The sequence below is a fragment of the Enoplosus armatus genome, chromosome 18 (assembly GCF_043641665.1).
Source record: "Enoplosus armatus isolate fEnoArm2 chromosome 18, fEnoArm2.hap1, whole genome shotgun sequence".
In the NCBI taxonomy this organism is placed as follows: Eukaryota; Metazoa; Chordata; class Actinopteri; order Centrarchiformes; family Enoplosidae; genus Enoplosus; species Enoplosus armatus.
The window spans coordinates 3,433,184-3,577,362 of NC_092197.1; the positions used below are offsets into that span (position 1 = coordinate 3,433,184).

General features: G+C 40.6%; 4 protein-coding genes across 7 annotated transcripts in view; 3 read left to right on the forward strand and 1 right to left on the reverse strand.

The window, feature by feature from the left end:
- Positions 1-13,869: 13,869 nt before the first annotated feature.
- Positions 13,870-16,330, forward strand: LOC139301485 (zinc finger protein 703-like). Its single transcript, XM_070924899.1, has 2 exons — positions 13,870-14,149; positions 14,766-16,330. Exons 1-2 carry the CDS (start codon positions 13,907-13,909, stop codon positions 16,305-16,307), a joined length of 1,785 nt encoding a protein of 594 aa, XP_070781000.1. The 5' UTR covers positions 13,870-13,906; the 3' UTR covers positions 16,308-16,330.
- An 11,754-nt stretch (positions 16,331-28,084) lies between these two features.
- LOC139301629 (uncharacterized) lies at positions 28,085-49,899 on the forward strand. Its single transcript, XM_070925069.1, is given in 24 exon segments — positions 28,085-28,267; positions 28,672-28,797; positions 29,819-29,906; positions 30,021-30,090; positions 30,175-30,278; positions 30,377-30,472; positions 30,564-30,635; positions 31,299-31,379; positions 31,547-31,658; positions 32,044-32,160; positions 32,702-32,798; positions 32,966-33,070; positions 33,212-33,326; positions 39,316-39,405; positions 39,759-39,968; positions 40,511-40,636; positions 45,756-45,854; positions 46,090-46,251; positions 46,389-46,463; positions 46,952-47,026; positions 47,599-48,171; positions 48,552-48,729; positions 48,886-49,034; positions 49,681-49,899. Coding segments are annotated over 24 exon segments (3,228 nt in total). The 5' UTR covers positions 28,085-28,178.
- A 38,875-nt stretch (positions 49,900-88,774) lies between these two features.
- On the forward strand, positions 88,775-110,477 carry LOC139301003 (tenascin-like). 2 transcript variants are annotated; one of them, XM_070924231.1, is made up of 22 exons: positions 88,775-89,240; positions 90,338-91,651; positions 92,029-92,292; positions 92,400-92,515; positions 93,714-93,867; positions 94,821-95,090; positions 95,353-95,538; positions 95,631-95,720; positions 95,890-96,153; positions 98,946-99,221; positions 104,845-105,117; positions 105,431-105,553; positions 106,169-106,312; positions 106,442-106,561; positions 106,692-106,835; positions 106,909-107,039; positions 107,892-108,024; positions 108,348-108,499; positions 108,685-108,781; positions 108,868-109,029; positions 109,740-109,903; positions 110,367-110,477. In XM_070924231.1, the coding sequence occupies exons 1-22, from the start codon at positions 88,775-88,777 to the stop codon at positions 110,475-110,477; spliced, it is 5,154 nt and encodes a 1,717-aa protein (XP_070780332.1). The 2 variants fall into 2 exon arrangements, with proteins under 2 accessions (XP_070780332.1, XP_070780334.1); XM_070924233.1 differs by lacking the exon at positions 104,845-105,117 and having other exon boundaries at positions 90,338-91,704; positions 91,968-92,292.
- Positions 110,478-128,751: 18,274 nt separating this feature from the next.
- pik3r1 (phosphoinositide-3-kinase, regulatory subunit 1 (alpha)) overlaps positions 128,752-144,179 on the reverse strand; it is an 18,656-nt gene continuing 3,228 nt past the window's right edge. The window contains exons 2-14 of one of the 3 annotated variants that reach the window (XM_070924080.1): positions 138,089-138,181; positions 137,847-137,921; positions 137,421-137,537; positions 136,574-136,775; positions 136,122-136,204; positions 131,443-131,644; positions 131,153-131,333; positions 130,920-131,045; positions 130,688-130,830; positions 130,424-130,600; positions 130,238-130,312; positions 129,973-130,143; positions 128,752-129,574 (exon numbers count right to left, since the gene is read on the reverse strand). In XM_070924080.1, the coding sequence (XP_070780181.1) occupies positions 129,385-129,574; positions 129,973-130,143; positions 130,238-130,312; positions 130,424-130,600; positions 130,688-130,830; positions 130,920-131,045; positions 131,153-131,333; positions 131,443-131,644; positions 136,122-136,204; positions 136,574-136,775; positions 137,421-137,537; positions 137,847-137,921; positions 138,089-138,181 (1,835 nt within the window). In that variant the 3' untranslated portion in view covers positions 128,752-129,384. Of the gene's footprint in view, positions 129,575-129,972; positions 130,144-130,237; positions 130,313-130,423; positions 130,601-130,687; positions 130,831-130,919; positions 131,046-131,152; positions 131,334-131,442; positions 131,645-134,045; positions 134,294-136,121; positions 136,205-136,573; positions 136,776-137,420; positions 137,553-137,846; positions 137,922-138,088; positions 138,182-144,179 lie in introns of those variants that run through there. The other 2 variants (XM_070924079.1, XM_070924081.1) reach the window with 2 other exon arrangements.

Below are 144,179 nucleotides of genomic sequence, written 5' to 3' on the forward strand. Positions count from 1 at the left end.
CCCGACTACGAGTCATTTCCTGGAACCAGTAGCCTACTGGGAATGATAAAAACCCTTTAACGATTCCAGTAAAGCACCAGTGCTGGGAGTCACAGCTCCCTAATACCTTGTGTACTCTCCACATGGGCTGATGTGCCAGAGGCAACACTCTCATTTGTCACTCTGTCAGAAAGATGGCTGCGGCGCTGGTGCTGGTGGGGATATAAAAGAAGGCTAGATCCCTGGATGGTGCGGCCTGGAACAAATGGTGCCTCTGTTTGAGGGACGAACACAGAAATGGCTTTTGATTTATCCACAGCTAGTGAGATTGACAGAATTTAAATTCACAAGATCAAAGGTCAAAACAAGGATACATGGTCGGTAGTTACAGTTTGTGAGGTCAAACAGTAAAATGAAGTGGAATGTAAGTTTCCTGCTCGCTTACAATAGTCCTTTTTGTCTCTCCCCCCCCCAACTCGATTATGCATAATGGGACAAAAGAAGAAGTGGCATCACGTAGTGCTACTTTATGTTGACTGCTTAATGTTTCTGTGAATGTGATTTTTCAATAATGAGATTATTGTCGGGATAGAAAAAAAAATCAGGGAAGGAACAATTTGAATAGTCAAATAGGAGACACACACACACACACACACACACACACACATACATAGTACAACCCTCCCTTGTTGTATCTTGCCTAAGCCCCCCCCACCCCCCCACCCCACCCATCATCGCCTCTCTTCCTGCCAAATCATTTCCACCAAATCCATTTTGATACGACATCACAGCGCCCCGCAAAGTGAAGATAATCCTTGACATTTTTATCATTCACCCCCCTTTTATTTAGTCTGCGCTCTGCGTTGCCTGTCTTGTTTGCTGATAAAATCTGCCAGCCGATGCAAGCCTTGGCGGATCACACATCAAAAAGGTCCATTTCCCCCCGGAGGGTGACGAAGTGTCAAAATAATATTCCTCTGTGTGCTCTGGGTGGCAGCTTAATTTAAAAACTTCATTTGATGATGGTAGCCATTTACATGTTGTTCTAGGCTGACTATAATGTGTGGATCCCCTCCTATTCTGATTTACTACATGACAAAAAATTATAATTACAACAAAAAAAACAGGATAATAAATAATAAAAGATAAAAATGTGTTTCATAGTGAGTGTAAGAGCAGTCCAAAAGCAAGTTGGAGTAGATATTCTGCGCAGGTGAGGGGGTGACTAAATAACTACGGAAGCCCATTCCTGTCAAGAAAATAAGAAAAAGAAAATAATTAAATAATTAAAAACAAGAAAATAACGTAAAAAGAAAAACAGGAGGAGGAAAAACAATTACATAATCCCCACAAGTGTCATGTAAATGGTTATAAATAATTCTATTAATTGGTATCTAATTGGCCAATACAAGCAGGAGTTGATAAACGATGTTTCAAATAATAACTAAAATGGGTTTATAAGCAACATAAAACTATTAATAACTACATCAACTAAAAATAGATTAATTAATACCAACATTTCCCAATTAGCTTTAAAATACTTTCTTAAAAGAGAAACAAGTAACTGGATTCACAAATTAAATTAATATGGTTTTGATCAGGAAATTGGAAGAGCAGTTCTATTTTCTGCATGCTTTTCCTTTTGTTTGTCTTTTTGCTTTTTATTTTAACATTAACGTGACCCTCTTGGTCCTTGCAACGGTGAAACATGGCGAAACAATACAAATTGTGGATGTAATCAGCTCTCTGATTGGCTATAGATGTCAAAATGTTTACTCACCATCCCATAATTTTGACTTACCACGTGTATTTTTATTTTTAGCATTTTAGCAACTTAACTTTTCATCTATCTTTTTTTTCTTTTCCTGGCAGATATGGGCTTCCATACGAAGTGGAAATGGTTGGACTCTTTTAATGAAACGTTCCTCTCTTTCCTCCATGATGTCCATATAATGTTGTTCAGCACATGTCAGCGCGTGAAGAGCTGTGAACCGTGTGACTTATGTCGCACTACTGTGATCCTGCGAAATCGGAGAGATTTACCCAACAATAATTCTCTTTGGCTCAAGCGTCAATAAAATATATGTGAATGTCTGGGTGGACTGTGACAAGGCTTACAGTGAGAGACATAAAGACGAAGGGGAAAAAGATGTGTGGCCAAAAATCCACTCAGAGCCTCAGTTATGACATTTTGACTTGATGATTAATCTCATCTGTCCATGTTAATACAGAAAAAGCCCCTTTATCTAAGAAAATATTACAGTTTTTGCCTGTTATGGCCACTGTTTCCCAACATTCGGGGCTTTCCTGCAATAAGGCAGAAGTTTTTCCCAACTGGTTCAGTGGAATGAACAGCCCTGGCCAGGCCACGGTTTTGATTTTAACAGCAGCGAGCACAAACACTATAAATTTACAGTCACAAGAGAGAGTTTTTTAATAGGAACTCAACTTTGCAAAGGCAATAACTCTCCCAGTCTTACTTTCTCTCTCTGAAATGCACCCACTGTTTGCTGAGGTAGCTGAGGCAGCTGGCAGTGCTCAGTACTCGGCCTGACAAGGTGCTTTGAAATACCAATCACTGAGTTTATACAACAGGGAGGGCTTGTAAATGTGTCGAGTGGGGAAATATACAATGCCATACTTCCATTTCTTCTGGTAAAGAAAGAGAGTTATGGTCTCAGCAGTGTGCACACCTTACAGGTGATATAATATATGCTCAGTCTTGTTCTGAAACCCATTTATCATGGATGACAGTGGAGGAAAGTGCTTTTAGTTCTGTTATCCTCGTGACAATCTGCGGTAACCTCTAGCCAACACCACCCACATGTATGCACAAAATGTACATGGATACATGAGACGCTGAAAACCCGCACAGGCTGGATGTGGCCATTTGGCAGGAAGTGAGGAGAAAACTTGCACTTTTACCCAAAAAATAACACCTTAAAGTTTGAGTGTTTTTACCACGTGTCAGGCTTCTCATTTCTAGCCAGCCACCGTCAATTTTGTTTTGTTGCTATTGCTAGGAGTTTTTTTTTTTTTAATTATAGCAAGCTAGCTAATTAACATTAGCTCCATGAGATGGTTGATAACGCTGTTTCTGGTTGAGTCTTTTTAAAATGAGAACCACAAGGAAGAGTCTTAAATATGCAGCTCATGGCTACATACACGATATGTAGATTATGTAGATGTTTCTGACTGAAATAAGAACCGTCGCTATGGCCGATTCCATCTGCTGTAGCTAGCTAGCCAATTAGCATTACCTCCATGAGTTGATAACGTGTCTGGCAGACTTGTTTTCAAATGAAAACTCCATAAAAGAGTCTTTAAAACCACGTCATGGCTACAAACATGATATAATGCTAAAAGAATGGAGCTAAAGCTACAAGTCCAAGGGAAGACGTTAGCTTCCCGTTTTTTGGACAAGCAACTTCGAGGTTAGCTAAATGCTTTATTGTTCGTAATTCCAAATGTTGGGTTATGTTTTGCTTTTCAAAGAGAAAAGGCTTTGAGGATGAGGACTAATGAGTTTGGCATACGTGACGCTAGCTTGGGTAGCATGTTTGGTTCTGGGAGCCGGAGTGTTAACTTCCCCAAATCCAATACGAAGCTAAAACTCTAATATAGCATCTGGCTCCGACACAGTGAGAGTGCCAAACAAACAACACAGTAATGTTATGTAAAGCTAATTATGCTCCTTGGCCTTGGCAGCAAACACTAGGTTACTAGTAAGCTAATTAGCCGGTAATGCTAACGTTAGCAACTTATGTTGCAGCCACACAATGTCAGCAAAATGGGAAGGACAGGAAAACCTCACGTTATTCCGACTTTGGGAGTGTTCACATATTTTCAAAATGGTTACTGCTGTTGCTAGTTACGTAATTTAAATAGCTTAAATTAGCTTTATTTGCAGTGTTTTATGTATTTGAAAGTGAAACCAGAAACAAATAGACTGCGTATTGCTCCTTTTATGTTGAATCGATTGTATTAGCGTTAATATTGGATTTTATTTAGGTGTAACTGCCCGGTGTTTAAAAATAAACAACACTTCAAAGTGCAATCTTTTCACCAGATGTGTCTCTGAGCAGAAGTTATCGTAGCCTCTGCCAATGAGAGTTACACACTAAGGGAGAAAATAACTGAGTCAACATCCCATACGGATATGAGTAACTGAGAGCAAGTGGGAGTGAAATAGCCGGAGGTGAACAGTGGAAAAAAAAAAAAAAAAAGAGTGAACCACACTTCAAATATATCAGGAGTAATCTGTATTTATGATTCTGTGGAAAATCATGACATTATCTCACCCTCTAAAGTTCGACGTACATGTGGAGCATGAGAGGAAACTGTCCTACTTCAGCAGAAATCTGAGGTCAGCACGGAAAATATTTCACGGCGTGTCAGACCGCTCGGCACATGGTGAATAATGCTCGACGTGACACCCTAATGCTTGTTCAGGTGAAAAACGGTTCGCTCCGTAACTTTCTGGGGCAGCGGTAATAATATTCCATCCGAGGTGTGTGTGAAATATGGCGCTACTTCACATTCATGTATTCATCCTGGAGCGATAAATTAGACCCCAGACGTTTCAATCTAACTTCCTAAATAGAGCACTTTGTCATCACAAACTAAAGGGGAGGTATGTTGGGTGATCAACAGAATAATTCATGATCTTTTTTTGTGAAACGCATGATCTTCAGAATTAGCCGTACTGTAAATGAGCACACAACAGGAAGACAAAATGCTGCTTTAATTTTAAATAACTCCTCCCCCCTCTCCAACTAACACGAACTGCGTCCTTTATCTTGATCTCCGCAGTCAAATATCACGCTTAAAACGAATTAGACTGGTGCAGCCCGGTGAGGATCATTTGTTTGAAGTGACATGGCTGATACGCGTTGATTTACTTACACAATGAGGGCCTTTTAATTGAGCTCTTCCGTCCTTTGTAACTTCAAAGCCTGACAAGTGGTTTGACAACAGTGCTTGAAAGCCGTTGACAGGCGCAATATGGCCGCCCTCATCCCTCTCAGCTTCCTTTAGCTGTCACGACCGCACACAAGACTGAAACGGGACACCTTTGCCCGAGGGACGCAGTGTTTATGTCCGACAGAATTTGAAATTAAAGTGGTTATCCCTTCAGAAAACACCAGAGTTACTGCGGGGAAGTTTGATTTTATTCCGCTCTACATCAGGGAAAAATGTGCCACATGCGTCCTCCTGCTTTGATTTATTTGCAAAGACAGAAATACAAATAAAGAAAGCAATCTCATTTACCACCTTCCAGTGTTGCCATAGTCTGTTAAACCACAAGTCAAGTGTTATGACAGACTTTATCTGCTTTGCTGGCATGTCTTGAGGGAGAGCAGAGGAGGCGGCGTGGTGTATGCTGAGCGATGACAGATGTGGGACGAACGCTGAAATGCACCTCTCCTCCTGCGCTGGTGTGTTTTTTTGGGTTGAAACGGTTGCTGCTGACCGGCGATTATGCGGCTGTGTGCGCGCAGGAACACAGCCTATGTTTGGTGTAGCTCACATTTTGGGTTTCTAAATGGTGTGTGGGTTCATTCCTGACATTTATGAATGAGGGTTGCGCTGAGGGTTAAGTAAATAAAGCCATCAAAGTGGGGAGCATGCAAAGAGTCGCCTCCACTGCTTCATCTCGCATTCTGGGGTTTTTTTCTCCCCCCCCCCCCCTGCTGCTCTGTTTAAATAACCCACAAGGTTTTCTATCAATGTGACTTATTGAACAGGCTGAATCAATGTGCGACATAGATCCTGGTCCAGCGTCCTGTTACAGCTAACTGCTCCTTCTTTGATTTTATAGGCAGGTTCAGGATTAATGGGGATCCAGTATGAGACCAATTGACTTCTGTGTCGCCCCCTTCCTCATTATTAACACGGGGAATCTGTACGAAATACAAAATGGCTCTAAGAGGACACATTTACCACTCAGCGGACTGTGTGACACTGCAGCTCTTCCTTTGTTAGTATGGGACCTAAGTTGCATTTATGAGCTTTTGCAGTATTTCTATGCAAATTCATGCAGTTTTAAAGATTTTTGTTTATCAGTTGTCCTCTCTTGTGAAAAGGCCACATCCTCTGTTGTTCCCCTAATTGCTGTTTTACCACTGAATTTCTGCTTTTACGGGCTTGTTGTTTTCCTCCAAACAGGTTTGCTTTGACTCAATAAACTCTTCCTGCTTATTATATCTGTATCATAGCGCAGACATTTGTGATTTACAAGCTGCTTTTAACTCCAGTCATGCGTTTGCTTCCTCTGTTCAGCAACACAAAGATAATTAAACGCTCACTTCCCTTTAATGGAACTGCAAAACTGAACTGCAAAAACACTACTGGGTCAATAACACATAAAATTATAATTTTCTCATATTTAAGTCAATGCCATAGTTATCCCAATGAGAATATCACTTAGAGAAACAATCTATAATATGAAACCATGTTATTAATTGACCTTTAGCTTCAAAAGCTCCCTTTATTGAGCTTTTAGTTGAACTCTCAAAGTTTAGACTGGCTTCTTAAATGTCATTAGGAATTAATAGGAAAAGCTTTTATTTGATTTGCCTTCCGTCTATTTGATGTTCTCAATAAAGATGTGTTAAATTTGTTATCGTAACCCTTTCATAAACTCTTTTCTCCCGAGCCACGCGAGTCAAGATGGACATCAGCTTTAAATAAATGTGTGGCATAAACCCTGACAAATGTGATAAGCCTGGCCTCCTCTTTGCGTCTGCTGTGTTTCAAACAGAAGGGAAATCGATGGTAAATGATTGCCCAGCTACTGTGTGGAGTGAAGGCTACAGGGAGCGATGGAAAGGTTTGTTTAGCGCCTCCGGGGCTGTGCAGTCACAATCAATTTCCCTGCAGCAGTCAAGGAAAAGGTCCGCTAGATCTCTCAAATACCCTGAAGAATAAAGGTAGAAAAGTACATTTTGGAAGAGTGGATGTCAACATCTCTATACTAGTAAGTTAGCAAGTTATGCTAACGTTTGGAGCTCATGTTAGAGCAGACAAACACGTTTTTCAAATACACTTTTTGTTGCTCTTTTGAATAAAAACTTGCATTAAAACGATCTATATTTCGCCTTAAAAGCAGTAAAAACAAGGACCCTTCTTCTGGTGCTCCAACCTTTTTATTTTAGAGTACCCGGTAGCCAGCAGGCAGCTTTGAGTTGTTGGAATAAGATCCTCTTCAAAAAGCCAAATCTAGAAGGGGTGTGAAAAAACATCTTTGATGTCAGATGAAATTTCACTGAGCAGCACAGTACAATCTGATTGCAGGCTGGCGTCCTCTGGCAGCCTGATGTCTCTGGATCGTTCCACCCACAGGACATGCAAAGTGCATCTGTGCTACTGAGAAAGTGTGTGTTTCTGTGTTTCTGTGCTCTGAGTGTGTACGAAGGCACTGATGATTTAAATATCTGAGGGGAAGTTGATTAGACAGGTGGACAGACTTAAGTTGATGAGTGCAAGTATGTGCAGTATATTTAGATGTTTTTCATGCCTGTGTCTCTCACTATCATAAATTAGCTCTAAGAATTTGTGTTACCGAGTAAATGAATTTCTGTTAATAATCATGGTGATGATAATTAATATAGTTAATTATAGTTTTTAGAGTTGACCGTTCGCCAAACCCCCTCCCCTGAACTGCGACTGAGTTTTTGAGGAATGGATTTATCTCTCAGTAGGCCTGCTAACGTTAGCATGTCCGGCTAACTAGCTTATTTTCTACAGTCGTAACCGAGCTAGCATTGCTAACACAGGGCTAGAATGTTTGCCGTTGCTTGGTAACACCGTCAGCTGCTCCGGGGCGTAACTAAGTAACGTGAATCTGGGATAAATCGGCCCAAAGCTCCTGTAGAAAGAAAGTTTTTCTTCCACATCAAGTTCATCAGTCATAAAGGTAACATGGCCTCTTAAAAATTGTAGGCTAATAAATAGTAATAGTAATAAACCTGTTCCCAGCAAGAGAATCCCAACCCGCCTTCAGCACCGCGGACAGCTCCGGAAAACGTGGGAACTGTGCCGAAACTTTCCTTAGAAATCCAGCTAGGCTAAAATAAACGGGGCGGACGTGTTTCATATTTAAACTAAACATAAGCCACACAAAAGCACTTCTATGCAGCGCTCAATGATCGACCTTGTGTGGTATCTCTTGGTTGTTTTGAGATATCGCATCATAAATTCAAAATGGCGGAGGGAAGAGGAGATGCAGCAGTACCTCAGGATTGAGTTCCATGTCCATGACGTCTGCTGCAGCGGGCAGATATTATTAGATATTATTGGCATGATTTTTTACTTGTTTAAAGGTAAAAACAAACATTAAAAACAAATATTGTGATTTAATAATTCATGCATGAAAGAGTGTTTCGGAAGCAAAAGACCAGAAGGTGCAGCGAGGACACATCCGGTGGTTGGAGATCTATAGATGTCTGAACCATCTCCACAGGTTTATTAAATGCCACATCAAAGAGAAAAATGAATCAGTCTCTCTTTGCCTTTCAGCACAGTTCAAACACACTTTATGAAGTGCTGTCGTAGTGGGAGTCTTTAAGTCCGGTTCTAGTTTTGTCTCTCAAATTTGGTTCCATTGTTTTGCCATGTGTTGCTGCTTTGATTATGTTTTTAAAGATAAGAGAACGAGAGGAAACCCGTCTCAAATTAAGCAACAACAGGAAACAGTAATCACTCACAGTCACTGTGCCACTGCTCGTTAATGACCGACTTCAAGGGAAGTCACGAGGAGTTAAAGAGAAGAGCTCTATTGTTTATTGTGGGTCCTTCTCAGTATTTGACCTTCTTTGGCTTCTCCTTTTTGTCTCCCTCCTTTTGTCTCAGTCTTTCCTCTCTTCTCCCACCTCCCGCTAATATTAAGACATCCACACCTGCGGGCTGTGTTCCTTTTGGATGGGAGTTTCCAAGCCAAGAACCCAGGAAAACGCTGTGTTTACAGCTTGTGTAAATGGAATACCACAGCTAATCCAACCGTGTCCAACACATGTCAACCTTGGTATGACATGATGATTATATGATTACAAAAAGCAACCTTAAGAGGTGACTTCTGACCCTCTGAACCGTCTTCTTCTTGAGCACAAACATGTTTGATCACTGTGAAAGATATAGTTTTCCTCAGGTGACCAGATAAAGAGAATAAATCCTAAAAAGTAAAGATTGCACATGTTGGATCTCCAGAGTAACTGCTGCACTGTAAACACAACAACCCTGCTAACCACGTTTTGTATGAATCCATGGTGTAGAAGTGATGAAACCGACTTTCTCTTGAGCCAGTTCCAGGGTCCCATTGAGACCTTAATCTATTAGATATTTTATTTTACGCAAATTATGTTAGGTACAGATCTGCTGTTTCTTGTAAAGAGAAACTACTTTGACTTTAAACAACTGCAAGAGACGCACTGGTAAATACTGTAATGTACAGAGGCAGATGTGTTGATTAATTTAATGTAAAAATTGTTAATGCACTCTATAGATCCATGCCTGTATACTAACAAGGGCTGTACTGTGCCACACACTTGATAAGACAAACCACTGCTCCGGTGGTGCAGACTGTGACCTTGTTTCCTGATGAGATGGTGCTCCCGCTCTCTGCTTCTTATCACAAATGGGACATTGATGGATGGCTGGGAGTAGCTGCTCCGCTGTCCAGGGCATGAGGTCAAGGCGACAGTTACTTTAGCCAAATGTTTGTTTGTTTTTTAAAAGAGTGACCTAGTGCTGATTTCAGATCTTTAACAAGGCCTGTAAAAAAAAAAATGTATTTTTCAAAATAAACTGCATGTTTTTGAAGAAACTGTGCTTTCACGTAAGTATTAACTCATTACCCTTTCTTTATATTTACATGTGAACCATTGCTTTTGAAGATTAAGGAGGACCCTGTGAGATATGTACAAATATCCGTCAGCTAATGCACATTATGCAGCCTTTTGCCCACAGGTTATGAGGGATTAGGAATGATTTTGCACTCAATTGAGGCGGCAAAGGATTCAGAGAATCAAAGCCCCTCAGACTGAGACTATTTTGGGCTGCTGCTAATAGTTCTTGTCAGCCGTAATTTTTAAGTACTTTAACCAATTCATTGTATAATTAGGTTAACAAAATTAGCTCATTGCAAAGTCAGTCAGCAGGCGGTAATGCAATAAAGTTATTAACATTCCAGATTTATAGAACCATTAATATAGAGGCGATCCGTCTTTATCACATTTTTCTTCCCTGGTAAAAATGGCATAAATTAATAAAAGAAAATAGACTCTGGTGACATGTTCTGTACACCTCATTGATATTTCTTTCGCTCTCAAATTATGCTCAGAGCAAAAGCCAGAAGGCAAATGATCTGTCACTCCACGTGTCAAAATTAAAGGCATACCTTAACTTTTTATGTAAAAGGCTTAATGAAAGAAAATGGTTTGTAAAGAGAGTGTATACATCTTAAACATTAATATAATAACAAAACAAGATTTTAGCATTTTTAGAACAGTCAGACAGCTGCATGTGAATAGTTGCCTGACATGTTGCTATTTGACAAGTCGCCATGATTATGACTATTCAGCATGACACAGTGTGGAGCACCTTTAGAAGGTTTAGGAAATATGTGACCCGTCCTGTCTGTGCATCTGTCAACTACATGTATGTCTTTTTCCATTTGTTCTGTGACTTAGTGTAGAAGAACATACTGTACAGTATACGCATGTAATGTGTGAGTAGGTCATATAACATATAATTGTAATTTGATTCTCAACTTTGGAACTACATTTCCCATCATTTAGGGGCTTTGGGAGACCTAAACAGGAAGTAATGTTGCCGTGGAGTCCATTAGTTAGCTGTAGGCTACAACATGAGCCCTGATTTTCAGCCTATATTTGTTCACATTTTTTACATTAAAAGTATGCCGAATTAGCTATTAGCAGTTTCTGTTTGCAGTGTACTCATGGATGTACAGACAACTGTCACTGCATTACTTTGATACTGAGGAAAACTTAAAAACGTGAGGATTGTCAGGCAAGTTCTGGAGTCATAAGGAGTATACATTTTTTATAGGATTTCTGACAGATTCATGGACGTTTAGTCACCGATATTATGAGATAATGATATCCTATGGAAATGTAAGTCACACTGAATCTAAAAATATGTGTATTATGTCAGTGCATATTTTGGCAAATTGGCACCATTAAAAGTATGCCAAATTAGCTACTAGCAGTTCCTGTTTGCAGTGTACCCATGGATGTACAGACAACTGTCACTGGATTCTTTTGATACTGAGGAAAACTTAAAAAATGTGAGTATTGTCAGACAAGTTCTGAAGTCATAAGGAGCATGTTTTTTCTATGATTTCTTACACATTTATGGACGTTTATTGGAGATAATGATATCCTGTGGAAGTGGAAGTCGCACTGAATCTAAAAATATGTGTATTATGTCTGTGTGTTCAGGTTTGACTTAGTCGTGTCCCCCAGATCGACTACACATTTTGAGCAAATTGCAGCTCACTTCTCTCTGTGTTGGAACTGACACATGACCCTTTGCTATGAAAAACATCTGGACTAGTAAACCCCTTTTGGTGTTTGCCGAGCCTGCACTCATCTGCTTGTTGACAGCAGAGTGAAGGATGACTCATGTGACCATATGACTTATTTCCACCTCTCGCTGACTTTGTTCTCTGCACCATTACACTCACAAAAGAGCATTTTTAGTTTTAATAAGGGGTTTACGCTCCACATCCCAGTACACTCAGAGTATCCCTCTCTGTGAAGTTGTTAGTGGACTCTTCTCTGCCTTAGATCTATTTTTTTTTTTTTTTCATGAGCTGGAAATTATGCAATCTGACATTTTGTGCAAAGTTTAGTTTTCCACATATTCATGATTTAGACTGACCTTTAAGTTTAAACACTGCCTGGTCATATGTCAAACATTTGATGTTCAGCATCTTAAAACTGCATTCTGAGACTGAACCTTATGATTCAACGCTCGATGATGATTTGTCTGTGATTAGTCTTTGCTACTGAAGCCCAAACCTCGTGTGAGACCAGATCTCTTCTTGTAGTCACGGTTAACATTTTGGGGCAAATACGCACAAATTTTATGCTTTTTATTTCTGCATCTCCTGATCAAGCAAACAATCTGGACAGTACAAGTTTGGCTTGCAGATAAATCGGTCCAGAATTTTAGGCCGATAATTTTCCGGTTTATGAATACCCAAAATATGGATGTTAATTATTTTGCCCACTGATAAAAATTCATTATTTGTTGGGATTATTTTGGCCTTTGTGTAAAATTGCAATATTTGGGACGGTTGGTAGTATAAAGATAAACAGGCTGTTTCTGTGTGAAGATGCCCTGAAACGACTCATTAAGTACAGAAAGCAGAATTACAATAACTTATGATTGAAATAAAGGCCAAAAAGCACATTCAATAAAATATAATACATACAAGTATCACATGTTTTTCCTGATAACAATTGAGTTCATGACCCAAAGCTATCCCCATACCCAGTATATATATATTTATTGTTGAAATTATTATGCTGCTGACCTGGACTTTTATGTTTCTCAGAATACAAATACTCAGAATATGTGAGTATAAATGCTTGAAATACATACTGCCTATTTTTTTAGATTCTATATAACAATATCACATTTCTGTCAAAATGAGCAGTGAACTAGCTAATGCAATAAAATCACACCCCAGAGGCAGTGGTGTAAAGTAACTAAGTACATTTGCTCAAGTAAAGTACTTTTGTGAAAGTACAATTGTGAGCTACTAATACTTTACTTGAGTATTGCAATTTTATGCTACTTTATACTTCTAATCCACTACATCTCAGAGGGAAATATTGTACTTTTAACTCCACTAAATGTATTTAACACTGATATATATTATGTTGTAGGGCTTTATAGGGTAGCACTTAATTAATTATGTTAGACTATAGTAAACACTGTCGTGGAATGTAAATTTACTCAAGTACTGTACTTTAGTACAACTTTGAATTACATTTTATGCTTCTTTATACTTCTTCTCCATTACATTTTGCAGGCAAATATTGTACTTTTTACTGCACTACATGTATTGGATACCTTTAGTTACTTTGCAGATTGAGATTAATAATACAAAATACAAATCCAGGTGGAACATTAAGTAGTTCAGCTCCACCTTTACTAGCTGTACCATTAAAATGATTTACACATGCATCAACAAGTAGTACTTTTTCTACTTTAAGCACTAAAGATAGAGATACTAATACTTTTGTAATTGTACGTAAGTAAGAGTTTGAATGCAGGACTTTTCTTGTAACAGAATATTAAGTAAATAAGAATAACAAATAAAAAGAGCTGAGTATTTCTTATACTCTGAGTACTGAGTACTTATGTCAAAGGAGTGGAGGGTTTGTCCCTCGGGGGATGCCGTCGCTCCGCCCCCCTGCTCGTCAGCCCCGCCCACCTCGCCCCTGATGCGGCCACCCAGCGGACACTTTGAAGTCCTGCCTGTTGTGATCAGTGAGCTGCTGAAGTCCGGACCGAAGACAGCAGCGGGACGTTTCCTCTCGACACTGGGAATCTATAAAGTACACTCTGCTCTTTTAAGCCTTTACTGAAGCGCCATTTGTACCCGCTGCAGCTCTAAACAGTGGACTTTTTTTGCTTGTTTTGGTTTGGAAACCTGTATTTGGAGTATGATCCGTGTCGGAGGTGAAGATGCTTCAGACGAACTGAGAGGCTTCTCCGTCCTTCGGGACATTTAAGGACGTCCAGCTGTGTGTGTGTATGGGAGGGGGGGTTTCTTTATTTTTCGTGGACATGACTGGTGTCTGCGTGGATTATATTTAAACCTGTAAAACACTATTTTTTTTTGTTTTTGGACTAAAAGTAACGCACGTCTCCAAAGCGCAGCGCCCTCTCTCCAATGAAATATCTCCCTTCCGGATCAGCTGCGGATCGACTAAGTACGCGGATCGAGCTCAGTGACACCAGCGACAGCAAGAAGTCTCGTCCCGGTGCTGTGGTCTCTTTGTTGACCCCTCTGGACCCACTTCGGCAGGCAAAGCGGCTTCCTATCCGAGTTATCAAGATGTTGACTGCGCACACTGGACACTTGCTACACCCGGAATATTTACAGCCTCTGACGCCCGCACCAGTGAGCATAGAGGTATGACAGGATTTTAAAATATATTGTAATTTATGGAGGACTAGTTGGGCTCTGCGGTGTGGTGAAAATGTAAAGGTAACACCTAGTGTTATGCACTGTCATCGGTTATGATAACAAAGACAAAATCCTAATTTAAATTCCTCAGTAGAAGACAAATATGTCTCCGACCTTATATTTAACTTCGACTTAAAGGAGTCATGAGTGTGACACAAATTACATAACAGGTTCGGGATCTTTAATCATAGGCTATTAACCCAACTTAATTATATGTTTGAATTAGTCGATTGACAGAAAATTAATAACTTTTTTAACAAACAGAGCGTTGTTGACAAAACATAGTTTTTTTCATCTAATTGTCGATTTTCTTTCGTTTCGTTTATGAAATGTGAAAAGAAAATACCCTTCACAGCAACAGAGTCAAAGGCGATGTCTTCAAATGTCCAAAACCCCTCACAAGTCCATCTTAAACTGATAAATGACAAAGAAAAGCAGCAAATCCCCAGAGAATATTTAGCGTTTTTATAAAATATCTTTGCTTGAAAAATGACTGAAACGATCAATCCATCATTAACTTTTCACAACCTCAGAGCTAATCAGAATCTGTATTTTGTTGTAGCTGGACGCCAAGAAGAGTCCACTGGCCCTGCTGGCACAGACCTGCTCTCAGATTGGTAAACCAGACCCTCCGTCCTCCTCCTCCAAGCTGGGCTCCTCCTGCAGCCAGGGGGACAAGGAGCCCAGCAGTCGGTCATCCGCCTCCAGCCTGAAGCTTGGGGAGCACCGCCCCTCCCTGGAGGACAAGTGCAGCTTCAAGCCCTACAGCAAAGGCGGTGGAGACAGTCGCAGAGACGGAGTCACAAGCAGCAGCTCCAACAGCAGCAGCGATAAAGTCGGGTTCAGGGTACCCAGCAATAATGTTACCGCTAATGGAAATTCAACCAATAGCCAGCAGTCCTACCCGCCGCACGCTGCTTCACCCAGCTCAAGAGCCAGCAGCGGCACCCCACCGGGACACACTCAGCAGCAGCCGCCGCCTCACAAACAGAGCCAGTCTCCTGGTGGACAGACCGCATCACACTCCCAGACAACGAACGGAGAAACTGCACGCGAGCAGGGCAGTCCTACCAGCACGAGCAGCAATAACAATCACCCCAAAAAAGACGCTGATGTAATCAAGACCAACTCGGACAGTCCGCACGACGCAAACTCCAGCCACGTCCGGGCCAGCGCAAACTGCAGTAACGGCAGCTCAGAAGGCGGCTCCCACCACGAGGGGGGTAAGGCAGAGTCTGCGCAGCCTAACCTCGGCCCTGGACGCATTACACCCATTTCTCCTTATAAGACAAGCCAGCCACTCTTCCCCCTGCCCTCCTCTAACATGGGCTACCACGGTTCTGTAGTGGGGGCTTATGCAGGCTACCCGTCTCAGTTTGTTCCCGGGCTGGATCCGACAAAGTCGAGCCTCAGCATGGGAGTTCCAGTAAAGCACCCGAGCTCCAGCCCTCTCACAGGTGCCTCCCCTCCGTCCTTCATGCAGGGTTTATGCAGGGACCCCTACTGTCTAAGCTACCCGAGTGTATCCCATCTCGGCGGAAGCAACTGCAACTCCTGCATCCACGACCCGTCATCCACCCTGAAATCAAACTTTCCCTTGGTGTATCCCTCCCACCCGCTCCACTCCCTCCACCAGAGCTCTCTGTCCTCCAGCGTGTCCTCCTCCCTCTCACATCCCCTCTACACATACGGCTTCATGCTCCCCAACGACCCCCTGCCCCACGCCTGCAACTGGGTCTCAGCCGGGGGGCCGTGCGACAAACGCTTCGCCACGTCAGACGAGCTCCTGGCTCACCTCCGCACACACACAGCGCTGCCGGTGGGAATGGACAGTAAGCTGCTCTCTGTTTCCTCCTCTGGACCCGCCTCCTGCCACCTTCACCTCCCCCACCAGAGCAGTCCAGGCTCCATGCCCGGCTCCCTCCCCCTCAGGGCTCCCCCCAGCCTGGGTTTAGCTCGCTATCACCCTTACAGTAAGGTCCACCTGCCCCCCGGACCCTCCTCCATCTCCCTGCACTCTCTGCCCAACACAGGCCCGTACTACCCTCATTACGCTCTCTACAGTCAAAGACTCGGATCTGCATCTGCTCTGGGCTACCAGTGATACACATCTGCTAACATGTTTAAAGGAATGGTTCGACATTTTGGGAAATACACTTATTTGTTTTCTGGCGGAGAGTTAGATGGGAGGACTGATACCACACTCTTATCTCTCTCTTAAATATGAAGCTTAGCTTAGCACAAACACTGGAAACAGGGGGAAACCGCTAGCCTGGCTCTGTACAAAGGTACCAGCACCTCTAAAGCTCACTAATTAACACGTTATATCTTGTTTCTTTAATACATTAGAAGTGTAAAAAGGACAATTCGCAGTTTCCAGGCAACAAGATTGGACTCCAGGAAGTCCAAGAAATAGTCCAGCCCATAACCCCTCGTAAAACAGCAGCTTGATGTTTTCACACTTAAGTTTGTCTTGACAATGAGCTTCAGAGGTTGCTGGTAGTCAAATCTTGTTACAGATGGACAGAGCCAGGCTAGCTGCCCCCCCCCCCTTTCAAGCCTCTGTGCTAAGCTAAGCTAAGCTCACCTTCCATTTAATGGACAGATACACAAGCGGTATTATTCTTCTCATGCAACTCTCCGCCAGAAAGCCAGTAAGTGTATCTTCTCAAATGTCGAACGATTACTTCAAGCTTGTACTTAATCGCGGCAAGTTGCTGCTTCCTCTGACTTAAGACTGGATTCAAGTCCTGGATTAGACTTGAGTGCATCTTCACCCTTTCTTTATTACATTATATATGAGATTTCTAATCATGCTCCTGAACATCAGAGGACACATGTGGCTCTTGCATGTCTGCACATCGCCGGGATACTTTTGCAACAGAAATGACTGCCCTTAGGTGAATCTTGCCGCCCTGCGGGTGTGGCAAATTGATGGTTGGACGCTGTGTAATGGCGCTTGGATGTTCAGGGTTCTCGCTGCAAATGACGATGATTTAGTGCAGAAAACATGTAGTGTGTAGCAGGGATGGCAATAAGCTGCAGCCGTGGACCGATGTGAGTCTGGCCACAGTCGCTTTCTCCCTGCGAGAGATGCATGTAAGCTTGACACAGCACACACTCTGAACAGTTTATTCAGCCCTTTGGTTTGTGATGATTTGTTTTGGTTCTCTTATGTTTTGTTTATTCCTACTGAGAAGTTGTATTTATTTTTTACCGGGAACTCTGGCTTTCATGTTTACCATTCAAATCTATTCTCATTTTACAATCCTCTGAGCAGACGTGTGGGAAGCCCGATGACAGATGTTGAATAAGTTTCGTCTTAACACTTCTTGGATAATGAATGTTGAAATCACATCTCTCTCTCTCTCTCTCTCTCTCTCTGAACTCCTCAGCCTTTTTGATTTTTTTTTTTATTTTGACAGCAAAAATCAATAAAAATGAGATGTGATATTTTTTGTAAAAATTGGTGGTACCCTGTGGTGGTATCCGGTCAAAGGGGAGGTCATATTTTGTTAAATAAATCACACTGAAGATGTATATTCTGTTGTCTTCATTTCTATGGTTCTCGCCTGATATTGTCAGTTTTTCATGAGGAAGACGCGACAGGAGATACGATCATCAAGTTCCTCTTATGAGCTTTATTCATTTTCATACATTGAGTTGAACAGCAACTTTTGGTTGATTTTATTGACTTTCTGGAGGTAATGGTGAATAAGGTGTGTTGAGGTTCAGTGCAGAGAGGTTGAGGTGGTGGTTCCCAGTTGGAAATAATCCATACACAAACACCATCTTACATCTCATGTCAGGAAAATGGTGAACAAGAAATATTTCCATAACATTTTCTCGACCATTTCTACCATTTGCCACTTTTCACAGCAGCTGAATGCAACACTGTGAATGCCTTCCAGGAGAAAGAGAGAGAGTCTTTATCTCTGTATTTAAACAATATCACCCCCCCCCCCCTCTATGGTGGCCGGCCGTTTGAACTATAAAACCGTTTTGACTCCTGTCGTGGTCGGACAACACGTCCTGCAAACCAGAAAATAAACGAGGGAGTGAAAGGAAGATGTAAGCAGCCTGGCTTTGATGCTAAGCGGTAAATAACCAGTGGCTATTTTTTAAGAGTCACATGATTGATGACTTTAGGTGTGTTTTACTTTGGCTTATTTTCCACCGTGTCGACGGTGCCTTATAAGCAGACCAGAGGGATACAGCTCACATTCCTCTGTTCTGCAGTAAATGCAGTGTCACCTTAAAGCAACAGCGTCCTTATTTTAACGCTTGTGAGTTTTGTGTTTTGAAAACAATCTGGACGCAGAGGCAGTATGGAAAAGTCCAATCTATCTGGATGTAACGTATACATACTGTAAGATCCTGATAAGCATCAGAGCCCAAGTGCAGCTTCCCGTATGCGTTCAAGATGACGTCCCGACAGTCGCTCAAGTTACCACGGCTGTCACATGATTGGCAGCGGTAATATGCCATTTCCTAGCAACATGACACTGTGACACTCTGTGGCGAAGTATAGATGACCCACGCTGGTCACTCACAACTCTGACAAGGGGACCCACAGGGGTCAAAAACAGCCAGTCCCTGCTGTAACAAGAGAAAGCGCTCCCCTTTCAGTGGTCTGAGATGCTGTGATGGGTTGTCTGAGTTCGGCGGGAGGGCACGAGATCCTGGAGGCCCATTCTGGAGGTCTCACGTTGCCAGATATGGCCCAGAAAACAGACACACTTAGTTTGTTAAGTCTAAGAAATGAGTGGGCTGTTGTCACATGCTCCTGATAGTCAAAGTCAGTCTTGGAGTTGATCTTAGAAGATATTTTGTGGGAGGATTCAAGTGCACTTTTGCTTTTCATGTATTTTCAGTCAGCTGTGTTTACTGTAGCAAAGGTACAGTATAGTGTTGGATTGGGATGCCACCTATTGGTTACCGACGAAACCTGTTTGTTATCTAAGTTCAATCAAAAGGAGGCACCATCTGGTTAAACTGTGTCTTGTTTGTCTCTGTTGATGTATATGTAAGTTAATTTACTTCTTTCTTTGTGAAATGTCAAATGAAAACAAATGAAATATATCATTTATTTTAAAAGGTGGCTTTCATGTGTACGATGGGTCACACAGGTGTGTGTTGCCATGTGCAGAGGACAACTTAAATATCAGGCTACAAAATCATGTGATCCGATTCATATTTGTTGAATAATCAATTGTAAAATTAATTGTACAAACTCAACACTGTTGTGTTAGTTTGAGATGTTGTGGGAACTGTGGCTCAAAGAGTCTTTCTACCACTTTGGTCCAGACTGAAATATCTCAACAACATCTGAATTGATTCCCATCAGATTTTGTGCAGACATTCATGGTTCACAGACTTTATCTCTAGCGCCACCATGACATTTTCAGTTCAGAGTGAAATGTCTCGACAAATATTGGATGGATTGAACGCCATCATCAGGTCAACATTTTAATTTGTCCAAGACTTTGGTTTATGATCTGCAAAACTACTGACATTCCCATCAGCATCAGCTGTGTTTGGTGCTAATTTGCAAAGGCTAGCATGCTGACATGCTAAACTAACATGGTAAACAAACCTAAGCACCGCTACTAGCATGGCTGTAGACTTGTAGTCTTGTTAAAAAGTGAAACAAAAGGTCCGGCCTCCCTCCCCACCACATCATTTTCATACAGTCCCTTTGTCATTCATGAAGCCAATATCAAGGATTTCTTTCTTTTCAACCCTCAATTATTCCCTTCTTTTTGTTTCTGGTCCAAACCCTTATTTATATAAGAGCTAAGATGACTCATCATCCATGCTGTTTTCCGTCACTTATATTAGTTACACACCTCAGAGGGGCCAAAAGTCCTGCTCAAAGGCGACTTAAGGGAGGGAGGGACTTATTCCCACCCACGTTTCCGCAGTTGACCAGAGGACTCATCCTTCACAGAACAACTCTGCTTTCCCTAATCTCTTGGTTACCACAGCCCCGTTTTTATTTAGCACTCTAAATTAAAGCCAGAGTGTAGAGGACATATTTCTGCTGTAATATATAAAAAGTCTCTGGGTATTGTTCTTGGAGGCTGTCTCCCCGGTTGGTCTGAGTGAGTCCTGGGTGCAGCTTGACAGCCCCAGTGATTAATGATGACAGACTGTGGAGCTGCTCCCTCATCACATGACAAGGCTTTAACCTCTCTATCAGCCTAAATCAGTGCAAAAAAAAAAAGGCCACCAGAAAAGAGGGATGAATCTCTTTCCCTTCGCCCTCAGAGATAGCAAAATTGTTTTTTGCATTAAAATCATTAAGCAAGAAATTAGGAACATCTGCCCCGATGCTTCCTCTGAATTGTCTGTGAGTTACAGATAGCCGACTGCTTCCCAGAAATAGACTCCTCTGCTTTCATTTTGTACTCTCTCCAACTTTATCACTTCATCCATCATCCTACTATGTGGGCTTTTCAAGTGGTCCAAAAATAAAGAGGACACAGATGTCAGCCATGCTATACTGATGTTTCTAAACCACCATAAACCCATAACTTACATCCACCCTCTCAGACTGGGAGAAATGTTGAAAATACACTCCACAAAACCACTTTCAAACTGAGCTGCACACAATATGTTGATCCACTGCACTGCTCGTATGTTAAATTACCCACATCCAACGATGAATTAGTCTGCACTTGAGCAGGTATTTTTATTTCTAAAAAGGGCACTGCTAAGATCTATTCCACCTCCTTTTCCTCATGTCTAAAGTAAAAGAAAAAAAACAAAACGTCGACAGAGGGAGTTTAGTGGTGTACAAGAGGGCAAACGCAATTATGGTTTCTTTGCTAATGTGCATGGCCCCAGCTGGTTTTGATCTGGCTGTGCTCTGAGGGCTCCTAGCTCAGTTGTCAGCTCTCATGCATCACAGACTCGGTGCTTAACGGAAAAACGTGCTTTGGCAGGGACCAGCAGAGGCCTGGAGGCCAGCGGGTGCTGGTGGGTTAGCCACATGCAGGGGGGTGGGGGGTGACACCATCCCAATGCCTTCCGCATCTGGATCCTCATGGTCACATTCTCTCATTCCTTATGGTTTTTCACCCTGTTCATGAATGTAGCCGCTGTAATTGGCCGGCGTGACCCAGAGCAGACGCCACGCCACAGACTTGGGAGGTCAGAGAAAAAGGCTCCAAAATACACACACATGGACGGCAACAGAAAGAAAGAAAGTACAAAGCAGAATGAGAAAGAGATGCCTGCATGGAAATAAGCAGACATGATTACTCAAATACAGTCATTAAGGAGGAAATGTTGTTTTTCAGGCTGTCAGGATGATTAATGAGGGACAGAAAATCCACTCAAATGCTGTTGTTTAGTCTAACCAGCAGCCCTGATCTCTGCCACTAACTTACAACAGACAGGATGTGTGTGTGTGTGTGTGTGTGTGTGTGTTGAATCACTAAAATAATGTTAAGCTAAAAGTAAAGTAGAGGTAAGGTGCTATAAAATAATATAGTATTTCACGTTTCCACTCAGAAACCACAACTGTACATGCACTAAGCCCCTTCCCCTGAACAGCGATCGTCCAAAAACTAGCCACAACACCCCTGTCAAGTTTTGGATTTCTCCACGTTTCATATGTGGCTTTAGTAAGAGTGATATTTCATGTATTTCAAATATAGCATTTAAAGAGTTTGGATGGTCTTTCTAAAACCAAAAACACAAGATTGAAAGTGTAAGGAAGGGATTAACTTGTGTGTTTATCTGCTCTAACGTAAGCTGCAATCGTTCGCGTGTCTGGCTAACTAGCTTACTGCCTACGGTGGTAAACGAAAATGAAATGTTTCTTGGCCTTTAAAATGACACACTGCTTTGTGGGGTTACATGTTAGGTTGGAAAAAAGAAAAACTATTCACGATAGCACATTCACTGTGTAGTGTTTCCCCATTTTGTGGGTGAAGCTGGGTCAGGATGCTATCAGAGTTTAAGATAACGTTAGCAGCTCTGTCTTGTTCTTTATTGGATTTGCATGGGGAACCCCAGTCATTATCCGAGATATCTTTACATTTTCCAAACATTTCCATCCATTTTTCCACCAGTTAGTCCTCATCTTAAAAGCCATTTCTCTAGTAACATTAAAAACAAAAACACATAAACAAAGTTTAAATCTCTATCTTGCTCCGAGTATGTGAGGATGCTAACTCTTTGCCTGGGACATGTAGCTTTAGCCTCAGTCTTTTAGCACGATAGCATGTATGTAGCTATCAAGTGAATATTTATGACCATTTATAAGGGTCTTGTTTTAAGGCTCGAGACATTAAAAAGTCATCCGGGGGCAATGACTTCAACCAACTCATTGAGTTAATGTTGGCTTTATTAGCTAGCTAGCTACAGCTGATAAAATCTGGTAGTGACAGTTGGCAGCTGGCAAATTCTCGAAATGAGAAGCCTGTTTTTGTCTGAAATCAAGGAGCCATTGTTTCAAATATTAAGAATTTCAAGAGGTGAATCTGTCACCATTGAAACTGAATTACGAGAATGAAAAGCTTGACAGGCGTAGCAACAACAACCGTCAAACAAAGCTAATTTCACTTGTATGCCAAATTTAGGTTAATAACAAAAAATAAGTCCAGAAATTTGAAATGTGTCAGTATCTGATGAAAGCCTGTTTTCCCTCCTGTGCGCCACTCATTCAGAAATACATTTCATGTTGCGACTGATCACCTGGTCTACAGTGTAACTGTCAACACATTCCCGCAAAATTAGCCTTCTTTGTGAGTTTTCCAGCCCGCTCTGTGCCAAAGTCCTCAGAAAACTCCAGATGTTCCTCAAATCATGCTGGAAGGCTGATAAGGAATCAGCTTTCACCAGATGTCTTGTGCATGGACTCAGTGATTTAGTAGCTGTGAATGATGAAACAGTGTTTCAGTGTCTCACGGCCTGACTGGTTTTAATCATTATGCAAGCAGCTGCGGGTCCGGGTGACGTCATGTCAGCGGATGGGAACGAGAATGAGACGGTACATTCGTTTTTTTTACATTTTTGTGTCTTTGGATATTTGATGCATTTGGACGTGTTTGCAAAAGCCTGACATACAATCACTGGAATGTGGAAATGAAAAGAAGTTGGGCTGCAGCTAACTATTATCAAAGGGGAAAGCTCATTTCTAATAAAGGAGTTGAAAGCTCTGAGAGAAAGCTAGTAAGTAGACCTTGAGTTAGGATTACTTTATAAAACCTTTATTTTCATTGTCTATTAATATACAGATGCCCCCCCCCCCCCCGAATTAATTTGCTAGGTTTTTCTGGTCGTTGAGATCCATTTGAAAGCTCTGGGAAAAGGCTAGTAAGTAGTAGGATTATTTTGTAAAACTTTTATTTCCATGATCTATTCATGTACCGATTATTTTTTTTCCAATTTTCCAATTAATTTAATTAGGTTTATCTGGAACATGAGAGCCAGTTGAAAGCTCCGGGGAAAAGCTAGTAAGTAGACCTTGAGTTCTCTATCAATAAACCATTTTTTTCCCCTTCCAATTTCCCAATTAATTCAATTTGCTAGGTTTAAATGTCCTTTAAGTGAGAGCCCAGCTTGGTCCAACAAACAGTCAAAAACCCTAAAATAAATTTACAAATAGTAAAGCAGTGAATGCCAACATACCAGGCCCCCGAAACTGGAGCAGCTAAATGGAATTCAGCCATTGTTCATTTTATTGTTTACACCTGTGTTTTTCCTACTCAGACAGAAAAATGTTTCCATGCTAACATGTTGATATTTAGCAGGTAAAAGTAGACCATGTTTATCATGTTATGTTAGCATGTTAGCATATTAGCATGCTAACATTTGAAAATTAGTGCTAAACACAACTGGCTGATGGGAATGCTATTAGTAAAGCAAAGTACCGGACAAATCAATATGTTGACCTGATGATGGCGCTAGATGACACATTAAAGATCGCCAAAGTTATTCGGGTCACATGAAAAGTTAAACATGTGAACACACTGTTTCAACGGTACGAGGAGTCAGCATGGTCAGGAGGAGGAGGAGGAGGAGGAGGAGGAGGTGTCTGACAGCACGAATGACTGACACAAACAGTGAGGGAGTTGGACAGATGAGAGCCACAGGGACTGGGAGTGGGGGGCGTATGAGGGTCAACACATCGCCTGTGCATTGAGTGTGGCCCAGCAGCTGTATGCATAGGGGAGCCTTGGCCTCCTGCTCTGCATGTCAGGGGCCATGATTAATGACCTGCAGGCCTTGCTCTTTACCCCCCCTGCCCCCCCACCTCCGCCCCACAGAAGTCACCACAGCCACTGCTCATTTAGCTAATGGACACAAGCCATGGACAGACAGACAGACAGACAGACAGACACAGGAGACGAGGGGGTTACATACGAGTGCACATACATGCGAAATGAAAGCAATTTCCCTCTTACAAAACACCGCTTTTCCAGGCTCCGTGTAATTTCAGGGCGAGAGCGATGATTTCTTAGATTACCGTGCTGCACGGCTGTGTGCCTGTGCAGTGTCGAGGCTGAGAGGGTGCCCGTGACTGTGTACCGGTTCCCAGCTTGTCAGGCAGCTGTCGAGGAGTGATTTATGACCACTAGACTCCAACCTGTCTTCACTGCCAGCTCAGTATTGTTACAACTGACAGCTAATGAGGCCAGACATGCTTTCAAGCAGAGCACTTAACAGGACTTCAATCTTCCCCCGTCACAAGTACCATTTTTGCACTCTCTCACACAGCGCCCTCCTTTCTCTGTGCCTTCCTTGTTCTCTGTCTTTCTGTGGTGGAATATCTGACAGGCTCTGAAAAGGCTTCTGCCTACAGACGGAGATGTTTCTCAGAAGGCAGCAGAAAGAGTCCCATCTTTCACTCAGACACATATACTGGCATAAAGGCTAATGCCTAATTTAATCTAATAAATTGCCCTTTTCACCACGGCTTTAAAGGAATAGTTGTAGAAATGCGCCTGTTTGCTAGAGTTAGATGAGAAGAACGATACCACTCTCACGTCTGCGCGCTAAATGTGAAGCTACAGCCAGGAGAGGGTTAGCTTAGCTTAGCATAAAGACTGGAAACAGAGGGAAACAGCTAGCCTGGTAACAAAATCCACCTACCATGACCTCTAAAGCTCTTCCAGTTTTTTGTAAAATTTATACTGCTTTATACTTTTTCTCCACTACATTTATTTGACACTTATAGTTACTAGTTACTTTACAGATTAAAATGTTTGGTAACACTTTATTTTAAATAATGTAATGTAATTTCCTAATAATTCTGTAGGAAGGTTCTTGTTAAGAACGCATGTAATTTGGTACTAATCATGAGGAAAACAGTAATTTCCTTAACAGAAAAACCTAATTCAAGTAAGTATTCTTTCTTTATACTCCATATACAGTATGTTGAATTGTATGCTTGCCTGTAGACCACATTTAGAATTAATCGGAATTAATCAATTTCTTTTTTTCCCTAAGTACCAAATTACATACTTCTTTCCAAAAAAGGTACTTTACTTTACTTGAGTATTTAAATTTTATGCTACTTTATTCTTCCACTCGACTACATGTCAGAAGGAAATGCTGTACTTCTTACTCCATTACATGTATCTGACAGCTGGAATTGCTTTACAGATTGTGATTTTACAGACAAAACATACCGTCAGTTCATAAGATATGACAGTAGTAGTAGTAAAGTAGTAAAACTGTGCTCAACCTCCACCTGCATCACTAATAATATTCCAATAATATGATATACTAATATAGCCGTATTCTTACTTTAATACTTTCGTACATTTATTTGAGTGAAATCTTGAATAGAAGACTTTTACTTGTCACAAAGTATTTTTACTGATCAGTATTGCTTCCTTTACTTGTGAGTACTTCCCCCCCACCACAGTTATTTGGAGATGTGAGCCTCCCCTTTTCTGTGAATAAGCAGGCAGTTTAAAAACAGAGTCTCTGGCAGCTTTCCAACCTTTAACCCCTTGTTCCTTGTCAGCCGTGATTAATGGCAGACTAACTAGCTGCTAGCTTGCAGTGCCATTGTCTCCTGGATACTTAATGAACTCTGACAGGTCTTTTGCTTCCTGCCCGGAGGCTTTCTTTAAATGGTCCAACAGCGACTCCTGGAGGTCGATGAAGGGAAATAGAGACATCTATTACGATATCATACAAGTGTTTCATGACATTTATAAATAAACTGCACAGTCACATAACTCATGACGTTTTAGTCATTTAGGGTGCAGGTGTCGGGCCTCAATCTAACAATATAAGTGTTCATGTTTTAGACATTTAATACTTATCTTATACTCAGTCAAACTCTGAAGCTCATCTAGCGCCATGCTCAACATCTTCTGTAGATATTCTAAATAAAATCATATGTGTAATAAAGAAATAGCTTTTTTTGTCCCTTTTCAAATGTATTTATTGAGTTTTCTGTTTTTAATTGAACAAAAGAAAGACAGAAGAGGAGAACAACAATTTAAAACGTAATTCTGTTCAGCTCAGCAGACAATAAAGAAAAAGAGAAGAAGGGTTTCCACGTTATGTTAAAGTTGGCGGCCTTTATTATTTCATAGCAACCAGAGACTGTGGGAGCCTTACAGTAAATCCACTGCAGTAGTGTATTTTTCCTCTCTATGATGTACATCACCAATGAGAAGGAGATACTGGATCCAGTTCAAGCTCAGTCCCCAACATGTTCTGCAGGAACAGGACAGTTTCCCATAGTTTTTGTAATTTGGGAAGAGGACCAAAGACAATATGTGAGGCTGCCAGTATTTGTTTAGAAGGCGGGCTTAAATAAGGAGAGATGATCGGCCGATAAAAGCACTCTGTGTGGTATTTTGAGTTGTAATGCCCTCGTTATTGTTATTTCTTGTGTTTTGTTCCAGATATTTGCAGCACAAAATATCTGCTTTTCAATATAAGACATTAAAATCAGTTAATAAAGATGTTTTTTCTTGATATAATCTCTGAAAGAAATGAAAAAGATAGTTGGATACTTCATATTTCATCTGATTGAAGGCCATAAGGACGCCATCCTCTGCTGCACCAATCTTTATTCATCTTTTTTCAGACTTTTCTCAAATGTTTGCCTTTGAAATATTGGATAATTTGATCAGTTATTTAAATAAAACCATCAAGTTTAGAGGGGAAAGTCCCATCAACAACCCATAAACATCTGAGACATGACAAGTCTGTTTTATAAACTGATCATATATTGCGTCTTAATTTGAAAAGTAACTACAGCTGTCAAATAATGTCTCCATAAAGTCTAATCTTGACCGATAAATAATACATCAGAATTTATTAGTTGATTATATTTTGTATTGTTAATGCGAATCCGCAAAGTAACTCGCAACCAAAGTTATTAAATAGATGTAGTGGAGTAGAAGAAGCAGAAAATGGAAATACTTAAGTAAAGTACAAGTACCTCAAGGCCGTACTTAAGTATATCTGAATACTCCCTCCAGCTCTGTTGTCACCTGAGATTAAGACTCACCTGGAAGTAAAGACCTGGACTCTGCTGCCTCCTGCTGGACATCTCTCTCAAATACACTCTACTAAAGTTTTCTGTCTCCACAAAGTTTTACACTTGCAGGAAGTTGACTAACAACAATAAGAGTGTCAGCTGCTCGAAGCTTGTGGCACTTCTTTTTCAAAGGTTTTACGCAAAGTTCAACTTTTAATAGTTGTTTGACAGTTGCTTTTGTTTAATTAAAGGGGGAGGACGTGTCTCTGTTTATCACAAGGTTCAAACTTCGCGAGGCCCAGCAGCAGTCGGCTTCTCTCCTGTTGTTCCTGATGTTGTTCCCTGCTGCTCCCTCCCCCTTTCCCGGCTCCTCCTCTGTCGGGCTTCTCGGTCCATCGAGCGATCCTCCCAAACTTTCCGTGCCGGGGCTTCCTGAAGCTTCTGTATCTTATGCGGCGAGAGGGCGACAGATGGAACCGATGGGGGAGACGCGTTAGATATGATCCATAAAATATGGTACTGACGACCGAGCAGGCCGACCGACCTCTGACCCCGTTATCCGCACCGGAGCAAGTTTTCAGCAGGGACTCCCGAGGGAATCGGTCGACGTAAGTCTGGATAAGATGGAGAGGAAAGGCCCTGTTGTCTTTCTAACTGAACCGGGGCGGATTCAGACCTCATGCATTGAGGTTATTTCGCATGCACGTCCTGTGTTTTGAATTAAAACGCTGTGCTGACTTTTAATGGGTGCATGTGACGCGCAGCCTACGTGGCACGGAATAATAGCAGATAGGGTTCATTTGCATTCAAACATCCAGAATGACAAAACTTTTACGTCCTCGTTATGCGCGATAGCTGATGGTCTTCTTACTTGCAGAGGTGGTGTGTTCAGGTGGAGCCCGCCTCCTGCACAGTCAGTGTGTTATGACAGGTTTGACAGTGTCGTGCATGAAGGTGACTGATGTGCAGGAAACAGAGAGGATAGTGTCTTGTGTAACGTGTCCAGGTCCGAGGTGGAGAATGGACCAGAGGGGAGACAGAGGAGGCTCGGACGGTCCCCTGCAGACCTCCAGCTGTGCCTGGTCCCAGAGTCAGAGACCTCAGAGAGCAGGAAGAAACCAGCGGGCACGAGGTGAAGAAGGTTATATTGATAATAAACCTCACATAACCACTACAGCCGAAAGAATTAGTCCACACTTTTGTGGTTTAAGACATTTTTCAGGCAAAAAAAGCCCGAACTCTCCTGTTCCAACTTCTGCTTTTCTCTCTTATATCACTATACATCGAATATATTTGCACGTTTTTGAGTTTTGGACAAAAACTTCACTTTGGTCTCTGAGAAACTTGCAATAGGCTTTTTTAAAACTATTTTCTAACAAACTGAAAATAATTGCTAGATTTTTATTAATTTTATTTGATCCTTTATTCAAGAGTAAAAAAAAGTAAATATGTGCAGTTTAAGGATGGACAGACAAGTAGAATAATAGAACATACACACAAAAGCACAGACTTTTAAATTAAATTGATTTAAATTAATCTGTAATGAAAATAATCTTAGTTGAAGCCCTAAAAACTGCTAACTCTAAATGTGCTGATGTGCTAAGACAACTGGAGTTAATGTAGATTCAGTGATTATAACTACATAAACTTTCTAGTGTTTGGATTCGTATCAACTTGGTCATTTCTCACATAAAAATGTGTCAGAAATGGAAATATATGTTCTTCTTCAGTGGTATATTAAAAGCTAGAATTATTACTGAGTAACACCCTGAAAAAATCCAAAGAATATAAGATAATTATTTTCTTGAAAATTAAATCACTTCATAGCCTAAACTGGAGTCATTTCACTAAAGTTTAACTGTAACTACAACACTGTTATTCCACCTAACTACTGTATACCTGCATGACCAAAGGGCTGTTTACAGATTTTGCTGTTGCTGTGTAAACAGCCCTTATGTAACCCCAGCTGACACCATGCGTTATTTGATTAATAATACATTCTGTGTGGATCAGTAGAAGTGAGCATACAAATCATGTTTCATCATGAGTTTAAATGCTGTAACTGTAACAGCTGCCAAATCGTACCTGTCCTCTCCTCAGGTGTTTCCTTGCTACTTCACTGTAAACGTAAACACTGAGCTCTTATTTGTCAGATTGAAACCTGCGGAGCATCTTTCACCGTTGCCGAGTCCAAGTGAGTGTGAAACGAAGTTTGAGAGGAAGAAATCTCAGCCCAGCCACGTAAGGACACAGTCTGATTTAACAATTTCCACCAGACTTAGTTCAAATTTTACACGTTTTTTTTTTTTTTTTTTTGCAGTTACTTAACAAAAGAAGAATGTGTGCTCTTTTCAGTTATCAAAGACGAATGCCCAGTATCATAAGTTATTCAAGGAGGTCAGCAAAGATGAGTTACTCAAACAAAGTAAGTGTCAGATTCTCTTTTCACATGAACGCGAAGACATGTTAGATTGTTAATCTACATGTGGAGGACTGTTTGTGCCAACAGGTTACACTTGTGCCCTGCAGAGAGACATTTTATATCAGGGCAAAATGTTTGTCTCTGATAACTGGATCTGTTTCCACTCCAAAGTCTTTGGCAGAGATACCAAGGTATGATGTTGTAACTATAGTAAAGGAATCATTTGAGTGTAGTGCCCGTTCCTGTTTTATTGCTGAATAACGACATGTTGGTACACTCTCTTCTCCAGATTTCAATCCCAGTGGTGTCTGTGACATTTATCAAAAAAACAAAAACTGCATTATTAGTGCCAAACGCCCTCGTGATTGAAACTACAAGTTATCCGGTAAGAAGACTGTCGACACAATCTGTTTTTTTGTTGTTGTTGTTTTTTTTTTACATAAACATGAACTTGATTCTAAATGACTGTTTTCCAGCATGTGTTTGTGTCCTTCCTCTCTCGAAACACCACCTACAAACTTCTGAGGTCTATCTGCGTTCACTTGGAGGTAACTAACATCTTCTATAAAGCACTTATTTTGGTCCTAATTGAATTCAGTGGTTTCTTATTTAACATTTTCATTGTAGTGTGAACATCTGGGGAGAATGAGAGTAGGTCTGAAACATTTGCAGGTTCCAGCTCTGCAAACATTGTATTTTAATCTTTTGGTTGGACAGAAAATGCAGTTTAAAGATGTCACCTTTGGCTCTAGGAAATTGTGATGGGCTATTTTGCAGTGTTTTACAATCTAAACAATAACACGTTAGCCATAAAGATGAGTAGATTGATACCACTCTCATGTTAGCTTAGCTCAGCATAAAGACTGGAAACAGGGGCAAACAGCTAGCCTGGTTTTGTCCAAAGTCACATACACCCTCTAAAAATCCACCGTACGCGACCTGCCCAATGGCAAACAGACAAAAATAGCAGCTAGCTGGTGAACATAGTGGAGCATTTAGACTGAATATTAGAGATACAGTCACCAAGTGGCCAGAAACACGACCAAATGAATGCTAATGTTGCTACACGTTAGCCTCAACAGCCTCACAAGGTGATAATATTTCAGTGTTGTGTTTATAGCTTGTTCTGTTGCTGTGAAGTTGCAAAAGAAACTATTAATACTGCTTTAAAATATTTACTTCTACATACTGTGTGTACTCTGTCGTTTCAGGTGGATAAGACTTGCAGCAGCCCCATTATTTCTTCCTGTGAAAACAGCTTCAGAGTGAAATGCCCATCGTCGCTTCCTCTGGTCAGTCAGGCGTCAGGGTGTATTTATTGTACATGAAGAGTTTTTTTTTTTTTTTTTATATTTTCCATTGTGATAACAGATCTCATAGAAATGCCTTGTTCTCATGTTATACAATATCCACTCAGTATGTGGTGTCCATTGTATATTTTCCTGTACGTGCACTGCAGGACTTTTCTGGAGGCTTCTCTGACCTAGATGGGGTTGTGCAAAAGAAACGTCAGGAGATGATGGAGAGCAGCAGCTCCGGGTCTCAAACTCCAGATTATGACAAAATAACTGGTGTGTGCTCCATCCTCATCCCTCTATGTATACTTTTGCTCTTTGCAGGGCTACTATATACTTTCTCTAATCTACTGTGCGCACTTTGTAGAGTTTTTTTCTTCTCTCCGAATGTGCTTATGGTGTCAGATGTCACTGTGTCCCAGACAGTCTTCAGTTTGCAAATAGCGTAGATCGAGTTAAGCCAAGTGAAATTTGAGCCATTGAGGCTTTGCTTTTTGTTATAGCGAAGAGAGTTGGCTTGAAAACTGATGAATGACATCTTCAGCTTATTGTTTATGTCAGCCAGCTTTACACGTTTCCCTGTCAGGATGTTTGTGATTCTGTTAATAATATTTACCTTCAGGCAGCCGGAGTCACTGGTTCTCTCTGTTTGCTTGAGCAGACTTCGCCGGCCTCCCGGACACATTTCTGAGTTCAGTGAAGAGTGGAGAGGTTTCAGTCCACGCAGACGTTCACCTCCAGACTCCGAGCCAAAAACACGGAGCTGCCCTTAAGAACGGTAGTTTAACACTGGATCTCTTAGAGTAAAAAGAAGCTTTGTTGATACTTCTGTAGTTTTCAATGGAAATATCTGTTTCAAACCGAGGGTAATTCTCGTTAGTTGCTTTCTTGCTAAGAGATACACGAGAAAATTGACACCACTCTCATGTCTGTGCAGTAAAAAGACGGTTAGCTTAGCTTAGCATAACCACTAGAAACTGGCGGAAACAGCCACCCTGACTCTGTCCAAAGGTATGAAACCACAACATGTTGTTTTTACACTTTACAGATGAAATAAACCAGATATAACATGTTAATTAGTGAGCTTTTGATGAGCTCGTACGCAGATTTTGTTACCCTCAAACAGAGCCAGGTTTGCTAGTTTCCCTCTTTCCAGTCTTAATGCTAAGCTAAGCTAACTGTCTCCTGGCTCCTGCTTAATTTTTACCGTACAGACATGAGGGTGGTATCAGCTCATTTATTTGTCTCCAAAAAAGTAAAACTTGTACGACTACTAACATCTACCACGTCAGTGTTTCTCATTTTGCTTTTCCTTGAAGGGTCTTCTAAACCAACCCGGGGCGTCTCAAAGACACACAAAGACAAATCCTCACAGCCCATGTCGCTAAACGCCATCCTCCTCATCTATTTGCTTTTGTGAGTATCCTTTCATTATGTGGAACACGAGAAGCCAGAGCACTCTGACAAGACAATTGTTAGATTTCTCTGACGAGTTCGTTTCCATTAATTGGGCGTGTTGGCGATTGTTGTGGGTGAGGTTGTGTATTTGAATGTCTGTCACTGTGTTTTGTGTGTCTTCACAGAGTTAGTGTTCTTGTCCTGTCCTCCTGTTACATGGCTTTCAAGATTGTGGCTCTCGAGCATCGTTTGAACTCCTTGGTGTCCATGGGGGAACACATTAATAATGAGTATGATGCTCTTTTCCTGATAATCATTTACGTAGTGTTGGTGTCACAGTTACCAAATTACGAACAAATGATCTCCAAATGCACTCATACTGTTTTATTTCATTACATTATTTGGTTAATTTAGCGCAAATCTTGTTGCAGAAATGCTGTGAGCCACAGGTCCCAGGATGGAGTGAATGCTGAGATCTATGGAGAACTGTCTACCAACTTGTTAAAGCTAGAAAAGGTTTGTTTACTATGTTACAGTGAAGGAATAGTTCAACATTTTGGGAAATACGCTTATTTGCTGTCTTGCCGATAGTTACATTGGAAGTTTGATACCACTCTCACCACTATCTGTACGAGGAAGCTGTGTCCAAAGATTACAAAATCAACCCCCCAGCACGTCTGAAGCTCAATCGATCTATTTTGTCTCATCTGTATAAAAACCAAAGTACATTTAGTTTTTTGTACAAATGAATCCTTAAATACATGGATGTTTCTCTTAAGCACTCCTATTTGCTCAAAACTGAAGAATGGTCCCTGCTTGGACGGCATCGTCATGTCCGGAGCTCATGTCGTCGGCTTTATCACTGAGCACAAAAACAAATTCCTCGTCGTCAGTAGCCTCGGCCACGCCTTTAATTTCCATCCAATATCAAAGAAGGTTCTTGCTCTGCGCTGCACCTGACACCAAGGTGCTGAAGCATCATGTTACTGTGACAGATAAGCAAATATAAACAAAACCTCTTTATCATTGTGCCTGTATTTAGTCATAGCAACAGTGAGACAATAGTGCCACCAAGGATAGGCAAGCTTATTTGTGTAGCACCTCTCTACAACAAGGCAATTCAAAGTGCTTTATATAAGACAGCAAGGCATTAAGAAAATATATAAAAGGAACACAAGTCCATATAAAAAAGACACAATAGGATTTTATGGTCCCAAGTTTAACTTAAAAAATAAAAAAATTAAATGCAGTGGCAAATAAAGATGTTTCAGCCCTGATTTAAAGGAACTGAGAGTTGGAGAAGACCTCGAGTTTTCTGGCAGTTTGGTCCAGAAATGCGGTGCATAAAAACTGAATCTGGGGACAGTAAGTAGACCTGATCCCAGACCATCTGAGAGGTCCAGACGCTTCATAACGAAGCAGCAGATCAGACATGTATATTGTGGTTCCCAACCTTTTTCTTAGGGGACCCTATTTTACAAGTATATACTGGTGACCCCCACTGCCCCCCACCCACATACAATTACAGAAAATGGGGAAAAGTAGCCTGCTTCTTATATAATATATATAATATATGTATAATATAATATATAATAATTTATATATTTCATGGTCATTGTATAAAAACAACGTTTAAATAACAGCACAGAACAATTAACTGTACAATTAACCTAAATGTTGGACTTAATACCTGCAGGAAGTTTGTGAAAAACTAGCAATTTGTATACATTTCTATTGCCTTCGGATATTGCAGTGTATCAGAAGACGATTTTTCCTTGTATTTTAGGAACACAATTCTACGTCCGTATTAAGATTTTCTTTTAATTTTGCTATCATACATACAGCAGCCTGGCTTTATCATAAATAGATAAAGATATAAACTTCTAAAATAACCCCTAAATTTAGTTGTCTTCTTCACAGAAATGAATTAAATGTATATATATATATATATATAAAATCTTACACCCTTAAAGTGTTTTCATAACCTCCCATGGAACTTTGGCGACCTATGATGGGGGGCGGGATGCCCAGGTTGGGAACCAGGAGGCCAGTGTAAAGATCTGAGAACTGGACTAATGTGGTCTCTCTCTCCTGGTCTTAGTGAAGACTCTCAATCAGCTGCAGCTGTCTGATTGACTTTTTAGAGAGACCTGTTAAGACAGCATTACGGTAGTCGAGCCCACTGGAGGAGTTGTTCTAAATCCTGCTGAGACATAAGTCCTTTTAATTCTTGATATGTTCTTAGGGTGTTGTAGGAGGATTTTGTAATTGACTTAATGTTGATGTTAAAGGTTAGGTCTGAGTTGTGTGACTATACTGATATACAACATTTCTGGCCTGGTTTGAGGTGTTTAACGCTGTCTTTTTGGCACGTCCAATCATTGAATGCACCTCCTCAGTGTTTGTATTGGACCATAGTCACCTGGTTTTATATAAATCTGTGTGTCATCTGCATAATTACAATAAGATATTTTGTTGTTTTCCATAATCTGAGCTAGTGGGAGCATGTAGATGTTGAACAGAAGAGGCCCCAGAATGAAGCCTTGGGGGACTCCACATGACATTTTCATACGCTCAGATGTGTAATTACCAGTTGACACAAAGTAGTCCCTGCCCTTCAGATAGGATTCAAACCAGTTTAGCACTGTGCCAGAAAGTCCAACCCATTTTCAGCTGATGAAGGGGGGCACTCTACGAGGCAGTAGGCCCACGCCCAATAGGAGAAAGAAGAGGCATATTGAGGATAGTAAGTGGGGCAAGGACCCTGTCTTTCCGAAGCATCTTATCTCCAGATTTGTTTGGTGTTTTAAGATGCGGCAGTGCAGCTTAGTGGCATCCATTAAAATCCCCTCCAATTCCTTAATCTTTGATCTTACTTTCTTTGAGATGTCTCTAAGAGAGGAGACTGATGAGGCAAACTTTAGTTGACCTTGCTGGCCTTATCAGTCTCATCAGGAGACAGCTGTTCTCTCTTTTTGACGTCTTTGTTATCAGCGAGGTTGGCGTTAACACAATGTGCTTGTTTGGGATGGAGGCAGACGACGTAGCCGGTTTATTTAACATCAGCGTTAAATAACTGATCCATGAGCTGGTTGTGATGATTTGTCTCCATGGTGACTGCTCTGAGTCCAGGTCGATGGGTGTCACAACCAAAAATGGTCCGTCAGCACACAGATACGCGTCCCCAGAACAGATCGAAGTTATCAATATAATTGATCCCTTTCAGTCCGCAGGTTTTGCTGAGCCATGAGTTCAGTGATAACAGTCTGCTGAACCTGTTGATCCCTCTGTTGACTCTTGGCAGTGGTTCACTAGCAAGCTGTTTATTTATCAGTTGAGGAATTTTCTTTTTTTTTATGTCAGACCATAGTATCTAGGAAGCAGTATGTTTTAATTTCTCCCACAACCAGAGTCCAACCAAGAAAGTAAATAAGCATATTTCCCAAAATGTGGAACTGTTCTTTGACTAATGCGGCATCTCCAGTGCTTTTTGATATTGTTTTTAATATGGTTTTGCTGTGCATGTTTTCAGATGTTTTCATTTTTTAAAATCCTAGATTCAAAGAAACCTGCAGAAGCTACTTGAAGAGACTTAAAAGAAGACGGTTGTCTGTCCGGACAGAAGCTTTACCTTTTTATAAGAAATGTTGGTTTATCACTGAAGATCAGCAGCGAACAGCTTTGGTAATAGTGTTGTTGCCAAAGCAAGGAAAGCTCAGACAGGAAGCTTTCTCAAATATGTGTGAACTTTAACTTAAATTGTGCAATATAAGCTTCTTTCCCCTTTCCTCTCAGGACTCTTTCTGAACAAAATAATCGTGCTGGAGGGTAAACTGAAGCAGCGTAGTCCGTGTGCGAGTGTTAGTGAAGAGAAAGTTTAAGCATTTATGGAGTATTTATCTGAGAGCTTTTATTTTGCATTTCACAATAGTGGGATTTTTAAAGGTCCAAAGGTCTTATTTCAATGTTTTCAAAACATTTCTTAAAAGGTCAACTTGTGCTGTTCATATGTTCTTTTTTTCTTGTTAGAATTAAATTGCCAATTAATAATATTTATGTCATGTATATAAATCACTCTGCTAGTTTGTACAATATATTTTTAGGCAACTTCCATTTATAGTGTGTGGTATCTAAAGATAGAAATAGGGCTGTCAGGGTAACATGAGTAGTGAAAACATATGAGTTTAATAGTTTAATGAGGTATTTTTATTGTGAAATGAGGTCTAATATAAATTAATAACCATATAAATTACAGGTTTATTTGCTTATAGGATTGAGGAGCTTCTCAACTGATGATAATTTAGACGTTTGTCCTGTTTTACTCATGTTTTTACTTTAATCTGCGTCAGAAAACATTTCCACTGACACTTTGATTTTGTTGCTGTCGAGTGTTTGTTGTTAAACACATTTCAGGAGCAGGGGAACGGGATGAGCTTGAGTCTTCAACTGTGGTGGTTTGATGAACCCTCGTATTGACATGTAGATCACAGACTGTGCCTTTAACTGTTGTGTGTGTCACAGTCCTGAAATAAATGTCTCTCATAGAGCAGTGTCTTCTGAAGACCATGAATACATTTATGTAAACAGCTCTCAGAAAACTGTGACGTAATCGAATCACACATGATTACACAGGTGGGTTATAATATCTTGAATGAATCTTAAATTGTCAGTGGTGGAAGAAATTAATTAAAAATAGCATACTTTATTACAAGTCCTGCATTTGGAATATTTCTTAAGTAAAAGTACATATAATCAGAAAAATGTACCTTAAGTATCAAAAGTATCATATTATTGATATAACTATAAGCAGCATTTTGATGTTGTAGCTGGTCTATTTAGAGCTGATTCTAACTTGTTTGGTAGTTTAATCAACAAAAAAATCATCAAAATCATTTTCAATTCAGGACTTTTACATGTAATGGAGTATTTTTACAGAGTAGTACTGCTACTTTTACTTCAGTAAAGCATCTGAATCAGGGCTGTGTGTAGGTTTTCGGGGGGCCCTATGCAACCGCATAGTCAGCATATAGCAAGAAACGGCCCTGATCTGAATCCTTCATCCTCCACTAGTGTGTGTGCAGAGCATTTAATATGCAAAGTAAACTAAAGCTGTCAAATACTGTCAAAGTAAATGCAGTGGAGTGGAAGTATAAAGTTGATTGAAATTAAAATACTCAAGTGAAGTACAAATACCTCAAGATTTTACTGAAGAGTAAATGTACTCCATCACTTCTCTTCTTCAGCTTCCAAGCATGAACATGGTCTGTGGTCTGGTTCAGTCTTTCTTCTCTGTCTGGTCCTCTTCACTCCCACTCTCTGGTGACTCATTCTCATTTTTTATTTATTTATTCTTTTTGCAGCCCCTGATTTTTTCTTTCTGTGTCATTTGTGAAAATATTTGCGTGCTGGTTTCAAGTCCGAGTACACGGGATGGACACAATAACCTGCACATCAGTAAAATAAGAACCTAATCCAGCACAAAAGCCCGACTTTGAGGGGTGTAAAAATAGTACGTATAATGGAGGACAAGGTGCAGGTATATTGTGAAGATGGCTTAAGTGAACTATAAAAGGTTAGTAAATAATTTATTAACAATTAATAAAGCACATTTAAAACACATAAACACTCAGGGGCTTAAAGTACATTTACTCAAGATACTGTTATTATTTGAGTACTCCCACTTTATACTACTTTATACTTCTACTCTTTCAGAGGCAAATATCATTTATATTTATATTTTATTTATTTAATTATATTACTCTGAAATGGGACATTCTGCATTATGAGTACTTTTACTTTTAGTACTTTTGGTATATTTTGATGCTGATACGTGTTTACTTTTACTCAAGTAAAAGTTTGAATGCATGACTTTTACTGGTGACAGTATTTATACCCTGTGGTATTACTACTTTTGCTCAAGTAAAAGTTGTAATGAGTACTTCTTCCACCACTGTAAACACTTTATAAAGGCCTCATTGCACCCTGTATATATAACTATATACATTTACATAAATAAGTATATATAAATATATTAGTACATGTAATACAAATGCACTTATAGAGCATGTCATCTGGTTTATTGTGCTCTCCCCACACAGCAGCCCGCCCACTCTTGAATTTTGAACCAATGACATGCACGCCTCCACATCTCGTCTGCCTATCAACCCGCGCTCAGCCCCCTGCATGACGTAACACCCAGTCTGAAAGTGCAATGGCGATATTGGACAATAACAGCCGTCGCTTTTGGGGGACCACATCTATATTATGTGGCTAACGTTGAAGAAAACACCTCGAGTCGGCTGCAAAACCACACACTACATCGGCAAACTGCGCGCGCGACGACCTGCGACCCGGAAAGGTGATTTCACAGCCTCTGCACGCGATGACAGTTTAGACTAAAACGCAGGTAAGTGCAAACTCTAGTGATTGCGACAGCATTTGCAAAAAGCCATTCCAGTAAATGGTCTCTTGCAGCCAGGAAGCTTCAGATTTCAAAGGGGCGTGGCGGCGCGCTGGGTACCACTTCTGACTAAAGGATGCTGATAGCTTAGCAACAGCGAGAAGGAAAAGGGAAAGGAAGCAGAGGAGAGACAAAGGATGTGCGATTTGTCAGCATCGTTACTGGGTAGGCTGAGCTGAGCGTGTGTTGTTTGTGGCTAGAGGAAAAAAAAAAGAAGCCCGGCGATCATCATCAGTTTGTGCCAAGTCCACCACAAGGAGCCATGAATGCAGACTCGAAATGTAAACAAAGGGTGTGGGCCTTTCAGCTGGCCTGTGGTGCTCTGCCACAGAGAGGAACCATTACTGGTGCTCATTAGAGGAGGAGAAGATCTCTACACACATGATAGATGGCTGACGGCATGTTTAAATATCCACCGCAGCTCTTCTCTTAACTGTTGCATCAAAATGAAGTCATTCCTTCGTCATGTGTGTCTTGTTTCTTCTTCTTCTTCTTCTTCTTCTTCTTCTTCTCCCAAGGTGTGACGTGTGAACAGACACCATGGCCACACAGGAACCGTCCCCTCCCTCGTCCATGGAGAGCAACAAGCCCGGCTTCCCCAAGAAGATCCTGGGCAACAAGCTGGAGGACAAACACCTGTGCAACTGCTGCCACAATATACTCAGACGACCGTTTCAAGCCCAGTGTGGACATCGCTTCTGTTCCTACTGCTTCAACAGGACTGTGAGGTGAGGAACCGCGTGGCCAAGAGGCCGCCGGGTGTATCTGCAGTAGTGGAAGAAGTACTCAGATCTACCACAGGGTATAATAAATACTCTGCTGCAAGTAAAAGTCATGCATTTGGAAATTTACTTGAGTAAAAGTACAGAAGTATCAGCATCAAAAATACTCAATGTGCAGAATAATACGGTATATATTATATTATTATCACTTCAATGATGCAGCTAGTAAAGGTGGGGCTAATATATATTAACTGCTAACCGCTGAGTAGCTTAATTTATGATGATACGTGATTATTTATTTGTTGACTATATTTTGTGTTAATCTAAGTAACTAAAGCTGTCAAATAAATGTAGTGGAGTAAAAACTGCAATATTTGCCTCTCGCATGCAGTAGACGTATGAAAATTAAGTAGCAGAAAATGGAAATACTCCAAGTAAAGTACAAGTAACTCATTTGTACTTAAGTGCAGAACTTGAGTAAATGTTCTTACTTACTTTCCTCCACTGGGTATGTCATGTTTGCATGTTTTGGATTTGCAGTATATCAGCATGTAATGTTGTTTTATTCCAGTAACGGACCCCAGAAATGCAATGCCTGCATTAAAGAGGATATTTTTGAGGACCCTACGTCGATTTTGAAACAAGGATGTGTGAGTATTAATGCATTTTATCCTGTTAAGAAACAAGGTTTTCCTGATTCGATTATGCCCATCATTCATACCACAGCAGCTCCAGTAGTATTTTTATTAAAGCACTCACAATTAGGGCTTCTCTTCCCCATTAATCATAGTATTATTCATAGTATTTACAGTATATGTTTAATATACTTATTACACTAACCTGTACTAAGTAGCCTTCAGGGTCTAAAAGTACCCAGCATTACATAGTCTCAGTTTCATTGTGACTAGTTTTAACCAGTCTCAGTTCCATTTTGACCAGCTCTAACCAGTCTCAGTTTCATTTTTAACTGGTTCTAACCAGTCTCAGTTTCATTTTTAACCAGTTCTCACCAGTCTCCGTTTCATTTGACCAGTTTTAATCAGCCTCAGTTTCATATGACCAGTTTTAACAAGTCTCAGTTTAATTTTTAACCAGTTCTAACCAGTCTCAGTTTCATATGACCAGTTCTCACCAGTCTCAGCTTCATTTGACCAGTTCTAACCAGTCTCAGTTTCATTTGACTAGTTTTTAACCAGTCTCACTTTCATTTTAACCAGTTCTAACCAGTCTCAGTTTTATTTTGACCAGTTCTAGCCAGTCTCAGTTTAATTTTAACCAGTTCTTACCAGTCTCAGTTTCATTTTAACCAGTTCTAACTTTCATTTTGACCAGTTCTCACCAGTCTCACTTTCATTTTGACCAGTCTCACTTTCATTTTGACCAGTTCTCACCAGTCTCACTTTCATTTTGACCAGTTCTCACCAGTCTCGATTAATTTTAACCAGTCTCACTTTCATTTTGACCAGTCTCACTTTCATTTTGACCAGCTCTCATTAGTCTCACTTTCATTTTGACCAGTTTAACCAGTCTCAGTTTCATTTTGACCAGTCTCAGTTTCATTTTGACCAGCTCTCATTAGTCTCAGTTTCATTTTGACCAGTTCTAACCAGTCTCAGTTTCATTTTGACCAGTCTCAGTTTCATTTTGACCAGCTCTCATTAGTCTCACTTTCATTTTGACCAGTTCTAACCAGTCTCACTTTCATTTTGACCAGTCTCACTTTCATTTTGACCAGTTCTCACCAGTCTCGATTCATTTTGACCAGTCTCAGTTTCATTTTGATCAGTTCTAACCAGTCTCACTTTCACTTTGACCAGTTCTAACCAGTCTCACTTTCATTTTGACCAGTCTCACTTTCATTTTGACCAGTTTAACCAGTCTCGGTTTCATTTTGACCAGTCTCAGTTTTATTTTGACCAGTTCTAACCAGTCTCAGTTTTATTTTGACCAGTTCTAACCAGTCTCACTTTCATTTTGACCAGTTTAACCAGTCTCGGTTTCATTTTGAGCAGTCTCAGTTTTATTTTGACCAGTTCTAACCAGTCTCAGTTTTATTTTGACCAGTTATAGCCAGTCTCAGTTTCATTTTAACCAGTTCTTACCAGTCTCACTTTCATTTTGACCAGTCTCACTTTCATTTTGACCAGTTCTCACCAGTCTCACTTTCATTTTGACCAGTTTCACTTTCATTTTGACCAGTTCTCACCAGTCTCACTTTCATTTTGACCAGTTTAAACAGTCTCACTTTCATTTTGACCAGCTCTCATTAGTCTCAGTTTCAGTTTGACCAGTTTAACCAGTCTCGATTCATTTTGACCAGTCTCAGTTTCATTTTGACCAGTTCTAACCAGTCTCACTTTCATTTTGACCAGTTCTAACCAGTCTCACTTTCATTTTGACCAGTCTCACTTTCATTTTGACCAGTCTCAGTTTCATTTTGACCAGCTCTCATTAGTCTCAGTTTCATTTTGACCAGTTCTAACCAGTCTCACTTTCATTTTGACCAGTTTAACCAGTCTCAGTTTCATTTTGACCAGCTCTCATCAGTCTCAGTTTCATTTTGACCAGTTCTAACCAGTCTCAGTTTCATTTTGACCAGTTTAACCAGTCTCGGTTTCATTTTGACCAGTCTCAGTTTTATTTTGACCAGTTCTAACCAGTCTCACTTTCATTTTGACTAGTTCTAACCAGTGTCACTTTCATTTTGACCAGTCTGACTTTCATTTTGACCAGTCTCATTAGTCTCAGTTTCATTTTGACCAGTCTCACTTTCATTTTGACCAGTCTCACTTTCATTTTGACCAGCTCTCATTAGTCTCAGTTTCATTTTGACCAGTTCTAACCAGTCTCACTTTCATTTTGACCAGTCTCACTTTCATTTTGACCAGCTCTCATTAGTCTCAGTTTCATTTTGACCAGTTCTAACCAGTCTCAGTTCCATTTTGACCAGTTCTAACCAGTCTCACTTTCATTTTGACCAGTTCTCACCAGTCTCACTTTCATTTTGACCAGTCTCACTTTCATTTTGACCAGCTCTCATTAGTCTCAGTTTCATTTTGACCAGTTCTAACCAGTCTCAGTTTCATTTTGACCAGTTCTAACCAGTCTCAGTTCCATTTTGACCAGTTCTAACCAGTCTCACTTTCATTTTGACCAGTCTCACTTTCATTTTGACCAGTCTCACTTTCATTTTGACCAGCTCTCATTAGTCTCAGTTTCATTTTGACAAGTTCTAACCAGTCTCAGTTCCATTTTGACCAGTTCTAACCAGTCTCACTTTCATTTTGACCAGTTCTCACCAGTCTCACTTTCATTTTGACCAGTCTCAGTTTCATTTTGACCAGCTCTCATTAATCTCAGTTTCATTTTGACCAGTTTAACCAGTCTCGGTTTCATTTTGACCAGTCTCAGTTTTATTTTGACCAGTTCTAACCAGTCTCAGTTTTATTTTGACCAGTTCTAACCAGTCTCAGTTTCATTTTAACCAGTTCTCACCAGTCTCAGTTTTATTTTGACCAGTTCTCACCAGTCTCAATTTCATTTTGACCAGTCTCACTTTCATTTTGACCAGTTCTAACCAGTCTCAGTTCCATTTTGACCAATTCTAACCAGTCTCACTTTCATTTTTGACCAGTCTCACTTTCATTTTGACCAGTCTCATTAGTCTCAGTTTCATTTTGACCAGTTCTAACCAGTCTCACTTTCATTTTGACCAGTCTCACTTTCATTTTGACCAGTCTCACTTTCATTTTGACCAGCTCTCATTAGTCTCAGTTTCATTTTGACAAGTTCTAACCAGTCTCAGTTCCATTTTGACCAGTTCTCACCAGTCTCACTTTCATTTTGACCAGTCTCACTTTCATTTTGACCAGCTCTCATTAGTCTCGGTTTCATTTTGACCAGTCTCAGTTTTATTTTGACCAGTTCTAACCAGTCTCACTTTCATTTTGACCAGTCTCATTAGTCTCAGTTTCATTTTGACCAGCTCTCATTAGTCTCAGTTTCATTTTGACCAGTTTAACCAGTCTCGGTTTCATTTTGACCAGTCTCAGTTTTATTTTGACCAGTTCTAACCAGTCTCAGTTTTATTTTGACCAGTTCTAACCAGTCTCACTTTCATTTTGACCAGTCTCATTAGTCTCAGTTTCATTTTGACCAGTTCTAACCAGTCTCACTTTCATTTTGACCAGTCTCACTTTCATTTTGACCAGCGCTCATTAGTCTCAGTTTCATTTTGACCAGCTCTCATTAGTCTCAGTTTCATTTTGACCAGTTCTAACCAGTCTCAGTTTCATTTTGACCAGTTCTAACCAGTCTCACTTTCATTTTGACCAGTCTCAGTTTCATTTTGACCAGTTCTAACCAGTCTCACTTTCATTTTGACCAGTTTAACCAGTCTCACTTTCATTTTGACCAGCTCTCATTAGTTTCAGTTTCATTTTGACCAGTTCTAACCAGTCTCAGTTTCATTTTGACCAGTTTAACCAGTCTCGGTTTCATTTTGACCAGTTCTAACCAGTCTCAGTTTTATTTTGACCAGTTCTAACCAGTCTCAGTTTCATTTTAACCAGTTCTCACCAGTCTCAGTTTTATTTTGACCAGTTCTCACCAGTCTCAATTTCATTTTCACCAGTCTCACTTTCATTTTGACCAGTTCTAACCAGTCTCACTTTCATTCTAACCAGTTCTCACCAGTCTCACTTTCATTTTCACCAGTCTCACTTTCATTTTGACCAGTTCTCACCAGTCTCACTTTCATTTTGACCAGTCTCACTTTCATTTTGACCAGTTCTAACCAGTCTCAGTTTCATTCTCACCAGTCTCACCAGTCTCAATTTCATTTTGACCAGCCTCACTTTCATTTTGACCAGTTCTCACCAGCCTCACTTTCATTTTGACCAGTTCTCACCAGCCTCACTTTCATTTTGACCAGTTCTCACCAGTCTCACTTTCATTTTGACCAGTTCTAACCAGTCTCAGTTTCATTTTGACCAGTTCTCACCAGTCTCACTTTCATTTTGCTGTCTCTACGCAGTATAACAGGCATAGATGTGCTATGAAAAGATTGTCTGTTTCTATATATAATAATTCCAGCGTCCCAGTCCCACTTATGATGGGAACTTTGTCAGCATTAAACTGAACATCAGGCGTATGAATGATGCTAAAACTTATTTAACCTTCACCTCATATACATAAACACATTTTACCATTGTCATACAATGGTTCTTAACCGAGGGGTCGGGCCCATCCAAAGGGTCACACGATAAATCTGAGCGGTCGTGAGATGATGCATGGGAGCGGAAATGAGAAATAACAAAGTTCTGCTTCACAAATCTCCCTTTGGCTTGATTTCTTGCTATTACCACAATTTTCTCTACAAACGTACAAACTGGACAAGACATTTCTTTCATTCCTTGTAATAATGGATGAGACTGAACTCGCCTGTCCCGCTGCAAACCTACATTTACGGCTCACTGACCCGCAGCCATAGTTTTGGCTTTGAGGGCTTGTTCAGACTAGAAGTGAAAAAAAAAAGCTGCCTCATGAGTTATTTGTGAGCAGACCTGCAGGAAAAATGTTGCTGTTCATGATTCATGCTTCTTCTCAATGCACTCCAAAAAACATGTGTAAACTTGAACAGTATGTGGTCATTCACCCTGACAAGGAAAATAAAAATAAACAAATACATATATGTAGATAGGGCACTGTTGAATACACAGATTTCCCCAACATAAATAATCAATATAATGAGACCGCAACAGCAAATCCTTTTGTTTTCTCTTGTTTTTTCAGGCGTTTCCTGACAACGCAGTTCGAAGGGAAGTCGAACACCTTTCAGCTGTTTGTATCAATGAAAACTGCACTTGGACAGGCACTATTAAAGACTACGAGGTGAGGTGACCTTTGACCTACTTCCATGGTTTATTTTTTTGCTTTACATCTTTGTTTGATACATAGGTGGGTAATTTTGTTTTTACCAAAAATGTGCTGTTGTGCCTGATATCTATATATCATTTTCTCCATTCTGTTAGCTTAGCTTGCCTAGCTGTATATATATATATATATATATATATATATATATATATATAAGGAGGTTGCTGTACTGTAAAGATTCTACTTTTTACAGATGAACCACGAAGGGAAGTGTGAGTTCATGATCATCCCCTGCCCCTCCTGTAAGGAACGAATTCGCTTCAACGAACAGGAGCGCCATAATGAGCGAGAGTGCCCGGAGAGAACGCTCAACTGCAAGTACTGCAAGGAGCCATTTCACTTCAAAAATATCAAGGTTAGACATGATTTATTTAGACCTGCTAAGATGCACCGGCTTGTGTGGGCTGGTGCAGCACATCACAGCAGTTCTTAGTGTGTCTGTAAAAGAAACACTGTCGTTTCTTTTTTTTTTTCTTTTCTGTTTTTTTCCAGGCACATGATGAGATCTGTCCCAAGTACCCGATGATCTGTGAAGGCTGTGCCAAGAAGAAAATACCCAGAGAAAAGGTAAATCTGTAAACAACGTACTGTTGCAAAGTCACGTGTAGTTACTAATCTCCAGTTTGTGCCTCAAGTCACAGAGCTGAGTATTTGTTTTTCCAGGGAAACACACGTACTGCTACTTGGAAATCCCAGAAGGATGTTTAACAAAAAAAAACCTGTTTCCCAAGATGTGATTCTATTTCCTATCCAGGTAGCCAGAAATGACATATGTCCTTGTTATAAAGGTGGTATTTTTGTATGAAAATATAACAGAAAGTAACCTCAATAAAACGTTTGGGCTACCATCTTTGTTTGGATTAGAAAAAACATTTTGGTCAGAAGAATCTTTCATGATTCTGTAAATATCTTCTAAAGATCGGCAGGTGTATATTTTTGAGAACTAAAGCTGAGCTCTGTGAACTCTAATGTAATGACAATACATGAGAGGCACACCGCGGCTGGTCGCCCCTTTGCTAAATTTGCTAATAATACTTAATACTTTGTTTTTTCAGTATGTGGACCATATTAAGTTCTGCAGCAAATTCAGAACGCCGTGTCGATTTCATGTCGTGGGATGTGATATGTCTGTAAGTAGCCTGATTGTATTCACAATAATTACTTTTATATATTCACGCACACTTTCATATTAGGGTCTGTGGGATTATTATCAAAGGGGGAAGTCAGCAAAGAGGGAGGGTTGTCTGGAAAGGGTCCTTTTCTCATCCCAGATTAATTCTTCATTTGTGAAATTTATTGTCCAAAACATATAAAAAAAAAAAGATCAAATAGTTACATCAAAAAGATGGCTTTCGTTTTGGTATTTCACGGATGTGTAATGGTAGAAATGCCTCTAACAGATCTGCCCATGCGACATCTGTGACATATCAGGCTGTAGCATCATGTGATCTAATTCCAGTCCATCAGAAGCCAATGTGTAACTCGCTCTGTGGCTGTAATGACTTTTTACTTAGCAGCAGTGTAGCTGGAATATTTACCATTTTGTTATGCTTGACGTGAATATATTATTTTGAGATATGTGTTGCATTTCTTCCGGTCCAGTAGTAGTAGTAGTGGAGTCCAGAGTATGGTCCAGAGAAAGATTCCCCACCCCAATCATTTTCATACAGCTGATCATGATCATGCACGTATTTATTTGTAGGTGGAAAAGGAAAAGATCCATGACCATGAGCGTGCCTACGCCTACGAGCACCTCAATCTGCTGTTGCACTACATTATGGGCATGAAAGTGAGCATGGAGGGCCTGCAGCCCCAGGGACTGGAACTAGCCGGACACAAACTGGTGGAACTCCAACAGTCCCTCAGGGAGCTCGAGGCCAGAGTCTCCCAGCTTAGCACCACCTCCTCTGGGCCTCCCGTGCAGGGAGCCGCCGCCGCCGCCTCCTCCTCATCCTCCAGCTCCGGTCCCCCTGGTCCACCCGCCTCAGCTCCTCTCCCTCCGCCGCCCACTCTGGCTCCCACTCTGTCTGTGTCTACTTCCTTCACACCCCTGCCCAGCTCGGTGGGTGCGGCGCTGGAGCTCCAACTCCACAGCGAGAAGACCAAGGTGGTGGAGCTGGGTCGCAGGTGTACGGAGCTTGAAGTTAAAGCCGGCACGTTTGAGAATGTGGTGTGTGTCCTGAACAGAGAGGTGGAGAGGTTTGCCACCACCATGGAAGCCAGCAACCGCCAGCACAAGCTGGACCAGGATAAGATCGAGGCTCTGAGTAATAAGGTGGGACTGGAATCAAACCGAACCATAACTGAATCTGAACACACGGACGTGATACACATATTTTGTGTGACTTACACTCTAGAGGAAATCATAAACGTCCATAAATCTGCTTAGAAAGCATAGCTCTTTATAACACGCTCTTTATAACCCCAGAACTTGCCTAAGAATCATCACATTTTTAAGTTTTCCTCAGTATCAAAGTAATCCAGTGATAGTTATCTGTGCATCCATGGATATATTGAAAAGAAGAACTGTTAATAGCTAATTCGGCATACTTTTAATGGTTCCAATTTGCCAAAATGTAAACAAATACTGTCTAAAAACATGAATGAAGAAATCTGTGATCTTGCTACAGTGTCAGTGTGTGTCTTGTTTCCCAGGTGCGACAGCTGGAGAGGACGGTGGGGCTGAAGGACCTAACAGTTGCTGAGATGGAGGGCCGGCTGAGGGAAATGTCTGCCACTACCTTTGATGGCGTCTTTGTCTGGAGGATCTCCGATTTCGCCAAAAAGAGACAGGATGCCATCGCAGGTCGAGCCCCTGCCATGTTTTCACCAGGTAACGTTGTCCATTATTACAGATCAGAGGTCTTCATGGGTCCAAAATTATGGACCTAATCCAAACCAGAAGTGAATATTCATTGACCCGGGTTACTAGAAACCAAGTTAACCCCTTTAGACGTCTATCTAAAGCTGAATCTCCCTTTTCTTTCAGCCTTCTACACCAGTAAGTACGGCTATAAGATGTGTCTGCGGATCTACCTGAATGGAGATGGGACAGGGCGTGGCAGCCACTTGTCCCTGTTCTTTGTGGTGATGAGGGGACTGAGTGACGCTCTGCTCAAATGGCCTTTCAACCAGAAGGTAAAAGACCTACAGACAAAGGGGGGTATTCACTTAGAGTCAAAGAGTTTCTGCCCCTTTCTTAGAGCCTGAACAGTCAAATTGCGTTTGTCCTGTCATTTACTGAAGGAGCACACCAAGGTTTTGTGCCAGTAACTTGTGTGTTTGGTCTCATGCGGTATGTATTTTAAGGCGGCAAATTAAAGATGCATCATGAAGTTACTTCTGCTCAGAACCACAACACGAGATAAAAGTGCAGCAGTGCATCAACCTACCAACTAAACTAACTAAATGCTCATATCCAGTGCAATGTGACTGAAGCAGCCAGTAATACGCATCAAGAAGGCCTTCATTTTATCTTATATATACAGAATATATAACACAGAGAGGCCTGCGCTGGTTGTGGCGTGTTAAAGGTATCAGTGAGACATGAAATACAGTTCAGGAAGTCCAGTTTGAAGATGTTTAAAGGCGTAACAGACGATTTCTAATCAGACAGGATTTTACAACTGAGGTAAACCGTAGAAACACAGCATTCATGTTATAATAATCTACCAGGAACTGGCCAACGCAGCGCCTTGCATGACCTCGCACGGCCAAAGTCGGTCTCAGTAAATAGTTTTCAACAGTAGACAAACATAATCTCTCTCATCGGTCTGACTTGCAGGTGACTCTGATGCTGCTGGACCAGAGCAACAGGGAGCACATCATCGACGCCTTTCGACCCGACGTCACCTCTTCCTCCTTCCAGAGACCCGTGAGCGAGATGAACATCGCCAGCGGCTGTCCGCTCTTCTGCCCGCTCTCCAAGCTCGATGCCAAGAACTCGTACATCCGCGACGACACCATCTTCATCAAGGCGATCGTGGACCTCACTGGCCTCTAGACGGCACGGCTGGGTGGTTTAAAGTTTGGCAAAACAGGCAGCTCTTTGACCATTAAGGCTTCATTTTGGCTGAATCGTGGTCCCCGTAGGGCTCTGTTCAGGCATCTTACTGTCCCCTGCAGCTATAGGGAGACACACATGCTTGCAACTGTATGCTGCATGTGGCTGCAGTTTGCTTCGTCCAGACGGCGCCGGCATCGTCATATCTGGTGGTGTCTCTCTGTGCGAGAACCGCCGTCATTGCTGTACATTTTGGGTGCAAAACCTTCTTTGTTTTTGACATCTCGACACCGCTCCCATGGTGATAAAGTGTCACTTCAGTTGCACATAACGTTTTCAGTTGAAAGGACACACAGAAGGAAGCACCAGGGCAGCACCGTGGTCAGTGCAGTGTTGATAGAAGCAGAGATGTCAAAGTGAACAGTTACGATGGAGTGAAAAGAGTGAATAGCATCTCCTTCTTTTTTTTTTTCTTTTTTTACATAAATCTCCTACGTTTGAAGACGTGGGATGTCACAGACGTTGCAGACTGTGTTAGAACAGGATTGTAGATTGCAGATAGTTGATGTGATCATTCTGGTGTCAGTGTAGAAAGCTGGCTTATAATAGAGTTAGAGCATGGCTTGATGCAGTTTTTGCTTTTTCTTGCAGATTGTGGATATTGTGAGCTTCTCAATTCCAGTGTCGAGTGAATTTGCATAGACAAACGTGGAGTTATGTTATGAATAAGATTACAGGCATTTTTTTTGCCTTTTTTTTTCTTTGGCGCAAAGTGCATGCCGCTGGCGTTTTAAGTATCAAATTGCTCCTTATTTCTGAGCTTTATGAAGGTTCCTCGTTTGTTGTTAAACTTGTTAGTGAATTAGCCATCCGTGATGGTGGACATTGCCTGCATGTCTTTGGAACCAGGCTGTTTACATGTAAAGTTAGTGTTGCGTATTTGTTCCTATTAGGGGTCGGTGGTTCTGATTGGGGGTTTGGTACATCTGTGGAAGATACAGTGGAGTTACCATGGAGTCAGGGCAGCTTGCCAGTCAAGCCTGAGGCATAAAACTTGCATGTGTTTTTGTCTCTGACAAACATAACACAGCGGGAGTTTTCCCCAGGATATGCTCACTAGCTCACATCTCAACACATAGTACTGTGCCCCACCACAGATTGAGGTTAACACAGATTCCACATGAAATGAAGGAATTGTCCGTTCCTTGTTTTCTGTCCATACAGTATACAGTGCGTATGTGTTTCTGCTGCTCTAAGATAGAATACTGATGTGAATCTAATATATATGTTGGTGCAAATATACATGAGGTAAATGTGTGCGGAGGTTGAGAGGCTGAAATGAGACGAATAAGAGATTGTTATACTTTGTCGTAGGTCACAGACCGTTATTGAGCTTATTTATTGCAGATCGGTGTTCAGTGCAGCCCCAGATAACTAAACTTTTAACGTGCTCTCACTGATTTCCAATAAGGCACCACAAATCTACATTATATCTGTTTAAGCTGTAATTTTTCTATGTGTCCACCAGAGATTGCTGTTCCACTTACTTAGCATGCATGCTGAGGTTTTTAAGGTTTCACGCTGGCCTGTTTTGAAAACCAGTCTCGACCTGTATTGGAACCTCTCTGTGCATGGGAGGCTTCAATTCACATTCACTATGGAGTTTCACGTGGGTTTCCTCCGTGAGCCGCGTGTGGGCGCATTTTATTTGTATTTGTTTGGATGAAAATAATCATAGAATAGTTATTATGTTATATCTGGCGCTGCATCTGTTCAACAGAGGCACCTGCCTATATTCATAGCAATTTATAAATATGTATCTTTCATATCATAATGTTGAAATAATCTATATATCAATGTTAATATACACAAGATGTTATAATAAACATAGTATTACTGAATACCTTATTAATTCTATATCTATATACCAACTTTCTTTTGTTTGTCAAGATGGTTTGAACAGGCCAGGACAACCCCCTTTGTGCAGTAAGGACTTATGGTCCCTTCCAGAGTGCAATATATGATTATGTCTGTTAGATTTCGACGACATCTTGGCTTTAAGGGTTTACAGAGGTCACACTCGACTTGTTTGTTTACATCACTCATTACGGCGCTGAAGAACTGAAACCAATTTTTAACTTTTCAAGGAAGAAATTGGTGCTTTCCTTGTCATTAAGCATACGCTACTCGATATCGCTAACGTGGGGATCTAGTCAGAGGCTCATTCGTGAAGCTGAGGATTTATAGAAAGACCATTTTAATGTTGAGGAATTCATGCTATACACAGTAAGTGGGTTTCTATTAACTTTAAAAAAAAAACATTTCAATGAAGACTGAGCATGTAATAAGTAGGATTACATGAACTGTTGAGTGTTCTTGTAATGTGCCAAAATCAAATATTACCTCCGTATACTAACAGTGTTGTATTGCAAGTTATATTTTATGTTCTATGCTAAGATATGGTGCCAAATATGTTTATATTTAAGTTTGTGCTGAGTGTGTGTGTGTGTGTGTGTGTGTGTGTGTGCCATTTTAATATGATGCATTGCACCAGAGGAGATAATTAATACTGTCCCGTGAAACTATCCTGAAATTACAGGCCCTCCCGAGGTTTTTTGAATGTAAGCTTTAATTCAGTTGTTTTTTAAACAGCAGTTCTGTAATGTGATGCAGTTGAATTGAACCAACTTTATTTGTGCACTTTGTATTGGTTGTCCGAACAAGGTATTTTGTTGAGTGATTTATGTACCTTGAAATCAGAGCCATATATATTCTGATGTTGATAATTGATGTATTATGCTTATGCAGTATGTAATAAAGTTTGCTGGTTTCAGCTTGTTGATGATTTTAAACTCATTTTTTCGTAAGAAGTTTTTTTCTCACTCTCTAACAGTGGTGGGAGAAGTATTCAGATCTTTTAAGTAAACAAGTCCTGCGTTCAAAAGTGAAAGAACACAAGTATTACCAGCAAAATGTACTTAAAGTGTGTTGAATTAGTAAAAGTATGCAGAAAAATGGCCCCTTAGACTGTTAGAGTAGTAAATATGATATTACTACATCCTTAGTACTACTAATACTCATTTTAACTACTTTATATATAGTTAAGTATGGTAAGGGTCATAAAGTAAATCTGAGGGGTCGTGAGATGATTAATGAGGGTTTGAAAGTCTAAAAACAAAGTTCTGCTACGCAAGTTTAAATTCATTTTTGACGTCTCTCTGATCTTTGCTGTATTTGTGAAATATTGGATAATTTTACCTCTTTGGGCCTTGAAGCTGTGACCTGAAGTACCTCAAAATTGTACAAAAGTACACCGCTCGAGTATGAAGTGACTTCCCACCACTGCTCACTAGAGGGCACTATGGATCCCTTAATGAATGGCCAAAGCTCTTGCTCTGAATGTAGTTATACAGTATATTAAAAATAAAAACCATGAAAACAGGGATCATAGTGCATTTACGGGAAGTGTAATTTAGTGGATATCTGCCTCTTTTCAGACAAACCAAATATAGACCGTCCATTAGTGGAAGTGAACTGCTGGGAAATCTTAGAATAAAATAAAGAATAAAATGGGACAGTTTGACCCTCAAAACAACGCTGTGCTTTGTACACACGGCCAAGTGCTGTCCGGATGCTAACTATTAAATTGTTTCCTTCAGCTTCTTAAATGCACAAAGACAGAGCTGCTGTGCTGCTTACATATAACACATGAACAGAACTTTTTGGGTGAGTCAGTGCAGAGGAGCGTAGAGGAAGTGAACTGACAAAAATAGTGGTTACCTCCACAGGATGTGGTCGAATGAGGAGACGAGGACAGTAACTCAGAATATATTTTTTCTCATGACCTCTTTTTTTTGTCAATGCAAGGGAAAAAAAAAAACTTTTATATTCAGTTAATCATTATCATTTATTATAACATTTAATACAATACAACAGAATCAGACAGTAGAAGAAACACTGATTTATAGAGTACATTACTCAATTACTGCACTACAAGATGCTTTTACCATAGTTGACTGTCTTCATTTGATGCTACTTTATACTTACACTGAACTACATTTCAGAGGCAAATATTACACTTTTTTTTTTTACTCCATTTCATGTATTTAACAGCTTTAATTACTAGATCCTTTGTATATAAGTAAAAGTAAAATAATAATAATAAATTGTTACAGCAAATAAAAGTAAATGTAATCTGCTAAAGTCAAGATGGTGCTATTTACTCATGTTTATTCTAGAATTAATAGATAGACAATTAAAGACGCAGACTTCAGTGCGGTGCTACTGTGACGCACACAGTTTGGAACAATGAATCGAACGCACCTTCACAATAGCGCGGTTTAATGAAGCCTCGAGTCTCACCTGTTGTTGGAAGTTTTAAACACCTGCAGAGCGCGTACCTGCCGCTACTTTTCATATATTATTTAATAAGAAACCCCTCCTAGTTGTCAACAGCTCAACATCCTCCTGAAGGACGAAGGCTTTGAGGGCTAACTTACCGCCTCAGTCTCGGTGCTCTGTGACTCTGTCGGTCGGCCTATTAGCATAGCTAGGTACCATTAGCATAGTTAAGCTAGCTGCCGCCGCAAACGCGCACTTCAAGTGCGGATGCCGGAGTTGTCCTGTCCCCGTTGTGGCTCGGACCGACTCCTCGGGGGTTTATTCTTCGCTGAGCTGGAGAACACGGCTTCGCTTCACCAAGATAAGTGTTTTCTGCTTGTGTTAACGTGGATGTTGTGAGCGGATTTTTTGGCGCTCGTTATGCTGGTATTAGCATTAAGCATTAAGTAACATTTACGTTACAGGCTATATGTGCTAGCATGAATCTGCTGGTCAGTGGTGGAATGTAACTGAGTACTTTTACTCAAATAACTTACCGCTTTACTTTCTACTTGTACTCCACTAAGTTACATTTCAGAGCAGTATATTGTAGTTTTTACTTAACTTAAAATTATTTGACTTCACTAGTTACTTTACAAATTAAGATTTTTTAAATACAAAACATACTGAAGACATGACAAACTGTGATGTTTTGTTGTTTCGTGGTTCCAGCCTCTCAAATGTGACGATTTGCTGCTTTTAATTATTTAATTATTAAAATAATTATTTAATTGTTTTCAAGTGAAAGTTTCACGAACCAAGCGATCAATCGATGAATCCATATTGATAATATGTTGTTGTTACTATCACACTAGCAGGGGCCATTTTCAGCATTGAATACTTTTAGTACATTTTCCTAATTCTACTTACATACTTTTACTTGAGTAACATTTTCAATGCAGGACATGTGACTTGAGTGTTTTTACGGTGTGGTATTAGTACTTTTGCTTAAGTAAATGATCTACATACTTATACTTCCTCCACCACTACTCAGTTGGCAGTTTATTAGGCACAGCTAGCTAAAACTAATGCGTTTCAATCTATTTGCCATGTGGAATCAACTTTATGGCCATTTTGGAGGCTGTAGTTTGTGATGCTGTTAAATTGTATAGTGCTATACTGAGAGGCATTTTCTAATATTTTGTCTAGGGGTAGACTAAATAACAGAAACACCTCAAGTCAACAGCATCACAAACAACAACCTCCCCAAATGACTGCAAAGTTGAATCAGCACCTCTTTAAAACTTGATCATAGTGGTGTCTCATCAGAAAATTGGTCATGGACAAGCAGTGTGTTTTTTGTTGTGTAATTTGGAGGACTTGTTGTGCTGAAATGAATGGTGTTTGTGGGCTTTGACAGTGGAGCAGGCATGGGATAAACATTTGCATTCTCTTTCCAACACTCAAGTGGACTACCGCTGAGTGGAATAGATGACACACTCTTGCATGCGTTTATCTGTTTCAGCTCCTCTGTTGCTAAACGAATCTCCACAGAGATGTTCCAGTGTTGTCTTCTCTGTTGGAGGAGGCTGACTGTTGTTTGGCTCAGTCAGTTGCTGCACAGCTCATTGTGGATAAATCACTTAGACTCACTGTAACATTTGGAGCACCTCGATTACAAGTGTATTTCTCTTATTTGGCTTTGTAGTGTGGTGAAGTTGACACCTGCACTGATACACAAATGGTGGAAAGTGGAACTTGGACTAGAAACAAGAACACAGACTGGAAATCCCTCTTCAGCATGTGAACCTGTGATATAAGTTGGCCTTGTGTGCTTCTCAGGGGGTGACTCCTGACAGGAAAGCAGATGGAAAATTAATGAACTTTCGACTCAAGAATTCCACCTGTCCTTCTGCTTTCCTCTGTGAGGTGAAACCACAGAAATGGGCAGTAACAGGGGTAACAGTGCTGTATATGTAATCCAGTAATCCACAAAATAATGTTTGGACATGATGGAGACAAGACTCAAGTTGATGTCACAAGGACTTCTGTGCCAATAATGACATAATTTGAAAGCTTTCTTAAACTTGTGAGTAACTGAATTGGATAAAAGGTGCCCTCTGGCGGTATCATGTAGCCTAAACAAGCAACATTTCTGTTTACGTTCAATGTTTCTCACCAAAATACATTGTGCGTATCCCTGAGCTCCAGCAAATTTGTTTCCTTCCTTGTAAAACATTTGCAAAGTGTTAGTATTTTAAATCCGGCATTGTTTACATCATGCTTACTAGCTAGCAGTCTTCTTCTTCCTGTCATAGCAATGGTTTCACACTATTCAACTGGTCTACAGGTGGCGGTAACACACCAAGAAACGCTGCAATGCACCAGCAAAGGCAGGAAACAGAAGACTGCAGGCTAGTTTACATGAATGCCAACAAAGCTGGATGTAAAATACTAAAAAATCGGCGTCGCAAATGTTTCGCGAGGAAGGTATTTGACCTCAAAAATATTCCACAAGGCCCCTTTTAACTTGACATTTCATGGATTCTTCTTTGTTTTTGAGTTTTAAGTTGTCACTGATAGATTAAGTGGTAAGTGTAATGGGTCATCCAAGAGATCCCACATAAAATATCTCCTGTTTTACTCTAGCATTACACCATACCACTAGATTTATTAATTTCTGATCAAGTGAGCACAATTTTAGCAATAGGCAAATGCACACTATCTGGCTTCACTGTTGGGTGTTAAAGTAAAATTTAAAGAGGGAAAAAATATAGCTTATATTAGACACAGTGCTGCATTTTTGTCTATTTTCTGTCATTTAATTAAAACTTTAATAATAATAGTAAAGCTACACTAAATTGACTACAGTCTGTTGTAGCTATGTGACTACAACGTAAAAGACGTGTTTCTGGTTCACAGCCTGGCTGCTGTTCACAGTGGTAGATGTGCATCTGGACTGCTGATGCTGATTTATGAGGGGGAGTCAGTGAAAACTGGTTTAATAACAATACTTAGCATGTAAATGGAGTAGTGCAGCAGTGGCCTGTCATTGGCAGACAGCATGGACTGTTGCTTTTCGGGTAAAGAAAGCAGCTGTTTGATGTTCTTTAGACTCTGAAGCAGTGCGGTTGGTGTGAAACACCCATGGCCAGCAATTACTGCAAGAGGACTATTCCCACAGTATGTTGTCTCCATCCCACTGAAATATTAATTCTTATATAAAATGTGTTGTGGTTTTCTAGTGATGCATGTGAAAAGCAGTCATAATATGTTAAATTAGCTTTTGTTATTAACTGTTTTCTGCTTTAGTCAAATGAAATGTAAAGGTAAAAAGGGATTCAGTACAATTTACAATTTGTAATGTTGTAGTTTTAAATTCTATTATGTTAACAGCAAAATAAACAAAAACATTCAGGATCATCTTTAAATTGTTTGAGATTTAGAGGTATGATGGTTGAAAACGTTTTTGGATGAAACAAACTAAGAATGACGAAGCAGTAATAATACCGGACATTGAGAATGACGACGGCATATTCAAGAGCCTGAACACCTCGCCACTTTTGGATCGCTCTCTCTTTAAGTCAGACGTGAAGCACTGATGCCAGCGGCGTCCCTCAGACTAAACATCCAGAGTAATGAATGTGTTGTTTGACTTCATTGAAACACACTGCAGCTTTGACCCCATGTGGGGTTACAGGCATTTTGAGCAGGATCCAGAGGCTGAGGTATTTATTAAACTGAGTGTGTAGATATTTACTTCAGGCTTACATTGTGCATCTTTGTATGTCTGCAGAGGGTAAAGGTCAGCTGGAACACATGAATAGGGTTGGTCCGTAGATGTTACTGACTTGAACTGGCCTTGTTGGATTCACGATGTCTGCTCGTAAGGAAAGTTTTTGATGCAGAAATCCTGAATTCACTTCTGTCAATCTGTCAATTATTGTTTTATATTCATCAGTCTATCGTTCAGTCTATAAATCGCCAAACAGTAGTACAAAATGTCGAGCTCAAGTTTTCAAAGCCCCATGTGACGTCTTCAAATTGCATGTTTTGTCTGTCCAACGGTCAAAAACCCAAAGATATTCAGTTTGCAATGATATAAAACTCAGAAAAAGCAGCACATTTTCACATTTAATGGGGCTGGAACCACAGAAAGTTTGGCACTAAGTGTACAGCAATAATTTGATTCATTGGATTAAAATCTGTTCATATTTGTCTGACATGCCATTGAATATTGTGTCATTCCCAAATGGTGCTAATGATTTAATGGTTTAATCTAATATCACACTTTGGGATAAACTGAAATTAACAAGAGTTGTAATTATGAATAGTTATACTAATAAGTGGACACATGGTATCCCAATGAGTGATAACTACAATATAATTTAGCTTTTAAGGAAGGTTTTGATCTTGGTGAATTACTCATCACCAACCCAAAATTAGACCGACAGAGGGAGAGCTTTCATTTTTACTGGTCAGTCGAGGGACAGGAATATCATGCACAAAATTACGTTTGTGGCATATTAAATCTAACAACGCCTTCTTTTCATGCACATAATTACATTTTTACTTTTGAATTTATGGGTCAAATTGAAACCACTTTTTCCAATTTCGGTTTTATTCGGTGGCACAAAATCAATTTTGTATGGCAAGAAATCACTTTTTCAAAACATGGAAAAGAAATCAATTTTACAGTTAGTCATGAAAAGAGCCTGGTTAAGTTACGCTGTGGGATTTTTTTATGCAACGTGGCTCCGGGCACAGTTGTCATTCTGTGTCACTTCTTGTTGCTTTGGTGGCCCGAGTTTGTTGAGTTTATGTGAAAGCACTTTGACGTTTCCCTTGATGATAAAAAGCAGCCAAGGTTTGGGTCTCCATGTCTTTTCCTGCCTTCCCAGAGATTCAGCTCAGACAGGAAGTGTAGCCGGGGCTGCCCTACTCGCAGTCATATATACAGTAGCAACAGCTGATGTCGGATGATGTCACCATTTTAAAGACTTTAACCAGACAAGAAGCTCATTTCCCAGACATGGGGCTGTTTGAAAGATTATGGCTGCAGAGTGCTGGTAAAGTTAATGAAGCGCATTCATTTAAAATGAGGTGGTCTGCAGGAAGGAACAGTCTTTTAGGTGAGGAATGTGGGTGATGTGTTGGATGTCAAAAGTGACTCACCAGAGATAGTCCTGTGATATTTTTGCTAGTGGCATAGCGCCAGTAGCTTCGGCCCATCCACCACTTTGGTCCAGATTGAAATATCTCAACAAATATTAGATGGATTTCCACTAATTTCTGTCTAAATCTGCTGACTTTTCTTCTTGCGCCACCAACAGGTCAAAGTTTTCATCTATCCAGTGAAATATATCAACATCCACAAGATGGATTGGCAATAAATCTGGTTCCAGAAACTCACAGTCCTCAGAGGATGAGTACTAATGATGTTTGTGCTTCCTTGACATTTCCTCTAGCGCCACCAGCAGGTTGACATTTGTGGTTTTGAGTGAAATGTCTCTATTGGATGGATTGCCATGAAACTTGGTACAGACGTTCATGTTCCCCTCATGATGAAATGTAATAACTTTGGTGACCCCTTAACTTTACCTCTGTCCCATGCTTTGGTTTAGAGTCGCTATAATTACTCAATTAATCAATTAGTCCATCGAAAGAAAATTAGTTTGTCGTTGGTGACAGTAAATTTAGAGTCTTTGGGTTTTGGACTATTGGTTGTACAAAAGAAACAATTTGAAGGCGTCACTTTGGGCTCTGGGAAACTGAGATGAGCATTTTTCACAATCTTTTTTTGCCATTTTATAGACTAAACGATTAATCGTGACAATGATGGGCAGATTAATCAATACTGAAAATAATCGTTAGTTGCAGCCCTACTTTAGTTTTTGACTAAAGGCATTCCCATCAGCCTCTGCTATACTTGTGGTAACCATGGTAAACATTATACCTGCCTAACTAACATCTGCACACTAGCATTATCATTGCGAGGATGTTAGCATGCTGACGTTAGCACTAGTGCAGCCTCACAGAGCAGTTAGCATGGCTGCAGACTCTTAGTCCTGTTTTCTCAAACTACTAGAAGCACTGATGCACTTTTGAGAACTAGTCCATTCCTTGTTGACAGTATTAAGTATCCCCTGTAATCCAAACATTTACTTGTACTGTCATGGCTGATGTATGCTGCCCTTGTCCCCCATAATGGCGATCGTGATGACATGCCTGGTCTCCAATGTTTGATGGCAATTAGCCAAAGAGGATTAGAATGAACACCTGCAGTTCCTCTGTTTATTTAATCTTTATACTTCTGAAAGTCTTATTCCAACATCTCTGCTTTAAAGCACAGGACACTCTGTAGTTGCCAGGAAGAGCTGCAGTCAACTGAAAACAGCCTGAAATGATTGTACAGCCCACTGGACATTAATGTGTCTAGAGAAATCCAGCCATGACTGCAGCAGAGAAAAACACAACTGAGTCAAATGGTAATATGTTGGGGGGTTGGGGGAGGAGATCAAGCTGCAAACAATTCCATGTGTACCAACATGGTGAGTTTTACAAGAATCACAGTTTCCATTTCCGTGTCCTGGATGCCGTTTTACTGCTTGAGCTTCAGCCAAATGAGTGTGGCTGAAGTTATGTAGCATGATTTTAAGACAATGAAAAAGCCTCGGCTGTTGTGTTATTTGTTTGTGTCTAAAAAATAAATTCATATTCATGATTTATTGATATGAGAATCATGACATACACACGACACTATTCCATAGTAATATAGTATATTGTGAATTCATAAATTGCAATACTGGTCCTTTTAACAACTATATGGTGTGATAATTTGAGCTGAAACGATGAGTCAATTAATTGACAAGTCAATTGACAGAAAATTAATCAGTGACTATTTTGATAATTGATGAATCATTGTAAACTCAATATATTTGGGGTTTAGAGAGTAAATGATGAATCAATTAATTGATGATGAAAATAATCATAGCGTAATCCTATAGAAAATACACTTTAATTTGCAACTGAGTCGAATCCACCACATAAAAACACTTCATAAACCTCCTACTATTTATTGCCGTGCTATTTATAGTACTCAAGATATTTTCAGGAGTCTGCACATTTCAGGATGCTTACACAAGCTGCTGCACATGAGATCATTTTTATCCTCCCTCATAATCTCAGTGTATTTCTGATGGTGCAGCCACTACTGACATCTTGGGAATGCAAACCATTTTATATTGAAAAGTTTACTGAATCAAATCTGCTAATGTCTGCTAGTGGCCAGTGTCACCTCTCATTGTAGGAGATCATCAGTTTGTGTGAGTTATACAGCTCTGAAGCTGATACCCAGTCACTCTGTCTTCTGTACTGTACTTTGGTATTTCCAGTTTTCCATTTTATGCTACTTTATACTTTTACTTCACTAGGGAAATATTGCACTTTTTACTCCACTACCTTCTTATTTGATAGCTTTAGTTACTTTGCAGATTCAGATCATTAATACAAAATATAATCAACTAATAAATGTTGGTGTATTATTATAGATTAAGCTACCCAGCAGTATATAAAGTAGTGGAAGTCATCCCCACCTTTGCCAGCTGCAACATTAAAGTGATGCTTACCCATAATGCATCACTACTTACAATTCAATAAGGACATATACATTATTCTGAAATGAGCCATTCTGCCTAATGAGCGCTTTTACTTTTGGTACTTTACTTAGCCTAAATTTTGATGCTAATATTTTTGTACTTCTGAGTACTTCTTCTATCAGTGTTCCTCTGTGTTCAGCATCAAAGATGATGACTGGACTACTAATGACACACAACATCAAGCTGTCCCTCCAGTCTGAGAGAGGTTTATGTATTCTTTATGCAGTGTTGTATCATGTTATCATGTTCTTGTGTATTACCATGTCCCACATTGGCTGACTAAATGCTGGTTAGCAGTGAAATCAGGTCACTCCCCGGGGTCTTGTCAATACATAATTACAAAGACAGGATACAGACACACTTCTCTGGTACTCTCTGCACAGAATGAGCCACTGTGGTGTGTCAGGGGGCGGTGCTGCTACAGTATAGGATAGTTAATAATGTACATTTATCTTTTGGAAATCTGTACAGGAGGTGTAAGTATGTAGTACCTCGCCCTCACATTTTTCTCCACAATATTCAAGACATTCGGTGAATCATATAACTATTACTCATCAAACATAAAGTACACAGGCTGATTAATGAGGGCCTGCTGGTGTTTCACAGACAGTCTGATGTCAGTGGCTCTACTGTTGAGAGCATGACGTTTGCATGACCGGCGGGTAACTCATCTGCATACTGTCTCTCTCTCGTGGTAAAATATAACTTAAAATAACTCTGCTCAGACGTATTTGAGCATCATTTGATCACTTTTATTGAGCATACTTACTTTTTTGAATGGATATTTCCCCATTTATGCAGAAGTGTGATGAAACAAAATATTAAAAGACACAATTAACCAAACAAAAATACTATTTAGGAAGGTTGTATATTTGTATAGTACCTTTTAACAACAAGGCCATTCAAACTGCTGGAAATATAAAGCAAAGATGTGTTTTATTCATTAATGAAGGCATAGCTCTGAATCTAAAGGTGTGGATTTTGTTTTATTTTTTACATTGAATTTTGTTATTTCACGGACTTACAGCAACTTATACAGCTGCATCAATCTCAGGCACATGTTTCAACATTTTCTGTCGCTATTTTTAATGGATGTAGCTAGGTAGTTAACTAGCTGTGTAGAAAGACGACGTCTCCATTCTGAATTCAGGCTAAAAAGTTCTGATTCTGTTTCTACAACCAGCAGAGAGTATGTATGCAGTATGTATAAGTTTGTTAAGTCTTTTACATCAAGTTGTTTATCGGCCGGAGATGTATTGACTGGAACGGTCGTTTTATTCAGTCCAAAGGGGCATACCTCTACCCCTCACAACTGTTGCCAAAGTCCTGTTTTACTCGGTCTGCCCCTCGGGCCCTGTCTCCAGCCACTTCTCACTTCCCCCATGCCTCCATGCATTACTTAGGAACTCTCCAGACTTGCCCTTTTTTCTGGCCCCACTCCTGTTAATCTGTTGGATTCCCAGTTTCTTCTGTTTGGACTTGCTGCACTTGTCTTTTGTATCTTAATTTTTACCAATAAATCCCTGATCTGTTCCAGTCTGCCTGGTTGTCATTGAATTCGGGTCCTTTCCCTTGTTGCCCTGCATGCATCCCATGAGAACCACTTGACTCATCTGCCTGGGCTTGAGTGAACCAATTGACACTATTCGCTTGTTTCTTCTTTCCACTCTGTTAGCAGTCATTTGCTAATTAATGTGGTACCTGCTGTGCTGATGAGCCTCTGATCAATAGTGTTGGAATATGCTGGAATCAAATAACAGAGGGATTTAAATGGGATTTGCTACAGTTGGATAGTATGATAGTAAGAGATTCACTGAGTCAACCTGAATGAATTCACATATTACTCAATCAGCTGTATTGTTATCTCCAAAACAGCCTTCCACTAAAATAAATGAGCCTCTGGGGCCGGAGTGTGTTTTTATTTGTGTTCTTGGATAAAGTAGCCTTGTTCAGCAACTTCCTGACAGAATCTGAGATCTTCCAGGGCCTCATGGGACCTTGTTTTCTTTGGAAAGACTCCTGGAGAAAAGGGGAGAATGTTTATAGTTTGAGCTTTTATATCCATTACACAATTAATGAGGTTGGCACAGGACATCTAGACACACGGAGAGAAAGAGATACTGGTAGCCTGAGAGGACTAGAAAGCCTTCTGTCCAGGTCTTGCAGTAGACAAACAGTACAAATTAGTACATATATACAGTTTTAATTCTCTAAGAGTCTGTTATAACCTCTGGCAGTGTTTTTAAGATTTTAAACATTCCAGACAGTGGCGCTCATAACTTTGTACAAGCAGCCAGTAAACATCAGTTACAAGCAGTCAACGACTGGAACAAATCCACCGACTCGCACACTGTTTTGACTGCAGTGTATTTCTAAAGATGCCTGTAATAAATCACTAAATTAAGTAGTAATTACACTTTACATATTTACCTCCATCCACTTTCAAATAAGGCACCTTTTTATAAGGGCTTGTAAGTTTTAACAAATGGTCTTAATATCAATAAATTATGCTTTATAGATCAGTTTTCTGCCATTAATGAGAGAACTTTGGGGTTGCCAGGTTGTGAAAAAATCTCTTTTGGCTGGTGTTTATACATTTCCAGCTCGATATTTTAGCTCTTTGATTTATTGACATAACTGCAGACGTCATGGCTTTATTAGAAAGTGAGAAATACGTATTTATGAGCATTTAGTAATGGTTCACCAACATTTCAAACAACATTATTGTAGAAATTGTTACTAATTAAAGATATAATTAGATATTTCACAACCTGGCCCAACAGTTGTTCTAATGAATGCCTTTATAACTGATCTGTAAAGCATTATTAATGTATTAAACATTAATAAAGCCATTAGATACATCTTTAAAACCGTTTCTAAAGGCTTCCTTATTAGAAAATGGTACCATCTTTTAAAAATTTTTATACAAAATCCTGAAATAAAGACAAACTATCCAGCAATCTGCCAGAGTTGTCTCACGCTTGACTTAAACTGCTGTGTCTAAGCTTCCTTCAGTGATGATCCAATCTCACAATCATCAGATTGTTTTCATCATGAGACTGCTTACACTTTTAGTTTATTGCCTCTGAAAGTAAAAGTCTGGTGTTGCATCTATAGTTATAAATTACAGTCGTTCATTTCAGTGCCAAAGTACACATCTGCAATACAATACCAAGGAGTCCTGCATGTGGGAGAGATCACTGAGAATAAACTCTGCTACTGATGGCGTCCAGCCATGGGTGACTTATTTGAACAGCACAGAGAGCTCAGCATCATCTCATCCAGAACATGCAGCACTATTATTGTTAGACTAAAAGATTACTTTTTAGCCAAAAATGCAGAGTAAGAGGACCTTTGTCAGTCAGTTTTAAAAACATTTGTTCTGATGCTCTGTCAGAGGTTTCCCTGGAAACTAAATATTTAAAGAACATGGAAACAGCCTTTATGGGGGTCTGTTTTCTTGATGGACTCACTGCTGAAGTTAAACAATACTAATGCCTGCCGCCTTTCCGATGTTCAAAAACAGATACAAATGCATAATATAGCTTACGTTAATGAGGTTTTTCAGCATGAAATTGCATCTACATAAAATGCTTTTACATCAAATCAAAATGCAGCTCTCTCTTTGCAAAATATGTCCATTGCTGCGGTAATGACACCTACCATAGACTCTATCGGAGGTTATTTGTGTGGACTTGTAGAGATCCATCTTTTTCTTTCCTGATACCTAAACTCAGGGTCCAAACAGCAGGGACCATCACTTGTACTTTAGATATTGTGAGACTTTTATCCCTCACTATTTCATTTTTGAGTCTAAAAAGTGCCAGAAGTTAGTGAAAAATTCACAAGTTCCCAGATCCCAGTCTTAAAATAACATTAATTTACAATGATAGAGAAATCTTTGGGAAGTGTGGTGGGCGTTGTACTGTAGACACATCAGTCTCATGACTAATGCATGGAAATAAGGTTGAAAATCGGGCCAAGAGAGTGAACTGATGATACTCAGAGGAATCCTTTAACATCCTCCAGATTCCAAGAGAGAGAGGAAAACTGGCAAAAACGTCCTGATTTACTCGTCACCTCCCTGTCTCCAGATAACCCCTGAGGTGGAATAACATCCAACATTTACAGTGAAAGAGGGAACTTCTTATTTTGGTCCTGGAAATTACGTGTTGTGTGCACTGGAAAACGAGCACAGAGGATTTCCCAAAGTTTTTTGTTTGTCAGGACCAACGTAAATCAGTGGGCCAACGATTTGTTTTGCCTCCTAAAGAAACAGATCAAAGGGGCCAAGAGGGTATCCATGTCGGCTTTACCTCTGATCTGCTAACGTGAACAGAATATTTACGACGCATTTAACATGGGACCTCAGACATATTTCAATGGCTTCTCTTCAGAAACACCAGAGTTATGTGTTTTAAGTTGTAAGTTAACCCAAAGGTCAGCTGGTGTTGTAAAAACATTTCTTTCATAGGGGACCATTTTCTTTTCCTTTTTTTTATCTTATTGGCTGACCGTTAACATGTTAAGTCTTCATTTAGTCTCTTTAGCCTGCAGTATTGTATGTTCAATCACAGTTAAATCTGTATTAATGGCTTAAATTCATTTCTACAATGCAACGTCATTGCAAATAATTCTGCAAAGGAGATGGATAGATGATGTCTTATCTATTTCACCTGGCCAGCAACAAAGCAGAAGACACTTCCCAGATGATATACCCTTTGAAAATGTTATTTTCCCCTCATATTTTTCATGTAACCTAGTGTATATTGTACGGCCACTTATTTCTGCCACCATGAGAAAAACCTCTGCTCAGTTTTTTGTTTAAACAAGATCCTTTTCATGTCATTAAAACAAGAATATACTGACTTATATCATTAAAACAAGACTCTTAACTTGCTTATAAACTGATAAGTTGGTATGATATTATAATCGGGAAGTTTCATGGTAAAGCAAAGTAAAGCAATATGCTGTTTTAAGGAGACATGTTTCTTTGTTTTAATGTGAAGAGAACATTTTCTGGTTTTAACAAGAAACTTAACAAATATTTATATCTAATGTTTGTGTTATGGTGGTGATTACATAAATGCCATGAAAAAGAATAATAATAACTTTAAAGACATATAATGTATTATATTTAAATTGCACCTTTCAAAACAAAGTTATAAAGTGCCTTACAATAAAATGACATAACAGTAAATAAGATATAAAACAAGATTTAATAAAATCAATTTTAAATGCAATCAAACGTGTACTTCAAGTGCAAACATCATTTAAAAAAGTAAACAAATACAATAAATCGGCCATCTTTTAAAAGTCATCTCAGTAAACTCATGGAGACAATAGATTATACAGCACGTCCAATAAAATTTGAGATGTTTGGTAGTAAAACTTCCCTCCAAGTGTAGTTCAGCAGTGTTCAAACCACTGTACCCAGACAAGCATGCCAGCTCTAATCCCTCACTGTCTGGAAGCACTGACCTCTTTTGTTCACTTGATGGCTTATTACCGGTATTGATTTTGGCTCCTTTATTTTACAGACTTCGTGCAGGGAGGCAGATGACCCGTGCACATATCAGCTACTGTAGGCCACTGGCAACACCAACAAACATTACGAATTTGTTCTGCTCAAAATGAATTCATGTTTTATTTTTATATATTCTCTTGGCTTTTAAAAGAATGATGGATGGATAAAACGTCTCTTGTTGTGATGCTCTCGGATTTCTGCTTTTGGCTTGTTGATGGACGATTCTTCTAGAGGACTTCATCTGCTCCAGTTGAAGTCTGAGCTAAAGTGGACAAAACGTTGTGTTGTGAGTACAGTAAGTGCTAAGAAATGACTTGTTTTATTTACTAGTTTATGGGCAAAATCATTATCCTTGGTGTTACTCAGCAGACGTATTAAAGTCATTGATCTGTGAGAATACATCTCGTGACCGATTTGTCAACGTAGGATAGAAGTATATTTATAAATTAGTACGTGTGTGGATATCCCTGCTTTTTTAACCTGTCTGCTGTATTTTAGTATTTTAGAAAGGATTAATTGCACACCACAGTTTGCCTCGGGGGGTGACTGGACTTTTCCGGTCTATACTGCGATATTGATCAGGACAACTGATAGCTAGTTTTGCTGAAAATACACATCAGAGTATTTTAGAGTGCTCCCTTCAAAGGGGATTTTGAATATCTTGGCTCTGTAGCTGCAGCGTTTATTATTTCATATACCGTTTCGTTTTATTATCCAAGTCAGGGACCGTGTTGTGAACAATGATCATGTTTGGATAATGGATACTGGAGGTTTTGCTAGTTTTTCTTTCCAATATCCAGTATAAAGATTGGGAATATCCTTTATTATTAGGGAGTAGGATTATGGAAAACAAAGGGAATATTTTACAACACTTGATGTTTTATAGTTATCAGCATTATAAGACAACAGAGGAAAGTAGCCAACAGCTTTAATGTAACAGCAGCTGGCTGATTTGTCAGCACATCTGGTTTAGACAGACGACATCCCCCATTCAGGCTCCCTGCCTCACTGAGCTTTCCCCCTATCGCTCTCAGAGTTTGAGATGTTTGTGTTTTCCTCACCATGGTTTTGGAGACAGGAGTCGCGTTCTCCTGGAGATGGATTGCAGTTTGTGGCAAACAGAAACGTATGCTAAATACAACCCAGAAAGTCTGTCAGAGTGCAAACTGTAGGGGTCAAATCTCCTAATATCCTAATATTTTCACAGCAGACGGCAGTTTGTCATGGTGACACGTACAGAATGAAAACGTGTAGACTTGATTTAAATTCAGTAATAGAAACAATATTCCACCAGTGCACCTTTCTCTTAGCGTGAAACATGTGGTTACACTTGTAGGGCTGCAACTAACAACTATTTTATTTTCTACCAATCGAAGGTTTGGTCTATAAAATCTCTGCGAAACTGGGATGGAGTCCAAGTTCCTATGTCTTGATATGTCTGACCAGCACTTCAAAACTCATGTGATGTTCAATGTAAAATGATACAAAACAGAAAAAGGCGGGAAATCTTCACATTGTTATGACCAAATACCTGCTAGTGACATTCCCATCAGCCTCAGCTGTACTTTGTGTTTATGCTAGCATGCTAACATGCTAAACTAAGATGGTGAACATGGTAAACACTAAACCTTAAAATGATATCAACATGTTAGCACTGTCATGTTAGCATGCTGTACCTCAAAAGTCTTGTTTGTTAATTAACTGTTTAGCCTATAAAATGTCAGGAAATACGGAAAAATGCCCAATCACATCTTTTTAGAGCCCAAGGTGACAGCAAATCCTCTTGCTGAGAGGCCTCTTTGCTTGTTGCTCAGTTAATTAACTTTATGTACATAAATAGTCATTACTTGTAATGAGTGGCTTTATTGGTATTTTTGCACATTATTTAACTGTCACCTCTTTAATGAGCTCAGCAGCTTGTTGCAGATTATCTATAAAACACAATCAGCAGAATCTCTGTCCGTCCGTTGGGCGATTGCCATGTGAAAATCATCTGTGAGTAACCTCTACGGAAATGTTCCACCTCCCACAGTCACCCACATGAAAAGGCAGCCGCGCGGTTGTCACGGTAACGGCAGATTGTTTTGGTTGGTTTGGGTGGTTGAGGCTGGGGCTTTTGATGAGGGGGACATTTTTATGAGTGGCTCTACTCCACTTTGTCATCAGATGTAGGAGACCCCCCCCCCCCCTCACTGACCTGATGTATGTGGAAAGTCTTCAATCATATTAAACAGCTGTTGCATCATTTGAACCATCCTCCTCCATTGACACTTAATGAAATTGTTTAGCTATCAGCAATATGTTAGTGTGATTAAGGTCGGTTATCAATGTGTCGTGTTTAGATTTCATTTTAAGAACCTTGTGTTCAAATAGTGTGATAAAATAATATTTCTTTCTGTCATCGGGATGAACCGACCCTTTGATCAAAAACATGCTGCTAAAATATGAACTAGAAGCCAGAAACTGTCTAATATTTTCCTGGCAATACTCAGAAAGTAAAACGGTGGAACAATGGAAACAAAAGACTTGAAATGGACATTGCTGAATAGTGTGTTACATGTTTGTTGGCTTCAGTTTGCTTTGGGTCGATTGGGGTAAAACATGAGTGAAGTAGACCCGATAACGGTTTGATGAGAGAAAATCAACATCACCACACATGTTGGGCTTCTGGGTTGTGGATGTCTTGAATCTCCTGCTGAATGTTAGGTTTCGGTGCATCATCAAGGCCTCTAGCTGCTTATTCTGAGGTGCAGATCTCTTCCACAAGGACTTAAAACCACTAAACATCTGACTTCATATTTGGAAGAACTTCACTCGTGACTGGGTGGTTTGGTGCTTCCCACAGTCTGGCATGTTCACTGTGCGTGGTTGACTGCATTTCCCTCCATGCAACAAGGTATGATTTCGGCCTGAGAAATGTATAAATTGGAACATCAACAAAGTTTTTGATACTTTAAAGGATAGGTTCACTTTTTTCAAATCTTAATACAAAACTTTTGGCCCATATATACATTGAAAGAGTTGTTGGTTGTTATCATTCCTCCTGTCAATACTCATGTGAAGAGGTTGCTTTCCATTATGAGAGATGGGGGATAAAAACCACAAAAGTCTCAGCTAGACAAATTGTGTGATTATCTTCTAAAATTACAGTAATTTTAGTGTAAAATTCCCTCTTTCTGTTTCCCAGACTGTCTTTCTTTGCCACGGAGGAGGTTAAACAGTTAATACTGTGAGCTAAATGCTAACATGCTCACAATTGCAATGCTGACTTTTAATAGCTATAATGTCAATTATGTTCACAATCTATCCTTCGTAAAAGGGGAATAGCTTTGCAGGTATTTGGTCTTAAAACGAAGTATTGGTAAATCAAATGTTGACCTGCTGGTGACACTAGAGGAAAAGTCAGAGGCTCAATAAAATTATTAAGATTCACCCTCAGGGGGACATAAATGTCTGTATCAAATTTTATGGCAGTCCATCCAAAAGATTTCAACATTTTACAAAAAAATCTAAAATGTCAACCTCATGTTGTTGCTAGAGGAAGAGGGGAATCACCAAAGTTGGTAGGCTTTGTCCTCTGGGACCATGGAAGTCATTTTTCAGTCAAAAAATTGCTGTTTTCATTTCCTGCTTATCTATCATTGTACATTGAATATGTGAACATCACACACATTTTGAAGTGTTGATCTAACGAATTAAGAGTCTGAGAAACTGGGATGGATATTTTTCATAATGTCCTCACAGTTTATAGCCCAAACCTTCGATTACATGGTGATTAATTGAGAAAATAAACAGCAGATTAATTTGAGATGAAAATAATCGTTGGTTGCATTTGTGCACCAAATGTCATGGCAATCTATCCAGTAGTTGTTGAGATATTTCAGTCTGGATCAACCAACATTGCCATTTCCCTTTCCAGGCTGCTAGCATAGCTAAACTAACTCCGGTAGCTAAGCTAACTTTGGAATAGCATTAGGACCTCTTCACTGGCAGTATGGACAGGAGGAATGATTACAGCCTCCAAAAGCTCTTTAATGTACGTAGGGGCTTGTGTTGTGTTAAGATAGGTTCACATTTTTTCAAGTCTATCGTTTTAAGCTCGGTCTTATCTTTCTAAATGACAGCAGAGTGATATTAGCTGTTTTTAAGTTTTGATTACATTCCATTGGCTTTCCAGTAATTATTCCGATGAATGGACACTCGGCACAGTGATGTTTAACTTAACGTAGACATGTTTATCCAGTAGTTTGAGCTGATCTAACTTTTCCAGTAGCCTGATAAGCATGACATCACCGCTCCTCTTCTCGACTGTGCGCACGACTTGGTGTGTTTAGAGCTCAAAGCAGCTGCTTCTCGATAAACTCTTCTCTGTTTGAGCTGACCTGTCAGTATCCCACTGAAACTAAAGCCTTCTTCATCGTCACTCATATCTTTCACTGATGGTTGATGACAACTGGAAGTTATTAGAGGTTTCAGTTTGGTGTTAAGTACATGAAACAGCTCTTAAAGAGAAAGATCTCCCTGCAAACATAAAGATATCAACAAACCGATATCTTAAAGCTGTTTGAAACAATAACATTGAGGCGTTGTCTATTGTCTAGTTTCCTGATTTAGAATTACTTAGAAGGGCAAAAATATTGTTTATGAATTCTGAGCTGAATATATTTTATTGCTCCTTTCTGTTGACCTCACCAATTTTATCTACAATACTGAGCGGTATTGAAGTGATAAACTATGACACGTGGGACTGGTGTAGCTTTGGACAGGTGTGTGGGGTTGTTGGGGAAATACCCTCCACTGATTGGCACCTAGTTTTCTTTTTCTGCCTTTTCTAAATTCGTCTTGTAAATGACATGACCTCATGTGGTAAATATTTGGTTGTACCTTGTCTCCATCTGTTAATGTTTCCTACCGCATTTTATACAAATACAATCATGAGAATAAAATGTTGGTGGCTTTTCACGTATCTCCCATGGTTTCCCCCTGTAGTGACTCACTCAGACTGCAGTCTCCTCTGTTGGCACCTTAGCCTACAAAGATCCTGTAAGAAGCTAATAAGCTAACACATTCATCTAATTCAGTCTTTGCTGCAGCAATGACGACACCTGGATGCTCTGTTTGACCAATATTTCAGAGTAGGTGAAGCTGAATGCTAATATGCTCTTCTCTTGTTGAATATTATGTGTGGGGGTTTAAATCCATCCACATAAGAATTAAGATTTGTACCCTCTATGATTCTGAATCGATTCACAATGCGTTGTTAATCAAATTATGTTGATGGAACGAAAAAAAAGCAGAACTCAACCACAAGAGCACAGAGCAGTACCTGTAGACTGTATAAAAGAAGTGGACGTATCCAGTATATAGTTCATCTTCCAAGAAAGGCAAGTGTTTGGGAGCATTTTGGAGTTTGTTTTTTTGTGGATTCTTTCACTCAGAGACTAGCTAGCGTTAGTGGAGCAGAGCACCAAGCTCCAGCACTAACAAACCAGATGACCAACTCTTTACAAAACTCCCGGCCAAATCGGGTCAAGTCAGTCTGTCACAAACGGTCTGTTTTTAATTTTGGACATTTCAGACATAAAAGGATCCTGAAAAGATAATGATCAGTTGCAGACACCTCTGTCCTTCCTGTCAACTGCAGAGAAAAATGGAGTGCTGTGTTGCCTCAATGTGGCCTGGCAGCCAGTTTGAAGCATACTGTATGTACATGATGTATTTGTTTTAGGCTGAGTGTACGCTTTCTGCCCTCTATGCAGCAGAGCCAGTGTTGACAGTTATTGGTGGCCAGCCGGCTCATCCGCACATCAGTCAGCAGCAGACGGCTGTAGAGGAAATAATTTACCTCTGTCTGTTCCCAGTTGAATGTGGTGCAGTTGTTGTATGTTAGTGCTGCCTTATTTCACGCCACCAAGCCATATTTAATGTTTAGATGTCACATTGGCATTCACCTTTATTTCTCTACTGGTGTTATTTAAATCATTGACATTAGCCTCAGATAAGGAAAGTACTTTAACAGTTAACTTTCACAGAGATTTTATTAGACTCTTTCTCATATGTATGAAAAACTACGGCGCTCACAGTGAAAGACGTCACAGGAGTGAGAACGATTACTTCATGCTCCCACACATTTTCCACATGTGCCTGCCCAAGTCGAGACCGCAGAGTTCCTGCAGCTGTGTGCATGAAAGTGCTGAGTAGCTGCTAACTAAGGCCAGGCTGAGTAGCCCCTGTGAAGACCAGCCATCTCCCACAGTGGGGAAATGTCAGCTGGATGGAGAGAGGCAGGTCTGGAAACTGGGGAGGCCCTGCTGGAAGCACAGCTCAGCAGAGAGTACCAGTGTTATAACTTATCCAGGACCGTAATTCTTTTTAACACGTAACTTGTGCACAAAATACCATGTTTGAAGCCACAATATTAAGCTGCCAACACAGTAGAATGCGCAGTGCATGAACCATTGGAGAAGGATTTCTGTTGGCCAACAGAGAGATGTCTAATTTTAGTTATTCTTGTTTATAAGGTACAAAAGATAGTCTACAACATTTTACAGCCCCGCCTAATACTGAATTTTTGAGGCTGATTATTAATTTCCTTTTTTAACATAAACAAACAATCAACAAGACAAAACACCAAGGTCACAGGCCAAAAAGGTAACAACACTTGTTTAATGCATTCAAAGATATTTGAATATTGCTCAGACAGACTGTTATTTAAAAGTTAGAAGCTTTATTGTGCCTTAGAAATATTCCAAACAGAACACAGAGAACTAGCAGGATTGCAGTTGGCATGAATGTCATCAACACCCGAGAGGGGATTACAGTCTAATGCAGTGATGTAAACGCCAATAGAGACCTTGGCATAAGTGTTCAACATGATATCTGAGTGGACACATGGATTTTTTTGTCTTTTGGGAATCTGCTGATGTATTTTCGGACAATGTGTATTGCTTTGTTTGAAAGCATAAGAAGATTTGTTGAGGGAAAATGCATTTTTCATGTCTTCATGAGTTGGCAAGCTTCAACCGTACTGTGTACATATTTGGAATACTCTGGAATTGTGATTGTCAGCACAATAGATCAAAGAGGAGCTATGAAATTCTTTGTCATTGTTTGCACTACAAATTATAGTTATGTATACTTAAGTAATCAAAGCAAATGCAGTCAAAGGTACTGGGTTAATTTTAAAATTCTGACTGAAGCAGATTAAATCTGATGAATTCTGAAGGAAACTCTTTGTATGGTTAATAACCCCTGAACATCTTTACAACACTGAGTTCACTGGGGCATGCAACTCTGACAAAAGACTCTCCTAATGCAGTCAATGCATGTCTTACGCTTCTTTGTCTGTTTTTAATTGACAATGATAATTTCTCTCCCCGCTCAATAAGACCATTAACTCAGCAAATTAACTGATCAAAAGGAGAAAATTAAGTTTAAAGATTATTTTGGAAAACTGTAGGCTAAATTGGATTGTGTCGACTACAACGCCAGACACACGTTCCTTTTGTAGTTTTAATGCTGGGCCAGTGTTTTAAATCTGTTCCGGGAGTCTTTGAATATGCATATGGAGAATATGAATTAAGATAACATATTTATTAGCTACACGAGCAGCGTGGCTCTCAGGAAGACAATGTCAGTCTGACGGTTGGTCCACCACTTTGGTCCAGACTGAAATGTCTCAAAAACTGTTGGATGGATTGCCATGGAATTTGGTATACACATACCTGTTCATCATTGGGTCCAATACTTTGGTTTATGACCAAATACTTGCAGAAGAAATGACATTCCCCTTTAGCATGCTAAATATTATACCTGCTAAACATGCTAATGGTTATGCAAGGATAATGTAGCAGGTATAAACTTGCCATTTGTAAAGCCAGGATGATAGCACAGCATTGGCATGTTAGCATTTAGCGCAAAGCATCACTGTGCCTAAGTGCAGTCTCACAGAGCTGCTAGCTAGGCTGCAGACTCTTACTGTAAACTTTCACAAAAATGACACATTTTTAATTTCCACCAACAGTATAAGGTAACTTCATAGAAGTGTGTCCATGTGAGTGTGGTACGGTTGAGTTAAGCCCCATTAAATGCAGCTGACTGCTGGACTTGCTGCCTAAATATAAATGATATGTGCCTGCTTTATGAGAGATGAAAGCAGCCCTGTAATTCCTCTCATCACAGTGACATTAACTACAGCGATGAATGACTGATTACTGATCTTATTAAGGATATCGTGGCCCTGTGGTTGATTAAGCTCCAACTCAACCCAGCCAAACACAGCTGTTAACAAAAGGGTCACATTCAGTACAGCTCATTCACCAGTGTCACACTAATCCGTAAACTAATGCCTGGATGTGCAGATCCTCTAATCTGTAAAGAGCACAAGCTCATTAGAGCTACCACACTGAGACAACAAATAGGAAGGGATCTCCACGCAGAGTTTTTGGTTGAAGCCGCTCATAGTAGTAACTACAATCAGGGGCTCTCAGCAGAAGTGCTGGCGAGCCTCAGGAGCGACCTGAGAGGGATTTGTGATGCCTTCAGAGCCATATTAGTTCATGTTTGTGTGAGCTGGGACATCTCTGGTCTGCTCAGTGTCAGCACATGGCCTCTAGCTGACTCAGAGTTAGATGGTGAGGATGTAACACCACATATGAGGATGCATGGCTCTCTGTCTTTTTTGTCTCTACCACAGTGTTAGTATTATAAACGTAATTAGATGTTAAACAGCATTTTGAGGCTTCTTGACACACAACTCTGCCACAGCTCACCTCTCACTTCCACTATTTTGCCATTTGAGAATATTTAATTTGCTCTGCAGTTAAATCATGTATAGTATTCACCTCACATAACCCTCCAGTCTATTCAAGTGTATTGTTTTTCTGATATTTGCCAACATTTGACCAGAAACAAATCATAAAACAAATTGTTGGCAGCTGTCGCTTCTTACAAGTGTCTTTCAAGTGTCCTGGCTGTAGGAGAGTTATAGTGGGTCATTAAAACTAATGAGGTCATCTAAGAGGTAGCTTCTCTATGTTGCTGTGTTTATGAGTTACTGACAGTTTGTTGATAATAAATCTGTTGACCCGCGCTGGAAAAACCTCACAATCTAAAAGTCTAGAGAAACAGATATGACACAATAGGATCTTGGTTTATGACCTGATTATTGTGTAGTATTCGCTTTGACTAGAGATATGTAGTGAAATTAGCAATTACAGGGCCTATAAAAAGTATTCACCCCCCTTGGAAGGCTTCATGTATTATTGTTTTATAGCATTGAATAGGCTATATATAGTATTATTAATGTGGCGTTTTTGACACTGCTCAACAGAAAACAAATCTTCAATGTGTAAGTGAAAACAGATCTCTACAAAATGATCTAAATTAATTACAATATAAAAAGCAAAACTGACCCCCTCATATTATTTAGCCCCTTTTAATAGGACACACCTAAATCATCAGTGGTGCAGCCAATTGGTTTTAGAAGTCACATTAGGTGGGTTTCCATTCACATGTTTTTATGCTCTTTTTTAATTTGCGCATAAAAATACCTGAATGGAAAAGTCTCCAAATATCACAAGGTTTTTACGCCTGGCGCTCATTTAAACACGTCATCTTGTTGCAGCTTCTTCTTCTGCAGTGGTTTATAGCACCCGAGTGGAAAATTATCACCACCAGCTGTTTATCTTGACCAACAAACTCCTAACACAACAATAATGGATGGAAACGCACATTCATTCACATTTTCTTCTGCCGATTTTCTTGAAATTCTGTTGTGTAATTAAATGAAAATCACGTGTGTAGTTTCAATTGATTGTAGTATAAAAACAACTGCAACCAGAAGATCCAAATTTTAGTGTGGATGATACAAGAAAATTGAACATCCCTGGGTGTACAGTTAAATCAACTATTAGGAAATGGAAAGAATATGGCACAGCTGTAAATCTAGATCATGCCAGGAGACCAGTGAAGGAGGCCACCAAGAACTTCCAAGAGGGATCATTCTTTTTTTAATTATAGGAACTATATGTGTACAATTTTAGAGCAAACCTGAAACAAGAAATTTACCCTTTCTTATTCTTAGTTTAGTACTCTTTAACTAGAAAAGATCAAATGGCACATATACCTCCTACTTTAAAGCGGCTGGAAAAAACACTCTGTAATTGTATAGCAACATAATTAAACATTATGTAAATATTTCAATGTAATCCATGTCTACAGGAAAATCATTGTACAACAGCTTTTTTGGCAGTGTAATTACATTTAAACTCTCTGCCAGTCATATGGCAATTTAATATTTTGACATTTTAGAAGTTGTTGCCTATAAACATAGATATATTCTCAGGTTTTGTGCATGTCTATAAATTAAAAAATATTTATTTTGCTACATTTACTGACCTCATGGCTCACTTTAGTATGAACAGTTGAGCCTAAACTAGCCGAGACCCATTGAGCTCTGTGATTACAACAATGTCTGAAGGTCAGACTGGAGACACTTTGCTTTTCTTTATGCCAGTTTCAGCCTGTTGAGATTATTATAGAGGATTGGACCAAGTAGCATGTCAGCCCAACAGTATGGATCGGATGAATCAACCATAATTTCTAGGAAGGAATGCCACTGTATAAACTACCAATAAATGTTTAGTCTTAGGCAAGTTCTGAAAGCAAGCCGTTAAGTGCACAAGAGACTAAAATGAATTTCAGTGCACAGAAAGAGAAATTTAATAGTCTTTTTTAATGTGTTAAAAAGAATGCAGTCTCTTGAGGAAGAAACTTTCAAGTCTCAAAAACAGTTCAGTGAATTGAGTAACCTGTGAATTTAATGAATTATATTCCTCAGGGTAAAGTATTGCTACAGATTATTTTCATTATCGGTTAATCTGTTGATCATATTCTGTATTGGTCAATAAAAATGTTGGAAAATAGGAAAAAAACAAGTCCAAGATAACATCTTCAAGTTGCCTGATTTGTCCAAATGCAGTCTAAAACCCAAAGATAATCAATTTATTGTCACATACGATGAAGAAAAGTGGGTAGTCTTCCCAATTCAGAAGCTGGGACAGGGGAATCATTTTACATTTTTGCTTGAAAAATGACTTTTAATTGATTAATTGTTGATCAAAATGTCCAAACTCAGTCCAATACTAAAAGATATTCTACTTACTATCATATGAGACTCAAAACCAGGAAATATTCACATTTTAGAAGATGGAACCAGTGAAGTTTTGGCATTTCAGCTAAAAAAAAACAAACAAACAAAAAAGCCCAAACAAACAACACAAACGATTAATAGATTATCAAAATTGTCCCCAGTAAAGTTTCTGTCTATGAAATAAAAGTTTATGCTCAACTTCAGTTAACAGCTTTTTATCATTTTATAGTCTTGGATTCCTTTCTGTTCAGGAAATATGTTCTTGAATCTCAGCTTCACTGGATTCATATGCTTCTGTATTTTTTTTATGGCCACATGTTGAATCAAAGCTCAGAATAAGGAATTGGATCTTTTTAAGCTCATGCACATCTGTATCTGTTACACCTACTTTAATCTCCAACACAAGAGCACCTGTGTTGTTTTAACAGAGGATGGTTTTGGTCTGGTCGGAGTCTCCTCACAGAGCCATCTGCTCGGCAGATTTACTCATGAATGTGTCTGACTATTATACTTTTTTACTGCCATTGTCTGAGTCCCTGTTTATTGTTGATATCACTTGAGTTTTAAGTCAGTCGGTCCACCACTTTGGTCCTGACTGAAATACCTCAACTATTTGATGGGTCAAAATATTGTATAGACATTTATTTTCCCCAGAGGATGAATCCTACGGACACTGGTGATCCCCCGATTTTTCCTCTAGTGCCCCCAGCAGGTTGGCAGGTTTTGTTTTTAAGCTTTTGGTTGTATTGCTATGAAGTTTGGTTCAGATATTCATGGTCCTCAGAGGATTAATCTTAATGACTTTAGTGATCCCAGGACTTTTCCTATAGTGCTACCATGAGGTTGACATTTGCGGTTTTGAGTGAAATGTCTCAACAACAATTGCCATGAAATTTGGTAAAATACATTCATGTCCCCCTTAGGATGAATTGCAATAACTTTGGTGACCCCTTAACTTTTCTAGTGCTTTTGACTTTGTCCAACACTTACCCGCAAAACGAATGACATTCTCAGCAGCCTCAGCTGTGTTAAATGCTAATTAGCTGATGTTAGCATGCTAAACTAAGATGGTAAACATGGCAAACATTATACCTGCTAAACATCAGCATATTAGCTATGTCATTGTGAGCATGTTAGCATGGTGACATTAGCATTTAGTTCAGAGCACCGCTGTGCCTAAGTACAGCCTCATATTGCTGCTAGCGTGGCTGTAGACTCTTAGTCTTGTTCAGTGTTTTTGTCCCATCGGTGGCGGATATCCTTCAGATTGTCTTGTTGTAATCATAGCTGCCATTTTGTTTATGGTGTCGGTAGGAATAGCTGTTCTGTGGTTTATGCCTGAGCCACATGGGCTATATTGCAGTGTGTAGTACATGTGAAACACATGTGGAGTCTTAAATTAAAGGGGGGCCACAGTGTGACCTATTTACTTGGTTCCACACACATTTTCTCAATCTTTAGGGCCCTCCTTCAGACCAGATCCCTGGGGTCTTCTGAAGCTTAGGAGGAGATTTGATTTAATGAATGGTGACAGGCTTTATGAGTTTATCCTCTGCTTGTGAGTGGACCCTTTTCAGCACGTACTTGAACTCTGTTTCAGACGTGCATATTTCCTGTTTTGCATTACAAGATGTTGAAGTACAGACACTTGTTGTCTTTGTATTTTGTGGCTTGGTTTACCTGACGCGACCACCCTGCAATGAAAAGTGACAAATCTACTTAGCTCTGTTGTGCTGTTAAATTAGTAAGGATTTATTGTTTTAGTCCATTAATTTGACTCTTTGACGCTCCTCCCTCTTGTTGGCTCTGGCCTTGTTTTTATAAACTGACATTTCTGACTGGAATTTTACAATTAATCGAAATAATACAGAAGATAATTATCAGGATGACCGCTAACAATTGGTAGTTGCATCTCTAGCTTTCAATATGGTGACGGTTGAGATGTCAACTGAAACAGCAGTTTACAGCTTGTACCAGAAGACTATCTGTCGTTCATTGCCATTCTTAAGCGTATTTTCCATGTATTTATTTAACAATGTTTATCAGTTTGTTTCCATGGCTGCTCTGTACACCGTGTTGAAGGAACAACCTCCAACAGTCTTGCAGTGGTTGTATGAAACTGCCAAGTGTAAAAGCAGTTATCTGAATTAGAGCTTAAACTGTTTTTTATTGGTGGTCAATCGTTTAGGTCATTTTTCAAGCAAAAATGTCAAATAATTCCCCAGTCCCATCTTATGTGACAATAAATTGATTATGTCTGCGTTTGGGACTGTTGGTCGGACAAAACAAGCTATTTAAAAACATCACCCTGGGCTTTCTGTGAAGAAATCTGTGTAGAAATTGTGATGTGCATTTTCTTTTTTTACTAGTTTCAGACATTTTATAGATCAAATGACTTGTCGATTAATTGAGAAAACCATCAGCACGTTAATCGATCATGAAAATAAGCGTTAGTTGCCTGATCTGAATGATCCTGCTGAATCTAAACGTCATTTACACATCACAACAAACAACAAACCAGCATGTACTGAACATCTTAACCAGTCTCACAGACTCACTTTAAAGATTTAAGCTACTTTATCGTCATCTAATCATATTAAGATTAAACTGTGTGGCGCCTGCGTCCGTATGGTGACATGCTGCCTGCTTCAAGTAGTCTTTACATTCAGGTTTGGGACCAACTTCAACTGATACCACATATTCCCTCGCAGCTTGCTTTCATTTTAATCCAAGATGGCTGGAATCAGCAGTTAAGAATGTGTCTGTTTCCTGCTCATAGCATCTGTTAAATGTATGAGAATGTAACTTTGTCTGCGCAAGAAATAACTGTGTCTGAGCAGGCAACATTTCCTCTAGGAAGTGGAGATTCACCTCACTGTTAACACGTCCAGTTTTATCTGTCTTTTATATTAATTTATCACTAGTTGGATAATAACTGGAACTGTTCAATCAGGGAATATGCCACACGTTTATTTAATTAAGAGTGCCTGTAAATGTGGTTTCAGCTGCTGTAGATATCCATCACTTTTACAGAAACTGGAGAAAGATTCACACTGAGTCTTTATGGGCTGAAAAATTAATGTAAAGTATGGAAATGAGAAGTGGTGGTGGTGGTGGATAAAATTTGATTAAACTGAACAAAGGAGACAATCATAAATCAGTATTGCAAAGTTAATATGGTTGAAGACAAACGTCTGTCTGCTGTCTACATTCTGACTTCACTTTCCTCTCATTCCCGGCTTTCCCCTCTAATTTTCCTGCACAACCACAAGCACCGCTCGCTTTGTCATGACTCCCAGTAACACTGGCATCTCATTTAAAGGCAGCAGCCCAGCTCTGCATCCATTAGTTATAGTAGAGGGAGGGGAAGAAGGGCGGTGGAGGGAGGGAGAATGACGGCTATTTAAGGGTTGGAGTTTAAGCAATGGGAGTCTGACCTAAACACTCCTCACACTTTAAAAGACATTTACTCCCACTCTCTCTCTCTCTCGCTCTCTCCCTCTCTGTGCTTTTGACTCACTCTCTCTCTCTGTCAGTAAAGGAGCTGAACCCCAGCCCGAGCTGTGAATGGTGAGGAAAGATAAGGAGCTGGCTGAGGGGAGGACTGACAGAGCTGCCACCTTGCAGGAGAGGCTGCAAGACAGAGCCGTGACACAACAGAGCAAAGCATCATTTTTCTTGGCTTCAATGAATGTGTGAAGACTCGGAGGAGTGCCTCGTCTCACCTGCACAGGATTGCACTAGTACAGGTAAGAAGATGTATATATGTATCACCCTGGTGGAAATTTACTTAGGTTTCAGGAAAGAAAAGTCAATTTTCTTGACGTTAATTCGTTTGTTAAAGCTCTTTGAGTTGAATTTCCTTTAAAAATATATTGTCTTTAAAACAGAGACATATAAAGTTGTAGTTACACACATCATTAGTTGTATTTTTAGCCGTAGATTTCTGTCTACCACACAACCAGAAGGCATCGATTATAGTTTATTGGAAGTACATTCTTGGTGGATTCTGCAACTTCTTCCTCAGTCAGACACACACACAGCAGCAGATCAGAGGTGATGACCGAGGGAGTGAACATGTGGAAGAGTTATCCACAGCTTTGATCGCCTCAGTAGAAGGGCTAGCAGCCAACACGCTCCATGCCAAAAAGATTCACTCAAATTTTGTCAGGTTGTAGATCAATACTCCCAAAAATAAGAATAAAAACCGTCCATCTGTGTGTGTTCGTGTAAGTATCCCTCTGTCTGGTGAGGTTTTGCAGACTGATGATTCATCTCATTACCTTGGGCAATGCAATTCAGTTTTCATTGTGTGTCATTTTTCCATCATGGATATTAAATTAAGGGAAAAGTGGGTGGCAGGATTTGGCAGTGTGGGCAAGGAGAAAAAATACTTCATCCATTCAGTCCATTAGCTCTGCTTAATTGAAATATAAGTCCAGCTCACGGTGGTTTTAACTTTATGTTCAAAGATAAATGTTTCCGCTGAAGAACATTATACTCATTCAAGTCCTCTGACGTGCTGTAAAACCTCAAGATTATTCAAGCTTTGTGTTTTACACAACGGGCCACAATCTTTCAACTCGTATCTAAATGCACATCATATCCCGTCTGCAGCTATTCAGGCCGGGATGTTTTACAGCCTCTCTGCTATGTGCTGGATGTCCTGGGATGTGTCTGTGCAGCAGAAAGGTGTCTCTGTGAACAAATCTCTGTCAGAGGGACAGCTGGTTTAGTGGCTGGAACTCCCCCAGGGCTCGTCCTACACTGTTTCCCCCTGCATGACCTCTACACAAAGAGCCAGGGGTTGATCATAACTCAGCATCACACGCCTCTGTATTTTATGTAAAATGTGTTAGATTTTTTCCAGTGTGTCCTGAGCACGGTGACACTGGGAGTCACTGAGGGCATTGTCGAATAATCCGTGTCTCTCTTTCTCCTAAATCAGAGAAACTGAATTGACTCATGGTTGACAAAATTCTACAGTACAGAACACTCAAATAAATGTATGTATTTGATTATGTAACTGTGCAGGTTCTGTGTCAGCTGTGACTGTGTCAGTGTGTTGGACCTTTAACATTGTAAATCTGCCAGAGTGTCTAGAATCAGGTGTGTTGGTTATGAGGGGGACTGTGCACAGATGGCTGATTTGTAAGTAGTTGAATTTCTTGCTATTTAAAATCTGCTCTTATTTTCTTGATCATTAATCAGTGGAGGAATATCTTCTGTTATCTTGCACAGCTTCAAATGGATATGCTACTAGAGAGAAAAACCTAGGGCTGCAAAATTTCTACTAAAATAGAGAGCGTGGCTGTAGACTAGAACTGCAACAATCAACTATTTTCATCGATTGATTAATTCATTGATTTACTTAAATATTTAAAGGTTCCCTGCAGAGTTTTAGATCTCTAGTAGCGCTGTGGAGCTGCTTCTCTATGAGGGGGTCCCCGTTTTGTTTATCTCGTGCATGAGGATGCACATGCCTGATGCCTGCCGGTGACGCGATACACAGTCCTACCAATGGTGTCACGTCAATCCACTGATCAACAAGTGGCGGTAACATGCCAGTGTGCCAGCAGAGGCAGTGAAGAAGAAGGCAAGCTAGTAAACATGGATGTAAACAATGCTGGATTTAAAATACTTAAAAAACACACTGTGTTTTGGTGAGTAACACTGACTCTAAACATAACTTGTATTTGTTTACAAGAGAACACCACCAGGCCCCTTTTTAATTAATCGTTTTGTCAATAAAATGTGAAAAAATATTGAAAAATGACTGAAACAACTAACCAATTATTAAAAAATTGTTGCAGATTCATTTTCTATCCATTAAGATCCATTAATCATTTCAGCGTAAATTAAAACAACTCTTATTATGCATGTTTTAAGCTTTTTCTCCTTGATTGAGGAGAGGCCCCATAGTTGTAAACTGAAATCTACATCCTGTTCATTCTCACCTGTGGACACATAAAGCTCAGGTTTATAATTCTTGAAGGACTACTTCAGGAAATTTGTATTCTCTTAATGAGGTGTTGCAATTTCTGTTATCGTTGTATCAGCTACAGTAAAGTAGTCCCATTAGCTTTCTCGAGATGATTTCCAGCTGTTCCAGATGAGAATCAGACTCTCCAATTTGCCGTTCATGGCAAATAAAAATGCTAAAATATCACAGATGAAGAAACAAGCAGACGTCCTGACACGCTGCTGTCAGCCACAAATGTTTTCCATAAGAACTTGTGTTGTTCTCGTGGATGTGAATGGTTTAAATCGCAGTGTGAAATGAAGACAACACTGACTGTGTTTCATCACCAGAAGTCCCTCAGCGGGCTGATTGCACGGATAGAGATGATCAGAGACAACAAATTAAACATTAAGAAGTAGCACTTTCAGTTTTACTAAAGGTAGAGGTAACTGAGCCGTTGTGTGGACACAGGACAAGTACCTCAGTGCCTTTCTTTTCTTTTCTTTTTTTTTTTGGACCAGGCAAAACAGATGTCGTCATTCCAGGGCCAACATTCCCAGTTTCTCTTTTCCACGCGGAAAAGTTCCCTTCTCGCTGCCAGCATGGGGGAAGAGTACTAAAGCTACAGCAATTCTGGATTATAGTTTAGTGAACAGGTTATATTTATTTCAATTTTCTCTCCAAATTGTCTTCCCATGTCCCGTACTCAGATGCTATGTCCTTGGTCAACCCCTGGTGTGCTTTGAATGATGTGTTCTTGGCTTTCTCCTGTAAGCACTGTTAGACTTGTATAGTTTAACTGTGCAATGTCTTTGAACATAGATAAACGGCTGCCATATCATATCACTTTTGTATATAACATTGAGCCACCTTTGAAGCTATCAAGCACATCCCTGCTGAGGGCTTTAAGGGATTCATTCTTTACCTCCAAGACCACAAATTATCAGTCTTTGTGTCTTGTAAAGCTTTCTAGAAGGAGATGAGAGACATATTGCAAAGTCCTAGTTTTCAGACTTACAGCACCAGTCATAACCTACCTTTATCCTACCACTCACCAGATGTGCGAGAACTCGTGAAACTAAAGCTCACTTTTATATCTGTGCTCCAGCAGATTAGGTGAATGGGTGCAAAAATGCTGGTAAGGGGCACATGAGGAAAGAGAGGTCGGGTCAGAGATCAGGTCAGAGGTCAGGGAAAGAAAAGAAGATTGATGAGAGGGGTCGTCCTTCATACCTTTACCTCTGATCCAACAGTTTAAAGGCGCTGTGGTTACAGCAGTTGGAAAATATTTGTCATACCTAGTTGTCGTCCAAATATAATCAAATAAAAACAACTCTAAACAGTAGAAAGTGAAGAACGTCAAACCACAAGACTTCCTGTCAGCTCGTAGGACACACGCTGCATTCAAAGACTGTTGGCCAATAACCCACAACTTGTCACATTGTGGTCTGTTGATTCCTGCTTCTTTAATCTGTTTTATTGGTTTTTTCTCCCCAAATATAAATGTTAGGCATTCCTTACAGGACAATTTATCACAACCTGTATAGAGCTCCTCATATTTTGGAACAAAGGTGAATACACACGGGCTCAAGCTGCCCATTAATCCTGAACCAATCTGTCGATAATCTTAACAGCAACCACAGCTCATGTGGAGCAGTGGACAGTTTACAGACATCCTGATATTCTAGAAGATATTCAGAGTCTTGGTGGGAGTTTTGCCATGTTCAGGTAATATGGATGGATGGTAGAGATGGGAAAGATTCCCATGTTAATGTTCATTTCATCAAGCCGGTTGTATGATTACTGTGAAATACTGTGATTACATTGAACGACGCTGTTTGGTTGGTGTGATGTGTCCGTTTTTGTTTGGTTGTATCAGAACTTTAAGAAAAAGTTTCCCATTTATAATATCAGATTGGATGTTGAAGTGAATGCTGTTTACCAGTTCAGAAATTCATAATTATGATAACTGTCTAAAAAGATTTGTCTAAATCTGGACAGGATGCTGAGTTTGTTCTGGCATAAAGATTTGTTTTTTTCTCTCTTCATGTGCCATATTTTTGCTTGTAATGTTTTACATGTAGGTATGGATTGGAATGGAAGTTTGGATTTATGTGCAGGTGCCATGATCTGTTTTTCTATCTCTGCAGGATGAAATGTTTTATTCATAAATAAATGAGTGGCAAGTAAAAAGAGAGGAAAAAAAGGTGAACGCGGTCATGATTGCATAGAGATGCAACTCGGCTGAACCTTTGTTGAACATCTACTTTTGCTACCTGATAGCTGAGTATCGGCATTGTCTCAATAAATAGTTTCCAGACGTCTTCATGAGAGCCTAGATCCAGACGCATGTCTTTTCATAGCTATCACTGCATTTACAATTCCCTTCTGGAAGTCATTTTTCATTGGTTTGCACGTGCAAGCTCCGTCAGCTGCTAGCAATCAAAGAATCTGGACAAAATCCTCCATCACTGGCAGAGATGCAACCTCTCTATAGAGGTATAGTTTGCTGCCTCCCAGACGTAGCAGCAGACATGCATGTGAACCCAAGGGTATGTCTGGTCAACATTGGCTGCTTGTATGAGGGTGAGATGTTTAACACAACATACTGTTGGTAGTTTAAGGAATAGCGAATACACCAAAATGAATCTAAAGCCTGCAAATTCTACCACATAGCTTTTTGTTTTGGGGTAAATCTTAAACCAAAGATGTTTCCATAAGTGAGGAAGACACCAGCGCACAGATACTGCATGTCAGTTAGTCTGTTACAGTCACTGTGGGCCTTTTCTATTGATTTTCAGTATCCCGTGCTTACTCAGATCCTTTGGAAACTCAACACTGAGTAATCCAAGGAGGCTTTCCCACGCTGAGGATGAAGCTTGTCATTAGTTCTAGTTTGTCTTCCACAAATTATAGCCTTCTTAGTGTCCAGCTCATGAAGTCATCCGAGAGATTCATGGGTGAGAAGGAGTCCTGTGTATGGGATATACATTCTTCTTTTTTTTGTTGTTGTTATATATACCATTTCATGCAAAACAGCTGAGACATTTCAGAAATGTGTGAATACTATGACAGAACTTGATGTGCCAGCACAACTGTAGATTCTTTGGTATTAAGGGCTTTTTTTTATACAGCAGTACATACAGAGTGTATGTCTACTTTCCCTGGTTAACTCTACAAGAAATAAGTGATGAATCTGGGCTGTGTTAAGATGGTTTTCTTGCTTTTTTGCTTTGACCTTTTTAAAAGTTCCACAAATGGAGCTAGAGATGAATAATATCACTGCATAAAGCTCTGTTGTGTAGACTCCTGTACCCACAGTGGCTTGCAGTGTTTTGTCAGTACAGTGACTCGGTTATTAATGTAGCACCAATGGTAAATAATCAGACTGACTCACAAAAAAAGGCTTGTTTGTTCCAGTGAACACATTTTAAATGTGTTCGTGGTGATCTGCCAGCAAGGGTTTGCTTCCTTGTTGGCGGCACTGCAGGGAGTAGAGAATTGGACATTCAAATTGAGAGAAAATGCTGTAAAATCTCAAAAAAAAAGTGTTAAAAAAACTTACTAGCTTCATAGTAGCTCATTGTTTAGCAAGGCACACTGCAGGTGAATAATTCTCAGACCCTTCACATGTTGGTGTGGGTTTCTTCTCACACCAAAAGACGTGTTTTAGCCATTAGGATTCATTCTCCCATTGCTCTACACCAAGCCAGTGGGCTTAAAACTGGATTTGGTTGTTGTTATAGCTGCTCAGTTAGGAGTTTAACCTTTTTAATGTTCACCTGTTGGTGAAACGGCACATTTGTCTTAAACAGTGGTTCCCAATCTTTTTGGCTTGTGACCCTTTTAAAACAAAGCAACATCCACTTGTGACTCTTCAGCACCGACTGTGAGCACTTAAAGTTTTCTTTGTTTTGTTTGAAAATTTAATATCTAAAATCTTTAAGATGCCTGAAGAGGTAAGTTATTACAGAGGCCAGTAATTCACAAGGAAATGAAAGGGATTTTGTGCAGCAGATTTAATTTGTGAGGGTCCGGATCCCCAGATTGGGAACCACTGCTCCAAAAGACTTTATGTATGTATTTATGATTCTCAGCTTTTCATTGTTAAACAACTAACTACAATTACAATAAGACTGCATTTGTATGATGTATTTTCTTTCTATTTTCCAGAACCTTCACCATTTCCCAGGATTGGCCTTTAGTCAGAGGTTCAAACTGATATTTATTTAATAAATCCTCATCCCACATCTAGCATGGGTACAAGAGGCGTCCTGGGCTGCCTCCTCCTGACTGCTTTGGTCAGCTTATCAAATGCTGGGCTCGTGAAGAAAATCCTACGGCAACGACGACAGGCCGAAGAACATAACATCACCCTCCCCAGTGCTGACCAACCTGTGGTTTTCAACCATGTTTATAACATCAATGTTCCTGCCAGTTCCCTGTGTTCCGTGAACCTTGACGCTCCAGAGGGCATGCAGCTCCATCCCAGAGATGAAGCAGTCTCTTCGGACCATCGCACCACTGAGCACACGGTCGATGGGGAGAACCAGATCGTCTTCACCCACCGTATCAATATACCTCGGCAGGCCTGTGGTTGTACCGACGACATGCCTGGCCTGAAAGACCTCATGAGCCGGTTGGAGATGCTTGAGGGGGAAGTTTCAGCTTTGAGAAATCAGTGCAATGGTGAGGGGGCCTGCTGCAGTGCACAAGCCACAGGTAGGTGGGATTTGTCTGTCTTGCTTTGTCTGTCACATACGGGAATGGAGATTACAGCCAGTACAGTAAAATAATTCTGTATTACTTTAAAATTGTAAAGTGCTACACTAAGAATACTACATGACCCCATGAGTCTCCTTCAGTATAAGACACATTTGTTCCATTCATCTATTGAGGAGTTTTGAGGAATTCAATGTGGGGGTGTAATATTCCCGACTACTCATCAGTTATTTTGAATGGGGCTTTGTTTGGCTCAAATGACATGCTGTGACATGCAGTTGCCGAATATAAATGACAGTAAGATGTCTTCTGTAGTAGTTGCTAAAATAAGCCTTGGACCACTTCTGAATGACGTTCTCTTATAGGAATAGATGAGATTTTGGGAAATAAAGCTTCATTCTTGCCAACAGAGAAGTTAGACGAGAAGATTGATACCACTCTTAAATTTGTATGCTATATATGAAGCTAGAGCCAGCATCTGATTAGCTTAGCTTAGCTTAGCATAAAGAAACGGCACCTGACCAAGAAACCCCCCCATAATACTACAACTTGTCGTTTTTACGCTTTGATTTTTATATGGATCATCCTCCTTAAATGTGAGTGTAATTTAAAGGAATAATTTTAACATTTTGGTTTGCCACTCTCATGTTTGTACGGTAAATGTGAAGCTAGAGCCAGCAGTCGGTTAGCTTAGCTTAGCATGAAGACTGGAAATTGACTGGCTCTGTCCAAACGTAACAAAATCAGCCTACCAGCACCTCTAAAGCTCACTAATTAACATGTTATATCTTGTTTGTTTAATCTGTATAATAACTAAATGTAAAAACTACAAGTCGTGGTTGCGTGCTTGACTATTTCTTTGCCAGACCAGTGACTAAAACCACTATGGTTTATTTGTATTTTACACTTTTGTTTTTGTACAAAACAAACAATATATAACATGTTAATTAGTGAACTTTAGAAGTAGTGGCTTTTTGTCACCTTTGGACCGAGCCGATTACAAAATGAATCAATACAATACCACGCAGATGATATTCCACAAAACAGTCAAAGAAAATGAAAAACAAATGTCTTTTCTTATGACTTTCTTATCAAAGGTGAGGTGGGAACTAAACCTTACTGCAACGGTCATGGAAACTACAGCACTGAGATCTGTGGCTGCGTATGTCAGCCTGGCTGGAAGGGACCCAACTGCACTGAACCCGAGTGTCCCAAGAACTGCCAGGGCCGGGGCCACTGCGTTGACGGAAAGTGTGAGTGCTTCCAGGGCTTCGCCGGAGAAGACTGCACACTCGAGGTCTGCCCTGTGGACTGCGGAGCACACGGCCGGTGTGTGGGCGGTATTTGCGTCTGCTCTGATGGTTTCTTTGGCGAAGACTGCTCTGAAACCAAGTGCCTCAACAACTGCCAAGGCCGCGGACGCTGTGAGGACGGAGACTGCGTGTGTGATGAACCCTGGACCGGCTTCGACTGCTCTGAACTCATCTGCCCCAAAGACTGCTACGACCGTGGACGCTGTGTGAACGGCACCTGCTACTGCGATGAGGGATACACCGGGGAGGACTGTGGTGATCGCACCTGCCCCAACAACTGCCATGGTAATGGTTTCTGCGTAGATGGCCAGTGTGTCTGCACAGTCGGCTACAGCGGAGAAGACTGCTCTCAGCTCACCTGCCTCAACGACTGTAACGGCAGAGGGACGTGCTTCAACGGGATGTGCATCTGTGACTCGGGCTACCAAGGCGAAGACTGCAGCCAGTTAGCATGTCTGAACAACTGCAACAACAGAGGCCAGTGCATAAATGGACAGTGTTCCTGCGATGTTGGTTTCCAGGGAGACGATTGCTCTGAGCTTTCCTGCCCAAGCAACTGCCTGCACAGGGGGCGCTGCGTTAATGGCCAGTGTGTGTGCGAGGAAGGCTTCGCTGGTGAGGACTGCAGCATCAGGACCTGCCCCTCAAACTGCTATGGCCGCGGCGAGTGTATTGACGGACGTTGCGTGTGCCACGCAGGTTTCAACGGCGAGGACTGCGGTGAACTGAGCTGCCCTAACAACTGCCAAAACCGCGGCCGGTGCATCGATGGGCAGTGTGTTTGTGACGAAGGCTTCTCTGGTGAAGACTGCAGTCAGAAAGCTTGTCCCAACGACTGCCTGGCCCGGGGTTACTGTGTCGACGGCAAGTGCATCTGTCAGGAAGGCTACTCGGGAGATGACTGCTCTGTGCTCGCCTGTCCAGATAACTGCAACAACAGGGGACGCTGCATCAATGGAAAGTGCTCATGCGAGAGTGGATATGAGGGAGAAAGCTGTGTGGAGCTGAGCTGTCTGAACAACTGCCAGGACAAAGGCCGCTGCGTGAATGGTCAGTGCGTCTGCGATGAGGGATACATCGGAGAAGACTGCTCTGAAGGTAAGAAGCTCTGTTCAGTTCAGTGCAGAAACACTCAAAAAAAGGATTTGGCAGTTCACAAGTCCTGAAACTTTCCATGTGTTAACTAGATGCACTATAAAAGCCAATCCAGAGTGATGTAATTTCCTTCTATTCTCAAAATTCACTCACCACTCATCTAGAGAACAACTATTTTAGTGAATATATAAAAGTTTTCGGTTTCTGTATTGACGTTGTCTGCACTTTGTTCGCACTTTTTTGGCGGTTCTTCACACCACAGCCAGATGTGGCTCTGGAGTTCGCATTAGCTCCGTATGATGGATACTCAATGATTGAGGGAATGAGAAAGTGTCCAAGACAACACCCTCAGCAAAGTTATTTGCTTTTGTTTTTTCCAGTGTCTTCTCCAAAGGATCTTACTGTTGGCGAGGTCACCTCTGACACGGTGGACCTGATCTGGAACAACGAGATGTTGGTGACGGAGTACCTTGTGACGTATGAACCCACCATTCCTGGTGGTCTTCTCCAGGAGTTCACTGTGCCTGGAGACAGAACTGCTGCCACTGTCAAAGAGCTTGAACCTGGCATCGAGTACCAGATCAATGTCTACGCTGTCCTGAGCAACAAGAGGAGTGTCCCTGTCAGCGCGAGGGTGGTCACAGGTAGATCACAGTCCTCTTCGTGTTGGTTTACTGCAAATACTCTTAGAAAACCGTTGATGTGGTTTAGCTATCAATGGTAATAACTGTTTTTCTTTCCATCCCACCAGACCTTCCACAGCCAGAGGGTTTAAGATTCAAATCAGTGAGAGAGACCTCAGTGGAGGTGGTGTGGGACCAGCTGGACATCCCCTTTGATGGCTGGGAGATCTATTTCCGCAACACGGTCAGTCTGCCCATCTCTTTTGAAGGCTTGCCCAGGATTTTAATAACCGACAGGGGGAAAAAGTGAGAGGTGATAAGCTATGCCAGCTTATTGAAAGTCTCAGCAAAACATGGATTTATTTCAGTGGTAACCATTAAAATTGCTCTGACATATGGAAAACCTCAATGAGGGCAAGTCTGGATGTCATAGGACTGCGGGTAAATCTGCTCCTCAGAATCCGAGCCAGCAAGTCTTTGAAAAGAAATTACTGTGCCAGCTGATAAGTCAGAGGCCTTTTTTAAAAAAGTTTTGCAGTTGCTGCAGAGTTTTCACCCATTTTTTTTTTTTTTTAAATATGTTGTCCTTTCCTGACCTTCATGTTGATTTTGATGATGGACTGTGTGATGTTAGTTTACTGCACAACAGTTCTCTGTCAGGGCAGTGTTTTGGTTATCCGTCCTCTCACACATTTCCTGTATCATGCACACATGACATCAATGCTCAATTTATTGAGTGCAGTATTGTTCCGTACTTTCTGTAACCTGATTTCTAAAGTGTCATCGAAATTGGAAACGCATTCCTTGTTTTATTGTAGTAAAACAGCAGTGTGGTCTCTTAAAAGTTTAAGAGAATAAAGATTTACAGGTGGATTTTTGCTGGAGATTGTTTACACATTTCCATGAAAATACCAAATAATGTCTTTAAACAAAACTGTTTAATCTTCCTGTTTTGAACAGTACAGTCAGGAGACGGTTAGCTTAGCTTAGCACAAAGACTGAAGCTTGGCTCTGTCTTAAGGTAACCTCACAGTGACGACAAGACTCCAGAAGGTTCCTGCTCACGGCCAAGAAATTGTCTCCATAAAATCACAACTTGCTGCAGCTAGGCTACCTGTTTCCGGTCTTTATGCTAAGCTAAGCTAACCGTCTCCTGGCTCTACCTTCATACTAAATGGACAGATATGAGGGTGGTATCGAACAGGATCTTCTCATCTTTCTCTCAGCAAGAAAACAAATTAGTATATTTCTCAAAATGTCAAACTATTTCCTTACATTCAAATAAAATATGTTTTAAAAAAATTTAAAAGACTAAATACTGACCAGCTGGTTATATGCTGGACTGGTAAAAGTGCTGACTTTCTCACAGTAATCTGGTCTCTTTTGTGCATGTCTTTTCACGGGATATTTTACAATAGTTTATGTGTTATGTGTCCTTGCAGAAAGAAGAAAATGGAAAAGTCGTGAGCACCCTTCCACCTTCTCAAAATCAGTTTCTCCAGTCAGGCCTTGGACCAGGACAGGAGTATGAAGTCTCCATCAACATCGTCAAGAACAACACCAGAGGACCCCAAACATCCAAAAGAGTCACTACAAGTGAGTTTCAGGCTTTAAACAAACATTTTCCAAGCACACAGATTATTTAGAGTCAAGTGGTGAGATGACGGACTGTTTAAAATCATCCAAAAGAAAGTATTGAGTTCACATGGTGTGTCGTTTTGCTGCTGTGTCTGGCAGCTATTAGCAGTTTGGTAGGATACAAAAACCCTTCACTTTACTTGAGCACGGAGTAAAAAAAATACACTAATGTCAAAGAGTGAAATTCCATAATGAAAAAAAGAGTAACAACAGGAAATCCCCACTGACTTGGACACATTGAGTCTCTAGCATGACCATGTAATACTTTTCACTTTCACTAAATCTTTCTCTTAGCTCTTGTCCTCTGCTCCCTGAAACTTTTATTGCAGTGTTACTCCATACATTACATTGTGAAATGCTTCCAGTTGCTCGCCAGGCCAAACAACTGTCATTGTGTATGGAAAAGCCATTTAGTTTACAAGTCTGTGTTGATGGACTCCCTGGGTATCACGCCATTTCATTTCTGATGTCATTTATTTTTGTAGACTGAAACTAGACACAGCAGAAGTGAATGATAGAAGTGAGGTTAAACCTTTCGTACCCTTTTACCCCCCAGAGGTCCTTTTAGCAGGGCTCCAAAACAACATAGAGAACATAGAAAAAAGATGTCTCCTCCTCATGTGAACACAGGAGATTTGTCAGGTAGTACTGTACAACCCCCCCCCCCCAGGGATCAATAAAGTATTTCCGATAGTAAACACAACGTCAGAGTGAAAGGGAGTCACATTATATTTCATGATGGCTTTTTCTCTTGTTGATCCAAGTTGTTGTTTTGTCTTATGAGAGCCAAGTTGAGTCTTACAAGGGATGTTTTATGTACGGAGGCTAAGAAAGACATGGCAGGAGTGCTAATATTTGGACCAGTGTTGGATCTTTGCCCAACTTTTTTATCCCCCCCCTCCTTCTCTCAGAGATTGACGGCCCCCGGCAGGTGGATGTGAAGGATGTGACGGACTCCTCGGCTTTGGTTGGCTGGTCTCAGCCAGTGGCTCCCATGGACAAAGTCACCATGTTTTATGGGCCCAGCTCCGACCCCTCGGATGAAACCAGTGTGGAGATCTTCCCCCCAGACAAGCAGTACAGCATCGACAGTCTGAGGCCAGACACCGAGTACAAGGTGTCGCTCATCTCCAGGAGTGGAGACATCACCAGTGACCCTGTCACCGGCACATTCACTACAGGTAGGGGAGTCGTAGTATTGAGACGGACTAACGCCTTTATCCTTTACTTCTACATAAACACACACCATATAGCTGTACAGAACATGCCAACGTGTGGATATATCTTACAGTATTTATATTTATTTTATGATGATTAACAAATTGGAGTGGCCCAATTTCCAATAGCAGTTGTAATATTACGTTAAATGTCTGTGTATAAATCTAAAGTTTGTGAACAGAAAGTTGATTCTCTTAATACGATTATAAATGTATTTTACCGTAGCCCTGGATGCCCCCACGAACCTGCAGGCTGTGTCCCAGACCGACGACAGCATCGCTCTGGAGTGGACTAACAGTAAAGCTGGTGTTGGCAGCTATCGGGTGAAATACAGTCCCATCTCTGGAGCGACTCACGGTGAGGAACTGTTCCCACGAGGACCAGGAGACACCACAAAAGCTACTATCACTGGTAAGGGTGAAACATTTATTAAGTACGACCACACACAGCTTGTATTAGTCATACTGCGGGGTGATTTTTCTTTCGATCCCTCTGGATGTCAGGGCTAAAGCCGGGGACAGAGTATGGGATTGGTGTGACTGCCGTGAAGAATGAGAGAGAGAGCCTTCCTGCTACGACAAATGCAGCAACTGGTGAGAGACGCTGCCGAGCAGCTGTTCAAGCACGCCGTCCTTCACACCCCTTCATAAATACACAGACTGCGGGGGAAAGTGATTTATGATTCGTGTTGAGAATGCAACAGAAGTCAAGAGGAAAATTTACTGTCTGTCAGTCTTACACTGAAATTTTCTCTTCTGTCAGATATCGACCCTCCCAGAGAATTCGAAGAAGTCGAGTCCACAGAGACCTCCTTCACCTTGAGGTGGCAGAAACCTCGGGCCAAGGTCAGCACCTACAGGCTGGTGTACGTCTCCAAAGATGGCCAGTTTGAGGAGGTGGAGATCCCTGCCACAGCGACTAGCTATAGCTTGTCCAACCTGACCCCTGGAATGAGCTACACCGTCACTTTGGCTGCAGAGAGGGGTCACAAGAGGAGCACACCTGTCACCCTTTTTGCATCTACAGGTGGGTAGGGAACACTTTTACCACAATATGAACTTAAATAAATGATTACAAATGCCTTCAAAGGAGGATAAAACTGATTCGTCATGCAGAACATGCTGTTATGTCCCTCAGAAATTCTTCAGGGCTTTAAAATACAGATGAAAAGCGCAGTTCTTTTTTCCGTTTGTTTAGATTTTGGAGTTTAGAGTTCAATAACTGTTGTACTCATGTGGTATATTTTAAATGAATGCAGACCAGAATTAATCTTAAGAGATTTTGACGATTGGAAATAAATCTGCAGTCAATGAACACCAAGAACTTGAGATGAACTTACACCTAAATGATGCTGTCTTGATCTGTGCCTTTTTTTTGTTTTTTTTCTCGTAGCCTCTTTCACATTTTATTTAGCTGACTCCGACGACCGTGAGCTAACGACTCCCACAGGCTCGGAGGACAATGTCATTAGCTTTGTGTATTTAGACCCCTCCGAGTCCCAGTTCTCTGGGGCAGAGCCTGAGGATGAGCTTGGAACGCTGACTATCTCGGGCGTCACGCCTGAAGGATTTGACCTCTCATGGAAACTAAAGGCTCACAGTGTCTATGATAGTTTCGCAGTAGAATATAAAGACACTCTGCAATTATGGGATGTGAGAGAGGTCCAACTTCCTGGTGATGCCACTGGTTCTAGACTCCAAGGCCTGAAGGCATCGACAGAATATCAAATAAAACTTTATGGGATAACGAGTAGCCAGAGATCTGTGCTACTTGAAGCTGTTGCAGTCACAGGTATAAGCTTCTTTTTTAGACTGAATGTTTATTGGAGACAGCTTTTCCTTTCAGTGGAAATTATGTTCTGTTTCATAGAGGTCAAATAGTTGCTTAGATCAGAGTAGCGGTAGGATTTGCATGCTGGTAATAACCTTTAGCATGACACAGAAAGATGACAAACCCAACAGAGATGATTGTATTTTCACAAAACACTAATTTTCACCTCATCCCACACATCATCTGACGAGGCTTCAGTACTGAGGCAGAATGTTGCCTCCTGAAATCCAAATACAAGAAGAAATCTATAGTAGGAACTGTGTCTCCCTGAGCCATTAATACCTTCAGATACGAGGAGTTACAGTACACAGGCTGTCCCGATTTCTTCCTGCATTTGAGCTTTTAAATGCAACCATTTTGCTGTCTGAAAGCCTGCGCCACTAATTCCATCCACATCAGTCATCGTCTTCAATCCCATTCACACAATTAAATGATTCTCTAGCAGTCGGAGGAAATTACACCGTACGTCACTCGCATGTCAAGTGACTCAACAGTCTTTCTTTAGGCCCGCAGCAAGAAAATGGCTGTGCATGGCTTCATCATCTGTTTGAAGACGACTGTGTACTTCCACTCCGGTGGACTACTCAGAACCTTCAAAATTTAATGGCACTGACTCAAGTGACATTAATGCCTTCGCTGTTGCTTGATGTTATAAAGTCCTGGAAAAACTGGACAAGAGAAAATGATGAAATCTTCACAGGAATGAGGCAGATCAAGGACAGAACTTCATGCAGAATGATTATGTGATTTGAATTCTACTGTATCGTCTATTATCTTAACCCAGTTTCTTCTTCACAGGTTCTTTTTCAGTCGTCAGCAGAGCCGGTAGCAAATTCATTCTTTAACCTGCTTTTATTCACTGTAGCACCCAAGCCTACCTCTCCAGATGTGCTTGTGCTGAGCATCAAAGATGCCCCGACAACCCCACAGTCTGCTCTGGACACTGAAGCAGTTCAAAACCCTCTAAACACTGAGGCTCCTTCCACTTCTGACACTGGCGCGATGAGCTCCGGGGCTGAGTCTGAAAGCTCAAGCCTGGATGTATTGGGGGACCTCACAGTCAATGTTACCTCCACTAGCGTAAGCCTGGCTTGGTCGGCGCCTGACGAGGCGTTTGATAGCTTCATAGTGGAGCTCAGTGCTCCATCAGGGGCGACACAAGCTCATGTGACCCCAGTCCCAGGAAGTGTGAGGAAAGCTGAAATAGAGGGTTTGTCCCCCTCCACTCACTATGATATTACATTACAAGGGCTGGTGGAAGGGAAGCGATCTGTACCTCTCAGAGGTTTTGCTACTACAGGTACATGCAGCAAATATTTCTTTCTGTAGGCATTCATCACGTCCATTTATTCTTTATGCATTTATTCTCGATGGCTGCCACAAATGGTCGATTATAGTTGATGACTTTATTGTAAAAGACAATCTTCTTTCATCCCATATTTTCCTTTGCTAAACCTCTGACTCTTATTTATGGCCGAGTATTGGGGCCACAAAAAAATCAAGAGAGATATTTCAAGAACAGAGTCACAATATTTTGAGAAAAATATGTGATACTTCAAGATTTAAGTAATTATGTAAGAAAAGAATTGTAATATTATGAGACAACAGTCGTAATATATCAATCAATGTCAATCATAATATTTTGAGAATAAAATCTTAATATTTCAAGATTCATGTCATCATATTTTGAAAGAAGTTGTTCAAATTAAATTTTAAAAAAGACGTAAAAGTCATAAAATTTCAAGATACAAGTAATTTAAAGTTAAAGATTTAAATTCAAGATTAAACTCAACTTCCTGTCTCTTAATTTTTTGACTTTGTTTTCACAATAGTTTTAATTTGATAACTCAAATCTGAGATTCTTGTGGCCCAAATACTCGGCCTCACTTGTTGCGATAGATAATGTGCCTTGAAAAGTTATGTGAGAGTCATTTTTACAATCCATCTTGCCATTCAGTTGACCCCACTCTGATCTGTCTATCTACCAGAGGAGCTGAAGCCCATGGTGATGAACCTCACCACCTCTGACATTACATGGGACGGCTTCACTGCGTCCTGGAGCCCCGTGGGTGGGGAATATGACAGCTTTGTCATTGAGGTAACAAACTTGGATAATTTCGCAGAGAGCCAGAACCTCACTCTCTCGGGAGACGCTTTCAGCCTGGGCATCTCCGGGCTGAATCCCAACACCAGCTACATGGTTGGCCTGTTTGGGATGTATCAGGGCTCCTTCCTTGAGCCCGTGTACACTGAAGCCACCACAGGTACCCGCGACTTGCAGCGTTGCAGCGTTTTGTCCTCTTAACTCTTTCACTTTCTATATTTCCTTTTTGATTTTTAACTTTCTATTTCGATCGGTATCTGTGAAGCACACACATACTAGAGCCTCTGTCGTCCCACTCACAGTGGAGCGTCCACACCTCGCTGCATGACACGAGAACAACATAATAACCCAATTTCTGTTTTGTCATCACTGTCCGACACCCTGTACTGTACTGCTTCATCTTAACCAACATGCCATGAACCATTCTTTACCCTCCAGCCACTGTTTCTGTCTAGCTGAGAGAGGGCAGGGTGATGGGCACCCGTGCCGCATCACTGAGCCAAGCAAAACGCCCCTCAAATGTTCATCCTTACCCCGAACTGCTCCCTCCATCCCAGTTACCAAAGTGCATGAAGCCCCCCCCCCCCCTCTCTACCATACCCTGCATCGTGGTGAGGTTTGACGCTGATGTGCTGCAATGATTGCAAAAGCAAACCAATAACTTTCACCCTCCCACGCCCGTCACACCATGACAGCGTGACCATCTCATTTCATCCCATCAACCTTCATTCAGTGTATAATCGATTAACCTTGAGGGATTATTTGCCCGTGGATGTGTAAGAGCTCACGTGTGACTTTTGGTGACATTTGAGTTCTGTCAGTTTGTGTGAATAACCTGAGATGGTTTTCTGATAAAGTTTATTTTCGCAGAACTTCAAAGTAAATATCCTCATTTCCTTTTTGAACCACTAGGTGGCAAATGATTAAATCTTCTTGTCATTATCAAGGTAAAAAGCTAATCATATAATCTGAGGTTAACAGTAACGCCACCTTGTTTTACATCTGAATGATGCCTAAATTGTCTGCTGCATGTTTGCATGCAGCTGACTATATTTCTCATCGCATGTTAAAATATGTTTTTATAAGTTAAGCTTCCTCTGCAGCGGTCTTATTCTGCTTTGAATTGAACTGAGCTGAACCTGTCCTCAATGTTAACAGATCAACTGCATGATCAGAGCATGAAAGAGACTTGAGTCCTGTTTATATATCTTCCTATATCGCCACATTTTCACGTTTAAATCAACATTTCATTCATTTAAATTTGCAGGCCAGTATTCTTCAGCTATTTTCTATGAAGGCTTTTGTGTTTTCCCCCTTGGCATCACACGTCCGTCCATCTAATTATATCATGTTTTTAATAACTAGGTGTAATTAGTTTAAAATTAAAGTTAATTGTGCAGATTTTTATGCAGAAATATATGCATGCATTTAATCTTTTATTAAGCTACTCAGACTATCAGGAATTGCAAGTGGGTGGTGGTGAGTTTCCTGTAACACTATACACGCTTTTATATGATAATCAAACCAACCAGCTACCAATAATTTATTACGTATCAGTATGTGTTCTGCAAAATGGTTTTGATGAAAATCTAATAATGATTTCTCTCTTTAGTGAATCAGCCAGTGGTTGGCAAACTATATATCTCAAACTTAACGTCAGAGAGCTTTTCAATCTCCTGGAACGGCTCTGAAGGAGAGTTTGATGGTTTTATCCTGGAGATAATTGATTCTGATTGGCTGATGGAGCCAAAGGAATATAACATATCCAACAATGTAAAGTCCCATGACGTGACAGGGCTCAGGCCCAGCACTGACTATGTAGCCTACCTCTATGGGACATACAAGGGATCCCGAACAAGTGCTGTCAGTATTGTTGCATCAACAGGTATTTGGATTTTGTGTATTTGTCAAACAAAGAATTAGCTTTTAAATATTCTTCACTTATTATCTGCACTATAAAGTTGACTTGGGCCTGTATGATACACACTTAAAAAGAGACAAATACATGCATTCTCTTTCAATAAATGAATATATTTTATATTTTTCTCTCCCCTGTAGCTGAAGAGCCTATTTTGTCCAGGCTAGTTGTTTCTAACGTTACCTCAGACAGATTTTCTCTGTCGTGGCGGACAGGAGAGGAGGCTTTTGATAACTTTATAGTAGAAGTCAGAGAGTCTGCTTTGCCCTCGCAGGCAATGGGGCGCGCTCTGCAAGGAGACGTGCGCTCCACAGTCATGGCCGGCCTCAAAGCGAGCACAAGCTACAACATAAAGCTGTACGCCAGCGCTGGGGGCCAGAACACACAGCCCCTGTTTGATGTAGCTACAACAGGTATCACATTACATGCATTTTTTTTGACTCTGCATGTACCAACCACTTTGTGATTTATCAGTACAACATAACTGAAAAGCCGTGTTCTTTTTCTTATCAGAGGATGTCCCACAGTTGGGGCCCATAGCTGCTTCATCTATGAGCCCACATAACCTCAGCTTGTCCTGGAGCACTGTGTCAGGCCACTTTGATGGCTTTGTTATCCGGGTCAGTGACCCCGAGCAGCAGTCTGATACGCTGGAGGTCAGACTGCCCGGTGAAGCCCGTAACATTACGATCTCTAACCTGATGGACGCCACAGGCTATGATATTGAACTGTACGGTATCTCTCATGGGCGCCATACTCCCTCAGTGTTAGCCCACGCCGTTACAGGTACTACGTACTTTACTCATATCTTAAACTCTAATCAGATGTAGTTGTGAATGGAAACCATGTGTGTTGTTTTGGATTTTGCATCAAAACGTTCTGTCGGGGGAAATTTGTCTCCTGCTAACAGCTTAATATACCAGATAGGGATGCTAATTTCGATTTTTTCTTCTGATCGATAGCCAACCCTTGTTAACCGATCATTAACCGTTAACTGACAAGATTAAAATGAACTATTTAGAATGGACGAATGTCTGCGACCCATTAAAGAATTACCAATAGGCCTCCGACAACTTTCATAAGAAAGGATTTTATTTTTACATGTGCAGTAGCAGCACAAACAACAACACAACATGATCGTAGGCTAACACACATTGAAGAACTGATACCGCTGTATAGAACATTTAGTAGGCCTAACAGCCTAAAAAATATTTTATAACTTAAATATATAATATATAAATAAATAGCCTAGCAAACACGAGCCAGACTTTTGTAATATGCTAACAAAGCGCAAAACTTGTAGTCGTATATAAAAGCATCGGTACCATCTGAGATAATACCCACTCATGGTACCGATGTCCGGGGAATGCGGAGATCCTCAGGAAGAACGTCTGAATGCTTTTCCACAAGTCAAGTGAATCCAATGAGGGGGGGATTGTCTCTCATGTAAGGGCCCCCCTCTTCCTCTGGGTCTTTAGCTTGATGAGGGGTGTTGTAGTCGTCCCCCAGGAGCAACATCGTGGCTATTATTTATTTATTTTTTTAACTGGTATTAATTGGTCAAAATTCTTGTTGTGGTTAACGGTTAAACGGTTAATTATTAACATCCTGAATACCAGATTAACTTAAACAACATTTGTTTGCAGTTCTAAAGCCTGAAATGCATTTAGAGCAAATTTGACATGCATCATTAGCACCGAAACCATTTGATTTATTAACCCCAAAGGGGTCATTTCTGTTAGAGAGCAACCGTCTTTTGTTTTTAAGTTTTGACAGAATAAAGCTAAAATCTTAGTTTCCATATGCTGCAAATTTGTTCTCTTATGAATATTGGCTGCGCTGTCAGTTGGCTCACATTACCAGTATGATAAAGAGCTGCCATAGATTATTCTTTGCTTTTACAAACAGAGTTAACACTTCAGTTCTGTCTGAAGTGCACCCGTAGACATGTCAGTAGATAATTTGGACTAAAAGCTAAAGCCATTGCAGAATTGAGTTAAGATGCAGCGCCACTAATGGACACTAGATGTCTCTGTTCTATTTGGCATCTTGACTTTTCGATGTAAATCTTTTATTTGTCTTGGGTAGCATCTTTGCTTTGTTGTAAGAAATCCCAGCAGCGATGCTTCGACACGTCCTCGTTCACCCTTTTTCACCCTTGTTTTGGTTTTGAAGTCAAAGCTTCAAAATGTCGCTTTAGAAACCTCTGGGTGAGGAAAGAGAGGTCGCATCCATTTTTAAAGCATTATGACGCATGCCAAATTTGCCCTCAATGTGTTTTGACCTTAAGCTAGTAAGATCAGATGTTCTCTTTTTTAAATAAACTACTTTTTGTCTCTTTTAAAACTGATCGTCTCACAGGAAGAACAGATTTTATGGCCTTGCTTTTGCAACCGTTGCACACATGATCGTCCTAATGGCATTTTGTTCCCCCTTCCCACATGTGTTCCCTCTCACACACACACACACACACAAAAAAAAAATGCAAATCCAAACCCACTCCCCTCCAGCTCCTTTGCCTAAAGTGGAAAACTTGACCATTTCCAACATAACCCCCTACGGTTTCCGTGTGTCGTGGGAGGTGAAGCAGCAGCTGCAGCAGCAGGAGGAATTAGCCCCCTCTAGTGGCGGCTTCAGACAATTTCACATAGTGGTGACAGACTCTGGCTGGCTGCTGGAACCTCAGGAGTTCACTGTGCCAGGAAACCAAAGTCACCTGGACATCTGGGGCCTCATCACCGGCATAGGCTATGAGGTCAGGCTGACCGGGGTTTCAGAGTCAGGGCTTCTCTCACGGCCTCTGACTACAGTGGCTGTGACAGGTACCACTCACAGTGCGCTGCAAGGGCCCTCGTCTTACTATTTGTTGCAACTACTGAACATATATGATCGTTTATGATCCAATCCTGAAGTTTCACCATCACAACCTGGCAGGTCTGTAAATGATGATAATTCTTCGATGTTCATGCTTTTTGTACGATGATTTGAAATAGTAGAAGTAAGATGTAATTTAACAAAAGCACATTTTGGTTAATGCCATGTTTTCGATGGTGAGGCTTCAGCTCAGTATTGTAACCTAAACCCTAACTCAGATTTATAACACAACTCTTTTCCAGAATGAACTCACTTTTGTTTTAAGTGTTTTTTTTCTTGGTATGCAGCTTCGTCACCGGGGGGGAAGAGATGTGGAGCCCCCGTCTGTTTCTTCTTACCTCCCAAAAATATGAGCGAACATATTTGTTTGTTTTCATATTTTAAAATGTGTTTTCCTTCAGATTTCTGATTGGTGCTACACAGATGTCTACAGACGTCTTTTTAAAGTTACTTTTCACCATGCTGCTACCTTTTTCTTTTCTTTTTTTTTCATGCTGGTTTATCGATCTGGCTAAAACCTCCAGTGGATGGATTCAGACCACTGAGTAAAACAACATGATCAGAAGTAGGAAAACACTGATAAATCAACAAGACATTCTGAGCATGAAATGTCAGTTGATTTAACTTCTAATCTCATTTGTTTCATCTTTGAATGCACTGAATGCATCGAGGCTGTCCTTGAAGACGCATGGGGATCTCGTCTCAACCCGTGTTTTTGCTGAAATCCGTCCAACAGATCCGTTACTGAACGTGAACCCGTTAACTTAACTTTGTAGCCCGCGTGCTGTGTTTTTGACTGATTTACACTAACGGATGCCTGAGCATGGCCGGGCGGAGGTGGAAAGGCTGGACTCTAACCCTGTCTGCCACCTGGAAACCTTCTTGCCTGATTGCTGACTTCTTCCAAACTGATGCCATCTCTCAGAAGTTGATGAAAATTGCTGGGAAAACTCCGAACCTGCTGCAACGTTATGTTTCCTTGTCTAACCAGAGGCCGAGCCAGAGGTGGAGCACCTCTTTGTCTCGGACATCACAGCCGACAGTTTCCGTCTGTCGTGGACTTCTGATGAAGACCTGTTTGACAGATTTGTGATCAAAATAAGAGACGGCAAAAGATTAGCCCACCCTCAAGAGTACAGCGTCCGTGGTGATGAACGGACCAAGGTTTTAACTGGGCTCATGAGTGGCACTGAGTATGAAATCGAGCTTTATGGCGTCACGTTGGACCAACGCTCCCAACCTATAACTGGGGTTGCTCAGACAGGTATATGAAAAGCAATGTGTCCAGTTTTATACTAACTACTAAACTTTCCGAGTTTTGGATGTGACGTCTGCTGCCCGACAACTGAACCCGCAGTCCCACTAATCATCTTTATTTCTCTGGTTTAGGCTTAACTCCATGTCTGACTGTAATGGAAAATGGTCTTTTGGGAAACGCAATTTCTGGAGTTTAATTTGAATCCTTCAAGCTCATAGTTTTCTTATTTTCTTTCAGTGTTATTGGCCATATTTTCTTCTCTTTAAATCACCTTTCTTTCTGCTTTCCTGTCTGCGCATATCCATTTGCACTTTGCTAGGCCTGAGCACTCCCAGAGGTCTTCACTTCTCTGAAGTGACGGACTCCTCCGCTGTAGTTCACTGGTCCATGCCTCGCTCTCCGGTGGATAACTACCGCATCGCCTACGTGCCCTTTGAAGGAGGTAAGAGGTCAATCACAATCATATTTTACTGCTGGTTTCAATTTAATTTGCAGATTAGATCTACATTTTTTTTTTTTATTGTTATTTTTCTTAGCTTAAAACATCTCATCAAAGACACATACAGTAACTATAAATTTACATCTGAATTTAGTTGCACAGTTTAGTTTTTTTTGTGCATTCATGATCCCCAGAGGATGAATCTTAATGGTGATCCATGTTCGGGTTGCCATGAAGTTTCGTATCCACCTCAAGATAACTTGTAATAATTTTGATGATCCCTTAAATTTTTCATGTAGCGCCATCATCAGGTCAAAATTATTATTTGTCCAAGACTTCGGTTTATGACACTGACACTCTCACCTGTACTATCTTTACAGGTTAGCATGCTAATATGTTATACTAAGATGGTGAACATGGTAAACATTACTTGCCAAACGTCAGCATGGTAGCATTATCTTTGTTAGCATTTCACAGAGCTGCTAGCGTAGCTGTACACTTTATCACCACCCACCACAATACAAATGTAAAATACCAAGTAGACCAGGAGTTACAGTACAGCTTAGTTATATATTATTTGTTGATATAACATGTTGACATGTTCTCTGTCCTCCACAGGAAGCCCAATGACAGTGACCGTGGACGGCAGCGTGTTTGAGGCTTTGCTGCCCAATATGATCCCTGGCAAAACGTACCAAGTGACCGTGAGTTCTGTGAAGGGTCTCGAGGAAAGTGACCCCAGCACCGACACCGTGACCACAGGTTGGCCTTCTTCTTCTCTAATGCAACACTTCTGTGTCAAGTCCTCCTGACGGCGGCGTTGTTTCGTAGAAAATCAAATTGAGGTGAAGCCATTTCCCTTGACGCTGTGTTCCTGTTTGTGTCCTTCAGGGTTGGACAGACCTCAGGGTCTGACTGCTGTTAATGTCACTGACACCTCAGCCCTGTTGCTGTGGCAACCGTCTGTGGCCACTGTCGATGGCTACGTCATTACGTACAGCGCTGACTCAGGTGTGTTTCTGTTTGTTTACAGTAATTTTATTTGTCTGCGTTCATCTTTGAAAGTGACATTTCTATTGGTCACGACAGACTATCAAAGTGTGTATAAATGATTTATTGATGAGTGTGCCCTGCTTTACAGTGTCCCCCGTGGTGGAGCATGTTTCTGGGAACACAGTGGAGTTTGAGATGGGCTCCCTGGTTCCAGCAACCCACTACACCGTTGGAGTACATGCTATGAAAGAAGCTCAGAGGAGCGACTCTGCTGTTACTGAACTCACCACTGGTAGGCTCCGAGAGAAGAGTTTATATTGAATCTTGTGTATTTTGTAGCTACAGTTGTGTGACTTTGTTTGCAGATGTGGACCCTCCTCGTGATCTGACGGCTGTTAACATTCAGACCGACAGTGCGACTCTCACGTGGAAACCTCCGCAGGCTGCTGTCACTGGTTACACGCTCACCTTTTCCTCTGCTGATGGTGTAATCAGGGTATGTACATCCTCACATCAGTTCAATCACTAACAACTGGATTTTCTTGTTTATACCAAAAAAAAAATCACTGACTGAGTAAACTCACAGTTATTTGCGGCTTGGGAGTCATTATTTTCAGTTTATACCATAGGCTGTATATAAAGATGGCCGCCGCATGTCCACTTCTTCTTCCCACTCTACAAAAATGAAGCCAAAATATCCCGAATACGGCCGCTGACATCTCGCACTGGTGACGTCATTTAGAGCTCATTTTGATTTTTGTTTGTTTGGCCCATATCCCATCCGCTAACATGAAGGGGGCGGGGCTTATGACCCAAACTGCAGCCAGCCACCAGGGGGCGATAGAGACGAGCGATGTTTTGGCTTCACTTTTGGGGAGCTGTCATGTCGTCCATCTTTATATACAATCTATGTTTTATGCCAACTTGGAATGACAATCAATTATAAACTTTCTTTTTGGTGCGTTCAGGGAAACTCGGACATCCGAAATCTGCTTTTGAAGTGTAACTTTTCAATACAAGAAACACATAACCTGTTATACATGCTACATGTTTTGTTATTGTTTGTCCTCTAGGTTAGATTTTTCTGTCTCCATAACTCATGAATGCACTTTTTGGGCACCGACTGTCAATTTATACCTCATATATTGTTAATAAAGCAGAAATATTTTATGTTCAATGTTTCAAGTCTCGTCTAGTCCTCCAGTGGCTATAAAAACAAATTATATTCTTTGGAGAATGGTTAGCAATTATTTAAAATGTGCACATTTTATAGTTAAATCTGCAGTATGGTCTTGCTCTTTGTGACTGCTTTGTGTTTGTATGTGTGTGTGTGTGTGCATGGATTCAGGAAGTGGTGCTAAGCTCGACGGCGTCCTCTTACAGCATGGCTCAGCTGACTGGCTCCACAGAGTACAATGTCAGACTGCAGGCCATCGCTGGAGCCCAGAGGAGTCGTCTCGTGACCACCGTCTTCACTACCAGTAAGGAAAGAAAACACACGCAAGCAAGTTGTGTGCATCGCCTAATACTAACTCAACTTGCTGGTACTTTTTAGCAGTGAGTCTGGTGATGGGTTACGCAACAGTCCAGATGCACGTTAGGAAGATATTACTTCTTCTAAAGCAAATTCCTTTCAGTTAATCTGATATTCCACCTGTGCTTATTTTTCATTCGGTCTCAGCTGCTCCCAATGGAAAAAAAAAAAACCTTTTTCTTTCCACTGTCTTAACTCACACGATACTCTTTTGTGCAGCCGAGTCCTCTGAGGTCTCTGAGATGATGTCTTTTTAATATGTGCTTCTAGTTGGACAGTTGTACAGACGCCCTAAGGACTGTGCTCAGATCTTACTGAATGGAGAGACGACCTCTGGTCTGTACACCATCTACGTGGGAGGAGAGGAGAGCCAGCCCATCAAGGTTTACTGCGACATGACCACAGATGGTGGAGGGTGGATGGTGAGTAAATCAACCTGCTGGAATCCAATTAAAGGCAGTTTTGAAACCATAATTCACATTGAATAGGATGTGATCAAACTAGCTGTGCAGGGTCTGTTTTTCCAATGAGAGACAGCTCCAAAGCGACCTCGGCCTGAGCTTGTTGCGATTATTGTGAAGCTGTTGTGACACTTATTCCTCTTCAGGTTTTCCTCAGACGCCAGAATGGAAAGCTGGAATTCTACAGGAACTGGAAGAACTACACTGCTGGCTTCGGTAACATGAATGATGAGTTCTGGCTGGGTAAGAACGCTCGCCTTCTAGTCTTACTCACTTCGCTGTCTTAATCAGTCATCTTCCCAACTCACACGTATTAAATTACATTATAGGTCTCTCAAACCTCCATAAAATCACAAATTCTGGTCATTATGAGATGCGAGTGGACTTGAGGGACAACGGGGAATCAGCCTACGCTCAGTACGACAAGCTGACGATTGCAGAGCCAAGAACACGCTATAAAGTCTACATCGGGGCGTATAGTGGAACAGCAGGTACGTATTCGTTTTAGGGATTACACTTGTTTGCTTCTTCTTTTTTTTGCCGATACTTAGATGAGAAAAACGATACCACTCTTGTGTTTGTGCTGTAAATATGAAGCTGCAGCACAGCAGCTGGTTAGCTTAGCTTAGCATAAAGACTGGAAGAAGGGGGAAACGGCTAGCCTGCCTCTGTCCAAAAATGAAGACCACTTATTAACACTTTATATCTAGTTTGTTTAATCTATACAAACTACAAAGTGTTAAGATTCTTTGTTTTTCAGTAGCAGTAACGTTTTGGAGTGTTGTTGTCACCATGAGGTTGCCAGGCAACCAGTGGAGACTCCAGGAAGTAACTGTTCCTGGACAAGAAATAGTCTGGCACATAACTCTTTGTAAAACCAAACCTTGTCGTTTTTTACACTTCAGTTTTTGTGTGGATTGAATAAAAGCGATATAATGTGTTGATTAGGATTAGGCTAGCTGGGTCCCCCTGTTTCCCGTCTTTATGCTAAGCTAAGCTAATTGTCTCCTGGCTGTAGCTTTATACTGGATGATCTTCTCATCCAGCTCTCTGCACCAAAATGTGTATCTCCCAAAATGTTTAACTATTGCTTTAAGAAAAAGCCACTATGACAGGTTTACTTAATGTATTAATAAGCGCACACATGAACACACATGAACCCATGAGCTGTGTTTTTCTGGGCTTTTAACGTCTTTTCCAGGTGACTCCATGACTTACCACCAGGGTCGACCCTTCTCCACCTTTGACAACGATAACGATATCGCTGTCACCAACTGCGCCCTGTCCTACAAAGGCGCCTTTTGGTATAAAAACTGTCACCGTGTCAACCTCATGGGGAAATATGGGGACAACAGTCACAGTAAGGTATGTACACAGCTTACACAGATTTCATTAACTCTCTGATTATTCCTTTCACGTTCTCGTTCTTTTCATCCTGTTGATTGTTTTATTTGCTGCTCCATTCAGATGTCATTTTCTTCCAGTTGTGCTTCTTGTAGTCTCAAGATTATTAGCCATTGGTCCGGGGGCCGCTATCTTCCCCCGGTTCCTTGTGATAGCTTTTTAACTAGCTATTAACAGTATTTTAACCAAATATCTGTCGCATCCTACCACACTTTCTTACCTTTCAACTCATGGGGATCTTACATCCAAGTATCCAACATTATGTAACTGCTTACTTTTCACCTTTCTGTGTAATAATAAAGAAATGAATCAGATTTTTCCAGGAGAGTTCCCTCCATGTCTGTGAATTGGCGGATGCATCGTGTCGGGAAAGATGACGTCTTTCCCATGATTTGCATTCTGTTTTGTTTTGTTTTTTCTGCAGGGGATCAACTGGTTCCACTGGAAGGGCCACGAACACTCGATTGAATTTGCAGAGATGAAGATTAGGCCAGCCAACTTCAGAAACTTTGAGAGCAGGAAAAAACGATCATAGACTCGTGAGCCCCCTCCTCATCTACACCTCATCTCCACCTCCCCCCATGAACTTCTGTTGTCTCCCATCCTCAAAATCATTCTCTAAAATGCACACAAAGACAATCACACTGAATGTATTTCAGTTCTGGCTGTGAGAAATGAACCCTGGCAACATTTACACCAAAGAACCAAATAAATTAGCTGTTTTTTTTGTGTGTGTAGCCATCCCAATTTGGCACAGTTGTGTACGTGTGATTATATTTCTGTCTTCCCATATTTTGGGTCCCAAAAGAAAGTAGCGGTGAGTTTTTCACGAGTGTGAATGAACATACAGTACATGTGTTATTGGGACCAAAACATCTGTAATCATATGACAATTAAATGTAAAATTGTGTAAATGGATCCACTGAATCAGCAACATGTCAAAGGCACATAGTCAGAAAGCGTCACGTCCCCTAAAGTAAAGGGAAGTTCATTCAGTGCTGAATTAGTTCAATTCCTCCATCTTAAACTGAGTTATTGACGAGGATAAATGCTATAAAATGAATATAATGAACTCTATGAAATGTCATACATTTACTGTACAACCAAGAGACCAGTCACATCTGGAGGCCACTGAATTTTTGATAGGAAAAAGAAAATCTGATGCTCTGCAACCTTCAATACAAATAAAAAAATATTAGTTTGATAAAAGTGTGTGTGAGCTCTTTTTATAAGTAGACACTTTGATTATTTCCACCTCCACTCCAGCAGATGGCAGTGTTTACTCTCAGAGCAATACTGGTTGGGACTGTATGACGGATGTATAGGAGGAGTTTTACAGAGCAACTGACAGTAAGTATCAAAAATATTCTTTATTAATACACATACATACATTATACACATTATATAATATGCTTTATATATTAAATTAATCATTCATGGGACTTGAACATCTTAAAGTCTTAAAAAGCATTTAAATCAGTTCCCTCAACAACAACAAAAAAGCATTAGAAGATATTAAAAATACTTTTATTAGTATTCCATCAGAGCGCCATCAGACCTGTAACACTGTTGCTACAGTAGCTATGAAGCTAATGAGAACTGAGTTTTAATTGGTTAATCCATCCATCAATATTTTGCTGCTTCTCTGGGTCCAGGTCACCTTCATTGATTAGCTATATTAGGAATTAAACAGAAATGAAAAGACAGAAATGTGACCTAAATGTCAATAAATTAATGTTAAATTTAATTTGCAGTTGATATCAAACATGCTCCAGGTTAAATATAAATAAAATCCTTTAGGCCTTTCATATTGACTGGCTTCAGTTTTTCTGGCGACTTTTATAAAATCTCCTTTTTATTATTATTTATTACTTTTAAACGTCTTGTTTTATGAACTTATCGGAGTAGCCACTTATCGGCTTGAGCGCAGTATTTCAGTTCCAAAGTTTAAGTTAAAATCAGCGTTATCTTTCTTTTGTAAACTGGAGCCCTTTGGAGCCTTTTTGTGCAAACCTCACAAAATCAATAATCTTTCTACAAATGTCATCAAGTCTACAGTTTAGGTAAAGTGTTGCACTCATCGTGTCTAACAAGGGCGGACTTTAATTAAATATAGCTGATCTACGTGTCCTACTTTGTGTTGCGTTTGTGTTGCAAGCAGTTTAAGGTCATTTCGGTCTTTCAACATCAGGCAGGTGACCCAGTGATCACTCCCCACCTTTGTAGCCTGGATGATTCATCTTGATCTGCAGTCCACCGCCTCGTTGTGTCCTCTCTGCCCCCCTCTGGTACTGTTTGTTTGTTGTGCAGCTCTCTTTAATGGGCACATTATGGCCCCTCGCATCCGATCCTCCTAGAGAGCGATCAGACCCAAGACTGAATGTTTGGTCTAGTCAGGGTCACTGTAATGGTTTCTGAGTATCTGTGCTCAGATCAACCTTCCAAGTGTTCAGAGAAGCCGGACGCCGTCAGCTGTTGAGGTTTTAGTTTGATGGGACATTTATTTTGAATATGACAGAGGAATGACGAGATACTAGATGTCTGCTGGCACTGAGCGGATTTTTCCACATGAAATAACTGTTGACCTGGATTTGTGCCTATGCATAATGCTAAGATCAAGTTCTGAGACGTCTCTAAATAAGGACTTCGAGGACATGAGTCAAGTGTCCTTGTAATATGGCGCCAAACAGTACCAGGTGCTCAAGTAAAAGCTTTCCTATGATCTTACCCCTCAGTGTTTAGGAAGAAGTTCAGTACAATTACTACTTACAAAAGTAAGTACAATTATCTGGCACTTGTGTTTGTCAAAATCAGGACCATATTTCCCATGACCCCGAGTACTTCCTGATGTCAGGAGGACAGATAAGAGCCGATAGCCGGGCCCCTTGTTAAGACATGATATGTATCCTAACTTGGTGAAATAGCCAAACTGCAATACGCATGTTTTTTATAGAACTTGCAAAGTAAAGATGGCTGCTGTTTGTGCCTTTAAATCCAGCAGATTTTAGAGAAAGACCAAAGAAATGTCTTGATTTTAGGTTTCTAGTGGCGTGGCTCTGGAGATGGCTTAGCTTAGCATAAAGAATGGAAGCGGGGGTAAACGGCTAGCCTGGCTCTGTCCAAAGATAACAAAATGCCATAGTAGAGGTAATCCTAATTTAAAAAGCTTGTTTTCTAACTAAAATACATGTTGCACTTTGCTATATTACATTTTAAAATAGGCGCAGTAAACTGCTGTACACTGCGGCCTCTATACTCCCCGTAGGGTAAAGTATTCATTCCAGGTAAGGCTGCAGTTCAACAGGGACCTGCCTCAATACATGTGAACCAAAATTAGCCAACAGTTCTCAGAACTGTCATGGTGTTGCAACACATTGTGATACTCCCGGTATTTGTACAGCGTTATATCATTGTTTGCTCAAAGAGCCGCCTCAAATTTACACAGCCAACTCTCTCCTGTTGATGCAACAACCTAAAGACAAGTCTGCCTTTACACAGTCTGGTTTCTGTTCAGCTAGCTGAAATTAGCACGTTATAAGGTTATGTTTTGAGTGGATTATTATTATTATTATTACTGTATGATTGGGTGCTGTTTTTCCAACATGCATAAAATGATTTAAGATATTATAATCTGAAAGCAACACGAAGACAGATCTTTTACTCCATGAGGTCAAATTGGAGCCGAAATAAAAAATGTGATTTCCGTATGTGCCAGTTGAGCAAAGGTTACCCTGTTGCCTAAGAAAACCTGTTTGCATTAGTCACGCCATGCAGCCTCACTGAAACACGCCGGATCGCCATTAATCATGTTTTTCAAGGAAACTTTTTCCCAGGAGTCTGTGCTATATTTGAATTGGCTCTGCTCTCGGTGCAGAGTCCCTGGCACTGTGTGAACATGTATCTAAATCATCTGCCTCGGCCCTGTCAGGGCGCTACACACTACTTTCCACTCCACCATTAGACATGCTCAATGTTCAAAACAAACTTCGCATGTAGTATAATGTGCTGCATTCAAGCAGCACCGCAGTGGGCAAAACGCATCCAATTAATTAACCATAACACACAGCATTATCTTGATGTTGACGTGTTGCCTTGGTTACTGGCCTAATTAAAGTCACAGTGAAAAATCAATTTGTCCTATAGTTACATACACATATATGAAACATGAAACAAACATATAATATATATATATATATATATATACACACACACACTGTATTTGTATTTGAGTTATTTTTCACTATTCCTACATACCTTGTTACTGACAAACTGAGCTACAAAGTAAAGTGATATTGCTTGTATTATACATTTTTCAGAACATAGTATTTACATTAATCAACCCCTATATATTTTTATTTATTTTTTTATTTTTTTATTATTTTATCTATATATTATTATTTTTTATATATTTATTATTATTTATTTATTTTTTGATACCAAAAAAAGCGTATTTTCACAACTAATTATTGATATCTTATATTTAATGTTTCTAATTTTATGCATGTTGTGCTACAGTAACTGCTCAATGACTTGACACCAAACATAAATTACATTTCCAACGTTGAATACCCAAAAGTGAAAAGCAGCGCACACATGCAAATCTTCAGGACAAAGTTGGCTAATCTCATTTTCACCAATTTATTTTGGACATGTCAACAAAACACGCTGACATTTCGGCCTTCTGGCCTTCATCAGAGCATCATGTTAAACTGAATTTGTCAGCACAGAAATAACAAATCACACCCACACTGTTCTGTGGTCATTGCAACATGGCCGTGTGCTCAGGGGTCCACTGTTTTGTCTTCTTGAGTTAGCATGCTCAATTTCTGACTCTGAGCGTCCCGATTGATCGCTTGGCACAAAGATATAATCAGTTACTTCAGTCACATGTTCATTTTCAAACTCTCTGTCGTCAAAACCCTCCAGGTTCAAAGGAAGTTCTGCTAACAGTATGCTAACAAAAGCAAACTTTCATTCTGCTACCTGGGTTAATTTGAAGTGTCAGTGACACAACATGAAGCCAAACAGGACAATTGTCTACAGCCATGCTAGCTGGGCTGTAGGCTAACATCAGCATGCTAACATGCTCAAAGCAACAGTGCTAACAATGGCAATGCTAGTACCCCATGCTAGGTGGCGCTAATTTTAGAAGATATAATGTTTACCATGTTCACCATCTTAGTTTAGCTTGTTAGCATGCTACATTTGCTACTTAGCTATAAAAACAAAGTGCAGCCGAGGCTGATGGGAATTCCTTTTGTTTTGCAGTCATTTGGACATAAACCAAAGTATTGGACAAAGGTTAATTCATCCTGAGGGGAACAAGAATGTGAGTGCCACATTAAATAGCTATCCATCCAATAATTATTGAGACATTTCACTCAAAAAAACACAAATGTCAACCTCATGGTGGCGCTATAGAAAAAGTCAGGGGATTGCCAAAGTCATTAGGATTCATCCTCTGGGGGTCATGAATGTCGGTGCAAACAATTCTTCCAATAATTGTTGAGACATTTCAGTCTGGACCGAAGTGGTGGACTGACCAACCAACATTTCCATCTCCATAGCCGCGCTGCTAGCATGCTAAAAACAACACTTACTGTGTCTAACTAATAAAAACTGCTGTCGATCAACAGTTAAAATAAAGTTACTGCACCTCATTAATCCAAAGTGGTCAGCCATTATATAAATTAATAATTATTTTCCCAATGAAATAATGAACAGCTTTTTATGTGCATGATACTGTGGAGTCACACACATAACACGAAGGATTGTGGAGTATCGTCTCATTATAATCATCAGTCATTGTGATCATCTCGTGGCATCTGTGGGCTTCAACAATGGAACGCGGCCGTACGACGTGTCGTCAAAATGAAAGTGTGGGAACTGAGAGAGAGCGAGAGGGTCACTGACCTGCCGTGTACATATATACCAACATGTATGGGAGGTTTATAACCTATCAAGATTGTGAGTAATCTCCTCTAATGGATCCCCTATTCCATAGATTAACAACAAGAGCTCATTTAGTTAATCACACCGGATTGGATCAAATGTATAGATTTGATGCTATTGTCCATTCTAGAAAAGCAGAGCAATTACATGAAAGCCTGAAGGCAAAGATGTCTGACGTCTGATTAAAAGCCAAGAGAGCGGCGCTGACAGCTACATTAAACTGAATTATTAGGCCGGAGTTTTTGGATCTCTTTTGTTCCGTATACGCTTGCTATTTTTTTTTTTTTTTTCCCCCTTTCAGCCAAAATGAAGTGATCTTGTAATCCTTACATTTACAGTGCATGCTCACTCCATTGAGAGCATTAGGGGCTGAAATACATTTCATTAGGTCGCTGCAGATGTACGTCAAGTTGGACCTGAGCCTAAGAGGATTGTAGCTGTGTGTTTTAGAGCATACATGTTGAAACTCACATATGACGGGCTCAAGCTGCCTCGCTGCAGACCTACATACTGCAGAGATCACAACCCCAATTTCTTTACCTCATCAAGTTGCCATCTGGACTTGAGGCATTTTGGGTTTAAAGCTCCTTACAGCAAATTCTGACAAATTCCATCAGCCTATACATTCGGGAATGTATAGCACAAGTCATGTATGTCCACAGAATTGCCATAGGAGGGGTAATCCTGATTAAAAAGCTTGTTTTCTTAATAAAAGACTGGCTGTACTTTTGGTATACTGCATTTTGAAATACTCATGTAGGCTCTTTGCGTAGATTCTACATTATGTGTTTTATCAATTACTTCCTTAAAGGAGTAGTTTGACAACTTGGGAAATATGCTTCCCGAGAGAAATTGATGTAAATGGAGATTGGTTGGAGATTGATTATGTCATCATCATTGAAACATGTTGGATCATTTCAACAGTGACGAACAGTTAAGTCAGTTTGTCTTCAGTCAGTTTTTAACAGTTTATGTGTCTGCAGAACAACTTGGTGTCAACGGAGAACAAGCTCGTCGATGCCAACGATCAGATATCCTCAAGAGGTGAGTGTAAAGGTCGTCACACGACACTAACTGGAAATTAGGTTGAATTAATGTTTATAAATTGTATTTTCTGTCCAGCATATCAATTCAGGTTCTTACCAACTCTCATTTTCAGTTCTTGTTCTGGTAAATATCAAAAGAGTCATAACCCTCTATGCTCTACTGCATAAACTCAAGCCGGGTTAGCTTAGCTTACCATAAAGAAAAGAAAATGGAAACAGCTAGTCTGGCCGATGGTAAAGTAATCCAGGCTGCCAGCACCTCGAACGCTCACTAGTTTACACGTTACATCTCGTTTGGTTTATTTCATACAAAAAACAAAATGTGAAAACAAACAATTGTCCAACACGTAGCACTCATACATGTCGTGTTTACACTAGCTTAATAAACGAGAATATGACGTGTTAACTAGTGAGTAGATGGATGTTTTTACCTTTGGACAGAGCCAGGCTAGCTGTTTCCAGTCTTCATGCTAAGCTAATAGACACGTCATTATCTGTATCAGTATTCAGATATAAGAGGGGGGGTGGGTATGATTTATACCAGAAGTCATGTTAAATCACACAAATGTATTTTCTATCCTAATATTCATTGGTAATACAATTGTTGCGCCTTCAAAGCATCAAATCTATTTAATATTGGCTTTCTGAATAATAATGAGCAACCTCAGGTAGAAGAAATATCTATTTTCATCGCATTACCTGAATAACGTACTCCAATTTGGGTATATTCCTATACGCTAAGCTAACCGGCTGCTAGCTGTAGCTTCAAATGTACCATACGGACATGAGAGTGGCGTCTATCTTCTCCTCTGATTGACTGCAAGAGAGCGAATAAGCGTATTTCCCACAATGTTGAACTATTCCTTTAAACTGGACATTTAAGGAGGATGATGAGATTTATTCTGCCTTCGTTGCAGCCTCTGTGGGTTTGTGTGCATTAATATTTCAGCTGTACAACAGGCGTGCATTTGTTTTGTTTATATGTTTAGAAAAAAAAAAAAAATCAACTCTGACAATCCCTTTATCTGTTGTACCTGCTCATATTCTCCCTCGTTCGATGATGGTCTCAGCTCTGCGGCTCTGACTGTGACATAACGTCCCGGCTCAGAACAGGAGCGCTCGGGGCTCGGTGACGGGGATTACGGCTCATTCTTCAGAGCGCTCGGTTTATTTTAAGGTCCGACTGGATAAAACAGGATTAGCATCACAATGAATCCCCGGGCATTCGAACCCAGAGGTCAGCTCCTCCGTGGCCTTTGACATTTGAAATGTTTATAAATCCCCATCTGTGTTGTGATAGCTAAACATAGATTTGATCAGCTGTCATTCCAGCGAGGTGTCCATTTTTGATAAGTGCCGTGCTTTTTTAGAGGGTCTGTCCGGTGGTGACAGGTTTTATCTTCCTGTGCATTTTCACTGCAGCCTCAGTTGCTTTACTGTAGCTCCTGGTCCACTTCAGGTAAATGATTTCTTAAGGTACTTCTTATTTGTGTTGCACTGTGGTGTTAAACTTTGCAACCACTGCTCTGCCTTCTGATAGAGCTGATGAAATAAATGCGTACAATAATAATGACATTAATAGCTTTAGTTGTATAGGACTTTACTGACAATGACCCTTCTTGATATTTGTATAAATATCTGAAGTATAACACAGAATAAAACAGTAAAACAATGACGAGCATACAAAAAGTAAAACCAAAACAGGTTCAAACATACATTCAATTTAAATAAAAGAAAAGGCTTTCCAATAAAAGTGAGTTTTTATGAAATTGTTTGTTTAATTTCAAACAGATACCAATAAAGTGATTTAAAAGATGTTCCAGAGGTAGCTGAGGGGCTGAAAAAGTCACCCTAGAACAAGCAGGTGACCCCCCCTACCTGAGAATCATAAGGGATTAACAATCCAACAGTGTAACTAGGAGCTATGAAAAGCCTCAAAGGCTCCTACTCTGTGGTCTTCTATTGAAATGATTTAATGTTAGTTATTGTCCTCAGCTGATGGAGACATGATTGTGATACCCTGGAAAGCAGAACATCTGGTTTTGATTCATTTAGATACAGATGTTTCTGTAACATCCAGCTGTTACGGTTGGAAAGACAGCTGAGGGGGTCACCAGACTTAAAGGGAAACTCCACTGATTTTACACATCAAAGTCTGTTTACAGGTCTCGAGGAGCACGACTGTGCGTATGTGGAGTGAAGTTGTATAAAGTCTTTTGTGGCTCCAGAGTCGGCAGGAAGCAGTAAATCTTCTTTTTTTTTTTTTTTTATAGATCACCAAGCGGGGGGACATCTAGAGAACATAATGAGGATTTCATAAAGACTAAAGAACAAATGACAAAAGGAATTAAGTTGTAGTGAATCCTACTCAAAGCAACGAATGCCTGTGCAGAGACTGAAGAGGTAGAAAACTGAAGGCTAACAGTCAGCTGTCAAGCACTCGGTCTGTCAGTACCGTCCTCCATGTTCACATCATTTCCTCTCTGAAACTGCACAAACCCACAGCGCTCTGATGCTGGCCTCCGAGGGGCAGTTAGTGGCTTACACGTCTCGTTCAAGGTCACCATTATGAAGGAGAAAATAGAGCTCGCCGCCAGTTTATGTTTGACAGTTGAAGCGAGGTTATGAGACGGTGACAGTTTCCATCATCTCGACTGAACACCTCAGGAGCTCAAAGCCTGAGAGTGGTGGCTCAAATGTGCTCACATGGGTCAGGGGAGAAATTCATCACTCTGTTCTTTTGCTGTGTCTTATTTCTGGTCTTTGTTGAGTTTAAATTGTGAAGCACTTCTAAATAAATAAATCTTTACTTTCTTAATTACAAAGATGACTTATAGTATGACTTATAGTGTATATATATATATATTTGGCCAAGCTAGACTGAATATTGTGACAAAAATGAGAGGAATCTCCATGAAGTTTTAACATTCATGGTCCCTTAGAGGATGAATCCTATTAATTGATCCCCTGACTTTTCCTCTTGTGCCACCATTAGGTTGACATTTTTGGTTTTGAGGGAAACATCTGAACTAGTGGATGGATTGCTATATAATAATTGGTGCAAATATTCAATGTCCCCAGAATTGAGTTCCCCTGACTTTATCTTTAACGCCACCAGCGTATAAAAGTTTTAAAAACTGAGATATCTCAACAACAACAACAACAAGGTTGAACTCAAACACAAAATGTGTTACATACATTCATGGTCCCCAGAGGAGGAATCCCTCTGAGTTTGGTGATACCCTGACTTTTCCTCTTATGCCACCATTAGGTTAACATTTTTGGTTTTGGGGGAAATATCTCAACTAAATGATCTCACTAGTGGATGGATTGCTATATAATTTGGTACAAATATTCAATGTCCCCAGAAGATAAAGACTTTGGTGATCCCTGGACTTTTCTCTTAGCACCACCATGTCGAAGTTTTAAAAACTGAGATATCTCAACTACAACAACTAGGTTGATTGGCGCAGAATGTATAGTAGATATTCATGTTTCCCAGATGATGTATCCTAATGATTTTGGTGACTCTCTGACTTTTCCTCCTGCGCCACTATGAGGTTGACATTTTTGGTTCCTAGTTAAATGTCTAAACAGGATATTTGGATATTTGGTTTTGAATGTCTCAGCTTTTCAGAAGAACTTTTCATCTAGTTTCATCGTCATGTAAATTCTTATATCATCTGCAAAACGAATGATATTCCCATCAGCCTCAGCTATACTTTGTGTTTAGTGTCTATTAGCAAAGGTTAGCATGCTAACACGCTAAACTAAGATGGTGAACATCATTCCTGCTAAACAGCAACATGTTAGCATTGTCTTTGTGAGACATTTTAGCATGCTGATGTTAGCATTTAGCTCAGCCTCACAGAGCTGTTAGCATACCTGTTGTACGTCTTGTTAAAACTTTACCAAACTCTCTCACGATAATTCACAACCAGTAATAAAATGTGGACACTTTATCATAAACTCCTGTGAAATCCAAACATCCACCACATTGTGTAGCTTGTTGTTGTTGAGATGATGTCTTGTGTTGATTCAATTCATGTCACAGCTGAAATTACAGACTCCCGGCACTTTATGATTGGCCAACTTCTGACACCAACACTAAAGGGAGGTTCAGTGACAGTAAGGATTGAAAGTAATTCATTCTTTACAGCCTGGTGCAGCTTTGAAGGGGGAACAAGCTCTAACAAGCGAGAGGGGAAAAACCATAATAAACATACTTTTGTCTTCCACAGAGTTCATATGTTCCTGTAAAGTCAAATCGTACGTCTTTGTTTATGAGGCAGCAGGGATCCTGTTGTTCCTGCTGTTTTGTGTTGCGACCTGACAGACTTGTTATGAAATGAATGAATTAAGCCGTAATGGACTCATAATTTATGGTCTGGCCGGCTCTCATGCAGCAGCACTTTGACTTCCATCCGCATGCTGTTACTAATCAGAGCTGATGTCATTGCAGCTGGGTGAACCCTGCCTCGTTAATTATTGATAGACCCGTATTACGCTTTAGCAATTAGATAATCGCCCCAAGCATTATCTTTGAACATAGTCCGGAGACAGCGTTATAGATTTGCAATCCAGGTCTGGAACCTTTTGGGGGTTTAAAGCCCCTGAAATCTTTAGTGGTGAACGTTAAATATTCACGACTAAATAAGCAACAATCAAAGTATATAAGGTATAACATGAGAGAAAAACTCACCTAATCTGCTTCATCAGGACTGTGTGGGTGCGGTTTGATCAGATTTGATTGACAATCAAACCATCAATTGTTATCAGATTCTGATTCCAATGTTGATAAATCTTGATATGGGCATGGAAGTATGTGATATCTTTTTGCAACTAAGCCTTTTTTTAATTTTAAATTTTCATCATTTAATTTGGGCACTTTTGGGTATATAATGGGGTACAACTTGAGCCCTGTTTTTTTTTTTTTTGCCTATATTTGTTTACATTTTGGCAAAATGGCATCATTAAAAGTATGCCAAATCAGCTATTATCAGTTCCCATTTGCAATGTACCCATGGATGTACAGACAACTACGACTGGATTACTTTTATACTTAAAAAAACTTAAAAACATGCTAATTCTAAGGCAAGTTCGGATGTTATAAGGAGCGTCTTTTTTCTACTTTTTCTAACCGAAGTTTGTGGACATTTATTCGCGATTGACACCTGAGATAATATTATCATCGCAAAACGTAAGTCACGTTGAATCAAAAAATATGTGTATCACGTATGTGTGTTCAGATTTGACTGAGTTATGACTCAGAGAAGAAGTCTGATTTTTGACACAGATTGCAACAATCGGGTGTTAAGGGTTTTAAAACAACTTAATTGCCTCCATTAGCTATAACTATTAACTATTTGAAAACATTAAAATAATATATATATATTAGATGCAGTTTTTCTAAGAACTGTTGCATTGACCTCTACTAAAGGTTTTGATCTGTCTACTCAAGTTCAAGGACCTGCAGTTACCTCTATCAGTTAAAGTGATTACAATCAAGATAGACTATATGCCTTCATATCTTCCAGACACCACATATTGCTCCGGCAAGAGTCGCTTAGTCAGGATAATGGCCTTGATTATTGATTAACAGTCTGAGTATTTACAGTGCGCACACCCCCTGCAGGGCAGCCACAGGGTGCACGATGCACTTGGCGGCATGTGACTGGGTACTAAAGTCATCTTATTTAAGCTGAGGCACCCTGTGAGAGTGCAGACTGAGGTCGTTTACAGCGTGATTAATCAGGCTGTGTCTTTTAGGGGTCAGATGTTCATATAGCTGAACACCTGAAGGCTTGACCACATGTTGCCTCACTGGGCCATACCACAGGAGGCAACTTGAGCGTCTAAGTCTGCCCTCTGTGTATTTTTGGAACAGTTGACTGCAGACAGATGGCTAACTGAGGACAAAACCAACATTCCCAGTTTGTTTTCGCCGTAATTGCCTTCAGTCGAAGCTAAAGTCTTTACTTAAAGGTTACTCGGCCCTATTCTGGGAGGCAGGTTTCCTGAGTTATCTTTGCTGAGAGCGCGTCTCTTTGTACATCACTCCACGTTCCAGACTTTAGGTGGTTCCTGTTACTCATCAAAGTCAATTTCCCAAAAAAATAAGATTTGAGCTGCTCTGTGGATTCACACGATTGTGACGAAACGGTTCATAGACGCACTCGACAGAAAAGAGCATGACTTTTTCTTCTTACTGGAAAATGTGGTTTACTGCTGCAACACTTCTCTTTTTATAAAGTTTCCCCACAGTGAGACGGGAATCGTTCTGTAGGTTGAATTAAGCATGAAATGTACGTCACCAATACTGGATGATTGATGGACTTTGCACCCAAATTACTTCCCTGAGATCTCTTTCTGAGAGGTGCTCGTCAATGCTTCAGATATATCTGTTAAATATTAAAAGAGTGCTGTGCAACGCCAGAGCCTCTGCTCCCTCTATCAGGGCTGTTTAAGATAAGCCGTCTGAACCCGCTGCCTTATCTGTAAACCTCATCCTTTACAGCTCCGTAACCGGTGGAGCTGCATTACAGTCTGTGCATCTGACCTAAAAGAGGAAGAATTTCCTCCTTTTTAAAGGACCAAAGACGAAGCAAAAGTAATGTTAAAAGTACGGGAAGTAAAACGTTTTTATATTCAACATAAAGGGAATTCTTAATATTGTAACTTGACGATTAACAACAAGAAGAGCAGGACTTTCCTGAAGTTCAAGCTTATATAAGTACTGAAACGTTTTATAATATCTGGACCCACTGTCATTAAATATTCCCTGCAGATTATGACCATTAACATGAGCTGCTAAAGTGGCCTGTAATATTAGCACATGACCAAAAAAGGCCACTAATACTGTGTCATGATAATGCTTATGTTGTATGTGCTACATTTTCTTTGAACACTTTTTCAGCCTTACACAACTCGTGTTGCTTCATTCCCCCAGTGGAAAGTAACGTATGCGGTGTCACAGTATTTCTGCTGTAATACTAGTAAACTATTTTATATACTGTAGTAGTTTCATCTGTAAAGATGCATCATATTTTATGAGCTCATCATGTTTTGTATAAGAAAAACTGTGCAGTAACGAGTTCCCACAGCTGTAAAATGAACGTACTGGAGTAAAAAAAACTACTCTGAATTGTAGTGGAGTAGGAATGGAAATACTCAAGTGAAGTACAAGAACCTCATATGTGTACATAAATACTCAAATTGTATGTGTGTGTGTAAACTCTACTAACCGTTATATGATCATTTCCCAGCATGAGAGTAACTACCAGTTAGTTTTTCTGTGTTCTGCCATTATTTAGTTTATATAATGTGTTTTTATATTGCAGGAATGATTGATGTACTACGTTGTGGATTATGACAGACTACATTTCAGTAAGGTGTATTTCATTTTACAGTATTTTTACGACCGCATTAAAGCAAAAAAAGCCAAACTGACTTCCTAAATTCTTGCGTTTAAGCACAAAATGAATTGGCAGAGAGAATAAGAAATATATTTTAATACAATGTTTTTTTCCCCCTTGGAATTCAATGTGTGAAAGCACAGGATGAATAACGATATATAACATGAGAAGGTCGTTCTGACAAGGCTTTGTGTTTATTAAGAATTTCTATTTGTAAGAAGACGAAGAATTGTGATTTATAATTTATGCGTTTGGCTTAATGTCTGTTGAATCGGCGCTTATTGATAAGTGTACACATCAGTACTTTCAAGCGTTGCTTCATGCAGTATTTGCTAATTACTTACACCACCACCGCAATATATTTAGAATTATTATGCATTATATTGACTGTTACAATTGTGTAAATTGTGGTTTATGTTATACAGTATAGTTTTAACTTTCTGTATTTTAGATAATTAAACTTAAAGGATAATTGAAATATGTGATGTTTGGCGTCTTTGTAGTCGATAATCATCATAGTTCCTTGTATGTATGCGCCATAACGTGAGACTCTAGACTCCCATTATCAATATTTACAGTAATATATTCAATAAATGAAGTGCAAGTTTCTGACATCTGTGTACTCATTACCATTTGTGCTGTACAGTCTTGTTTTGATGAGGATGATTTATTTGACTATTAGCATTTTATTCCAAAATGCAGCAATGATTGAAATTCAGTGATAAATGTATAGTCTGATGTATCACTTAATGTGATGCAGATCCTTTATTTAATCATGTACTAATACATCATTAGTTAAAGTCCTCTAATCAATATTTTACTTATTTATGGACAATACTTTTACTTTATTATCAGCAAAATGTACGAAAGTATTGCCGGATTCTTATTACTGCTGTATTAATGTGTAAGCAGCAGTTTGATGTTGTTGCTGGTTGAGACGAAGCTAATATTCTCTAATTTATAGATTATTAATAGTTTACGTAGAGTAAAATTGTACATATAGAACATAAATTATGATGAACTCATAAATCTGTAGCTGCTAAATAAAAATGCACACGTTGACGTCCAGTGCAGGCGACACTAGAGGAGGTTTGTTGAAAGACAGGAGCAGCAGAGGATAAAATCTGGTGACACTGTGTTCTAGTTTTGTTGCATACCTGGAATGACAGTCACGTCCACTGAGTTTGTACCTTTCAAACATCAAAGCTGAGCGCCTCCGGCTATCTTTCTAAAAAAACTGGTTTGTAAGCTGTGGATATCTGTAGAACTCCGGCATGCTGGCGGCGAAAAAGATGAACTTGCACGATGATCCAAATCTAAGAGGCTGGAAGTTCAGATTTGAGTAGTTGGAAACACAGAAATTGACTCAGAGTTGTTTGGGTTTATACCACTTTAACGTGCTGAGCTAAACGCTAACGGCAGCATGCTAACACACTCGCAATGACGGTGTTAACATGCTGATTTGTTTAGCAGGTATCAGTTGTTTTTTTGTGTATATAGTATTTCTTATTACCACGTTCACCATCTTAGTTTAGCGTGTTAGCATGCTAACATTTGCTAATAGACATTTGGTCATAAATTTGTCTTTTATTTAATTAATTAAATCTACGACAATGAAAAGTCAGAGAATCACCAAAGTGAATTCATGCTTAGAGGAACACGAACGTCTGCACCGAATTTCATGCCAATCCATCCTGTAGTTGTCACGACAAAGACTCTACAGCTGCAACGATTAGCCCATTAATTATCGGCAGAAAAATGGATTATTTAGCAACCATTTTGGTAACTGATTGTTTTGTTTTCGTATATTTTCCAGCTTCTCAAATGTGAGGATTTCATGCTTTTCTTTGTCATATATTATAGTAAACTAAATATTAAAGACGTCACATGGGTCTCTGAGCATGTTTTTCTGAGATTTTTGACATTTAATAGACTAACAATTAATCAATTAATCGAAAAAAAGTAATTGGTAGAGTAATAGATAATGAAAATAATCGTTAGTCTTTGGATCATTCATCAACTATCAGAACAGACATTTTTCACTACGTTCTGACACATTGAACAAAAAGATTAAATCGAGATAATAATCAGCAGATTAATCAATAATGAAAATAATCATTAGCTGCCTAAAAGCCACAAATGTCAATCTCGCCGTGGCGCTAGAGGAAAAGTCAGGGGATCACCGAAGTCATTAGGATTCATCCTCTTGGGACCATAAACACCAAAAACTAGATGAATAGTTGAGATAAAAAGACTAAAACAAGACTTGTTTCTTAAAAAGAAGTGTTTTATTTCCTTTTTAACAAAGCCCAATACAGATTTGAAGCAAAACTGGGGAACACTGGTAAATCTCAATTCAATCATCATGTCTGGGAGGGGGGGGGTCAAAAAAAGATGAGCTTCAAATAAAAAAAAAAAAATAAAAAAAAAGACACCTAAAATAATCATACAACCCAGAAGTGGGGCAAAGAAAATAATGGTGCATGTTGTCCAAGAACTATTAAAAAAAGAAAAAAAAGAAATTGACAATAAGAAACAAAAAGTTCATGCCAGCAGCTGTTGGGGAGGTAAATAAATTCTTCTTCTAGTAAAATAAATGTCAGATATGACAGATCTAGTACCTGTTAGCGGCTTTGAAAGAACCAATAACACCTATAGAATAAATGTCAGTCTATCAATGTGCTAAAAATTTAATCTTTAATCATCTAAAACACATTTTAGTAGCTCGTTCAAGATGTACTACAGTCCTGCCATGAGGGGGAATAATAATAATAATAATAATAATACGCAAGAAACTAAAAACTAAATGTTTCGATGCTCCGTTTTCATATTTCCGACCCGTTTCTCTCAAAACGGACGATATCAAATGTTTGACAGGAAGTAAGTCTGTTGATGCCCGTCAACCTTCTTTTAGTGCCAAAAGTGGAGAATTAAGAGTCAAATTTGACGGAAGCAATAATGAAAATTACATTGGGTTAAAGTTTGTTGTTTTTTTGACAACTAATTTGCTACACGAGGATATATTCAACAGTTTAACTTGACAGCTGTGCTGGCCATGAGTACATTTTGGGGTGGGAATAAAGGGATTTAATGGCAGGTAGATGTAAAATACATATTATTAATGGCAGACATTTTGCCTAATTTGTCATTTTTCACTTGACACTCTGAAAAGCTTCATTTAAAACATTTTCCGATAATTATCCCCAGTTTACACGTGTACCAATCACTTGAATCATGGACTCGTAAGAAGATAAAGATGAAGGGAGGAGGAAGAAAACGTAGTTGAGCTGTAGATAAATGTTTCTGTCAAAGGATCCAACTGGCACATGTCGTCCTTTATGAAATATGAAATTACAGACAGATCTGAAATGAGCTGATCCACCTACATAAAACACAGTGATTTTCTGATACAGAAAAATACTAAAGTGGACAACGTATATTGATCTTTAATGACAATATCCATCAGTTGGAAACACCAGTCTGCTTTTGATATATTTCTCATGTGGGAACATATATATTTTATAACAAAATAAATCTATACTGTCGTTTTTCGCGGTGACGGTCGATGAGGGTCGTACAATCCCGTCATCCCATTTCTCTGAGTGCTCGAACTTTTCTTTGTCCGTCTCAACAAAGAACCGCATGTCTGCTTAGCTCTGTAGGAAATAGTACTTGTGACCGAAGCAGCTCAAATACTCAAAGAGGCTCTGCCTGAGAAGAACATTAGTTTGAAGCAAAAAGAAAAAAAAAAAAAGAATAATAAAATTCTTTTCCATCTTTATACCAGTTGTTAAAGTAATTTATAATAAAGTGTATGTTTGCTATTATTATCTTTAAAAATCATAAGCAGGTTTTTTTTTTGTACTGTATCTTGGCATTTTGACAAAAAATATCCTCTTGGGATATTTACACAGGAAAAGATACTTTTCAAGCAATAAAACAAGCTTATAATGTGGGTCGCAACAGAATAAAAAACACAATTCTGAAGAAAAGTAAAAGGAGAAAGAATTGCATAGCAGATCAGAATAGAACTAAACAGGAACTGATCCTTTTTGGTATGGTGCACTTCGATTCATGACTTTTGCACATTTTCACATATGTACATGAAATATAAGTCCATTCATAGTCTCACCGGCCCACAGTAAAGATCAAGTTTACTTCTGCGCTATGATGCTCGACAGTAAGAAGGCAGGAAGCAGACGTCGCGTCGCGTCCCCCCCCCCGCTCTTCTGATAAAAGTCCATAGGAGTCTTTTCAAAAAAAAAAAAATTAAACTTTGTTTAAAAAGTGCCGTTTTGCTACATTAATTAGCGGACCCCGCGGTCTGCTACCGAACAGTTAACACAAGCAAATGTGTTACACAGCCCCCCCCCTCCACACACACACACACACACACACACACACACACACACACACACACACACACACACACACACAACGTCACACAGTTTCCTGATTCTATGAGTTTTGGTCACATGGACAATCACACACTCACTCACAGACACATACACAGAAACACTTGTGCAGAAACACACACACACACACACACACACACACACACACATATAAACGTAGATGACGTGAAAGGAAAGAAGAAAAAAATAAAAAACCAAAAGAAAAAGTGGAAAAACAAAGTTGTGGCCGGCGTGTACAGTTCCGTTTGAAGAGTTTATCTGCTGCGATTAGACATTCCCGGCTGGTAAAGCTTTGAAAAAGAACAAGCACCATTAGGAAAAGGCCTCAAATGTCCTCTGCTGGGGGAGAGTTCAGCAGTTTCCGCTTGATTCTGTGCTCCCACAAAACAAAGCAAAAAGAGAAAGAAATCTACATTCAGACTCGCCTCAGGCTCGAGGTCAGGCAAAGTCTCTGAAATGTTTCAGGCTTTACTGCGTCTTTTCCTCCGATTTCAAGTCTGAGTTCATCAAACGGAGCCTCTGTTTTGTTTTTTTTTAAATCATGGAGTCCGAGGACGTGTATCTCCAACTCCCATGAGGCCTTTTCTTGTGTCCGTGTGGATACATCCGGGTCCTCACCGCCTCTGCTGGGCATAGACCGGGTACGCTAGAGTCACATTCAGAGAGTCATTGTGCTGGACCAAAGACGTGTGCTGGTAGTGAAGTACGAGTTCTTTTAACGAGCTGTACAGGTTGTACGGCTCGGCGAAGCCATAACCTGAGGGGGTCTTGTTGATGACGCAGTGCTTCACCTCGCCGTCCACACTGCAAAGAGAGGACAACGGTCACAGTCTGCAGGCAATAAAGTGTTCTCTCTGACCACCTGTTTCTTTAGAGACAAAGCTGCCGGCTGTAATCTTTCCTCCTGCTCACACTAAACGTTAAAAAAAATCTGTCTGCGAGTCCTTGTTTTGTGCACAAATGTGTTTACCTGAAGCTAATATGAGACTTCAGGAGTCGAGAGTTAGGACGAACAAACAGTTTTCCCGTTGGACGGTAACAAGAGAAGGGTATTTGGTACTAAAAGGATTGTCAAGATTGTGATTTGTCTAACTCGGACTTGTTTTTCCTCTCGCTAGGATGGGATCTCTTAACGTCCAGTATGAACAGGAGGTGTAATTACAGCAAGCGAAACCGGAGTGATTTGACAGGCTGATACATACACAACACTGCAGGCGTAGCATCCTGCTTTGCTGCTGTCTCGAACCAGGAATGTTCCGTCCCTCTTGCCCTGGAGGAGAGCCTCCGCCTGTAGTCGGTTGATGTTGCCCAGCTTCCAGGACCGCTCGTCGTGATGAGGAAGGTCTTCGTCATCGTCCACCATAGAATATTGACTAGAAAGGCAGAAGAGGCGTAAGCCGTGAGGCGGGAAAAAAAAAGAAGGCATTTCGTGTCTGTTAATGTGTCGAAATTCAAATGAACACTCACTCTTCTGTGTTCTCGTTCTTGATACCGAGCCACTCGTTGAGTTTCTTCTGTCTGACTCCCTTCTGGGTCAACCACCTGACGAGAGAGAGAGACAACACGTGAGAAACCAGGGCAGACCCATTTTGATTTTCTCCAGAGGGAAAGCTTTTAAGTTCCCGATGCAGCCGCGGGGGGCGCAGTACTTACATGAGATACTGGTCTCTGGTCTTGCGGAGCTGGATGAGGTCTGGCTTGATGCTGTTCATCCTCTTGTCGATCTCTCTGTAGTCCGCCGCCTGCTTCTTCAGATCTTCCTCCAGTCGGCGTTTGCTGTCTACGATTTCGCTGATCCGGGACTTCAGCTTCTCGTAGTTGCCCATGATCCTGAAGGCCACAACGAAGGACGTGATTTAACTTTTACATTCTGCTCCTTTTGCTTCGTTCACACGGTGAAGTGTGGCATATTCTTACCTCTGGATCTCCTTGTCGTTGCCTTCTCTCCTGAACTTCTCGATATACTCCTTGCTGTACCGCTCTTGTGTTTGGCATTGCTCCTCAAATATCTTTATAGTTTCATTAAAAGCTTCTATGGCCGTCCGTTTCATTTGGATTTCCTGGAAGCAGAGGCACAGTATTAGCGCACGTCGTACAAATATCGCAGTAAAACTCTCGATGGCGGCTCTGGGCTCTGGGCAGTACTCACTTGTGATGTTCTGGTGTATTCCTCATACAGACGGTCGTACTCTTTGTTCTTCTCCTGGTACTGCTGGTGGTATTCGCAGAGCTTCCTCCCCACGGCTTCGATGTTGTCTTCTTTCACCACCTGATCCTGAGAAAAGATTCGTAACAAAGACAAAAAAAAGAAAGTTGCGGTTAAATTGCTCGAACGTAAGCAAACGTGCGAGTGCGCTGGTTTGGACTGAGCCGACGTCTCACCTGCTGGTGTTTGGAGACCGGATACAGCAGCTTGACGTCTAGCTTGGGGTTGTACTGCGCCAGGGACTCGTTGCGATAGTGGTTGATGAGCTCGACAACAGAGCCGAATGTCAGCGGGTCCGAGAAGCCGTACTTCCCGTCCCGGTGGAATATCTTAATGAGCTTGTTGTTTCCTCCTTTCCTGTAGACAAAACAGAACAAAACGCGGTTAAACTAACAGCGTGAAACGAAGAAAAGACGAGAGTCGATGAGAGGAAAAGATTTCAACGTGAAAGGAGAGAGGGGCTTACCTCAGAGTCAGAGTGTAGTCTCCGTGCATCTTCGTGGAGGCGTCTCGCACCAAAAACGTACCGTCCGCAGTGTCCCTCAGTTTCTCGTTGACCTCCTCCCTCGAGATGTCTCCCCAGTACCATTCGGCGTCTTGCAGAGCCATGTTGTTGTTCATACCGTTGTTAGTCACAGATGTGGGCTTGGGTGGCTTTGGAGGTAGAGCTGCGAGAAGAGGAGTGAATGCAGAACGTAAAACAGAAGATCTGCGATGCGACTGCTCACGTTTATATTCTCAGTTTGAATCAAATGCTCGATTTTCAGGCTCATTAATGGGACTCTTGCTTCTTCAAATTTGAGATCTGCTATGTTGTTTGAATATATTTAATCATCTCAAGAGAATCAAGCATTTTGCAGGTGCTGGGCATCACACACACACACACACACACACACACACTCTGTGACGCTCTCGTCATGTTTTTTTTTTCCTCTATTGATTACACAGGGCTGAAAAAAGAAAAATGCTGCTCATCTCCGGCAGGGAGGGGGTAACGACGAGGCAGTGGGAGGGGAAATGAAGCATGAGTCAGGGAGAATGAATTTCATTCAAGAAAAAGGAGATATCTATAAATATTCCTGGCTGCAGATACAGCGGTGTGGGCTCATATTTTTTATGAAAACCATGTTGATTTCTTCAGGAAAGCATTTTTATAGCACATTTTATAACAAAATAGGACACAGACTGTGAATGCAAATACCCAGGTCATAGACCATAGATTCCCCTTCAGGGTTTTGCCCCCAGCAAACATCCAGCCTTCATGCTAAATAACCAGATTCTGTCAGATAATTATCATCGACTCCGTATTTACAGTCAGAGCATTAAATCTCATTTTCCTTTTGCAGCTTTAAGGAGACACAGATCGCGTCTGCTGTGATTTTCACGTGATAATTAACACATTTTAACGGCTGCTGTGGTTCTGTAGCGGAGCTAAAAAGGTAGCAGGCTATTTTTAACCCACAAATCTGCACTGCCTTTGTTCACTGCCTCTGCATTAACACCCTTTCTGTGCTACAATGGACCTTGCAGGCTCACAGAGAAACCGCCGCCACTGTTCACGGGTTGCCAGACATCTACAATTGTGACATGGCAGAAAACGCAGATGCTTCCAATCCGTGCAAAATGCAGCCTACCGACTCAACCACAGCACAGGGTTTCCGCTGAACTTCTCAGCACATCTGCCAGCCAATCTGATCACATTTCATCTCTGGATTACTAGAAAGTTCTAATTCTTAAAACCGCTCATGTGGACAATCCAGTCTTAACAGCAGCTTGGAAACAGCTCCGTGGACTAAATTCTGAAGAAAGACATCTTGACTGCAAAAAAATCTCTCCAAAAGAGGCTCAATAAACTGTTCTTATAAACATCCATTTGAAAGAGCCATTAAGGGCAGCCTGCTCAGTAACGTGTTACATCACTTACCACAGCCAATCACACGGGGGGGTCTGTCACCAACCACTCCTGCATCTTTCATTTCCTGAGAGCGATGAGGTCATTCTGAAAGCCCGTTACCTTTTACCTCCCTGCTTCAATTCTCTACAACACTGCAGCTAAACGGCATGCATCCATCTTAAAAGCAAATGTGCAGCATCTCTCCGCTAGCAGAGGGGGGGAGAAGGACCTGCAGCCTGTTCCATGCTTTCCCTCTGTCATCCCCTCTCTCTCTCTCTCTCTCTCTCTCGGTCTGTCTGTGTGGAGCTTGGCCGCTCGCTCTCCTGCAGGTTGCTCAGCCCCTCCTCTCTGCGTGTGTCGTGCGGAGGTTTAGTCCGTCCCACTGCTGGCACTCAGACAAAGCCAGCTCTGCTGCAGCAGCACGTACGCAGCTAAATTATAATGCCTGGCCCGGTCAGCGGCACCCAGAGCTCCAAAATACGCCTGTAATCCCACAGCGTGACACCCGGCATGACAGAGATAGCTCCCTTGATTTCCTGAGTGAAATTAAAATAGACCTAGTTCTCGGTAAGATATAAGGATTCAAGGGGAAAAGCCTTCTAGGTTCAACTGAGGAATAGTTGTTGGAACTCTTGAGAAGTAACTAAACTACAAATCAGTGTATTGTGAAAAATGTTTTAATGTCTGAGCCTGTGACCTAAATGCACAAACCTGCGAAATTAATCTCTCTTTAAGAATTGTCCTGAAAATGTTAAATCTTTAGGGTTTAAAATACTTTGATTTAACATAAACGTGCCTTCATCCACTGCCTGTTGGGAATGTTTAAAGGTCCTGATTGAAAATCTTCACTGAAATCTTAAGATTCATCCACTTGCCTCAGAGCGACGCTAAAAGTTTTATATCTGCATTCTGTACGAGTACTTCATAACTATACAGCACGAGCATCAGCCTCAGGCAAAACAGTTTGCTGACAGCTACGACGGGAGGCTTTAAGAAAACAAAAAACCTATTATTCTTGTTCTGTTCTTTCGCAAGCGGCGTATTTGTGTCTTCTTCTACCCTTTTTCTGCGGCCCTTTTTCGTTGCAGCCTGAAGGAAAAACGCACTGTTCCACATTTGTGTGCCGAAAGTGGAGCAGTGTTTTAAAAAACAAAGATGCAGGACATCAAACTTACGTTGCAAGTTGTGCATGTTTTGGAGAGACGACAGTCTATTCTTTGTAGCTTCTCTTTTATTCCCAAAAGGTGAATTAAATCCAACACTTTCAAGTCCTCCAGTAAAGCTCCATTTCATAGTTTAAGGCCACTGAGAAGCTGGATGTGGCTTTTTCTAACTCTTCACCCAAAAAAAAAAGGAAAAAGGCTGGGGCTTTATGTGCTTCTTAATGAAATCCAGGTAATCCGCTCGGCGTGAGGCAGGTGCAACATGCGAGTGTCTGGCTGACTGACTGCTCGGTTCCTGCTGTGAGCGAGGTAAAGGTCTCTCTCTCTCTCTCTCTCTCCCTCCCTCTCTCGCTCTCTCTCTCTGGGTTTGAGGCCTGCTCGCGTGGAGGCAGATAGTTAATGATTAGCGGTAGCTGCTCTGGTGTCAGTGCTGCCTGTTCTGAAAGCAGCCACTTGTGCCAGCTGTGTGTGAGTGCGTGTCTCTCCCTCCGTCTCTTTGGTCACTCCCTCTCTGTTTGTAAAGGAGGAGGCGGGAGGTGGTGGTGGTGGTGGTGGGGGGGGGGGGGGGGGGGAGTTCAGTCTTATGATTAACTTGCAAAGTTTCAAATATTTGCTGAGCTGGGCACTTTGAGGCAGGAGTGGGGGGGGGTGCAGAGATCCAGGCGGAGGGAGGGGAGGGGAGGGAGGGAGGGAGGGAGGAGAGTGGCCCTAGAAACTGGAAGCAGCCCTCAGTTAACAAGAAGTGCTCTGTGGAGCAGGCCGACTTTCCAGCCAACCAAATCTAAGTGGGCCTTTTGTCGCTTACTTAAAATAGGCACGCAGTAACTGGGAGGAGGCACGCAGACACTTGTGCACACACACACACACACACACACACACACACACACACGGGTCATTCACAGAAACACATGTACAGACTGTACATGTGTGTTTACAAAGTAGGCTATTCTTCCTCTCTCTTCTCGTGACCCTGTTGCTATCTGCGCGAGACAGGTGACCGAGACCAGTTTGCCACACTTGAACTCTGTCATGCGTTTCAGGGTTTGCGTCTTGCCCGCCTGCCTGGATGCCCTTCAGTCCATCCATCCATCCATCCATCTGACTGCCAAAGTGCTCCCGCAGGTGCAAATTACTGACAGCTGAGAGTGGCCCATGCACAGGAACATTATAAATAGACCTAACAGGTAATAAAATGTTTAAACAGCCACAGTCAGTCCCGGGCCTCTGGGCAGGCCAACGACAGTGCTTTTAACTAGCAGTGTAAAAACAAAACTGTGCCACGCAATTCACTGCACCAGATTAGCTTTAGACCACCACTGTACCCGCCCATGCACACAGACTCTGTGCAGTTCTGTCTATATATTTTCCATCTAATAACATCACCTGTGAAAAAAAACAAGGTCCTGAGAAAGAAACAAGGATGTCAAATGAGATTTTATCAACTTTCTGTCTTCATACCTACGCGGTCGTATCTTATATGGAAATTCACCAGTAATCACGCTCAGTCCTTTCTCAGCTTAATTCAAAAGCCATCAACACCATCACAACTGTTATAAGTTGTACCCACAAGTTCCTATGACAACTGTGCACAGAATTGTACCGTTAGATTAACTGTAAATACAGAGCGTCATATTTATCTCTGACAAGCTCAAAAGCAGAAACTGACATCCTCTGCAGCTCTAATTCAAACAGCACCTGCATCACGAAATGTGCGAAAACACTCGTGTCCACTGACCAGTACATGATACAGTCGCATTAACTTGCTTTAGCCGTATAACACACGTAAGTATTTTACCTCCACTGTGTACCCTGTGGCCCTCTACAACTGCAGCAGTTGCAAGTCTCAACACCTTTTCTTCAAGCTATTAATACTTCAGGTCTCAGGGTGTTCAGTTCATGTTCTGCAGCCTTTTAGACCCTGCAGAACATACATCCATGTTCTGCATTCAGATACACACATTCCTTACAAAAACAGCAGCCATGCAATACTAAATAGCCTTGCATTTTTTTTTTATTTCAATAAAAAAAACCCTGTACAGACCAACAACATTTAAAAATGGAAGTGGAAGTCAAAAATGAAGTAGTTACCTGGAGCTGCCTGACTTTCACTCCCTTCACTGGACACCAGCACCTCAATGATCTTGATGTGAGCATCCAAGCTGGGTTCACAACTGCGGAGGGGAGAAAGAAAGAAGTTAAATAAAAGTCTGTGTTTTTACAGCCCAGGTGACAGTCTCTGCTGCTCTGGCTGCTGGATTCAATCTGATGGTAATTCAGGCTTAGCTACTTCAATTGTGCAGCACAGCTGGTAAGTAGAAAAGCTCCAACCTATATCCGTGTACAGCTGAAACCCATGAGTGCCTGACAGACTGCGCCCTGACATGTGTGTGAGTGCTTGTCTGAATGTGAGTGTCTGCAAGTGTGCATGTTTGAGAGGCTCAGGGATGCATGACTGAGCCTGCACACTTGTCTGTCTGCGGCCTGAGTGTCTATCTTTGACAGCAGCGAGGCAAGATGACACCGGCTGCTCTTACACCCACCTGGTGGCCTGTTGTCTGAAAAACACAGGGCTGAAGATCTCGCCCAGGGCTCTGGCACTGAGCAGGTTCTTGGAACTGTTTTGGCACACTCTAGCGAAATGCCTTAGCAGACAGTGGAGAGTCAGCCAGTATTGGGGAGGCAGGCTCGGGGTGCTAGCAATGCGACGCAGCAGCTGGGTACATTCCTCAGGATTCACCACCTCTGTTGAAAACAGATGAGAACGGCCAGAGAGGTCAGTGAGACAGATGTGAAAAACTGATCCTGCGTTAAAGCCTCCGTCGGTCACAGAGGAGCACGAAATGAAAGATGTTTCTTTAAAACAATGAAGAGACGGAAAAAAAGCGTCATGTGCAGTTAGGTTTGGAAACCGCAGAGAGATTGTGTGGTTGACAATGAGCGTAAGGTACAATGGCAGGTGATTGGCTGCTCAGAGATGCTAGAGATAAACCTCCAGGCTTGTTTTAGTTCCTATTAACCGCAGATATCCTGTTTCTAGCCATGTGACAGAAAGAGAATGCAGAGCTACAGAAGAGTGTGTGGTGGTGAGAATTTTGCCTATGCTTGCAACAGCGAAAGCAAGACAGACACAAAGTTATGAGAAAGTGACAAAATGCACCAATTATATACTTCAAGTCTACTTTTTAAAATTCTCAATCTTTCATGATGTCTTTTACTTTTATAAAAGTCTCAAGGGCCAAAGGGTACTGACGAGGTCTTGTGGTTTTGCATTGAAAGTACTGAATGTTCAATCTGGTATGGGTACGTTACGTCAGCACTTCTGTTTTAGGAGAACTGTTACAGTTAACAGATGATAACCGAATCTGTGCAGCGGTCGTCTGACCTCACCTTTGGCGGTGTGGACCATCTGAGCATATATTGCAGTGGGGATGATGGGCTGGGGAAGATCCTGCAGGTACCTGCGCAGACCATCGCACAGGACTGGAAGTTCCAACTGATCCAGGTCTGGTGAGGGAGGATCTGAAGTGCAAGAACAACACAGAGACATGCGCTCAAATACTCATCTTTAAGGCTCATGTACAATCTGCAAAACTATATCATGCATGTGTCGATGGATGCACTGGAGCCTTCACAAACCCTTTCTGCTCTTTTGAACATACTGTACGTGCACATATGCAAATCATCACCACTTACGTCAGTCTCTATTTGAGACTTCCTCTTGTCTGTGTTCGTCTCCCTCGCTCAACTATTGGAAACGTACAAGCTTTATAAAAGGCTCATAAAGGGTTGATAAAAAAAAAAAACGCTACTCACCACAATCAAAATACTGTCTGACCTCAAGTCCACCGCCAGCAGTAAATGTTCGATATAAAGTGGGGTTATCCAGACCTGCGAATAATCAGTGAGACACAGATTATTACATTTATTGACTGACAAAACTAATGTGGGTCTGTGTAACAGGCCACATAGACCGTGTCTATGTCAGCGTTCAGACAAATTCAAACAAAAAAAAAAAATCAAGCACAGTCAAGGTGAGTTTCCTTGGTCAAGCTCACCTTTCCTCTCAATAGCTTCCAGCAGTCTGGCCAGCATGGGTGGAGTCGTCTCTGGGAGGGAAAACTGCTCCGTCAAGTCCAGCAGACAGAAGCCTGGAGGAGATAACAACAGATTGTCAACCAAGGACTTTTATAAAAAATAAATAAATAAATAAAAAGTGAAAGAGTAAAATGTGCTATTTCCTAAAGCTTAAGGTGAACCCTCCAAAACCTAAAGATACTGGTTTATTATCACATAAGACAAAGAAAAGCAGCAAGTCCGAACAGTTGAGAAGCCAGAACTGTGAGCTGACTTTTCAAAGTATATTTTAAAAGCATTCCTTTGATGGCTGACTGCAAATAATGATGAAAGAATAACCAATAGAAATGCGAGCAATGCAAGAGGAAATGCTGCTCCTGTCTGAAAGTTTTTTTTCCTCACACATGCAGAGAGTATAAATATCTTCTATCCATCATCTTTCTGATGCGAGTGGTGACAATGAATGAGTTTATGTCATATCAGCAAATTCAACAGAAAGTATATGTGGTAAAAAAAAAAAAATAGGACGCAAATGTGTCTCATACAGAAATGAAATGGCCTGCATGTCATCAGACGTTGTGATGAAAGTTCAAGTGACAGTAACTGATGAGGGCTGCAATTCATCTGAACCATCAAAGGCTGATCACACGCATAACTTACAAACTACTCAGAACTTCAAAAAAGGAAGCAGGAACGAGACCAAAAGGACCGCCTTCAAAAGTAAAAGTATTTACAACAGTCTGATTCAAGAACAGGAGGTGCTAAGCACTGAAGTTAGGGTTATGGTGGACTGAGGAACTAAGCAAATACCCTGTGATATGAGGTAAGCCAGGTCTGAGTTTCTTTCCCTTATATTTCCTTCAGAACTCTGCATCCAGGTGTGGACATGAAAGGATGAAGGGGTTGGCAAGGATTTTATTTGGATTTGCAAAGGCGTATTTTGAAAGGGCACTTTTCTGAAAGGCTCAACTGTTCAACACCCAGTCTGCAGAGTCCAAACGCTGAGAAAAGTATGAATGGAAGCCTTTCTAGTGACCATATTTTTCTTTCTTTCTGCCTTAAGAAATAAATTTCTTTGGAATCAGGCATTAAAGCGGGCATCCACTTGGTCCCCATTTGATGCATGCACGCTAGTCATTACCAAGGAACTACCCCTCTTCCACCAAAGAGTGTTCAATCAGGCAAATAATGAACCACTTCATCCAAATCCACATCCTCTTTGGCCAGCGGAGCTCACAGGCTGCCATGTTGCGTGTGAAGGAACTGGCTCACCAGAGTCCTTCTAACCACAGAACACACAAAACTCCATGTAGGACAACTGGTCATCTGGAAGACATTATTGGAACGGCAAAGCGGGAGAGGGATGGGGGGGGGGGTTTTCTCAGAAGCAGTGAACTCTGAGATGGAACACCAGAGTTTCCCTAAATAGAGATCGAGACACGCAGTGCTGCCATCGCACACCTTGGAAGTGTAACCTTTCTCCCAGACAAGATATCTAACACGGCTGCCATTCTACAGCCAAGCTTTTTCTGAGAAACACAATTCACAACCTGGGGTTAAATTTAAACCCCTTAACCCACCCAATGATCATATCTATGAAGATTACCCATCCGCGATAGGCTGGTTTTATTAAAGATAATATTTACGACAAACTTAAAGTCTTCATACGATGTTTTAAACACATCTATAAGAACTAAGGCGCTAACTATATTCAACAATGCATAAGTTTAAGAGCATCCGCCGGTGGCTTGGTGATAACACCTATAACAAGAGGGGTCCTCAAAGTGATCGAAAGGCTTGTGTTTATTTACTCTATCTGTGGCTGACCTATGAGTGACACAGGGCTCTGGAGATAGAGTTGCTTCTTGGTACTGTCACCGATGTGATAGTTTCGGCACCAATGGAATTGTATCAAGTAGCGGACGAAATATGGCAGAAATGTTTCGAGCCATCGGTGATGATTTCTGAGATGCCTTGGCACGGGATCAAACGGGTTAACGTGCCCTTACTGTCCACAGCTTGTAACCATGGAAACACATGCAAATGGGCACATATAAATTATAAGGCATAGCAAACACGTATGGCCGATTTTTCACCACATCTGACTGTTTGCAAATGGCACTTAAGATGATTAAGTATTTTCTGCAAACCTCATTCGAGTATCTAAATGCTGCTGGAAAGTTTGGTTCACTCTGAAGGGCTGTGAACATCCAGAAGCACCTGCATTAGTAGCAAAATCATAATACCAGTCAGTATAAACAATCCCAGAAACACACTAAATAATCCTCTTTGTGTTACAGCCGTGTTACTGCAGTAATAACACAATGCATTACCATTGTCTCGCTCTGTTTACAACAGCTGAGGGGCTGCACACATCATGAGACTCAATGGAAGCTGGTTTCTGTGGCAACTTGGGGAAGGAGAGTAAGGAGACGGGGGGCCCCCCTTGGACGTGTCTTTGCAAGCCTGCATGTTTGGCAGACCTTCTCATGATATCCCAAAAGGCCTCCGACAGTCAGTAGTCAGTTAGTGAACCGCAGGTTGAGGAAGTCGATGCAGCTGCCACTGGTGCTGCTGTGGTGTGTTGTAGGGAGGGGGGGGGGGGGCAATCTTCCCGACTGAAACGGTATGTCTGAACAGAAACAAACTGCAGACTGTGGGCAGGACAGGGCTGGGGCACCACGGACGCACTAAAGATAGCACACACTTTGGATAAATTTAGAGGGCCGACTCAAGTAACCAGCATTTTCAGGTTATACCATTTCTTCTTGTCTGGAAAAAGGTCGAGCCGAGGCACGCCAGTAAAAATGAATAACCCTCGGAAAGTACCACACCACATGTGACAGCACATTATAGATGCACATCACACATTATAATAGAAAAGGAATAAAAAGGGTGCAGTCAAGCTTAAACTAAAGCATTATTCTGACCTTCAACAATCCAAAACATACAGTAAAAAGCAGAGATTTTTATATTTACAAGTGAAGCTCTAACGTGCTTTAACATGCTTGCATCATAAGTGAATGAATGATACAGCTTTGAGCTGAAGTAAGTAAAAAAAAAAAAAAAAAAAAAAGGGCAGGCAATGTCTCCTCCTGCAGGGTGGAAGATGCAGTGCAGAAGCTAAGCAACAGCCAATGAGGAGACTGTTGCTACAGCCTGACAGTTAACCCTATGAAGAGCAGACCACCTATGAATCACAAAAGCTGCACAGATAACCACAGATACCTGATGTGCAAATAACTGTGAACCAGTATCATATCAGGCCACATTTGGAAAGTAATTACTACTTAAAGACCATTTTGCTGTTGCTTTATTAAAATGTGCGTTGCATTTGCAGAGCACCACTCTCACAAATGATAACGCCTCTTTGATTTAAATGTTGTCACCTCGTCAAGTCTGACATCCCTCTTAATCTTTTAGGGTTCAGATCTACGCAAACAGCCCTGCGAGGGGAACCAGTGAAATGCCAAAACATTTCTGCAAATGCTCATTGCAATGAGACAGGCCTATATTTCACATGTGCCCTGATAAAATGGTGAATATTGTATCAGCACATATAAACATATCAGTGAATCTGATGTGAGAGGTAATAAGGAATAAATTCAGACACACAATTGGTGTATATGTGTAAGTTCTTACACCACTACACCAATTGTAGTGGTCCATGCACACTGAAAGGTACAAGAAGACTCTTAATTTAAGTAATCGCTTCTATTTTTAATAGAACTAACCGGCATTTTGACCCAAACTAGACAAATAAGTTCCCCTTTTAAAAAAAAAAACAAAATAAAAAAGGAGCCTATGATCCATCTTGTTCAATGCATTATGTAACGCCACACCTCCACAGCACGAGGCTCACACACAGCACCTAGCTACACCAGCTAGTCCACCTCGTCTCCCCTCCCTGTCGTATACGTCACATATTTGAAATGCCTCTTCTGTTCCCCTTGACTTTATGTTTCTCTCTAATCTCACCTCTGTTCAAGTCTTCTTCAAGTCTATCAGTCTGTCTCTCTCTCTCTCTCTCTCTCTCTCTCTCTTTCTTAATCCTGCTAGCAGACATGCTCTGACTCCAGTAAAGAAGATTTGCCAATTCAGGCTTCAGTCTCTGCACACAATCAAGTAATGAAACAGTTATGCACGCTTTCATGCACACAATTCCATGCAATTCGATTCAATTTGATTCATACATCAAAAGAAAAATCTAATTACAGTGTTGATTTTATTGAGCCCTGAAATTACATTACTTCTCCTTTTTTTTTGCATCACGTCACTGAACAGCAACATATTTTTAAAAACATAATTACAGCAGTTGTTCAGGAACCGTGTTTTTCTTTGTAGGTTCACAGAGAACTGGTTAGAAGAAGAATTGCAAGTAGAGCTGAAACAATTAGTAGATTCATCAACAGAATATTAATCTGCAACTATCATTTCAGTCATTTTTCAAGCAAAAATGTGATGATTTGCTCCTTTTATTTGGCTTATATGATTAACTAAATATCTTCGGGTATCTTTGAGTTTGGGACAGCTGGTGTGACAAAACAAGCAATTAAAAGACGACATCTTGAGTTTCTGGGATATTTTGATATGCATTTCTCACCGTTTCCTGACACTTTATAGGCAAACAATTAATTGAAAATAATCGTCAGTTGCAGCCCTGGTTATAGGCACTTGCTGCACTTTAAATTTGGCACCCCAACACCTATAATCAAGGTAAGTAAATCCTTTCAACATGCTTTTGCTGGGATTATAACAGAAGGATGAGTCTGTGTTGTTACATATGGGGATAAGAGACATTTAATAAACTCTCCTCTATTGGAAACTATGACGAGCCAAAAATATATTTAAATCCAGCTTGAGTCTGACGTTGGCAGGCAGTGGATTTGCCTCTGCCGCTCTCCTCACCCCTGACTAAGGCCGACAAAATTACAAGCAAATATTAAGCAACTAAAACAAACACATTTTACAACCTATTAATATTAATAATACACTAATTCAAAAAGTCAAATAAACCTAAATTTAAAATTAGCCTCACGCCAGCAGCATCTACAATGACGACAATGACAGTGTAAAACAGCAATCGCTGGGGTCCTATTCAGGGTGCAACCATTTATTGTCCAGTTGCATTGTGCACCAAGTTACTGCAATCAGCACTTAGCACAATACTGATTCATCACAAAGCTACAAATCAGTCTACCATGCAGTCTGTGCACACCCCTCCACCAAAGAAGCGCCAACACATTCCTGGCCCCAGCTGCCTCTAGTCCCACAGAGAGGAACACCGCATCCGGGCAAGCTATCACGTTAGAAAAACCTCTGCCACCGACTTGGGACGGATTTACTGATCCGTGACTGCAAAAAGTGGAAATTGACTCCAATCTGAAATCAAAACTAAAGCTGCTACATGCTCAACTTCAGAGAGGAGGAGAATTCTTAGCAGAGAATAAATTGACAGGACTGACAGAAAGAGTGTTCAATACAGCAGATGTCAGCCTGAGTACTAAAGAGGCCCAGCGAAGGAGAGCTACATTATCTCAATCTCCAGCTATGCAGAGTACTCTCACTGCGACTGTCTCCTTTGTACAGCCGGCTCTCTTCCTTCTTGTAGCCCTTTTCAAAATGTCCATCTTTCATACAGAGAAAGTGAACTACCAGATGTACTGCCCAAATATATATGATGGGTCCATTACAAGCCATAAAATCCACATTTCATACTCACTGGTAATAAAAAGTCATTTTGTTTACATAAAATAATCTGCTATTGAAGTGTACTGCAGGGAGCTTTAAATATCTGAATATTGTGGTTGTTTTTGCGAAATTAAAAGTTGTTAGTAATGCAATCCAATGCTAGTTACATGAAAACATAATGACAGGCCTCAGATGAGCAAGAGGAGGTGCCCGATGGCATCAAATATTTCCTTAAACAGGACTGAGCATGTAGGCTGAACCTTGTGGGGGCATGTAGAGTAACAACCAGTTATTCACACTTTTATCTCAAACATTTGGAGGAATGTTCACTCAGAACGTCTGTTGGATAAACATTTAACCATGTAGAGCCATCGCCTTAGC

Coding starts and splice junctions, on each gene's coding strand:
- LOC139301485 (XM_070924899.1), top strand. CDS start 13,907: ATGAAATATCTCCCTTCCGGATCAGCTGCGGATCGACTAAGTACGCGG. Junction 14,150..14,765: donor CCGCACCAGTGAGCATAGAG/GTATGACAGGAT, acceptor ATTTTGTTGTAG/CTGGACGCCAAGAAGAGTCC.
- LOC139301003 (XM_070924231.1), top strand. CDS start 88,775: ATGGGTACAAGAGGCGTCCTGGGCTGCCTCCTCCTGACTGCTTTGGTC. Junction 95,539..95,630: donor CACAAAAGCTACTATCACTG/GTAAGGGTGAAA, acceptor TCTGGATGTCAG/GGCTAAAGCCGGGGACAGAG. Junction 107,040..107,891: donor CTGCTGATGGTGTAATCAGG/GTATGTACATCC, acceptor GCATGGATTCAG/GAAGTGGTGCTAAGCTCGAC.